This window comes from Castanea sativa, chromosome 12 (assembly GCF_040712315.1).
Source record: "Castanea sativa cultivar Marrone di Chiusa Pesio chromosome 12, ASM4071231v1".
NCBI classification, from domain to species: Eukaryota; Viridiplantae; Streptophyta; class Magnoliopsida; order Fagales; family Fagaceae; genus Castanea; species Castanea sativa.
In genome coordinates this window covers 29,663,507-29,807,685 of record NC_134024.1, presented here as the reverse complement: position 1 = coordinate 29,807,685, position 144,179 = coordinate 29,663,507, and the positions used below count along the sequence as shown (strand labels likewise).

The following is a 144,179-nucleotide window of genomic DNA, read 5'->3' as shown; positions in this document are numbered from 1 at the left end:
AAGTTCTATCCAAACGGACCCTTACTATCAACCTCAAATAATTGTGAAAGATAAATGTTAGATTAGTTGTAGTCTTCAAAATTTTCAATCCTAAAATACTCTGTTTGTTTTATTTCACTATGATAACTCATTTGATTTAAATCTTTGGATCAATGTACTGTATACAAATGATGTGAGGGCATTAAAATTTTTAATTAATTTCAAATAAAAATGATTATATTAATTCATAAAATATAAGATTTAAAAAAGAAAATTAATTGGATAATCTGATGTTTTGTACCTAAGAATGCGCCTAAATTTTATCTATAGTTAGTTTATGAAAGTGTTCACATCTCAATTCTCTAAATATTTTCTTTCTAAATTCTCTCATGGTTACCTACGTTGAGTGACCTACGACCGCAGAAGCAGCGACACACAAGCTCAACGTCCAATACAGCGATCCACAACCATTATAGGCTCTAGATCAACCATTGTAAACCATGACATCAACCCACAATGCAGGAGACAGAAGTGAGAGAGAAAAACAGTGAGACATATGGACAGAGAGTGCGAGAGATAGGTAAATAAATAAGAAGAAAAAATATTGCAAAAAGCTATAGTACTTTGTAAATCCAGCCAGGTGCATGTGAGAGCTTTTTTAGGAAGGTTTTTTTTTTTTTTTTATTTTATTTTACAAGATAGAATTTTATTGTAGCATAATTTAAGTGTATATGCGTGTGAAGTTTTCTTCTGCAGACTTAACCTCGGCCCTTGCCCCCTCACACTCCACAAACACTTATACTCGTGGAGTGACCATTGCACTAAAGGTGTGTGGTTATAAAATACATTTTCTACTTGTTGCTCACATTTTCTCAGCATCCAAACAAATATATATCATCATTTCTCAGTAGAGTTGCATAAAAGAAACAAAACCAAAAAAAAAACCATCAAATCTGGTCAAGTTGAGAGAAGAAGGAAGCGATAGAGGTGAGATCGCGCGATCTCAGGCGAAGGTGAGATCGCGCGATCGGGAGCGACTGAGTTCGACGAGACTGGTGCTGGGGTGCGACGAGGCCGGTGCTTCTGGTGCGATCTCCTTGCTCTCTCTCTCTCTCTCTCTCTCTCTCTTCTATTTTCCTGGGTGGAAATTATTTGAAGGTAAAATAAAATGTGAAATGATTTTACGGGTGAGACAGGGTATTTTTCGTTTAACCCAATTTTCTGTTGCTACCAAACACAAGAGCCGGTGTAAAATGATTTCCTGAAATCATTTGAAGGCAAAACAAGTGTAGCCTTAAGGAATAAGTGTTTGTAACTTTATATAAGAATTTTGAAAAAAAAATCACATGAAAGCTCCACGCATAACTATGAGATGAAGAAAATAGAAAATAGAAAATGTTAGTAAGATAAGAAAATATTAATTTAATGCTTTTTATCATTTATGTTTATATTAATTTAATGTTTTTTATCATTTATGTTTAGTTTAAGGGATGAAAAAGTGAAATAAATTTAAATTTTCTTTGTTTGGTTGAAAGCCAAATAAAATGAAATGAATTTACTATAAAAATAAAAATAAAAGGAATCGAAATATAGAGATGTGATGATCCTTCTCACAATGCCCAAGGTAATTTGCAACGCATTGAAAATATGGTGAGGCGACCACGACAACTTGCATCTCTGCACTGCAGGTGGAAATGATGGCTTATCATTTTCCTTTTTGGACAAAATAAATATTGTATCTGTAACTATTGGCATTGGATACTTTTATATACATATAAAATATAATCATAAGCATACAATTGGTAACTATTAATAACTCAATGTTATCGAGGCTAGAGGGAAAGGTATCATGATATGATTCTTTTAAGAATATTAAGGAATGTTTGTTACATGTGTTTAAAAATTGAAAATTGTTATTTAAAAATATTTGTAAAAATACTTGTGGGTGAAAAAAATGTATAAAAATACGTGTAATATTATTTAAAAACTGAAAATGTTTGTTTGAAAATATAAACCAAACACTCCCTAAATATTTTAATACACACACAAGGGAAGAGGGGAAAATATTTAAAAAAAATTAATAGTGTAATGGTGTATATCCAAAAATGTGACTCTTAGATACACAACACATACTTTAAACCTCTATAACCCACAATATGATTCTTAAGATTGTTGCCGTGAATGATTCATACCTCCCAGTGATGCTATCAATATTAGTTACTTCCCTCTTTTCTTATTAGAATTTATCTGATGCATATAGAGATGCTAATATGGCCCCCACTTCTTTCATTTCTTGGGGCTTTGATTATAATTGCTTGAGAACCCTTTATTTTTTTAATCGGTAGGGTACTTTAAATTTTGATTGTCATAGATACAGATGGGACAATCATAGGTAATTTGTTTGTTTTTGCCCAAGAAGATTTTAAAGTCCTTGATGTTTTTCACATGTTACTCTGTTCATATTTTTTTTTTTCACAACTGTTAAAGGTGACAAACTGTTAAATATAGACAATGAAATTGTATTTTTCATGGAAAAACCAAAAATAATTTTTCACTTTAACAAATGGTAAAAACGTGTCTTTTGCATTTCTTCTAAAAGGGGTTTTTTTTTTATATATAATTTTTCTAAAATGGTATTTTTATGTCTACTCTTCATATGATTCAAAAATTCCTAGGAAACGTACAGACAAAGAGTAGCCGAAAACTTGAACGTCAAGGAAAGAAAAAATGAAAATGTTTCAAAGCTTTGAACACCTCTCAATTTCCCAAACAACAATTCAAAATATCAAATTCCTTACGTCTCTAGATTCCTGCTTCTATTGTCAACACCGTAACGCGTCAAATGGAATTGTATTCCTTGAAAAAGGTGGAGCTTGGAAAAGGATTTGAGAACTTCCCAGATTTTATAAAAGACCGTGGCTTTTTACTTTTTTTGCTTTTGTCAAAAGGGAATCAGATGTGTTTTGAGTAATTGCCTGATTGCACGGCAATTTCAAGTTATTGTAATGTTTTTGGTAACTAAAAAACACATAGAACGTCATGTGAAATTGCACTCAGGCCATGGAGTCAGGACTTTAAATACAAAATTCTCCCCATGAGATTTACATGTGATATTTTGGCACCATAAAAATCTTTTAAAAATTACTTATTTATGTGTGAAAACATTAATAGATGTTAGATACAAACTAATGAACATTCCAAGTGTTCAGACTCAGAGAAGCAAATAGAAACGCTGCAAGCCTTAACTAGTGGATGTTTGTATCGATCGGCTCTATACTTTTTTTTTTGGGATAATTTTATACCTTCTGTTTAGTTATTCAATTCTATATCCTTAATTACCATCCAAAAAAAATTCCATCTTGTTGTGAATTTTATCTTTTGCACAAAAATAATATTGCTTAATACTCATTTAAAAAGATTTGGGTAATTTACCTTTATAAAAAAAAAATTTACAAACGAGGGTAGTCAAACCTCTTCGGTTATTTGAATATTTTATTGGAAGTATACAATCCCCTCATTTCACACCCACCAAATTATTAGAGGAGGGATTTCCAGGAAGGACCCTGGAGGTGATTCCAAATTAAATTTTACACTTTCAGAGTTTAAATAAAACCAAACTATAAAGTATAAACCCATTTTGTGTGATGCTGTTATGGAAAATACTTTGAACATTTTTTTTTCTGAGAAAAGGAAAATACTTTAACATAATTACATTATGTGGCATAGAATGAAATAATGTTCATATATAATAAATGCATCACATATATTTGGAAAAAATTAGACGGTGTCATTTTGTTTAAAATAATTTCTTTTACCAAAATTATCGAGAATGAGCTATGAGTATGGTCTGAATTAAAACATTTTTGCAAGCGTGGGGTTCAATTTATAACCATCCCTAATTATTGAGTTTGAAGTATAATTTATCCAAAGATTTTTTTAGTGTACACATCGGTCTAAAAGATGACTTATGTGTACTTTCTTCATTATATATTTAACACTTTAATTTGACATGACAGTCAAATTTGAGACCTCTCATGTAATTATTCTTTTTTTAAAAAAACAAAGAAATAAACTTTATTCATGGATTTGAGTCGTGATACAAGTTCTGAGCCTCTGCATTTTTAATGTTTTCAAAGGGATAATAAAAGCCAAAAGAGTTGAAAGTTGAGAACTCATTGGACATGCTAGACCCTCTCGGGATGCAGATAAAAAAAAACCTTTTAATTTTTAATTTTTTTTTATCAGACTACTAAGAAGAAAAGTTAACATTTTTAACTTTTACCCCTTCCTATCCATATTTGCATCTCATGCAATAACCTCAGTATTGCACGGTATCTAAATCTTAAGCTCCCTTTCTCATTTGTGAGTATCGGAAATGAGAATAAGATTCCTGTACTTTGCATCTATCCATTTTTCTTTTTATCTTTTAGACCTTTTTTGTTTTTGTTTTGATAATTTGATCATTGAGAGAGAAGACGTCTTCGTTAAAAATATTAAGAAGTGTCAATTAAGCTACATAGCTCTTTATTGATTACAGAAAATCTATGTATACAGCTTTTGTACTACAATTTTTGCCACAACTTTGATGTGATCAATTGCAACAAATAATGTGGTTGTAAAGGAATTGTTTAGATTATATCAATTATTTGTGTTCAACATTTTGTGTTACTTATACCAGTGCCTTCTAGAAAGTTATACCATAATACATTAGCAATGGCAGGTCCTGTGTCATGAATGAGAAACAATGTATTTTTTAGTTAAATAAATAAAAACCAACATCATTAGGTACAAACGGATACCCTAAATTGCTCTATGCTTAGATTATCATTCAGTTTTCATTTGGGATGGATGAATCATTTGAAAACTATTTAGTGTTCAATACTCTATGATAGTCAAGAGTTTTGTAGTTTAATTGACACATTTTGAAAACATCCAAGATATCTCTATCCAATTAACCATTGTAACTATAAAATCAAAACAAAAACAAAACAAAACCAAAACCAAAAAACAAAAACAAAAACAAAAAAATCTTTTATGATAAGAAGTTCTAATCAATTACGAAAATTGGGCTAACCAAATGCTTTGGGAATAATTTTTGAGCATGAGATTAGTTTTAGAAGTGTAATAATAAGACAGATCAGCAAATCTCTAATGATTTGTTTGAATTGAAGAGGAGGGAGGAGAAGTAAAATAGATTAGTAGAGTTGAGTAAGTTTGGCCCAAAATTAACTTATTTTCAGACAATTCTACTCTACTCTCATCCTCTCTCTCTCTTTCACCCCTCTATCCAATATTGCCTCCTCTCTCATCTTTTTTGCAACTCCAGTACTTGTTTACGTATTAATTAGTGTCCAACCACTCTATAATTAAAGTTTAAATTCAAATTAAACTTCGGGGTGATAATTACATTCATAACCATAATCATGGTTTTATGACTGACAAGCTTTTCTCATGATAGACATAAGAAAATGACCCTTTTGCCAGGTATTAGAGACGGGTATTTCGGTTTCTAGCATGTGGAACTGGAATGTAGACAATTATAAGATCATTGTAAATTTACAAGGATTTGGTTATTAATGTCCTAAATGCACGAGTTAGGATAACTTTAACCTTTTATTAGTATTTGCCAAAAGTCTTGTAGTCCAATTGATTGGGACATCCTGATATATTTGAGACATTCTTAGGGTTCAAATCCCCTCTCTTCATTTTCCATTATTATTATCAATTTTTTTTTTAAAACTACTATTATTTTTGTTTTTATTTTATTTTTGTTAAAATACAAAGTCAAAACTATACGAAACAAAATTACATAAAAAAAAAGTCTAGAGTTTATACCCAATTTTAGATTAGATTTCAAGTTTTTAATTTTGTCAATTAGAATCCCAAACATATGAACTTTAAAGGGAGGGGAAAAAAAAAAAGAAAAAAGAAGAAGAAGAAGAAGAAGAAGAGGAATTTAAAACATATGAAACCACTTTCATCTAAAGCCTCCCCTAATCATGAAAAAGGGAAACCATTGATTAAATTTTATGTTTTACCCAGTTTCGGTTTCCCCTAGATAACCAACTTCTATGTTTTACCATAGAAGATTTATTTTCACTTCCACAATCTAAGTGGGGTTATCTGCTTCTCCAAAAAAAAAGAAAAAAAAAGTGGGGTTATCTTATTCTAAACGAAATTTACTCTTTCTACCCTCTAAGTTCAATGCCTACCAAGCCACACATGAAATGGAGAGTTTTATACGCGATCTTTTTGTGCTTTTTTCTTCTCTGTTACCTTCTAAAACAATGAAGATGGACAAAAATTTCGAAATGAAACAATTTCGTAAGATTTGGAGTTTTTTTTGAGAAGGAAAAGTTCTGGATTTTAATTAACAAAATTATAAACCTTGGACCTAATATGAAACCAAGGTATAAACTTACCTCTCTTTTATTTATTTATTTATTATTTTATACATTTCCCCCTAAGAAAATTAAGAAGAACATATAGTTTATCCTCTCTCTCTCTCTCTCTCTCTCTCTCTCTCTCTCTATATATATATATATATATATGTGTGTGTGTTTTGAAAATGTGCATATGCATTACATATGATAAACAAAGGCAATTCTTTTATAGTATTAAAAACAAGACCCAAATAACAATTGAGACAATAAGACAAGAAGGGGCATATTTCATACTCTTAATATCCCATTTTTTAATGGTTTATGTTTATAAATCTTTTTTTTTTTTTAAACATGATTTAATGCATTTCTTTTCTAAACACTTCCTCCCATAGGAATTTCCTAAGGAATATTATTTAATACATTATTTTCAATAAAAAATTTATAAGTTTCTAATACGAGCTTTTTTACTTTAATATTAAGATTAAAAAAAAAAGGAATATTGACCTTTCAAATGAAGGAAAGAGTAGACTAAGACAATTATTAATATATTGGTCCACTGAGTTATAAGAAAGGACCACATTTTTCAATATCCCAAGTGAATACAATAGAGAACTAATACTCCAATTTAGAACGTATAAAGCTTTGAAAACTACTATAATCTTTAATTCAAATTCAAATTCAAATATAACTAAAATAAAGTATTGGCTTCTCAAATAAAGGAAATAACAAGCTAAAAACATTATTAAAACTATGTCAACTCATTTTCAAAGAAAACTGTAAATGCACAGTTGTATCCGGACCCAAAAACTAGAGTTGGGCTCAGGTCCAATGAGCCTTATACAATGAAATTTGTAGAGTATGGATTTGAAATTTAGGTTCGGGATGTTAGAAGTTTGATTAACAGGCTAGAGTCCCACAATCTGTGCAAATGATAACCAAATATGACAAAGAGACCTCCTCAAACGTAAGCCGATGACGCTTAGTATAAATATTCTCCTTCTATGCCAAAGTTTACAATTCGTAGTTCCTATTTTTCTCAGCAGAAAGTGCAGATCCCCTTCTCTTTCCTCTCTCGTCTCCTTATATACTTCTTCTTCTTCACTGGTTCATCCACGTGTCATACAAATCTTCCCCTTGGATACTTATCCCATCCACCACCTTCTTGAAGTTTTTAAATAATAGCAGGAATGTTGAATTCTACTGTTCAGACGTCATTTCCCTATTAATGCGGCCAGGGAGGTAAATGCAGGGCCTTTAATGTGGTGGTAGCAGCTTTTTCCTTAGATATGTCTCGCATGTCCCTGCTTCTAAAGGGTGCTTGGATCACCCTCTTATTCATTAGTTCTTCCAGAATTCTGCCTCTAACCCATTTAGCAAGTCCCAGGGTCATTGCTGGACCTGTCCGAGGGGAAACTCCTCCTCGGACTACTACAGTGCGGGTTGACTTGTGGGCCTAGAGACCCTGATCAAAACAGACTGGTACCAACCGATCAGGCCCAAAACCCAAACGTTTATTCAATAGCTTTTACCCCCCACAATAACCATATTTTGAAATATCCCAAAAATATATTACAACACTATTAAAGGACCGAATGGGGTGTTTTGATTCTTGAACTTGAGAAAGGTAAGAAAGAATAGAAAAAAGAAAAGAGAAATCTATCATTTTCCCAGGCCTTGACATTTTACAATTCTAAACTTCTAGTAGTACCAAATGTCTACTAATTTGTGGTCGAAATTTTGCCGCTGGCGCTGGGATTTTAGATATATTAGGTATTGAGTCCTACCTGAAGACAGCCTACAGTTTTGTCAAATTCGACAACCAAATCCAATCAACCATACTCACCTAGCGTATTGGGTAGATTGTAAAGGTCGCTTTTGCTGTCTCACTGTGCAACTGCATGGATTGGTTGCTATCAAAGAATTTAAAGGGTCATTTCAACTAGTTTAACCTTTACAGTAGAGCCACTAAACGATGCAACGAGGCAAAAAGTTCAAGACAATGAGTCCCCACTAGAAGGTGAAGTAGGATAAGAAACTCTCCAAAGTCTCTAGGGATCTCTTCAAGACAATGAGTCCCCACTAGAAGGTGAAGTATGATAAGAAACTCTCCAAAGTCTCTAGGGATCTCTCAGTAAAAAGAAAAGATATAGAAAAGGAAATAAAGAACTTTTAACAGGAAAAGGGTGAATAAGGACTCTGCATCAAACATAATGAATCCATGGAGAGTAATAATTAATATAACACCCTACATGCTCCCTAAAACGGGACAAAGCTATCATTTCTTTCAATTTTTAAACCTTTCGAGGGAAAGAAAAGTTTTTTTTTTAATAGAAATAACATTTTCTGATCCTATTTTCTCTAGTCAATACTCTGTGTACTTTGACCACATCACTTTTTACAACTGATATTTATTTATTTTGTATTTAGAAATTTCGGTCGGTTTCGAAAATCAGTTCTAAATTTCTAGCCTTTCCTTTACAGGTCCGGTTAATGTGTACTCTATTTTTAAAAATATTTTCACGAGAATTAAAAAAACTGTCAATACTTTTTTAATTTTCGAAAAAATATTTTCAAAAATAATTTATTATTGTGTGCTCTTAGAGCACACATTAGCAAAATCCTTCTTTCAAAACATTAAAGCATGCCTTTTCATTCAAAACATAAGCAAACACGATTACTTTACATGAACTCAAATTCTACGGAATAGGGTGCCTTTTTCATTCGAAATATTTGCCAGACTGCCAACAAGTTGCATAAGCAAGAAATAGGATTATTCTAGATATTTAAAAGTTTTTAATCTAGTTAACAGTAGTTGAGTATCAAAGTGCATTGATTAAGGTTGATTTTTTTTTTCTGTAATGATTAGTTTTTTCTAAGGATTTACACATAATTCAATAAATAAGTATTTGTTTATTAGTTGTCTTACTTCCCAGTGGATTCTTCCTTAAGGAGTGATTTAACTCACCTGTGGACAAAAGCTCAAATTTTTACACCAAATGCAGGTTCAAAAGAAGCGAAAAACGAGTTTTATAGCATGGGATGAATGCGTTGGAATAGGAAGTGCAGGTATTGAACATATTAACATGTGCATTTTTTGGGTTGAAAAGAAAAGAGAAAGATCATCTGTACATGGGGGAAGAAGAAAAGAAGAAGAGGAAAGATCTGACGCAGATATTTTGGGTAGGGGTGCATTGGATCGGGTCTAGGGTATTTTTCAAGCAGCCAGGAACTGAGAATATCCAACCCAAGGTGGCCTTAAATTTACAATTTAGGCCATGTATTATTACTATTATTATTATTATTATTATTTTGATAAGTAATTTAGGCCATGTATTATTAGTAAAGTCCATATGTACAAGTGGATTGTATTTTACTCTACCAATTCGTTCAGAAATCTTCAGAATAAAGCTACACGAAGTTACCTGTGAAATTTCTGAAAGCATTGGAAGAGATTGTTCGGGTACTGAACTCCAAAAGAGGGTTCTTTTCAAACATATGTACAAGACTAGTTGTGTGGCTCTATTTTGATGGGAAGTTTGGCCTTATTAGGCAAACATATATTCACAATGACTATTAGCTATAAAGCATCTACATATGTAAGGGGAAATTTTTTTTTCCATTTTACACCTTTAAAACTTTTTATTTTTATTTTTTTTACACACCTATTTTTACGAAACACCATATCAATTTGTTTATTATACACATTTATTCAAATAAAATATTCATTTTTTTACACGGTAAACAGTGTAAAATATTCAAATAAAATATTATACACATTTCTTTACATGGTGAGGTAGAGAGAGGAGAGAGGAGAGAGAAAAAAGAATAAAAAAAGTCATTTACACGATAAACAGTAAATGTGCATATATGCACGGTTACTGTTCATTTACATAGCTATAGTGTATATTTGCACATTTTTTACAAAGACTGATGTAGGTAATTTTTGGATTAAAATGTGTAAAATTAGTACTTTTTTCTATTTTAGAAGATTAGAGAAAGGCTGACGTGGTTGCTCAACGGTCAAAGAATACAGGGTCAGAGTCACTTAATATATAATGAAGAGAAGAAAGGGCTTGAAAGGTCAAAGGCGGGAATGGATAGCTCAACTCAGTGATAGATGACATCTGTGCACAGCTTGAAATTTCGTATTTTAAATGACTAATTCACGGCTAGACTTAGATTCCGTTCACACAGAAGGCCCATCCAGCCTTTCGGCTACGTAATGCGAAGTGCCATTCTTCTTTCTCTAGATTCCAATCACAAGTGAGGCGTGGAACCTAAACCCTAACTCATTCACAAATTCAATCACAAGTTAACCACAAGAGACTTTATCAATTAAATTTAATAGACAACACAAGTTCTCTAAAAAAATTGAAGTCTTGCAATGCTGTTCATAATTAACAACTTGAAAAAAAAAAAAAAAAAGGAAAAAACAATCATCCTCGGTTTATTGCTTCAAAACCTGTGCAACTTTCAAACTTTTTAACATCTGTTAATTGCTCTTTTAATAGTCAAGTAATAAAAGGAAGCCTTCCCTCCCTCCCCCAAAAATAAAAGGTGTAGAAGGAAACTAAAACAGTTAAAGCATGTTATTAAGTTTAGTGCCTTTTCTTGCTTGTGTTTAAATGAAATTTCAAAACCAAGCTAGGAGAGTCACCTAAGTCGAATGCCTCTATTGCTTTTGAGGGTGACGGTTTTTCTTTTAGGTGGACATCAGAGGTGGGGGAGGATTTATTCACATATTTCCATAACATCTGTGAGTTTATCATGAAGTAGATGTGGGTATGCTGATTGGTGGAGACTTGAGAGTGGAGAAACATTCACTTTTTGTGGGGCCAAAAACCCAGAAATATTCACTTTGACACTGTTTTTTCTTTTGGTGCTGAGACTCCCAGACCACAAACATCAATTGATTTCTGTCCAAAGCTTTAAGCTAGAGCCAAGTTGTTGGGGACAAATTCAAAACAGCTTTGTCATTCGTTCTTAGTCTCCAGAAAATGCAAAAAATAAGGGGAGAAAGAGGTGGTACAAAGAAAGTTTTTACGCCACTTTCTTTTTATTGTAATTTTTCCTTGGTGTCAAGTTATATAAAATAATTCCTAATTCCATATATCTCACGGTGATGACGTATTAATCTCAAACATTTCCATATGAATGAAGAAAGTGTAACACTAAACTTATACACATTAATCACTATCATCAGGTAGGATTTTAGAAGTCCCATGATGACAATAACTGTACCATCTAGTCAAAACACGGGTAGGGCATAAATGAGCTAAATCACTAGCAAGCTGATTGAGTTCAGCTTGACTTGTTGAACTCAGACACATTCAAGCTCTTTTGATAGACAAGCTTGCTTTTGAGCTTAGCTTGTAACTCATGAGCTCATTTAGTACATTCAACTAGTTTTACAAAAATATAAACATATTTGGGTAAATAACATCTTTTTAGTAAGCATATATACATGTAAATATATTCCTCCTTAAACCAGGCTTGTGTTCGAGCGCAGTTGTGCAAAGCTAAGCTCCAACATGGCATGTCAAAGAAAATAAGCCAAGTCAAGCTTAAACTTTGTTATTTCTCACAAACTCAGTTCAAGCTTGTCATGCAAATCCTAATTTGTTACCTTCATTAACATTTTATGACTTCTATAGATGCAATCCGATCCACTATTTACTCATTGGTGATAATTAAACCAAAGTGCAAACAAACAATGGAAGTTTCACGAAAAGGCTCAGAAAATCTAGTTCCCAAATAGTGATGACAAAATTGCTAAAACACCAATCACAATTATTATATTTAGGAAATAGTTAGTCGGTAGAGGCTTATCTGGGCTTCCACCAACTGCTTCATACTCTGCCCGAATCTTCTGCTTCATAGTCTCTGACAGTTCCTTCTGCAAGTACATAGGTAAGACTATTGAATTTTATTCCTTTCCTCTTCATTTAAGAGTTCCATGTTTTAGATGTGAGTTCACAGGATTTGAAAAAAGCTTCATCTTGTATTATTAAAAGACACACGGCACAAGAAAACAAGACACTTGTTTCTTAATCCTGCAGCAAACCATGAAAAGTAAAGATGATGAACAAATTGCAAACAAAATTAATTTTCTCTATTTCTTATGCAAAAAATTGTAAGGAATTTCTGACAACCATTGACTAAAAAAATATTAGGATGTAAGTTCATCAGGATTACAACCTTCCCAGATGAGTACTTGGCTGCCACAAACTTCTCTGGTGCAGGTTCTGATGGACCATCGTTTATCACAATACCCTGATATTCAAATTCAGGCAGTTATATAGAGTAGTTATCAACAAATTATAAAGAAATTTCTTATATTTAAGTAAATTAAAAAAGAAAGAAAAGATAACAGTTCAATATGTTTTTTGTGCATGTGTAAGTCAGTGGGTCTATAAAATATCTGTTCTTTGAGCCATGGATTTGGGATTGGGGATTGTAAGAAGTGGTTGGTTGATACAAAGCAAACTCAACAGAAATATTGCCCAGAGAACCACAAGGTTGAAGTTACTAAAAATTTGTGCGCATGTCTATGTAGTGAGTAATTTTTTTTTTTTTATTGGATCACACACCCCTCCACCTTGTTCTTACAACAGGGGAACACACTTGTTGGGCAGGATCCCGTTGGCTCTGTAGTGAGTAATCATTCAAGAACTAATTTAGTATTTGAAAATCTATAATATTTCACATTTATTATGTGTTATGAACATTAACCAGGGTTATGTTACATAGGCTTGATGGAACTTTGTCAATAATGCAGACCATTTCAAGATTTAGTATAAACATGTCATGCCAAGGCCAAAAATCAGCTCTTGCATCAGCATATGTCTGACCAACTAATGAAACTAGTTATGGTTAGCATCCTTGGCAAAGCAACAGACACAATCATCAAAGGATAACAAACCTCTGGAGGTTCAAATTTGGCTCCAAGGTTGCTGAGTTTGGCATGAGCTTCAGCATAATCCTTGAAAAATGCTTCTTGATCTTCAGCATATTTCTCAGCAAATACCTAAAAATCATGTAATGTATCTGTTAAATTACCGATTATCCCAAAAGTTTAAGCTATTAAGAAATGAAGAGTTTAATCACTTAATCATAATTCTAACACTCCCCCTCACTTGTAGACCTAAACTTCCCCCTAGTAAGTGAGGGTCCAACAAGTGGGAATTTAACATTTTAAATGGGAGGTAGAGTGAAGACAGGGATCGAACTCAGGATCTTTTGCTCTGATACCATGTTAAATTACCGATTGTCCCAAAAGCTTAAGCTATTAGGAAATGGTGAGTTTAATCACTTAACCATAATTCTGACAGTGTGAAAACAAAATTTCACGCTAGATAACTGTCTCACAGCCAAAACTCATTTTGTTTCACCTTGAATGATGGATCTTCAAAAATTACAGCATCAGTTGGCAAGACCAGTAAATCTTCATCTCTTCTTTCTTTGATATCCTGACAGGAACAATCACAATCAGTAAATGGGAATCCTCAATTCTCCACCCACTCCACTAGGAATTCATAATGTATGCATAGAGAGAGTTGCAATTTTCAAACCTTAAAGTATGAATTATCAAACTTCAACCATTTCACTGTCCAGGACTGTCCCCCAGGTGCTCCAGGCCCCTCTTTCTGTTATGGAAAAGATGCCAGTCATATCTAGCAGTTGGTTTTGCTGTTTTTCTTTTTCATCTTTTATTTTTATTTTTTTGATAAGTAAGAATGATATATATATATACACACACACACGAAAGGCTACTCTATGCATGAAAGCATAGAGCAAGTCCAAAAATTACAAAAAGAAGAAAAAAGACATCTTTTATTATTATCATAGCAGCAACTACTATTTAATCCTAGATTCTTGAGCTATCATTTGTGCAGAACAGAAGAAACACAGCAAAGCATTTATTTGTAAAATTAGAATCATTAGCTTATATAATACAAGGACATAGACATATAATACTGATAAAAGACTCATATGTTGCTGATAAAATGATGGTCTTCGACTCTTCGTCGTCTGGTAAAGATATCATGGTAGACAAGGATTTCAACATTAGCATGTTCTTTCTATACAATAATTTGAGTTTTAATGGGTAATTAGTCATGATATCCAATGCAAATATTTAATCTAAAAAAATTCCTCATACATGATGTCGAAGCATACAAGAATAAATGGCCTATCTATGAGAATGTATCTGGTCAGAATCAATTACTGGCTCTTGAACAACCTGGGTTAAAGGATGTTCCTGATCATTTGATAATGCACAAAATTAGCATATGCTTATTCTCATCATATAAGCATATGACTTGAAGCTATTTTCCACTGTCAATCATGGAATCAATCACTTTGCCGTAATTTATACTGGTTTATCATCTAACACAATCTGATGATAAGAGAAGAATACTTTAATAGCTCTGGTTAATGGCTATAGGTATTATTTTGAATTTTCTATGATTGCTATAGCAGATTTTATATGTGTGTTTATATTTAAACTCCACAAAGCCCTCATAAGTATGGCATGAAATGTGTAACGTAGTCACAATATGCTCTTCTGCACTCATGAACAGAAGATGATGATTCCATACCGTGTACTTTGTCTCTGGCTTGCCCCAACCACTGCGTTCCGGTCTGGACCTTCCCAGTGTGTGTGCACCAGATAATGCAACTATTTCCTGAGCATTAAACAGCTTCACAGTTAAACATCACAAGCATAGTGAGGTAATATTGAAAAAACAAGCATACAGCTTCATGAAAATTTTACCTTGTCATTTAATCCCATTCTGTAGAAAACATTACGTAGATGATCAGCAGGTGAAGGGGGGCCAGCATCTAGTCATCAGATGAATTTAAAATAAAATAAAATAAAGTAAATAAAACCATTAAGGCTTAAGCAAAGAAGATTTACAAGCTGTATCATTCTTTTTGCAAATTACAGATACCAGCATATTCTGAGCTCCTTACCAGGAAGCCTCCCTTCTTCTGGACACTGCTCAGGTCCTGTGACATCCACTCTTCCATACTTCATGGGGATTTTGGGGCCCCCAGCTTCCTGAAACTTCCAAGGAATTGGTCATAATAAATCTTTTTTAATTTGTAAATTCTATTCAGAAAAACTTCTAGAGTTGGAGTAAGGACAACCTCCACAGCAGTAGCACTTGCCAACTGAAACAAGTCTGCATAAGTCACACCAGAATACTTTTCTTTGATAGGCTGAAGAAGTTTCAATGCATTCACAAGACCTGAAAGGCCAGCTTGTAAGACAATATTATCATTAATCAAGCTAAATAAAAATCAATGTTCAATCATTACCAGCATTGGCTGCATGTTTCAGCTCAATTTCAAATCTTAAACTTCCATTAGCTCCACCACTTTGTGGCCACTCCTGAATGTTTTTGTTGTAAGTACCAGCATCATGCCATCCCAAGCGAACCTATTTTACATACACTAGGTTAGATGTAGGCAGGGGAAAAAAACCCTAATTGTTCCCAAGATCTGTCTATGTGGCACTCAAATAAATACCAATATCAATAAATAGAAATCTCCAAAGGTCATTACTAAAATAGTACTCCCTCCTTCCCATTGTGTTGGTCATGTTTAGAAAATCCAGCTTTTTAAGGGAATATCATTTAATAAGTTGTTTTTTAAATAAAAAGACACAAGTTTCCAAAACTACCCACATTAATTTAAACTTTCGTGAATCAAAGGTATTGAATTTTTAAATAAAGTAAATGGTAAGTTAGGAAAGTATCAATATAGTGTTTATTAGCATTTCAAAGATGACTATATTTTAGGACGCCAAAAATGGAATAGAGTATCAACAAAATGGGATAGAGGGAGTATTTCTTAATTGCATAGTTACCATCGAATATAAATGTGAATTGGCAAACGAAATCCATATTGAGTAAACATTTCATTTGACATGATGATCACCAAAATTGCATTTGTAAGTTGGTCATTTGAGTTTTTTGTCTTTAAAGTCTCACATCAATTTTTCCAAGGTTTCAAGCAAGGCTTATAAAAGGCTGATAAATTACATAAACTTTACCCAATTAATCTTTTTACATGCAACATACACACACAAACAAAAGAAGAAAATGTTTTTAAGAGTTTATCCTAATGTTGATTTTCCTTCTACTCTTGTGAGAAAAGGGTGAGGGTGAAGATGTGGGTTTAGAAACTACCATGTGAATTTAAGAAAAGGATAACAATAAAGTCATGGGTTCAAAACCCAGCAAGTGTGTGCACTTATCAAAAAAATAACCAGCAAGTGTGTGTAACTTACCAATTAAAAAGATAATAAAAATGTTCATGTTCCTTCTACAATCACTTATAACTTTCACCACATGTTTTGCATGTAGTACGAATAAACTTATAGTGTATATGTTAGCCCAGCAGTATGAGTATAACACAATACTTTTTGCAAATACAAAAGATCATACAATGTGAATGTTCATTTTCCAACTGCTAGAAACTTCAAGCCTCGAACTGAATTAAATTTTCTATCCTTTATATCAGTATAGAATATCTAATGAAAAATGCTAATGAGATCAATGACACTTCCTCCTCGTGCAAGAATGTGTGAAGGGTGAGGGTTCAAAACTCATTAGGTGCGTTCTTAACTTACCAACTAAGAGAGAGAGAGAGAGAGAGAGAGAGAGAGAAGAATGTCTGAATTTCCAAACATATTGAACTCCAACATCATTCCAACACTTGAATCCACCTATAGTGGTGTTGTTAAAAGCGCGCTTAAGCGCAGAGTGCACAGGCCTTGGATCTTTTTCCCTCTAAAGTGAGGCGCCCTCACAAAAGCGCACCTTAGGCGCACTTTTTTAGAGCTTTTTTTTTAAGCGCAAAGCACGTATTTTTGAGCTTTTTGTAAATTTTTTCTAAAAAATCCTGATTTATTTTTAGCCTTTAGATCTAAATATGTTTGATATAAGCCATTGAGTTAATATATAAAAACTAATAGTGTGGTGTACTACCATATACCTAATAAATGATAGCAATGAGTGGTTGACTGGAAGTGTAGAAGAAGATGAACTAGATGAATTTGTCGAAGATGATCTTGTGTTTGATGATGATATTTTGACATGGGGTAGTGTTGCTAGAGCTTCTGGAGTTGAAGAAGAAAGATTCAACTTGAGATCAAGCATGGGGCCACAGGGGCAAGCAATAGGTACAAGGTCTAGTTCACAACAGGCTCCTCATGATGGAGATGAAAATTATAAGGAAAATGATGAGGGCAACAAATCTTGTGATGACAATGATGATGGTCCCTTGCTTAATTAGGATAATGATTATGTAGATTAGGATTGCATTGCATAAATGTATTTATTTTGTTAGGCAAAGATATTTTGTTGTATTGACCATTAAATTTTTTTTTTTTGTAATGTACGCTTCACATCAATCAGGCGTGTGCTTGAGCTTTTAACAACACTTAGCTATAGTGAACTAATCACTAAGCTATATTTTTCCTAAAAAATTCATTTTCAAGATTAAAGCTAGTAACAAGAGAACACACCGTGGCCTAAATCCCTCACTAGTAACAATCACAACGTTATCCATATAGTTTGATGTCTATTTCAATTATGTCACAACAATGTAAACAATCCAATCAACATGTTAAGACTGTCAACGTCTCATTGCCTCTACAATATGTATGATTTTGTTCTTACTTTATCTAAAGTTCCATTTCACCCTTGTCATTTGAACCTAAGACAGCAAGCCAGCCACTAGGGCTTAGAATTTCATTTGGAGCAACTTTGGTTGCACTAATGATCCTACTACAAACACCAATTACTTTATTCCTAAACCATTGAATGTAGCATTTGATTACTGACAATTTCAAGTTCGCAACGGTTCTAACAAGCAATTTGCAGAAGTGAAAAGTTGATCCAAACGAGAAAATCCAAGTGAATAAAATCGCTTGCATAATAAGCTGAGTTCAAATTGATGGAAAATACCAGAATAGGATGGCAGAAACTGGAGTCGAGAAGCTTCTTGATATCTTCTCTAGCACTCTTCAACTGGTCAGGATCGGCCGCCGCCGCGCATTTCGGCGAAGCAGTTGAGCTCAGGCCTCTCTCCGACACGCGAACCATCGGCGATCGTTTCTAATAGTTTAATAAATAAATAAAAAACAAAACAAAGCTAATTTATCAGAGACAGCTAAACACAAAAACAAACAGAGCATAAGGGAGAGAAAGAGAGAGAGGACCTGGTTGAGAAAGAGGTTAGAGACGAGAGGAGAGGATCGGAGGCATTTGAGAGAGGAAGAGAAAGAGAGCCTAGCTCTAGAGGCGGCGGTAGCGGAGGGGAGAATACGAGAAGAGGCGGTGGTGCTGAAAGCAGCCATGGTTGTTGGAGCAGGAGTTGATTGTGATAGTGTGAGACTAAGTGACAGTCGCTCTGCCATTTGGAATGGAATGGAATGGGTTTGATTCCTCCTTTTATTCTCTCCTTTTGTTTCGGATTGGATTTGGATGGCCCAATATAAATATTTATTTATTTATTTATAAATGCCCATTTGTATGCCGTAAACACACGCTCGGACTGGGCTCGTTTGGAAATGGGATTGGGTTTTTCTACTTGTGTACTGCTATCCTCATTCACTCCACCCACCCATGACCCATCCATCTCAATAAACAAAGTAGCATTTTGGTTTTTTTATCATTCTTTCCATTATCACTGCTTTGTGACTTGTGAGTCTGGCATTTGGTTAGGATCAAAGGTGGTCTTTCGCCTATACTAAAAATCAATTAATATCTTGATTAAATGATAGAAAAAAAATCATCATTAAACAGACGTTATAGGTTAAAATTACATTGTGTGTATATAGATTTAATAAAATTGAATTGGAATAACTCGTTTGAATATAGAGAATAAAAATTGAGTATGACTATGAGAATTTTTGAACTAGTAAAAGAAAATGTCAAACTGAACCCTACATGTTAAAATAGCTAGCTGGATCATATTAACCCATGAGTCAAACCTTTTCTTACGGTAGAGAAATCCTCTATTTTCTTCTAAGTCGAACTTTTAAGACTCTTAATTTTTTTTTTTTTCCCTCTGATTATTACATTCTTTAAATTCTTCTCTTCACTTTCTTTTTTACCTTGCTTTTTCACTAAGTACAGTGAAGGTAAATCTCCCTCTCTAGTATTGTTTCTCATTTTCGCCTCTTTGATCTTGCACCAGCTTAGCAAATGTCAATCTTTGATCTACCCCCGCCACGACCACGACCTACCATTACCAATATGTCGTTGCATTCAACCGTCAATCTTGATGGTAATTTTTTTCACTCGAAACTATTACATTTTAGTTATGATCTTTATATTGGACTACTTGACATTTTTGTTCTTTTTATTTCTAACTTTGCAATCAAAGGGAAAAAGAATTATGCAAAAGAAACTGTAACAAGAATTTCAATTACTAGTTCATTTTTTTTTTCCAACATTTATGATGATGCACAAAAATCGTTAGTGAGTTGATCGTCTATACACGTGTCAATGGGTGCACCTGAAGAACAAAAGAAAAGAATCAATCAAAGGACAACGATGGGATACCGGCCAAAGACCCTCTGAAGGTTAAGTCAGAAGAGAACTCCAACAATGCAAAACAGTATGAGCTTTAGAGAAAATGTGCATACCTTTGTGAGAGAGGGTTTTGGAGGTTATATAGTGGTGTAGATTTAACCTTAATTTCTTGAGGAGAAAAGTCTTTCCTTATGGGAAGAACTCTCCATCAATTTTCCGGTTTTTTCGAGATGGTCTTCCTTGTAGATGACCCTTAATTATGGTTAGGCAAGACTTTTCCATATCAAGATTCTTGATGAGCACTTCTAGCCATGTGGGAGCCACATAAGTATTGTGCGTCCCCCTTTATTGGGTTCGTCTGCCTGGGGTCCATCCCCTTTGTTGGGTCTGTCCATATTGAGGTTCGTCTAACTGAGGTTTGCTTCCTTTGAATTCGTCTGCCCACAGAAATGTGTTCGTCAGTCTTGTCATGTCATCAGCCTAATAAGACCATCTACTATATTGCAGGGTGTGCTTGTCAGGCTAAACAATCAAACATTTGGTTTGTTCACTTATGTTTCGCGTTGTCAACTTTGTAGGTCTAAAAATACCCTCATCAATTTATATCCAGTTCTCTTTAGTCATCTATATGATGTAAACAAGGTAAACCCACTATTTCTAAACACACATACACATACATACATACATACATACATACATACATATATATATATATATAATAAAAATGACAACGTTGAAGTTTTGTTTTTTTATTTTACCTTTTTTATATTTTAGTAATTGTTACAATACTGGAGATAAGAGATTTGAATCATAATTCTATTTATAAAAGCAATCAAACAATGTTGTTGAACTATAGGGCGTTCTTACCAACCAATCAAACAAAGTTGTTGAACTATATATATATATATATATATATATATATATATATATATATATATATATATATATATATATATATTTCTAACCTTGTTTTTTATTTATAATATTCTTCTTTTTATAATTATTGTTGTTGTGCACCAATTTTTTAGTTTAGCTTTAGGCTATTTTGTTTATTATATAACTTTTTTAAAACTCCACATTTTCAAGTACAAATATACTTTCGCTCATTTTTAATTAAAAATAATAATCAACAAAAAAATCAAATAAGCTAATGTCAAACAGACATGATTCTTTTTCTATTATTTTCTTAATTTCTTTTGGTATTTGGAACTGAGATTCAAATACTAGTATGATGTAAAACCCACAATGTGCACCTAAACCCACAATATATATATATATATATATATAAGAATCAAATCATGATATGTATCAAGTTCTGCAAAACATATCATTAGTTGTGTGCTTAATTTTGTATGACTAACCTTACACTAGGCAGTAGGTACATAAATATAACCATAAGAGTAGATGGTCTCATGAAATTATGCCACTTAGGTTTGTTTGGGATTCGCTTATTTTGTTGAAAGTACTGTAGATAAATGTAAAAGTTAACTGAAATAGTACAATGTATGTTTGACAAAAATTAAAAAGCCAGCTTATTTTACTATTCAACTTATTTTTGCTACTATTCATGGGTCTCACTGCACTTTTTGGTACTATTCATAGGTCTCATTGTACTATTCATATGGATATTTAACCAATTTTCTCTTTTGACATCTGTCCCTTCCCACAATTTGTAGAAGATGGTGGAAAGAAACTGCTTAGCTGTGATATGCACTATTCAGGTCACCTCCACATCAATGCAGCTGATAAAGCTATTACCCTCCATTTAATGCGGCCAGGAGGCTAGGTGCAGGGCAATCAATGTGGAGCCCATAGACTGGCCAAAATCATAAACTTCCCCCCAAGTCATTCGACTCCCCCCTGATAGACTACAAAATGCCTTAGGGCTTGCCCCTGCCTTTCTCAAGCGACTATTTTCTTCGGGCCCATGGGCCGTGACCATATCCCCCTAGACTGTAACCCTTAAGCTTCATCTTCGGTCCTTGGCTCCCCCACACGTATTGCCTCTTAAATCCCATATTCAGTCCTTGGCTCCCCACAATAAACTTTAGAGATAAGAAGCAACTGTAATTTTTTTTTTAAATGTGAAGGGAAAAAAATCATAAATTTTAAGAATTCTCTTTTTTTATTCAAAATGAAATTTGTTATTTGACATTTATGATCATATTTCTAAATGAAATTAGCCTTCGTTAATGAGAGCATTTTTGAACCACATAAAAGTCTAATTAAAATAGGGGAGGTCTCTTATGTGAGCATGTGCTCAGAGGCTCTTTTATTTTTGGAGTAAATTTTAATAATTTGCTTCTATTATAATTTAATTTTTTTTTTCAAACAAATAAATATGATAAACTTGAGAGATAAAAAGTAACTGTAATTTCTTTTTTGAATATGAAGGGAAAAAAATCATAAATTTTAGGAATTCTCTTTTTAAATTCAAAATAAAAATTGTTATTTGACATTTATGACCAGATTTCTAAATGAAGTAACCTTTCATTAATAAGGGTATTTTTGAACCACATAAAAATCCAGTTGAAAGAGGGAAATCCTCTTATATATAGTATAAAATAGATTTAATGTGAAGAGTTATTTTTGTGGGATTTTCATATTTAACTTTTAGTCTCCTTATCAGTTAAGGAAATGATAAGAGATTTAAACCTATTTGGATTAGGAGTTTAAGTGTTATTAGAATTTTTCAGAGTTTTAACTTATCTAAACAACCTTAATATGAGTTTAAGTGGGAATTAAATTCTTGGAAGCTCATTCTCAAAAAAAAAAAAAAAAAAATTTCGGAAGCTTATTTAAGTTTTATAGGCTTATTAAATGCTAAAGAGATCATTTTTAATGAGTTCTAATTTCCAACCAAGGTAGGATAGGAAACAGTTTTAATTGTAAAACTGAAAAGAAGATTAGTGTTTTTTTTTTACGTGAAACATAGAGAGAGAGAGAGACTGCAAAATCAGAAGAAACAAAATTTGTTGCATCCGTGTGTTCAGGTATTACTCTCTCTCAAGATCTATGGGAATAACCTATAAAGCTAGTGTAGCCTATTAGATTTGCATGAATTTTTCCATAGGAACTTATGACTTAAGCTTTTAGATGATTTGTTATTGGGATTTACGCAGATTAATTGCTAGTGGTGCTGACTTTATGAACCTGGTAATCTATAATATGGTTTCAAGTTCCTAAATTTTTGTCAATACATGCTATCGATTGCTAAGTCCTACGGTTAGAGATGTTATGGATGCTATATATATATATATATATATATATATTTGTGTTAAAAGGGATTTTATTGCAAACTGAAAGTGCAGTACAGAGACTTCACAAAAATTACATAACTGTAAAATTATTATATACTATCGAAATATTATAAATGTACTCCATCTCTCACACTACAGACAACATTAAACCATACAATAACACCACAAGGACCATGACAAGGCAACAAGAGACATAACAACAAGATAGGACATAACACACACAGACTTCCGATAGTCAGATTTTAGCTTCGTATATACAACCCACTAATCGAGGCGAGGTGAATCCCAGTAAGTCCCAAAAAGAGCATTGCGTCAAAAACGCAGGACATGTATCATAGAAAATTTCACGCTCAATTTGATCTGCTTCTTTCTTTGCCAACAGGTCAGCACAATCATTGGCTTTCCCTCCAAATGTGATTAGTTTTGACCACCCAAGGTCGCTCTAGGAGAGGCCTGCAATCATGGATCAAGTTAGAATATTTCAATGGAAAAAATAAGTTCAAGTTTGTTATCCAAGTGTGTGCCAATTTGGAATCCACCTGTAGGTGTATATATTTGTACCCTTTATTCCAAGCATATTTTAAACCTTCTCTAATTGCCCACAGTTTTGCCATCATGCTATGAGTGATACCTATGTTAATTGAGAAGCCTCCTATCCATTTACCCCAATGATTTCGTAGAATTCCTCCCGCTCCAACATGGCCCGTATTTCCTTTTAGCTACCATCAGTATTAAGAGTAAGGAAGGGGAAAGGAGTTGGCTTCCACTCAATAAATGTAGTATGATGGTCTGGTGTTGAAGTTTAGGATGCATACTTAAATAAAAGAATTTAGTGGCATGATGTATCCCTGTTTTGCGAAGCTTGGACAGAGTGATATATTTATTGTTCAAAATAAGAGAGTTACGACTTAACCAAATAGACCACAGGATGAACAGAAAGAGGATGTACGATAGAATATTGCTTACTGTGATGTTTGTATTAGTATTTGTTTTGCACTATTGGTGGACAGGGATATCAAAGAAGTTTGGAGTAGGATGGTAAGAAGAGAAAGCGAGCCACATATCCCTTGGGAATGAGCAGTCACGAAGAAGATGTATTGTTGTTTCTTGAAGGCCACATCTGGGACACGCTTGAGCTGCTAGGTTGGTGTGTTTGAAAATGATTGCTCGTGATGGTACTCTGTTGTGAGCACATTTTCATAGGAAAAGTTTGATTTTGGGGGGAATAGGAATTTTCCAAATCCAACTCCACAACAAGTTAGGCTCTTGGGTTTGGTTTTGTGCCTGCTTAGATAGAAAAATGTATGTTGACTTGACTAAGCAAATACCCGCATGAGACGACCAAATGAGCTTGTCTTGAGTTGCATTGAAGTCCAAGAGGGGTGTTGCTTGTATTTGTGATAGATATAGGAAATTCAAAACTAAGAGGTTTGAGGTTCCATTGTGAATTGGGTGCAAGAACATTTGAAACCTTTGTGTTGCCCTCTCGTGGCATTAAAGGTCCATGAATTAATCGAAGAGTACCATTAGGTAGCCAAAGGTCTATCCAGAAATTTGTGGATTAGCCATTTCCAACTATCCAGCGAGTCCCTTTTGATAATAATAGAGCGACCTTTAAGAATGGCTTTCCAAGAGTGAGAACCATAATTGGAGATAGTTGGGTTTAAGAAGTGAGTATTGGGGAAGTGTCTTTGTTTGAGGAATTTAGCCCAAATGCCATTTGGATTTGTCCAGATTCTCCATGCTTGATTAGTGAGGAAGACCTCATTTTTGAGTTTGATATCTCTAATTCCTAGACCTCCCTGTTGCTTTGTTTTGGTGACTTTTTCCCAAGACAATAGGTGAACATGTCTTTGATTTTCTGTGTCCCTCCATAGAAAACCTTTTAGGGCTTGTTCGAGGCAATGGATAACAGCTACTAGGAGTAAGGTTGCTTGCATGTGATAATTTAGGATTGAGTGAGCACTGATTTGATGAGAGTTAGCCTACCTGCCATTGACAAGAGTTTTGGTTGCCACAAGCGAACTTTAGAATTTATCCGCTCGAGAAGTGAAAAAAATGAGCTATTTAGTTTCCTTGTGGTGAGAATTGGCAATCCAAGATATTTTCCTAAGTCCTCTACTATGGGAATATTGATTTGTGCAGCAATGTCATTTTGGATCTGTTCAGGAATGTTACGGGAGAAGAATAGTTTAGATTTGTAGGAGCTAAAAAGTTGCCCATATTTATTGCAGAAGTCTCCAAAGATATTAAATAAGATATAGGCTTCTTGGGGATTAGCATGAGCAAGAGAAAAATGTCATCTGCAAAGAATATATGGTTAAAACTTAGGTCTCTTCTATTAATCTTAATAGGTTGGAAAGATTTTGTATGAAGTGTTTAGTCAAGTAAAAGAGACAAATGGTTTAGATAGAGAATGAATAGATAAGGTGATAATGGATCACCTTGGCGAACCCCCCTTGAAGGATTGAACGGCTTGCTGGTTTGTCCATTCCACATGACTGAAATCGAAGATGTTTCTAGGCAAGCCATGATAAGATCAATTATTTGTTGAGGGAAGTTGAAAAACTGAAGGGTGAATCGTATGAAAGGCCACTCAAGACGATCATATTCTAGGTATATTTTGGCTGCCATGAGTCCTTTTTGTCCCCGTTTGTTATGTAATAGGTGAATCTTTTCTGGGGCTATTATATAGTTATTTGTAGCATGCCTCCCTGGAATGAATCCTAATTGGGTTGGGTGGATGAGGGCAGGGGGAAATTTTTTCAGCCTAAAAACAATTATTTTATAAAGAAGTTTGTATAAGGTGTTGCAAAAACTTATAGGGCGCAATTGATGAACTGTTTTAGGGTTAGGAACCTTAGGAATCAAGATCAACTTTATAGCTTTAAGGTCATTGGGAACACATCCAGTAATGAAAATAGCTTGGATAAATTTTGTAATATCTCTATTCAAAGTCTCCCAAGAATGTTGAAAGAATTGCACATGCAATCCATCAAGGCTAAGTGCTTTTTGAGGGTGAATACTGTATAGAGTGGTATGAATTTCCTCAGTTGAAGGGAAGGCAGTAAGGGTATTTTGGAAGATATTTGGGCTAAAGTCCATTGCTTGGAAAGTTTCAATTGGAGGAGGCAGAGTATTTTGAGAATTTGTTGTTTGAAATAAATCTTGGAAATGATTGGTAACATAAGTGTGTAGTTGTGTGCCCTGAAGCCCCTCACCGGTATCATCCTTGAGGGTAGCTATGTGTTATCTGGCACGCCGGATTTTTGTTTGAAGTTGAAAGAATTTTGTGTTCGCGTCTCCGTACGTCAGCCATAACATGCGAGATTTCATTAGCTATAAAAGATGTTCTTGATAGAGAATTATGTTGTATTGATGTATGAGGTCTCGCTCTAATGATTGTAGGAACTTGGAATTTTTAGTGCATAAAGTCTTTTGGATTCCTAAAATTCTAGCCCTGAGTCTTTTCTTATTTCGTCCTATTTCCCCAAAAGTTTCCGAGTTCCATCGAGTAACGCAGCTTTGCATGTGGTGAATTTTAGAGTAAAATAGTGATGTGAAGTTCTGGGATTCCATGACATGTGGGCTGTGGGAATTCCAACAGCTGTCTACTGTGGGCCTAAAGGAAGCATGAGTCAACCACATAGGTTGAAAGATAAAGGCATAATGTGGTTTTTGAGTATTCCAACCCTTTGTGCATACACTACTTGGGTGGTGGTCTGAATGCATCCTAAGGAGAGTAAGCCCATGTGCCTGAGGAAAAAGAAGTTGCCAATCATTGTTGCAAAAAGCTCTGTCAAGTTTTTCTTTAATGTGTTTGGACCAGTTTCAGGTTTTATTAGCCCAGGTGCAATTAGGCCCATTTGAAGCAAGCTCAAAAAAACCACATCTTTTTAGACAATTATCAAAGGCTTGCACCCGGCTAGGGATTAAGGCTCTCCCTCCTATTTTATCCGTGGACTCTAAGAGTTCATTAAAATCTCCCATCATGAGCCAAGGTAGTTGGTAGGTATTAACTAATTCAATTAAAAACTCCCAAAACTTTAAGCGTTTACTAAGAGTATAGGAAGCATAAACAGCTGTAAATAACCAAGATGTAGAGTGAGAGTTTACCTTGATCAGCATGGTGACACTTTGTTCCGTGGCATGAACAACATCTATGTTGCAGCGTTGGCCTTCCCATAGTACCCAAATACCTACAGAAAAACCTTGCGGATCTACCTGAAAGTTATGGGAGAGACCCACTTGGTTAGCCACATTTTTCAGCATGAGAACCACCGATTTTTGGATCCAGAATAACCATTATATCAGGGTGATGAGTGTTCACTAGGTCTTGCGCGTGCATTCGAAAATTTGGGTTGGCAACCCCTTTAACATTCCATGTGATTATCTTCACGATTGAGGTTCAGGGAGTGGAAGGTTGACTCGGAGGTGGATGGACAGATCGACCCCATTGGGAAAGGAGACGAAAATTGTTGTGTCGTGGTTAAGGGGTCTAAGCAAATTTTGTACTATGGACGTAAAAACATGGGCTTTGGACAGGAGATTACGGTAGCGACCACTACTCATAACCGAACGGAGAAATGTGTAATAACCAGCTTTGGTCGACTGAGAACATCATCTCTTTGGTGGCTAGGATCTTGTAGATTGGAGTTGGCAGATTATTGTCGTTGACAGGGTTTGACATGGCTTGACGGTTTGTATTTGGTGTGGTAAGGGATGATGCTCTTCGAGAAAGTCTCCTTAGGCGATGTGGAGGGGGATAGGATGCTAGAGTGGGGGTTGGGTTGTGAGGGAAAGTCATTGGATTTAGCATCTGTAGTCCAGCTGATTGGAGTTTCCGTGTGAAGAGCAAGTTGAATTATGGAAATTGGTCGTTCTGTACGTGTTTGGGAGATGAATCAGAGACAGGAATGGTGTGAAAGGGTGATGATTGTCCGAAGGTGTGAATGCTAAAGCAAAGGGGTTGAGTGAGGGTGTGTTGGTATTCCGGCGGTGGTGGGTAGGAGAAGAGGGTAGTGAGTCAGAGTTGAAGGAATCCAGAAGTAATTTTTCGGAGTCCATGGTTGCATTTGCTCGTAGTTGAGGGAGATGTTATAGGGGTAATTTGTGTAGTGGAAGGGCATGGTTGCTCTAAAATAGTGGCCTCGTTGCATGAAACAGTAACAGTGAAAGTGTTTAATGGTGACACGTTGGTCCTAGAATCATCATCTTCCGTTTCAACAGGTGTAATCTTTATCATATCCCCTACGTTATTACTTGCACTCTCTGTGAGATCCTCCGTTGAGTATTTGAGTATGGTGAACTTGTTAGATAGAGATTTATTAAATTACTGGGATGAAACAGAAGGCAGGTGATCTAATTGGGGAGTTGGGGAGGCAGTATTAGGTGATTGCATTGTTGGATACCTGTGGCGATTGGGGTTTGAAAGGGGATCCAAGGAAATGTGTGGAAATATGTTCTGAACGATTTACCCTAGGTGGTTTTGACTAACCCACTGTTCATGGTTTATTACTTGTACTGTTTACTATTAACCACGAGTCTAAGGACGGAGCTAAGTATTGACCAAGGGGGCTCTAGCCCCCCCCTTGACCTCATGAAATTTTCCTTAGTAGTAGTATAAATGAGTTGTAGGGACAGATGCCCTCATCTAATTAATTAACATCTTCAAGGACACGCTACATAGGTGGAGCCACAACAGTAAACACGTAGCATATCTCATTATTCGCCCTTTAGAAAGTTAGACTCACTTATACTAGTTAATGTTAGACTCTTAATAAACTAGATTAGTAACTCAAGAAAAATCTGACTTGTTATGACTAGTTAATAACATGCTGCGAAGGTGGAGCCACAACAGCATTACGACATTGTTTAGTATCTTGTTTGTGACATTGTGATTATGTGTTGATTTTTTTTTTATAATTATTATCTTGTTTTCTTTTATTTAGAAACCACAATTAGCTTTCCTAGTTAAAAATAGGATTCATAATAAAATTGAAGATGATTTTTAGACAAATTACTGTTACATTTTGTAATATTTTTGGCATTTAAAATAATGACTTCTCTTTTAATAAATAATTGTGTTGCAAAGTATTTGAAAATAGTTATTTTGTGTCCTTTTTGTTGTTGGCATTTTTGTTTTGTTTTTTTTTTTTTTTTAAGTTAAAAATAGGATTCATAATAAAATTGAAGATGATTTTTAGAAAAATTGTTATTACATTTTGTAATGATTTTTTACATTTAAAAGAATGACTTCTCTTTTAATAAATAATTGTGTTGCAAAGTATTTAAAAATAGTTATTTTGTGTCCTTTTTGTTGTTGGCATTTTGTTAGTGCTAAATGAAGGCGTAAATGCACTTTTAATCCCTATATTTTGCACTTTCTTCTATTTGGCCCCTACATTTATATTTTTACCACTTTTAGTCCCTAAATCAATTAACGCCTAACATTTTGGTAATTTTCATCACCCAACTAACAGCAAAAGCTGACGTAGCTGATGGTGAAATAAAAAAATAATATAATCACACAAAATATAATGCCATGTCAGCATAAAAATTTTAAAAATTAATTTATTAATTTTAACTAAATAAAAAAACAGAATTAAAACCCAAAACCACTAAAATTAAGATCTAAAAAGTATTTTGAACAAAGTTAAAAAAAACAAAATATTTGAAAAATTCGGAAAAACATGTTTTTCCCCCAATCCTTGGTTGGAAACATGTTCAGACTATCTCTTTCTTCTAATTCCATTTCCAATTACAATTCCTAACTAAAACCAAACAAATCCTTATAAACCAATTTCTCTTCTCCACTTATCAAAAAAAAAAAAAAAAAATCTCTTGTCCTCTCTCTGAGCTATTCCATAGTCCCCATCAAATCTCTCTAAACCTTTATCTCGCTCTCTCGGCAAGGGTGATGACAACGGCGAAGGCGACGACAGAGGCTTAGAGACTGAAGGTGACAGCGGCAGCGGGTTGAAGATTGGTTGTTCTGGGTTTTGCTCACATGGGTTTTGGATATAGATTGATGCTTTTGTGCTTGTTCTGAGTTTTTCTAGGTTTCGAACTGATGCTCTGCTGCTGCTCCGCCGCCGCTCAGCCTAGCACTCTAACCCCTCTACCCATATTTCCCTTCGCGATTTCTCTCTCATGAACCGATATTTGCTCTCTCTTTTTCAACCGAACCCAGTAGAGACAAAGAAAAATAAAAAACCAACAAAAATCCATTACAATATCCACGAACCCAAATTTGCTCTCTCCCTCTCTCTCTCTCTCTCTCTCTCGAACCCAGATTTGCTAACAATATTTATCAGCTCCTAGAAAAAAAATTTTCTTGTATATTATTATTATTTTTTACTGCCTTTGGGTTTAGATCTAAGCTGCTGACATGTTTTTGTTTTTATTTGTGTGTGTGATTTCCGTTGTAAGATGTCTGGGAAGTGTGTTGATGTAGTTTGAATCAAATGTGTTTTTTTCATGTGGGTATTCGTAAAAATTTAGGATTCTGTGGTGTCTCGGTGGTGGTGGTGGTGGTGGTGGCTAGCTTTTGGTGGTTAGGTTGAGTTTAGGTTGTTGTTGGCTTTGGTGGATTGTTGTTGTTGGTGGTGGTGGTGATTACTAATTGTTGGAGCATTTTAATATTAAATATTTAAAATTAATAAATGTTTTAACATAAATGTAAAGATGTGAGAGTGAATATAGAAGATGAGGAATTAGTGAAAATGTTTAATCCCACATTGAAAAGGAGAGAGACTATTTTGTTCTTTTTAATTGTGGTGATTAATGGGCTAACATGAATTGTCTCAAATATTGGGCTAGATACGTGTGCAAGGGGGAGGTGAAGGGTGGAGGTATCAAAATTGGAAATGAATCAGCCTCTTGGATCCTCCTACTTGACAGCCCATTCAGAGTAATTACCATATCCGTTAGGTAGTAATTTCGTGAGACCCATTGAGCCTATAAATAGACTTATTCAGACCTAATCCAAGTTATTGCAATACACACCAAATTAAAAAAAATAGAGGTTCTTGGCAAGGAAGGGTATTCTTTCTGGTGGAGTTTTGGGCTTGAACACTTTGTGCAGAGGTTATCTAAGCCATACAACACTTGTTGGGCTGTTGTATCTTAGGGGAGATAAGTCAAAAACGATCTGCATCGGTTATAAAATTTAGTCAACCAAGGGCCTGAATCTCCTTAAAGAAAGTGAGTGTTGCGCCTCCGTCCAAATAGTGTTATGTACTTTCTCTATTTAAATTAATAAAATTCAGAAGTATTATTCAGTTTCTCTTTGTGTTATTTTCATTATCATTGTGTTTGCACCATCACTGGTCGTGGGCATGATGGATAGAGGGAGAGGAAGAGAGAGATGTGTATTCTTGAGTTCTTTGATCTGGGTTCGAGTTCTTATATTCTTCATGTTCATCCAAAAAACTAATGAGTTTTTTTGTTAATTTTTCATTTATTTTAATATTTATTTTTAATTTAATTAATTAATGTGTGATTATATTTTTTTATTCCACTGTTAACCATGTCTGCTTTTGCTGTTAGTTGGGTGACGGAAATGACCTAAATGTCAGGCGTTAATTGGTTTAGGGACTAAAAATGCATTTATACCCTAAATAAATGCTAATTTACATTTTTTTATGAAAATAAATTGTTTTTACTTTGCCCCCCCTAGATTGAACTTCTAGCTCTGTCCTTGCACGTCGAAGTCAAATGGATTGCATACCTTTGGATTGGGTTTCAAGACTTGGGCTTGGTTTTCTGCAGGAGTACTTGATATTGAGTGATTACATTTATCCTACATATGTCCCAAAATGCCACATTTATAACATAGCATAGGAATGTTTTCATATTGAATCTTTTGAATAAATTTTCTTATGGTAATTTGAGGCATTAGGGGTTTATCCAGATCTGTTTGAACACGAATCCTCACAAAGAGTCCCCTAGCAACTGAAGTGGTTATGGTATCAAAACAAAGAAGGTACCTGTAGTATTTCCAATTGCTCTAAGGATATCAAGATGGAAGAATTTGATTGGTAATTTGGCTAATCTAATCCAAACAGCCATTGATGAACTTTGGCTTTGGCAGCTTCGAACTCTGGTTCCCATTTTCTTACTGACAATTAATTTTCACCCATAAACCATGAACCCTATTTTAGAGCTTTCTGGTAATCTTCTAATGTAGAGAATTTAATAAGAAAGAAATCATAGCCAAGATCAATCATAGAAAAATTACCTTTGGGTTTCCAAATGCCTCCCAAACGAGTAAGGAGGTTTTTATAACCAAAAGACTTACCGATTACTTTAACAATGACGCTAGATCGTTCTGGGGCATAGATTTTATCTTGCACTTGGGGAGAAAAGGTGATGATTTTTGTTCAGTTTTCCGCTCCTTGACTAGATTGATCCTCTGAGGCAATTCAATTTTCGTCAGTTAGCATCATTTTTAAAGCGTTGCCTTCGAACGGTGACTCTAGATCTATGATCATATCTTTAATCAGAGCCTCCTTAAAGGAGACGCTTGAAGGCTTTATTTTGAGATGATGGGGATTTAGGGGGAGACATTGGGTGTGTGATGGGGCTTTTATTGGGCGTAGAGTTGGTCTTTTGTGTAGGTGAAATCATAAGCTTCTTCTTGGTAAAGTTTTGTAGGAATTGGGTTTTAGGTGAGTTTGTACGTCGTAGCTTTTGTTCAGAGGTTATGGAGAGAACTTATGATTCTTGAATACTTGCAATATGGATGCTATGTATATGTTTTGGGTTAATATGATCTACAAGCATATGATTATATGGAAGCCAACTTGTACTGGGAGAATCAAATAACACAGATATCTACATTTTCGGGTCATTAGAATTGTTTACTAGGTATTGATTTTTGGAGTACTTGACAAAGCAATTGAGTACTAATTAGCTGTAGTTTCAGAATAAGTTGTGAGATACGAATTTTAAGAGTAAGTTTTATATTTTCATTGCTACCTTAGTGTATCCATTCCTATTGAGTCGTCTGGTCCTTATTTAGGTTCTAGTTGACATTGATTTAGAAAGTTGAGGTGAATCTTGGTTTAGCAATTAGAGGTAAGTGGACTTCAGAATATGACGTCTCTCAAGACGTGTATATTTATATATATTCTTTGGTAAAAATATATTTATATATACATAATTGAAAAAGTGAAATTTCAAAAACTTATACCATTGTCAATGCTTTATACACATATCCAAATTGTATTATTCTTGAGTGTTATTTTGAAACTGTATATGCTAAGAATGACTCAAAACTATATTTTTTAGAAAATATTCATTATATGATATATAATTGATATTGACATTATTGAAATAAAGGAAAAATGTTTTCAAGTGGTCAACTAGACAGTCTACAACCTTTGACAACACATGGTTAAGTGTTAGTCTTTGACTGAAATAGTGTTTTTATGGTGTGGTACAGTGCTATCGTTTGCTTTTCGAAGCCAGTATTATTGTTTGCTCTTAAGAGCCAGTGTTGTCTCTTTAAGGTTAGTGTTATTATTCCCTTTGGGAATCACTCATCGAGTGTTTAGTAGTTTATGTCTTTATTTGGGTAATGTTTAATGTTTTCCATATCAAACTATTGTTTTATTGATATTGGCCTTTATAAGTGGGAAAATTGTTTATTATTATAAGGGAAAATTGCACTTTACCCACCTATGGTTGACCCGTTTTAATAGTGCCTCCCCGTGGTTTAAAAATTATCACTTAACCCACCTGAGGTGGCCTCCGTTAGACCCCCGTTACCCACCTTTGCCTTTTTCGTTAGAAAATCTCATTTACTATATAAGCCAAAATTAGAACCCTAAAAAGAAGAACGAGCTCTCTCCCTCTCTCTACCTTAGAATCCCTAAAAATCCCCAAACTCATAATCCTTCTCTCTTCACTTAGATTGCCAAAGTGAAATATGAACACTTGCAAGCAACCTCATATATAAAGCAACCTTATCCTTTTGTGTGTTATATTCTATTGAACTCAAGCACCAATTGATTTTCGTGTAATTGCAATTCAAACCCATAAAGTTGGTTTCCTTAGACTTTCAAAAATAAAAATTTTACAATATTTAACACCAATTGCGGAATTAAAAGAATAAAGAAGAAATTATATTAATGGTTTTTTTTTTGTTGCTAAATTATATTAATGGATATAGTCAATACCATGATAAAACATCACATGTTGTGAATGAATGAATAATGAATAATGAATAAATACAATAAAACATCTAAACCCAAAACAAACATAGAACGAACATTTGTAATTTCTAAAACACCAAAACAACAGCGAATACTACTACAACCATAGATCCAGCAGCGAACCCAACTCTGTTCAAAATGGCGCCACTTTGAGCTGGTCCAAGAGCTTCAACAGGTGGCATACTAATCGAAGATGGAGGAATCATCGGAGCCTCAGAAGAAGCTAGAGGAGGAGATGGTGGAGAGTTCACCACTGCCGGAGACGAAGCAAGCACTAGAGTCCTTCTAACTGTAGGTGACGACGTTGAAACTTTAGGAGCAAGTGCTTGTGTTGGCAACTTTAATGGAGAGTGTGAATGAGACTGGGCTAAATTTGATATAGAGGAAAGGGATTATGGGTTTGGGGATTTTTAGGGATTCTAAGGTAGAGAGCTCATTCTTCATTTTTAGGGTTCTATTTGGGTTTTAATTTTGGCTTATATAGTAAAGGGAATTTTCTAACGGAAAGGGCAGAGGTGAGTAACGGGGTCTAACAGAGGCCACATCAGGTGGGTTAAGTGATAACTTTTAAACCACGAGTAGGCACTGTCAAAACACAGGTGGGTAAAGTGCAATTTTCCCTTACTGTATAATATATGGTTTCTACCTATTTAGTGTATTTTGGCTAATTAAAGTGGTTACTATTTTATTTACTGATTATAGTGTTATAGTTAAATATTTTCTTTTTGATAGTTTAAAAAAATATATTATATTACTGTTAAAACTATTTGTAAATGTTTTGTAAAGATTATATTTTGTAAATGGTATTATTGTTTTGTTTTGAAAGACATCATTATATTATGTAGTCTCTTATTGAGCTTTTAGCTCACCTCCCCTTTCTCTACCCTTTCAGATTAGAGGAGTGAAATATTTTTTGGTGGTAGATCATTGGAACCATAGATTGAAGACTTCTTTTGGAACTAAATTAGTTGCGGACCTTTTTATTATATTTTCTTAGGATAGTGAGTTTGGCATTTATGAAATTCTTTGAGATTGTATTTGGAGACTTTATTGTTAAAGTTTTTGTTTTTATGGATTTTATAGGAAAGAGTTTGATAGTTTGAAGTTTATTTGTGGATATTTAATTACGCTATGTTCTATTATATTACTGTTGATTATTTATAAGACATGACATGCATCTAAATCTTTGGTATGAGTTTGAGGTGTCACAATTTATTTGATTGTTAAGTGTGTATTTGACAACTAATTAAAAATTAGTATTTTACTGAAATTATTTACTGTTTATGAGTCTTATACTATTCTTTTCTGTTTTAACTTTATTTTAAATAATCTAAGTTTTAGTTTTTAAAAAATAAGTTGAATTTAAATTTTTTATCTTATATTATGCAAATAAACTAAAAAAAAAATAAGCAATTTTTAAACGGAAACATATTGATAAATACCCAAAACCGGTCTAACTCAAACTTGATGATTTGGAATGCACTTGGGCCTGTGGATGATGCCACCAAATTTAGAATGAACCACAAAATGAAACCCAGCCCAGTTTGCAAGCCTAAAATCAATTCATCAACCAATAATATTAGTACCAAACATTTTGCTACCACTGTTATATATAACGGATTGCCAATGGTAAACCAAAAAAAGAGAAAAAGAAAAGGGCAAGTTCATGTTATAATAACACAGTCAATCATGATCGGTCACGTAACACAGTTATAACAAAGAGGGTGTGAAAGTTTGCTAATGCGCAGTTCGTACACGGTTATTGCTGTTTTTCATTAAAAAAAAAACTCTTCATCAAATCGTTTCCTGGAGGCCCAAGGCCCATCCCAACCTCAGTCTCAATAATTGGTACTTGGTGATCAGAAGACAAGACAAATAACAATGACATCATGATACATATATATATATATATATATATATATATATATATGAAATGAGATCTCATTAAATATCAAAAAGAGTTGACATCCAAGTAAAAAAAAGAAAAAGAAAAAGAAGAGTTGACATCATCAAAAAAAAGAAAAAAAGAGTTTACCGTACTTGATCGTGACGAGAATAGCATGTTCTTTGTTTATTCATTTTTATTGAAAATTTTCTTTCTTTCATATATTTTTTTTATGGGATAACTTATTCTTATTAAGATATGCAATTATATAAAACAATATAAAACATTGAATCATGCTGCCAAGGGTATAAAAAACTAAAATGAAGCTTTCAAACGTGATTTTTTAATGGTAAAATTTACATCATACCATTTTTTTCTCTCTTAAATTGTTTTGGTAGATAGTGTAGACAAAGCAAGCTGAATTATAGATGCAAGTGATGCAATTACTTAAGGTCTCTAAATAAAAAAATATTCTCACTTGTATTTAAAATATAATTATATATATATATAATATTTATCTATATATTTTTTAATATAGAAAAAAAATTAGGTCCTTTTATTTGTCAATAAAATGCGCTAAAATGTCTAATTGTATTCTAAAATATAAATAATTAAAAAAGAAAAAAAAACAAATATAGTAAAAATTTGGCTAACAAAATTAAATCATAGTCCTTAACTCATTCTTGGAATCTGCTAAAATCAAAATTAATACTAGACAAAATCATTAATAATACAACATAAATGTCTTGAAATATGCTAGAGATTATAAATTTCTATAAAAAACACACACACACACACACAAAAAAAAAGAGTCAAAAAATCTCTTATCTATATTTCTCCCTGTCTCTCCATCTATATTCTCACATTTCTTTTCTTCATCTTGAATCCTTGATCTTTTTTTATAAGCTTTCTTTAATTCAATCATTCTTTGTAATGGCTTGACTACCTTCACAATGGTGGACGGTGTGTACTGCTGCTGTGTATCGGTATAGAAATATGAGGTAACCTCTCTCTCACTTTCCTAAAATTTCATGAAGATTGAATAGCATGGTTTGTGATAACCGATAAGTGTTGGCATTTTATTCAATTTTTTAAAATAAAAATTTGCACACTGACCATTGCATAGTTGATAGAACAGCAAACTGCACATTGCATATTAGAAATGTAGCAACTAGCAAGCCCAGCCAGTCGATCCACAGGCCCCAAACATTATCACTAAAGACACGATCTCGCCCACTATTACACTGTACATGCATAGGCACACACTATCCCACCCATTGTTCATTGTACTGTATCTTTTACTTTTACTTTATCAGTTTTTTTTTTTTTGTTTCCCACGGTATTTCTTCAAAACTTTCAACCAGAGATTAATCACTATTTACGATAGGTGAGTCCATAACGAGTTAAATTGCTAGTCCATAGACTTTTTTTAAAGTGTCAATACCTGAACTTGAACTGGGGAGCTTCCAATCAAACCTGAGACAACCACTTTGAGACCGAGTGCTCAACCACTCGGCCAACCCCACTGGATTTTACTTTATCAATTATTACTATAAGCTATTACACCTATTGATAATTTGATGTATATCATATCAACAGATTTGTATTATACTGGTACTAACTTATTGAACCATGTAATAAATTTATTTTAAGAATAACTTAAATACAAAAATTTAATTAGTAATTTTACATCTCAAAAAGCAAGAATAGTAAATTTCAAATTTAAAAAAAATTCAATAAATATAATTTAATTAATATTTAATTATAAAAAATGTCCAATTAAAATTTTTGCCTTAGGTCCCCAAAGTTATTGAGCCACCCTGATTGTACCTTCAAAATACCTTCATGACTCCCATATATATATATAAAGATACCTTCATAATAGTTTCACAAAAAAAGGAAGATACCTTCATAATATCTTTTTTTTTTTTTTTACTTCATAATCTCTTCTTTAAAATAAGAAGAAGAAAAAGATATCTTCATTATAAAAAAAAAGGGAGATGAAAAAGTCTTCATACAACTGACCTTGAGGTAGAATAACTAGGTTCATAGAGTATACTTAGCAAAAATGAAAGAAGACAAGTTCTTAAGCTCTGTTCAATTGGGATTAGAGAAAAGTGAGAGGACATAAAATATAATGAAGTTAAAAAATATAAATATTTTAGTTTTTCCTCGTGTTTGTTAGAGATAATGAAAATGTGGAAGGATAAAAAATGTGATTTGGATAATTTTATTATTATACCCTTATAACATAAGGAAATGATTGAAAATATTGTGCAATATAGTAAATTCCAAATAAAAAAGCATTTTCTCTCCACAACAACCTAAAATAGTTTATTTCAAATTTTTGAGGGAAGAGAAGAGTAGAGGATGTGAGGGGGAATGAGAGGAGAAGAGAGAGGAATGATTATTCTTTTTCCTTGTTTAGATGTTTGATTTAAAATTAAGAAGGAGTAGGAAGATATATATCACTTCCCTTTGTTTAGATGTTCTAAAAATTAAAATGGGAAGTAGAGTAAATGAGGCATGTATAATTGTCAATCATACACTCTTTTGTTTAATTCAAAGAACGACCAAGTAATTTACATCATTAGAGCTAAATTGATAATTTTAAAATTTAAATTTAAGTAGAACCCTTCCCCTTCCAAATTCCTCCAATTTGGGGGAATTCACAATGTATCCGTTTGGATACACGTCCACGTCCACGTTTTCAACTCTAGTGCGTTTTCAGCTTCTTCTTTTTTCTTTTCTTTTTTTTCCAGCCGCAGTTGTTGACCAATTCTCCCGTGAACAATGCATTTGTGCACTGTTCATAAGACCCACAAATTTCACTTTTCAGTTTTCAAATTTCAATTTTTAGCAATAAGTTCTATCCAAACGGACTCAATATGTTTGGATGCAAGAGCAATGTAATTTAACTGACATTTTCTAGTATTTTCAACGAAAATGTCTAAGGTTCAAGTTCTCCCTCCCTCATTGTAACTAAAAAAAGATATGTTTGGATGACTAGAAAGGAGAGAGGAGGGGAGGGAAAGGGGACAAAAAATTTAATTTACCCTATTTGGATGTTTTATAAAGGGTGGGGGATATGATTTGAAGGGATTTAGAGGGTTAAAACACCCTCCAAAACCTTCAATTTTAATTCTCTCTCTCTCTCTCTCTCTCTCTCTCTCTCTCTCTCTCTCTCTCTCTCTCTCTCTCTCTCTCTCCTTTTAGGCTGCCTATTCCCTCATATTCCAATTTCATCTTTTGGGCAATGATTTAAGTTCATTTTCAACTTAAATGTGGGTTGTTGAACGTTAATTATTTCATGATGGGGTGCTGCGATGATTTCATTATGATTGGTCAATCATTTAATTTGGATTTTAGCCATGAGTTTTGGGAAAATTATGAACATTAAGTTAATAAAGGGGTTTGGGGAGATGTGGTTTAACCGATAGGTGGTGGTCAAAGCTAACAATGGTGGTTGCAAAAGGGTGTGGAATTGTGGTTGCAAAAGGCCACCACACCGGCATTGCTACAAAAGGCCACCATATTTCAAACCTTGCCACCACATATCATTCTTATGATTGTAGAAGACCCAATTGCCCATAAAGCCCACTCCATCAACCATCCAAGAAATCCCACCTATGTCGTTGCTCAAACGAATGCTACCCATTAATCACAAAATCCCAAGTTGAGACATTGATATTTTGGATTTTGGCTTTTCGAGTTACAACAAAATCACACATACACCATTGCCCATAACAATGCCACCCATGTATTACAAAACCCTAAGTTGAGACATCGAAATTTTGCTTTAGGCTCTTGGCTTTTCAAGTTGCAAAGCTTCTTTGTCTATGGTACAGTGAATTGAGGATTTTTTTTTTTAATTTTTGAATTTTTGTAATTAAGTGGTAAAATTGATCATATTAGTTGTTGAGTTTTGATAAGGTTAAGAAAGTCCATGAGTTGAGAAAGGATATTTTTGTAAGGGTTGAGAAAGTGTCAAATGCAATATTTGAAAATGAGTTTAATTTGAAACTACCCTTAAATTATTAGTATAATGTATTTTTTTCCTTTTCAACTCTAAGAAATTTGACTGGTTATGATAGGGTATTAAAGGAGAGGGGGGCTGAGTTTGTTCAACCGGCTTGACTTGTCACAAGTCACAACAATATCACCTAAGTTGGTAATCATAGGTCTCACTGGTTGCCTATAATCTAGACGCTCATAATACGTGTTGCACGATAAGGCGAGCAAGAACAAGTAAGGTGAGTGAATGGTACTTTTGTAAATAAACGGCCAAGCTAGGGCACTTTCAAATGCTACTTTCTTACTTTTAACGTGGTGTGTACAATTACTTGACTTTTGAGATCACGTTTTAGAAAAAGGTGTTTTCGTTTGTTGCAACAGTTCCCAATCATAGCGAGCAAACTGTGTGGGGGTAATAAAACAGTCCTGATTGAGCGTGGCTTGGCCTTTGGGTTTATTTTATTGGGAAAGGCTAACGGATGCTTCATTTTATTTTATTATTATTATTTAAGGGTAAAATTTGGACTTTTAATTAAAGATTATGTACTTTATCTAATTAATAATAAGGAGTAATTTTTAGGTACTCTCAGAGTACAGTAAATAGTATTCTCTCATCTAACATTTATAGTGAGGTTCACTCATTAAATTCATAGTAAGGTCCACCATGAATATGAGAAGAGGGAGCACAATTTTTCCGTGTTCCGGAAGTACGTAAGATTTTTCCAATAATAAGGGATACTTTATGCTGGTTTGGATAACACGTCCACGTCTACATTTGTAAGGTTTTCGCGTTTTCATTTTTTTTTTTTTTAAGACCAGCGTCTGGTGTACTGTTCATGGGACATGAACAGTAAAAAAGAGTGAACAGTAATTTTTTACACATTTAAAAATTATTTTGTTACAGTATTTTCAGTTTTCAGTTATAGCAATAAGTTCTATCCAAACAGACCCTTTGAGTCGGGAGGACTACTTCTGTGTCCTTCCAATTCTATGATATTAGCCCTTTAAGACCAGTCTATTTTTAACGTAAAAATGTAGTAGAACTTAGAGAATGTTACAATGAAGTGTTTGGTGTTGCCACACTACCCTTTTAAGAAAGAATGTGGACACATGTATTTATGGGTCAGACTTAGATCCAGTGTTTAGTAATACTGGATCCGTTAAAATGACGATATGTGTCTACTATTAAATATGTGTTACTATCTGACCGGGTTTAGTGCACTGAACCAAGCCAAGTCTGTGTTTTATAATTTAGTGATATTTCTTTTTCTTTGACTTTTTATTTATTTATTTGTGAGTTGTGTTAACGGGCACATTAAGGTGCCTATTAACAACTTTTTTGACTTTTTTATGACCATTTTTTTGTCTTTTTTGCAATTTTATGTCATTTTTCTAACTTTATAAATATTTATGTGTTTTTTTAGCTCATATTTTTTAATTACATAGGACCCACATTAAGGAAATCTTAACAAGCACACATGGTGCTCGTTAACATTTCCTTTATTTATTTAAAGGTTATTTAATAAAAACTAATATTGATCAACTAAATTATCATGTCCCATGCTCTCATCAACTTATATTTGGTATCGATGGAAGGTTTAGTTTATAAAAAATTTAAAATTTAAAATCGAATATCATTAGTGTCATTTGAAAATTCTACTTTATATAATTTAAAATTATGGTTAATATAATTTAATCAGTTGGTACTCAAATGTTTTTCTATGTACTAACAAAAATCAAGTGCCATTTTAAAATTTCTTTATCTTATTTAATATTGTGTCGAATGTAATTTAGTCATGTAATCCTCACATATGATTTTTCTATCTAATATTAAATATGTAAGGAGAACCATTAGATTTGGCTCATGAACAATACAATAAAAGTTAGTCATTCATTTTTCCTTCAATTATTTTCCCATGGTATAGATGGTATTTGATCCATATTCAACTAAAATAACTATTTTCCTCTTGGCGAATTCATTACCTTCATTAATTTATTCATCTCTTTGTGCTTTCTCTGATCAAACTATAAATTATTAGGGAATCATGCATAGCACTGAATATAGAGCCACCTAACAAACCTATTTTATCTTATTCAATACTAAAAATCATACCAATTGAACCAACTAAGCATTGACTATTTGATTTTATCGTTTTATGTAAATTAAGAAAAAAAAATTGAGTAAAAAGAATTATTTAATTAAGTTCACGATCTAGTTATATCCTTTGTTTTTCAAGGATTTCTTAGCTTAATGCTTAAGTGGTATGATCATCTCTATATCTGTACAAATGTTAATATATTTAAAAGATAAAGCTAGAGTTACTTTTCAAGAAATTTTCCTTCTAAAGTGGATTGAAAATTTCACCCATATATATATAAAATCCAATATTGGATTATAATATACTCAAAAAATCTATATATAATCAAATTATTGAATTCATATTTTGAAAATCCAACTTGTAGACACTTGATTTTGCACCCATAATTTAATCTCGGAAGATGACTAGAATAACCATCATATACCCAAAATTTAGTATTGCATTAAATGCATTAGTTTATTCATTGCATATCATAAAAATGATCTTGAGATTCTAACGGTTGTGACGTATGTCCAATTCCCAAATCAGACCGTTAGATTGAAAGATATCAGATGATCAAGTTTTCACGATCTGCCTGCATTTTGTTTGGGTGGAACTGATCACGCATGATTAATTTTAATTAATTCTTATTGGTTAAACAATTAAAATTAATTAAATAATTATGTAATTGGTTGTTGGTTAGTGTAAAAAATAAGCATGCTTGCATGGGAATAAAGTGAATATTCAGATAATAAAGAAATTGTGGATAATTAAGTCTTTTTGGAATATTTATCCATCAGATAATTATTACTTTAAAGACTTGAATATTAAGAAAAAATTGATTAATTTTTAGAATATGAATTAAAAATGTGTCTAGTTGCAATTCCCGGCTCAAAAATCATAAAAAAAGAGTCCAAATTGAACCAAAATTGAAAAGGGGGTTTGACACCCAAGAGGGCCAGTCAGCACTCTTGGAGTGCCGATAGGCACTTCCCAAGTGCCAATTGGCCCAAATGCGTGGCTCGGCCCAGGAACCTCCTGATTAAAATAAAACCTGTCTTTTTCGAATTTTTAGAGATAAAGACACATTCCAATTCATATTTGATCTTATTTAGCTTATTTTTCAAGCATCTCAACCTCTAAAGACACGTTCCCCTTCTATTTTGGACTTCTTTGCTCCCCTTACGTTAAAGACATCCTGAAAGCCTTGGCTTTAAGAACTATTTTGTAAGTCAAATATTTTAGATCTCAAAGAGGTGAAATTTCTTTGATTTCTAAAGTGTTCTTCCATTGAAGGGTACGCTCATGCAAGTAAGTATTTAATTTTGTTCTTGTGTTTATTTTTCTTTTCTCTTAATTGATATGTTGTGTTGTTCATTTCATGGTTTTTGATAATATATGTTTGATTTAATTATGATCTTGTTCACAATTCATATATGCCATGTTTATATGCTTAGTTGGAATTGTCTTTAACATATGTGTGATTTAATTCTTCTTTACTTTCAAAAATCTACAATTAATTAGCAATTTTTTTTTATAAAAAAAAAAAAGATCTGTATTTTCACTAAATACATATCTGAAAAAAAATGAATTTTTTTTTTGGGTCAAAAACAGATCTGTATTTTCATTAAATACAGACCTGAAAATTTTCTAGTAAAAAAAACAGATTTGTATTTTCATTAAATATAGATCTAAAAAAATTTCTGATACAAAACATATTTGTATTTTCATTAAATATAAATCTAAATTTTTTTTTTCTGAAATAGTTATTTTTCTTAAATAAAGAAACTGCAAATTTTGAATTTTCAAAGAATGAATTAATAGTTAGGTTAAAGCTTTTTTTATATCATTCTATAAATATGTGATGCATGCATAATAGATTTGAATTATGAATATGAATCATCTTTTAGAAATCCCATTTTTTTATCCCTTACAAAACAAATCTAACTTTTATTAACAAAAACCCATTTTTTTTATTCCTTACAAAACAAGTCTGATTTTTATTAACCAAATCCCTTTTTTATCCTTTACAAAATAGAACTAATTTTTGTTCATCAAATTTCATTTTTCTCAACTTTAAAAAACAGATTTGATTTTTCTTTGAGAATAGGGCAAATTCATAATACGAATTTGTTTAAATTAATTTTGTCAAGTAAGTGTTTGTTATATGTGTTACAACATATCATTCAATGACATACAAAAGGGTATATAATGGTCATTAGAGTCTAGAAGACAAGACTTTGTTTGGGCGGAATGGGTGCCTAACACATTCTCATTCTATAACCTAGCCCTCGAACTTAGTTTTTTGGATAGTAGACTAGTGTTTTATCTTTTGTTTTGGTAGATTGTAACTAGGATAAAAACTTTGTAATTTCTACATAGATTGTATTAGGACCAAAGCCTTGTAAAGTTATTCTACCAATATGTAATTGTATAATCAATTAATGAATTTGAGGTATTTTTGGACATGTGAATTGTATATTATGTTTTCTTATTTGTTTATATAAAAAAATAAGTGGCGACTCCACATAATTACCCAAAAGAGAGGTGCCTTAAGCACCCAAATCACTTTTTGAGAGCACCCTTTCAAGAAGCGCGGTCTCTCACACAATCATTGAATTAAATGTTTTATATGTTATTAACATATATGCCAATTTTCATGCCAATTGGATGTAATTTTCATTATACATATAGTTTTATTTTTTTGATATGACATGGGTAGTTTTATTTATTTATTTGTTTTTAGAATGTGGGATTTTTTTTTTTCTATTTTTGATAGGAATAGGGTAGTGGGAAGTTTTTTTTTTTGTTAAATTTTTTTATGTGATAAACATTGGGTAAGAACTTGGCATTTATCTATTACCTAGTGGGGAGTTTTTACCTTGTGAATTTTTTTTTGTTTTTAAATTTGGTCGATTTATGATTTTAACCTCATTTATTATGCTTTAGGAATAAGAATAAGTTAATTAAACTAGAGGTATTTTTGGAAGTAAAAAGGTAGTAACTAACTTTTCAAATCCTCTTAATATATAGAGATTAGCAACTTGCAGTGCATGAAAAAAAAATTAACATAATATAATTTTGCCCTTTTTTTTTTGTCTAAATTACACCACAGAAGTTTTAAGAGATGAGATTAAATTCTATAATGATGTGGTGTAAAACCCAAATTTTATCCCTCTAATTCCAACATGTCACATTATCGTATTACATATTAAAGAATAGGCACAACTACTCCTAATCGATTCTAATACCCATTTGAAAATCCAACTCAACTGTGAGTTTATTGAGATGTTATCAACATGTCACATTATCATATTACATATTAAAGAATAGCCACAACTACTCCTAATCGATTCTAATACCCATTTGAAAATCCAACTAAACTGTGAGTTTATTGAGACGTTATTATGTGTGATAAAATGTATTGAGTTTTAGGTAAAAAGCAAGTAATGTGATAATCTCTTATTGGCCCCATTCTTACCAAATTCAGCCTCGAGATGAGATCCAACAGTTAAAAAAAAACAACATTAAATACTTATTGCTTTCCACTTCCTTACCAAATAGCATTTTGTTCTCCCCCTCCTTATTTATTGTTTTCCACCTTTAACCCCATCATCTTCAACAAAACAACATCAGGTAAGAGTGTAACAGCAATCGCATCAGCTTATGCAAAATCTTGTAAAATACAAAAAGTAGTCAATTTTACACATTTTGAATAAAAAAAAACACCTACATCAGTGGATGTAAAATTATGCATAAATGCACAAGTGCTATAGTAACCGTGCATATATGCACGGTTACTATAGCTCGTGCATTTAATATTTTAGTATTTTTTGGTAGTGTTGGGTCTGTGAGAGAGAGGAGTAATGAGTAAGGAAATAATAAAAAATTTTAAGAGAATAAATATTTTATTACAGCTTCTTAGTCTGAATCATGGTTAGAGCGAGTTCAGGAATAACACATTCAGTAACGGGTTGAACGTTTGAGTTGAGATCAAAAAACTACTACTAGACTAGTAGTTGAGTGCTCCTTGTTGTTCGGATCTTGACTGGTGAGGAAAATGCATCCTTCTGTAATATCATTTCCGCTTTCCTCCAAACTCCAATCTTAGACAAAAAGGGGCATTCTTACTCAAATCGCACGAAAGGCATCGCTCAAGGCAGCCCCCTCTTTTGGATGAATGGGGTGGTTTAGAAGGCGCTTTCCGATCTACGGTCCCTCGGAGCAAGGGGTTAGGCAGGTAGTATGGGCCCTCTGACTTCCAGCTCCCTTGTTTCACTCTAGCCCGATCACACCGAGGAATTCCTAATTCTTACACGGATGAGACTGATCACACCTTTCTCCCGCTCCTGGAATTCCTTAAAGTTTATTAATGGAGGCGAAGATTGGCAAAGTTCATCATTCGACTATTTTGGCTTCTCGGATTCTCTTGTTCCAGCAATGTCCAATTCTACTTTCAAACCTGAAAGTCCTTATTGCAGTGCCATTCTATTCCGAAAGTCAGGCATGTCAAGATCCAAATTCGAATTGGTTCCTGGTCCTGGTCAGAGACCACTGTGTTCACGCCGGCGGTCCAACAAAGAGGCGAAGTAGTGGTATCTTTCTTTCCATTACGAACGACACGCTTCGCTTGGTTAACATTATCTTTGTTTTTCTCGATGCTTTGAATAGGGCTTTTCTAAAAAAGGGGTTGACAGGAGGGGTCCAGTGGTCCATAACCATTCTCCTACCCATTTATGTAATGGTCGGCATTCCTACGTGCTCCTCCTTGCCCCCCTACTTAAGAATCCAAGGGTGCCCATAGATATGTAGAATAGATAGACTGATGTAGGTGTTTTGTAAAAATGAGTGTGTAAAATATAAAAAGTAGTTTTTTTGTGCAAAATAGACGAAAAGTTTGCATGAGTTGATGCGGTTGCTAGTCTTGAATCTTAATTACTTTGCAAAAAAGGGTATAGAAAAATAAAAAAGAACAGGTGGTGTGTGGGAGGGAGTGAGAGGAAGGGATTGCAAATGCAATCAAATGGAAAATGGAAAATTGCGACGGGGGAGTGGAAACAATTAGAGCAAGACTTAGGTACAGTACTTAGATGTTGTTCCTTAGATTCCCCTTTCAAGATTTTGCTATGTGGATTTTTCCTCATGGGATGGAAGTGTATTTTTTAATTAAGCAACCACGTGACTGAATCTTAAAAGGGGAATCTAAGGAATAACACCTAAGGTACTGTACCTAATCTTTGTCCAAACAACTAAACCCCACAACTTTCATGTTAAATATTGGAGTGAGATTTTTTATTTTTGATTTCCCAAAGATACATAGACACACACAAAAAAGAAAGCTCAAATCCAAAAGATGCAGTAGTATGTAATCAAATGAAACCCACAACTACTCTATTAATATATGTGATGCGAACCTCAATTGACACGCTTTGAGACCCAACAAAAATATTGGAATATTTAACCCAGGAAAGCTAAAAATCAGATTTATGATAGAAACCCTAACCCAACGTTTATAATTGAAACGTGAACCAAAGGTATAAGTTGACCTTGACTCAATGATTATAAAGAATCACGAACCAAATGTATAAAGTTTGAACGCTACAAGGAAGAATCCTTGATAAGTTCACAGTTCTTGAAGAACCAAAAGAGAGCAAAGCCTCACATTTTCTGATTTTTATTCAATAATATTCTAAAAAACGTTTACAGACTTCAGGGCCTATTTAAGGACTCCACAAAACTTGACGGACAAGAAAATATATTCTAAAATAACTCCTAATTGATACCTTACCATATCAGGAATCAAGTTTGACCTAAAAAGCATTAAATGCACCTAAAAACAAGGAAAATACCTAAAAAACGTACTAAATAATAAAACCCTAAATAAAAGTTGATTTGGTCTGAAATTAGCAGATCCAAAATAGGAAAAAATCTGCCTTAACTGATACAGATCTGGAAAGTCAATCAGCCATTAATTCATACCATAAATCACTCCCAATTAAGTTAGATCAGCCCTAAATAGCTTGAATTAAATTTACTACACTTTCATCTTCCTTTGGGCCAAGCTTGGAACATCCTGCGTTAGAATCAGCCCAAATCTCTTGAATCAGCCCATTAAGTGCTTCTTGGATCTTCTTGGATCTTGCTCTTGTAATAGGCCCAACTGGAACATGCAATGGATCCTTGAATGCTTGTTGATTCTCATTAATATGCGTCATAACTTTGGATATGTGAGATGGATTGCACTTCACATCAAAAATTTTTGTTGCTAAGTCTTTTACACCATGTTATATTAGATGGGAAAAGTTAACAGACGCTTTAAGGATATTAGTTTATAAAAAAAAATTTTAAAATTTTTTTATGGGAAAAAAAATATTTTTGATAATTTTACATTTTTCATGAAAGTGATATCAAAATTTTTCTAAAATGATTTATTAATATATAGCACCTTAACGTTATCCAAACTTGATAATAAATTATAGTTTCTTGAAAATGGTGGGTGAAAAATTTAATAAGATGCAAAGCAATAAAAAGAGAGAGAGAGATATGCTATTAACTTTTTTTTAAGAGATAAATGCTAATAATTTGGTAATGAATTGGAAAACAATAAGCATTTAGTGTTGTTTACTATTTAAAAAATAGTTTGAATTTGGTAAGGATTAGGTGTAAAACCAATATTTTATACGATCTAATAAGAGAATGCCACATCAGCATTTTATTTAAAAATCAATACATTCTACCACACCCAATAATATCTCAATAAACTCCCAATTTAGTTGGATTATATATGTGTATTAGAATTAATTGGGTATGATTATAATTATTCTTAAATATGTGATAAGATGATGTGGCATGTTGGGATTGGAGTGGTAAAATATGAGTTTTACACCATGTCCTCATGAAATTTAATCTATTTGAGAAAAGTTATGTTCATAACATTTTCACAATACTTTCGCACAAATTATATGTGGTAAGTTGTTATTGGCTGTTATGGGTGGGCAAAAAAGTAATTTAAGTTGTTGATTCAAATTAGAACAAAAAATAACTTGCCACCTATAATTTGTTGTGAAAGTATTGTGAAATGTTGTGGACGTAATACTTCTCTTACTGTTTAGATTTCTTAGAGATGTAAGACATAAATATTTGAACCCATCTTGTGTGTGTGTGTGTGTGTGGGGGGGGGGGGGGGAACATGATCAAATACATGCATAACTTTTTGTTAATGCTACACCACTCAGTATTCGTTTGGGATCTGCTTATTTTGTTGAAATTAAAAACTTTTTGTTGAACATATTGTAGATAAATGTAAAAGTTAGCTGAAATAGTACAGTGAGATCTATGAATAGTATCAAAAAGTGTAGTGAGACTCATAAATAATAGCAAAAATAAGTTGAATAGTAAAAATAAGTTAGCAAAAATAATCCATGCCAAATGAACACTCAATATTTTGTATAAATTTATATATTTAAACTTGAACCATTAGATTATACATTTTCATTATCCTTAATAGGCATGCTGAATTTTGTGTTAATCGAATGTTATTTACTGAATGATCAAATATATTACAAATAAAATAGTTATTAATAATTGTTCATTTTAATATTTTGCAACTATGAAAAATATAAAGAGGCAATATAATATCTAACCAAAAATTTATATTTTATAACTCACTTTAGTGACATATAATATATAATCAAAATTAACTTCCTAAATACAATTTATTGATATAATTGAAATTAATTTTTCAAATATTATAAAACGACATACTTACATCTTTCCATTGAAATATTGTCAAATTATATTTTCTTTAAATTGTAGAATAAATAATTTCATATAAGAACATGGGTATAATAAATATTTAAATACTTATTAAAAATTGTCCTAATTATCAAATTTCATATTTACTAATTTCTTTAAAGGACGATAGTCAATCTCATTTTATTTCGAGATAGGTTCAAGTTATACATAGCGTGCGTAACTTTGCAAAAATACACATTGTTTATACTATAGGTCACTAAGAGATATATAATAGTTAAAAAGAAAACAACATTAAATACTTATAGATGCACACTTTTTTTTTTTTTTTGATGGGCATTGATGCCCATCATTGCCAAATTAGTGGCATTTTCTTTCTCCCTCTCTCCTTATTTATTGTTTTCCACCTTTAGCTCCACCATCTTAAAAAAAGAAAAAAGAAAAAAAGAAAAAAGAAAATAGAGGTGGCTTGCTTGGGAGGGAGGGAAAGGAAATAGGAACCTCAGATCCAAAAGATGTAGTGGTAGCATGTAATCAAATCAAACCCACAACTTATCCGATAAGTATGCATTGTTATAACTTGTATATATGAGATGGATTGCACTTCACTTCAAAAAAAATTGTTGCAAAATTTATTTCACCGTGTTAATATGTTATAAGTACTTGATAATAGGTTTTCAAAAAAAGTAGTACTTGATAATAGATTATAGTTCCTTGAAAATGGCGGATGCTCTTTAACAAGAGAGAGAACCATAGAAGTTTATTGGACACAAATAATTAGTGCATAAAAATAAATGCACTTACTTTTTATTTTTTATACAAGATTTGCATTCTACTGTAACTTAATTTAAGTATGTATATGTGTGAAGCTCTCTCTTAGAGATATGAACTTTGACCCTTACCCTTCCACATCTTATAAGCACTCATACTTGTAGAGTGATCATCGCACCAAGGGTGCGTGATGGTAAATGCACTTACTTATTTTCACATAATAATGGATTAATACTTTGATATATCTGTAAATGTTTGATAATGTGGTACAATAAATAAAGAGAATTCCTTTTAGCAAAAAAAAAAAAAAATAATAATAATAAAGAGAATTCCTAATGATTCAATGATATTTTAATTATGCAAGTAAAAAAGTGATGAAAGATTAAGAGTTTGTTTGGTTTAAGTGTTTTCATCACCCAATACTCAGTTTTCATCACTCAATGTCCAAATTTTGTGGGTCCCACAGCAAGTTGCTTTGTTTGGATGAGTTTTGAGTCACGATTTTCATCACTCAATTCTCTAATTTTTGAGTGATGAGTTATGAAAACTGAAAACACATTTTAGGTGTTTTCAGTTTCCAAAAATCAGTTTCCAATGACATTTTCGTAAATAAACCTACAACTTTTAGCCGCAATGTTGGATTGTTTTGGTTTTTTTTTTTGAAACAATGCTGTTGGCCGCAAAGTTTGATTTTTTTTTTGTGGAAACAAAGTCATTGAGTGATGAGTGCCAATGTTGTGTGTTTGAAGAAATTGAGGTATTTTAAGTGATGAGTGACGAAAACTGAGTGATGAAAATTCTCTAACCAAACAAGGCCTAAGCTTTTATAGATATATTGATAAAGGTTATAAGCTAGTTAAATAGGAAAACAAATGATATATTAGTCTTTGTTTGTTGATACATTGATAGTTGAAGGGTGGGAGATTTGAGTGCTAGATGCTAGTTTTGAAAATACTAAAATGTGCCAATTGTGCTATAATGCTCTTGGTCGTGTGAAGTGAATGTCCTCTTATAGGCAATTACAACACATTTTGAATAGTTTTTTTTTTTTTTTATCTTCTTGTTTTGGCATCCTCAAGCAATCAAGGCTCAACATGACCATCTAATGTATATTTTTGAGCTAACATGACCATGTTAATGTAGTAAGGTCCAAGACTCAAAGAGCTAAGAAGGAAATAGTACAGATAATGCCAAAAACATATTTTATAAGAAAGAGTTAAAAAATATCAAAAAAAGAAAAGTTATCCAAATAATTATGAAAACCAATAATACTCAAATCCATTGCCATCTTGAAAATGACATCCAAACACAGTTCAAAGTTTGCCATGACCAAATACCCAATCAACCAGGAAGGCTACAAGCACAAGTAAAGAACCACCCTGCACATACCCAACGCGCTTGTGCACATTACGTCAAAAACACGCACTCCACAAAAGGTAAAAAACTACTCTGTATAAATAGTTCAGCCTCTCTCTCTCTCTCTCTTTCTGCCACTCAAATTATTCGAATTCTAAAAGCTTTTGTTTTCGTTTGCTTATTTTTTAAATTTTATCTCACATTCACATTCACATTCACATCCAGCTTTCTCTTTCTCCATCCATTATCGCCACAACACATAACGTATACTTTGATATACACAGCCACAAAAAAAAAAGAAGATAAAAAATCTGAGAGAGAGAGAGAGAGAGAGAGAGAGGAATTGGAAATGGGGTCTGTGGAGAAAGAAACGAAGGTGTTTGACTCGGAAGCAGCGTCGTCGATGGTGAAGGAGCTGAGAGGTGAGTTTCTGAGTGGTAAGACTCGGAGCTATGAGTGGAGAGTGACGCAGTTGAAAAACATTTTGAAGATGTCTGAGGATCGTGAACAAGATATCGTCAAAGCTCTTCACTCTGACCTCACCAAGCCCGAGCTCGAGTCCTCAATCTACGAGGTTGTTGCATGATTCCATGAATGCCCTGTTCGTTTTATGTTTCCTCTGTTTATTGTTTGTGGTTGAGTTTGGATTCTGCTTTTACTATGTTGTTTTGTTGTGTCTTTTGATATTGATTTTTGTCAACTGGGATTTTTTATTTATTTATTGATTTTCGTTGCAGACTTACTTTAAAATTTGGATTTTTTATATATATATTTTTTAAGGTTATGTTCATCTGTAAGAAAATTTAATGATGTTAGGTCTGCAATAAGTCTATAAAAATGATTGTAGAATTTTTAGTACTGATTGGAACTGGCAGCTGTCAAAATTTCAAGTGGAGGACATGTTTCTTTCTATCATTCTGATATTGATTTAACATTCTGGGTTTTTTTTTTTTTTAGTTTTTTTTATTTATAACTTTTTAGCATGACCCACATGTTCAGTTTAAGGGGTTCTAATTCTTACTTACATTGATTTGTTATCAGCTACGAATTCCCTTCTGTTTTTTTGTTTGGACTTGTATGATTCTTCAGTCTTCACTTTTGATATAAATTTGATAGGTGTGTTCTTTAAATCTATAACTTTAAGGGCCTAGACAAAATGGGATTAGGGGGTCATTCTTGTGAAATTGATAGGACTTGGCTTCACACGTGAAATGGTTACAGGTATGGGTGGGGTGGTAGGACTTAGGAGCATTAATGGCACACATGAAAAGCTTCCCACGACTTTTTAGTTGGCAATCCTTTCAATCCAGCTTGAAAGAGATACTGATATGTGGCTTGGGGCAAGTGGAAAGGTCTTGGGTTTCCATATTCATTGTCACAAGAATATTCTATAAAACTCTTTAGTCATGTCATACCTATGAATATCTCCTCCCCTCCATTCTTTATTAGATATGCTTGAGCGCTGTAATTTGAGAGATTGATTGTACTCCTCCCTATGTACACTGCCGGTGTACAAGGATGTTTTTCTGGTACTAATAAATTTTGTAACTTATCAAAAAAAAAAAAAAACTATGAAAATGATCTCAAAATATTATAACTTGGAGACAAGATTGAAGTTTGATACAAGACGAATACTTAGACCCATTGCTTTAGAAGTTGTGAGTGCTAGTTTGGGAATAGATGAGTGAATTAGGGAATGGGGAAGCTATGCCTGTTGCAAAAAGAAGTCAAATGGTTTTTCATGCTAAGAGTCATTTGTAATTAATTAGGGAATCACATAGAAAGTTGGGGGCCCATTTCAAAATTTGGAGTTGGCAAATTCACTAGAACAGAGTTGGTTAAAATATGGAAGTTTCAGGAACAGTTGAAGAATATATTGCTTTACCATTTGAAATTGCAGCCACTTTGAGTCAATGTTTTGAAAAGATGTGTTCAATTTTTGGTTTTAGGGTTATGCATGTTCAATTTAAACAAGAATTCCAAGTAGCTCTATAACCTTTTGAGTTTAGGAACCCCTATAGAATTCATCATTTCTTTTACACTAGAGTTGATAAGTTTGCAATCGGTATTGAGGTTAAAGATGACATTTTCCATTTGCATTGTCAAGGTTATAGAAAAAACTTACTGAAGATATAACCCAGAGAACTAAATAATTCATTGTCATGACATTTTTTTTATATGCTGGGAATCACTACTGTCATTGTAAACATTTTTACTTAGTGATGTGTTTGGATGCCTGCCTATCTCTGTGTGTATCATTTTTTTGGGGCAAATAGTCTGTGAGTCTATCATTGTTATGTAACAGAGTAGCAGATCTTTTTTTGGTTTTCTGTTGCCAATTTAATAAATATCTTTGAGGGACCAATTAGTATTTTAAATAGGAAAATAAGAATTATTTAGCCTTCTTATGGTTCTTGTGCATTATATATATATTGTATTGTATTGAAATTCTGTAGGAAATAAATCGCCTTTCCTCTAAATACGATTTCTTTGGCTTCTTATGCAGATATCTATGTTAAAGAATGCATGCACATTGGCAATTAAGAAACTAAAACAATGGATGAAGCCAGAAAAGGTAATTTTTTTTCAGATCCTGACCACTGAATGAAATTTTATATGTACAATATTTTCATGACACTGATTATTCGGGGTTATTTATTTATTTATTTTTTGCCTCTACTTCAGGTTAAAACTTCATTAACCTCATTTCCTTCATCAGCTGAAATAGTGTCAGAACCTCTGGGTGTTGTTTTGGTCATTTCACCATGGAATTATCCTTTCTGTATGTTCAATCCTTGTTAGCATTTTTTATAAATTTCAGAGCTGAACATACAAATTATTTGTCAGTCTAAATTTCTCCATTTGATGGTAATAATTATTGTTTTATCTTTTCCAGTGTTGTCAATAGATCCAGTTGTTGGAGCTCTTGCAGCTGGTAATGCAGTTGTTTTAAAACCATCAGAAGTTGCTCCAGCCACATCGTCATTGCTTGCAAAATTAGTTGGAGAATATTTGGATAACACTTTGATAAGGGTTGTTGAGGGGGCTGTTGCTGAAACATCTGCACTACTTGAGCAAAAGTGGGACAAAATATGTTATACAGGTTCTTAGTCATTTGTCATTCATTTGCCTTTTTCTTCTAGAATAATCTTAAAATCTTGAATACTTTGATCAATTGATATTTCTTTATATAAAAATTATTTTGCAGTATTCTCCTTGTGTGTGCATTATATGGATCTTAAAAGAGTACATAATGATGGAAAAAATATATTTTTTTTTAATGCAAGAGTGAAAATGAACTTTTTTAGCCCAAGGTTGCAATTTTTTTGAAGTTTGAAGCCAACCCTTTGGTTATGAATACCTCATGTTACAGGATGTTTTGGAGTCCACCTCAAATTTGATTCTTTATGCTTCTGGTTTAGATAAACGTTTGGATTAAGGGAGCATGGATTGGTAATGGTTTGGATGTTTAATGTGCAACTACCAAACCACTATTGGGAATATTTGAGTTAGTGCTGGTTGAAGCTGTTGTGGGCATGGGGTGGAAAAAAGGTGAAAAAGATTAAAACGCTGACTTGCTGGCATGGTTGAATAAACTCATATTACCCACCCTAATATGGACAACTCTCTATGTGTGTGCATGAATGCAAGTACATGATGAACCCTGAAAATTTTAGGAACAAAAAATACTTAAAGATGGTGATGGAATATCTATTGCCTATAACCGAAAAGCAGCTAATGTAGTAAAGGTGTTAGCTTTGAGATTGACACAGGTGAGAGATAAGGAGGTACGTTAATTATTATTACCAAATGGCACATGCTTTTGTTGAGGGATCAACTCTAAAGCCTTTAATGTGTTCTACAGGGTTTTAAGGCTGTTTCAGCAAGTATGGGTAGTTTAGGGAAGAGTGAGATTGTGCTGATAGATGAATTGATGAGGCTAGCCCTCTAGAATTTATACTGGGATGCTTACTCTGTAGATTTCTCCATCTTATATGGCTTGCAAACCAAGGCAGTGTTTATTTTAGAAATTTTCATTCCAAGAAAAATTGGCAGGGTTTAATTGGTCCATTTGTTTGAGGGTGGTAAAATAGCTTGATTAGCTTCTATTATGAATACCTTCTCTGGCTACATGTCTAATGTCAATCTTCACTGTTCCTTCCCCAGTGAAGAGTTGATTAAATATGTAGAGACTTTTTATATGGAGGTTGGAAATTGGTGGGAGTTTTAGTTTCACTTGGTGGGTTAAAGGGCATATTTTCTCTTAAGAGAAGGTAGTTTGAATAATTTCTTTGCAGGGATGCTATTTGATAAGGAGATGATGTGTTGTCTAAATAGAATATTTGGTGCAGTGATTCTGCTCTTTTAATTTACTTTTCAGACATAATATATTGTAATCATTAATGGCTAAGGTCAACAACTTGTATTTGGGGTAGAGGAACTCCTTATGAATGTTTAATTAATTGGGGCAGTCTATTTATCAAAAAAAAATTAATTGGGGCAGGCTGATCTTGAACTATTGTAGTATGGATGTGGTGTAAACCAACCATCCTGTATGTTTTCTTTTTCATTTTTGGTGGTGTTGCTATGCTTATAAGTGCTATTGATTTACCAATCTCTAACTGTTAGGCTTATTGTATGACAATCACTTAACAAAGCAACAAAAAACATGCCTCAGTCCCAACATTTTGGGATCGGTTATGAGTTCTTAGCATACTAATCATGGTAGGAAGCATAAACACTTCATTTAGGGTGTTGTATTTGTGTTGTAACAGTGTCCTATCTGCCGTATTATGTTATAATTTTTCAAATATTGCTCGTTTCATTGTATTGTACTTGAATCCGTATCTGTGTCAGTGCATCTGACTTGACCATATATATATATATATTTTGGCCATTCTATTCAATATGAAGTTATATTCTCAGTTATTTCTTTAATTGACATATCATTTTCTACTACCTCTACTAATACTATTTTAGGTCTTCCTCTACATATTTTCATTCATTCATTCAACTTGACCCAAATCACTTTTCCTCACTGGTGTAGTAATCTCTCTCTCCTTTGCACATGACCAAACTATTTGAAACAACTTTCTTTCCATTTTTCATCAATAGGATCATCCTTATCTTTAAGTGAATTTTCTCATCTTGAATTCTATATTTCGTTCTATTCCTACTTATCTATCTTAACATTTTCATGTCAGTTACACTTATTTTATGAATATGTTGCTTCTTAACAACCAAATATTCAGTACCATATTGCATAGCTAGGCTATAGTGATCTCATAAAGTTTTCCCTTTTAACTTAATAAGTATTCTTTGATCACACAATATTCCATACGTGTTTCTTAACTTTATCTTTTTCACCCACCTTGCTCTTGTCCTATGACTTACGTCATTTTCAATCTCTCAATCCTTATGAATTATTGATCCAAGATACCAAAAGCTTTCTCTCTTTGGTATCTCTTAACCATCAAATTTTACAACACTTTCATCTTTGTTTCTACTTTTACTAGACTTGCATCTCATGTACTTTGTTTTATCCTACTTAATGGAAAGCCTATAAACACTAAATCATCTCTCCAAAAAATTTTAACTTGACATTAATTACATGTCTAGTTTCATCCACTAAAATTATATTTCTACAAAAAGCATACACCAAGGAGCTTCATATTGAGTCTATCTTTTGAGCTCATCTGTTATTAGTGCAAAGATATTTGGACTTAATGTTAATCCTTGATGCAAACTATAGTGATAGGAAACTCACTTGTGATGCCTCAACTTATTTTTACACTAGTTACATCTCTGTGATTCATATTTTTAATTAGCTTAATATACTTTAGGGCAACTCAATTTAAAAAAAAAAAAAAAAAAAACCCACCACTTAGGTGCCCTACTTTCTCTAGGTCAATAAAAACCATAGGGAAAGCTTTACGGGGGTCCTCTATATATTTCCATTAGATGTTTAAGTAAGAGAATAACTTAAAATAACTTCCAATGTAGATCTACCTGACATGAAACATTGAAACCAAATTGATTCTCCAATATTGTTGTTTGGTGTCTTTACCTATATTCAATCACTCTCTCCTGAAGTTTCATAGTAGACTCAAAACTTTATTCCACAGTAATTTGTACATTTTTGAACATCTCCCTTGTTCTTGTAAAAAAGTATTAGAGTGTTCCTCCTCACTCATTAGGCATTATGTTAACACTTAAATTCTTATAATAATAATAAAAAAAATCTTTTTAACCATCATACTCCCACATCACCCAAACACTTCCAAACTTAAATGGGAATTTCATAATGTCTCAAGACTTTCCTTGTTTTCATCCTCAATGTGTCATCTACCTCGGCAATGTTGTTAAAAGCGAGCTTTATGCACGCTTAAACTCAAAGCTTGAAGCCCCAAGCTCTCAACACTTCGATAAGCCAAAAATAAAAGCTCATTTAATGAAGCTCGCTTTAGGCATGCTTTTTTGGAGCTTTTTGAAGAAGCACAAAGCATGCCTAGGCACACTTTTTTATTTTATTGCTAAAAAAGATATGGATCATCAAAATTAATTGCTTGATTTTAAAAAAATGACACGGACCAATGATTTACTAAACAACCACTATCCTTGGGGTGTTGTATTACACAATTTTTATTTTTTATTATATGTCTTGAGATATGAACAAGGTTAATTTACAATCCTTTTGCTTTTTCGTCTTTGACTTTTACAATCATTTGATCATAACTATCATGATTATTTACTTTTTATAAAGCACAAGAAATTATATAAAATGTTATGTTTAAACATTCTATGACTAGATTATTATGATATTGACCATTGATAATTGTTTTCAATTTACTATAAAAATTTTAAGAATTGAAATAACTTAGGTAAAATTTGAACTTGCACACATTATAGAATTGCACTTACCTAAGCGGTAAATTTTGAGTTATTATTATTTTTAATATCTTACAAATATTTCTATTAGAAGTTATGATGTATTATATTTAAAAACTGTGCGCTTGATGCTTTTACCAATGTTGTACCTCTGTCATCCTAATTCTTGGAATAAGCTTATTATGGTTTCTATCCTCCATTGGGTTTCTCAATTCACTTCAATCTCCTGTATTGCTTCAATTAAAAAGTTTATCTAATAAAGATAACTTTTCAATCTCTCTGTAATCTCCTCTTCCGTTACTAAAACTATTTGATCTTCATCTTTAATGCATTTGATTCAGTTCAAGTCTCTCTCTCTCTTTTAGTTATTTGTCTCAGCATGTTTCTAAATATTATTTTCTCCATTCTATGTCCCCAACTTGCCATATAATTCATCATAAGTCTAAAATTTAGCCTCTTGGACAACTTTTTTGGCTTCCCTCTGTCACTTGATTCATAAGTGGCGTTGTGTCTACAACTACAACTAGCCACTTTCTCTCTTTAAGTTAACTGTTGCTTGAACCTCCTTATTGCACCACCAAGTCTTCTTAGTTAGTTGCCCACATCCTTCAGATTCTCCAACTACTTCTTTAGCTACACTTTTATTACAACTAGCCATTTCATTCCACATCTTATTAATGTATTCGTATAGATCCTATTTTCCTTCTTTGAACATTTTATTTTTAAACACATCATTTATCTCCATTCAAACCACATCAACTATTTATTGGGTTTCTTTGTTTAATATCTCTTATTTTCCATCTTTACAAATATATGATACCACCAATTTATGTAGAGTGGTTAGCTCTCATTTGGCATCACTTAAAATCTTTACAACATCTACTATCAGTTTTTTGAGCAAGGATGAAATCTATCTGACTAAATTTTGCCCACTTTTGATGGTACAATTACTTAACAAAAAAGAAAAAAGAGAAGAGAATGACACCTCAAGTGTGTCTCAAATAAACTTTTGTAGCACGTTTAGGATAATCATTGTGTTGTCATGGGAAATGAAGTTCACTATTTTCCAGTGGAAGAAACCTTTTGCAGCTAAAAGTTTTTATTTTTTGGATGGTTTAGGTTCTGAATGTTGAATGGTGTGAATCCTTTTGTACTTCTACTCAAGTAATCCTTGATTTTGCAGGCAATGGTAGAGTTGGACGGATTGTGATGGCAGCTGCTGCAAAGCACCTTACACCAGTTCTTTTAGAACTTGGAGGAAAATGCCCAGCTGTTGTTGACTCGATCATCAATTTAAAAGTAAAGCGTTATTAATTCTTGAATAGCCTGATTTTTTTCATATCCATTATCCTCACTGTTAATAATGGCAACTTGACTGCCATTTTGTTTTTCACATACTAACTTATTTGTATTTGTCTTTCCTAGGTTGCAGCTAGAAGGATAGTTGCGGGTAAGTGGGGATGTAATAGTGGACAAACCTGTGTTGCTGTCGATTACATTTTAACAACAAAAGATGTAGCTCTGAAGTTGGTAATTTTGCCAACATATGCCATTAGATACACTACTTTATTGGTTTGTACATATTTAGTTTTCCTCTAATGCCTCTAATTTTCCAGGTAGATGCATTGAAACATGAGCTGGAGGGTTTTTATGGGAAGAATCAATTGGAGTCAAAAGACCTGTCCCGCATTGTGAACTTAAACCACTTTGATCGCTTGACCAAGCTCTTGGATGAGGATAAGGTTTCTGGCAAGATTGTCCATGGAGGTGAAAGGGATAAAGCAAACTTGTGAGTGGCAGTGTGTATATTCCTGTTGTTTCATTAGTATAGTTTTGCTAAGTGCAATGGGCCTTTCATACTGTTGATGCTTCTTTCCTCCAATCACAGGAAGATTGCTCCCACCATCTTGCTGGATGTCCCACAGGACTCTTTGATAATGAATGAAGAGATTTTTGGACCCTTGCTACCCATTTTCACGGTAGGAACCAAGATAATTGATTACATTGAGATATGGCTCAAAGATCTGTTGTTTCTTTAGGATGCATTTTAAAGAAATATTGAAGCATAGAATTTAACCAATAAAAAGAAAAAGAAAAAGAAATCCTGAAGAATTGAACTTAATTTCAAGTAACTCTTGCAATAATAGTGCATGTGCTTCTCTTCAAGCTGGACAGGAGTAACATAATTGACTTTATGTATGACCAACATTATTTGATTTCGAATTCAGAGCATTGCCCCCTCTTCTAAACTAGTAGTTTCTTCTAAGATAATAGAAAATGTGACAGTGTCATAACTGTCGTCCCAGAAGGGTTAGTTAATGAAAATAGTTTAAGCTGCATACGCCGTGTTCTTAAAGTTAGCTGATTTATGTGGAAGCAATCTGTTTTTGCATTTCTAATGTAATAATAGCATTAATAAAAGGCAGAGATCAGTCATTGTAGTAATTTACTAATGAGTAGGTATTTGAACTCAGTAAGCTTTCTCTGAACTTCTCTTTATGAAATATGGTGAGTTCAAGAATGATATATATATATTTTGCTTGGAACAGGTTGAAAAAGTTGAAAGCAGCTTTGATGTTATAAATTCTGGAACAAAGCCCCTTGCTGCATATTTATTTACCGACAACAAGAAGCTCAAGGAGCAGTTTGTGATGGCTGTCTCTGCAGGGGGATTGGTCATCAATGACACTGTTATACATGTAATTCTTATTTCTTTTAACTTTTATAATCTAGCTGCAAACACTTGCATGCACAATTTTCCATGCACATATACATAAAGAAGAAGTGATATTGTCAGTGATTAGTTAATGTGAAACCTCAGGCCTGCTGCTGGACATAGATTTCTTGTGAAATTGTTACTTCATTAGGTCTCAGTGGTTGCATACCTACGTTGAACATTTTTAAAGATAATCTCCATTGTGCCTAATGTAGGTTTTGCTAAAAAAAGTTGTGTTGAAAATGGTTTTTAATTCAAGAAATTCTTTGGGTGAGTGTCTTGTGTCTTTTTGGAAGGCCAAGAAGTATTGGCAGATCTTCACTAATCATTACACCTCAATTGATTTTTCACTTTTCAGTAAAAAAAAAAAAACACATGGATGAGGAAGAGAAAAGTTGCATAGTAGAAAGATATAGAAACTTTAGTCATTGGCAGAGCCTTTGTTTTTGGGGGGGGGGTGGGGGTGGGGGGTTTAAAATATTAGATTAATTTTTTTTTACATACTATATATTATGTTATATATAATAGAATGAAAAATTTATAAACATAGCTCAAGATTTAAATAAAGTATTTATAAATCAGCAGATTTAAGTTATAACAAAAAGTGTATATCAAATTTCATAAATATGTGAGAAACTTAGGTAAAAGGTATTATATACTTTTTACTTATCTTTGATAAATGATCATGGAGGAATTATGTTGGTATAAAAGGAAATGAAAATATGAAAACTAAAATCTCTAGTTAAAAAACTGTGGCTATGTAATACTATTCTAGAGAACTAAAATAATAAAGTATCAAATTTGTACTAAACTTTGTAGCAATTTTCTTTTCAATATTAGCGACCAAATTATATACAAAAAAAATTGTACTTAGAGATTCTTATGACATTTTTGGGGAGTTGGAAGTCTCTGCAGTAGAATCCTAAGATGTTTTGCTTTCTAAATTGTCAACATCTTTGTAGCAATTTTCTTTTCAATATAAGCAACCAAATTATAACAAGGATTAATAGTAAATCATCCTAGTTCTTGGTAATATTAGTTAGATTTAATATGATTAAATTTAACAAATCATGAATTTAGCTTGATATATTGAAGTAATAACGTTATTTTGAATGAAATCAAATATGAATGAGAATTAAGAATTATATATGTGTGTGTGTGTGTGTGTATATATTCCCCCCTTAAACAAAAGGAAATCAATAAAAATTTTAGCAATAAGGAGATTAACAAAATTTGAGGAAAATAAATATAGAGCAATTAAGGAAGACTTGTATGTTTTTTTTATACTATTGCCTGATATAAAAGAGTAGTATCGTGACCTGAAAGATATGTGGTGGGGCTTGGCCATTGCCCATTGGTCACATCTTGCAAAAGTGAAGAGTAAAAAAGGAAAAAAAAGAAGAAGATAGAATTGTCTTGTCTTAGTCTCCTAAACAGTGTCAAAGAAAAATGTGGATTTCTTTGAGTTTTAGGTTTGAATTGCAATAGAAACAAGTCACTTTAATTTGTCATTTAGGGCCACATGTGGATACTGATGTGCCTCTCAAGATTGAGATGCAAGGTTTGAGCTTATATATGTCATGGGTCATTTCCCCATAATATTTCTGGTTGTCTTAGTCAAAATCAACATTGGCATACATGTCAATTATCAAGTAGAAACATGTGGTGTTCTTATATGTACAGATAAACTTCATTGCATTTTCCAAATATCTTTAGGACCTGAACACATAAATACTTATTTGATGGTGCAGCTTGCGGTTGACACTCTTCCATTTGGAGGAGTTCAGGAGAGTGGAATGGGTGCCTACCATGGGAAATTCTCTTTTGATGCTTTTAGCCATAAGAAGGGAGTTTTGTATCGAAGTTTTGCAGGCGATGCACCTGTGAGGTACCCACCATACACAAAAGGGAAGCTAGCATTTATGAAGGCTCTAATGAGTGGTAGCATACTTGGTGTGATCTGTGCACTGATCGGATTGTCAAAGAATTAAAAGATAATTGATGCGGCTTTGCTTAACGTACGTTTCGTTCTGTCTTTCTTTGTATTTTGAAGGTACTCAATTCAGTTCAAATAATTTTTTTTTTCCCTTTTTTAATTTGTCCAAGATTGATTGATTATGACATGAAAATATTCAGTACTTTTTGATTTCTTTATAGGAACGTGATTTTCTTGTTAGTGGGGTTGGGTTGATGTAGAAAATATCATGAAAAAGTTGTATCAAATAATCATCCAAAACAAAGAGTATTAATCATATGTTTTTACTTTTTTCTTGATTTAATTTTGTAAATTTGATGTAAATATTTGATCGGATGGAATATCATGAAAATGGACTTCCAAGATCGTAGTTGAAGCGAGTAGTTTGAAAAATATTCGGTGATAGTTCGAAGTGTCGCTCTCTTTTTAGATTATCTGTTCCAGTTCTCAGCTATTATTATAGGTTCGGAGTTATGACCACCAAAACGTGCTTACCAATGCTCATAAAATAAAAATCTTGCCAGTAGAGTCGTATTAATTTGAGAGGTCTTCAATGTTAAAATGCAGAACACACTCTCTCTCTCTCTCACTTGCAATGCGGAGCCAGGATTTTAAGTTACGAGAGGTCTGAACTGCGGCTGATCTATGGAGGGAGTGTCAAGTTTCATATTGAATTAGGCCTTAATCTATCTAAAAATAAATATAATTTCCGCAACTCAGAGGGCTAGGCCCTAGTGTGGATCCTTTCTCCAGTTTCCACACATAATTTGTTTCTTCTTCCAAAAATGTTCTCGGGAATTTCTTTGACCTGGTCAACTTGAATTTAATATTGTGATTTATATCATATGGAAAAAGTCCAACCCATTGTGGCCTCTTTTTTTTTTTTTTTTTTTGGTGGACAATTTCCAAGTGGTATGAATGCTTCATGCTGAACCTTTTTGCTTTGAGATGAGGGAAAGCAAGGCTCTACAACTTTTAAGTTTTAACTGCAATTTTTTGGTACAACTAATTTCTCAAGATACAAAATCCTGTTGTTGGGCCAAAAATAAAAGGAACATTTTTGTTGTCAGAATTCTAATTCAGTTCAAATTGAAGTGCTCAAATTCTTTAACCAAACACCAGGTTGGCTCAGGGAGATGCAAAACTGAACATCTAGTGTTTATTGGATGATTACATTGTCAAGCTTCTAGGTATATTTTACAATGAGGTATACTTGATGACCAACCTATATCCCATGAAAATAACTGTTTAAACAAAACATATGAAGGCAAACATGATCCTTGATTCCTATAGGTAAAAAACTATAAATGATTGATCAACAAGAATCCTGTAGAATGCTAAGAATATCAGATCGTTGTTCATCTGTTAGTTCTTTTGGAAAGTCAACTAGGAATGTAATTTTGATGTCTCCTCTCTTTCCATGGTCTTTGGGGTTTGGCATGCCCTTGCCAGCAATGATCTTTTCATAGCCAGGGTATATGATATCATCAATTGTCATTGACATCTTCTCCCCACCCAATAGAGGGATAGAGAGTGTGCAGCCTGTAAGTGCCTTTATTAAGGGGATCCTTACGACTAACTCCAAATCATCGCCTTCTCTTCTAAACATGGAGTGTCGTTTTTCTGCAATCACAAAAGTTATGTCCGCTGGAAGAGCCCCGGGTCTCTCGTTTCCCATCCCTTCGAATGTGATTTTTGTTCCTTTTTTCCATCCTGGCTTCACTTTTATCGATAGCAATTCCTCTTCATGAGTTATTTGCCTGCCAAGAAATTTTATTATTATTTAGTTTTGACCTATTTCAAGCAATGACTTGCACATATATACTTAATAATTATCTAAACATATTGATAGAACTTGAAGAATCCGTCCTCCTACCATGTAACTCAACCAACACTTTTTGATTTTCTAATGGAGATGTTTAGGTCTCAAATCTTAATAAAAAATACCCTCTTCTCTTGGGCCCAAACTCACTCATAAACATAAAAAATTAATAAAGAAAGCTAGAAGAATATAAAATTTTGTTTATATTTCTACCACAATGGACAAGTAAGATTGTATTTATTAAGATAAATTATGTTTTCGGTCCCTAAAATATAATATACTTTTGATTTTGATCCCTCAAACATTATATTTTTATCCCTTAATATAAGATAAATTTGTTTTTGTTCCCTTGAATATTTAAAAGTTGGTAAATTACTTCCTCTATCAATTCTTCTCTAACCTCTAGTCACATTCTTCTTTATTTAATACAACCTTAAATAAAAGATCATCAATCAGACTTTTGCTTTCAAGAAAGATATCTTGACACAAGAGAGACCACATGGTCCACATCAATTGATATGTGTAAGGGGCTATTGGGTGCTAAGTTCCAGCTGAGCATATATGGTCCATAGGTCATTTAAGAGCAGATTCAGGGGTACCTAACAAGGGAATATATTTGGGAACATCCCATTCATCCCCTGCCATTGAGTCCCACCTGAAGCAAATGAATATGGTTTGGGGTGCTTATAAGAGATGTGGCCTGCAGCTAGAGAAGAAAGGAAGGAAGAGAGAAAGGAGAAAGACCTTGAAATGAAATGAGAGAAAGAAAAAGAAGAAAAGAAAGAAAATTGGGGCATACATGTAAGCGAAAATTGAATATTTGAGGGATCAAAATCAAACTTACCTCATATCACAAATATCAAATGTATAAATTAGCCATTTCAGCAGTCTATTAAGCATCCTATTACGCCAACAAAAAAAAATTGAATGGAAAATTAACGAAAAAAAACTAAATTATCATCTTCTAAATATTTGAGGAATCAATTGAACTTTTGAATTTGGGGGGGATTAAAATCGAACTTAAAATAAGCAAAAGTATAAGTTATATGGAAGAACTAAGAAGGCTGATGGGCAGAAACTAGACGGTTAGGAAGCTTCTAAATTTGCAGGTTCAGAAATCTCATAACATTTGGTGTGACTTCAACAAATTAAGGTTTGGTTAATTTTGACTACTTTTTGAAGACCATTCCTATCCTAGGTTTCTCTCTTCAATTAGCACCTCCTAGTATTTCTAAAAGAAACGTAAGGAATTAAAATCTCCCTTCGCTCGTTGTAATTATTGAATTCATCCAAAAGAAATATATAGATAAACAAGCATATATGGTTACAAACCCGGTGTCTGTAACGACTTCTCTTGTGATCTTGACCTTCCTGGTGCTTCCATAGCACAACTCCTCAAGGGTGCACTCGAGCTTCTTCTCGATTGGCGGGGGTTTCAACATCCCAGATGAGTTTGAATACATGATGCGTGAGGAGTTAGAGCCGCGACTTGTATTTCTTGATAGGACAGGAGGAGAGGGTGTTGAGTCTTTGCCTTTGCGTCCCATATGTGCAGGAGAGGGCATTGATTGTGTGCTTTTCTTGCTCAAGCTTCTAAACAGATGACTTTTTATTGGGGTGTTAGAGTTACTCTTCCGGCTTGAACTTCTTGAGAGAGAAGGTGTGGAAGAAAAGCCATTGTCAGTGCTTCTATGCTTGTGGGAACCCCTATGACTAGTGGGAGTGCCATTTCCTCCCAAGCCCTCTCCTTTGTGTCTACGATTGTGGTCTCCATTCATAGATTCTTCCTCTCGTCTATTATCACCTGCATGGTCCTGAAAATGAAAGTTCACATGATACAATGGAAAATGATACATGAATGCATGAGAGACATTTAGAAAAAAAAAAAAAAAAAAATTTGCCATGCATGAATATATTTTTCATGTGATAATTATAACATACAACATTTTTGTTTTTTTGGGACAAAAAGAAAAACCAACATCTCTCTAAATATTGATTTACTTCACAATTAAATTTTTTTTTTTGGTAATGTCTTGGTCAATACAATTGAGAGTTAATATTTATCCAAGGAAATGTAACTTTTAGGATTTTGTATTGTGCTATGACCTGTTCTTATTAGACATTCTTGCAAAAATTGAGAATTATGAAAGTAAAAGTTTTAATTCTTTTGCTAAATGCATACCTTTTGAGCTTCTAAATCGGGCTCAACTTGGGACTCATTTGCAGATGAATGTTTGCTTCGAGACCATTTTTTGATAAGAGATTTGTAAAATTTACAGAGGTTTCGAAAGGAGGTTAAGCCGAAAACTTGAGGAAGATCCACCATTAGAGAGGGAGGGAAGAGTATGACCATATCCACACAAGAATGCATGGTAAACCAAACAAGAAGCGTTTTATAAGGCCTTTTTTTAGCAGAGTCTGTTTAAAAAAAAGATGTAGAGGTTGTCTTATTTTTATGTTTTAATCATCATTCTTTTATTTAGGGGCAGGGATCTGATGTGCAAAAATTCACAAAGTTTTTCTATCAGCCATCGATAACTATTAACATTTATGTCGTGTAAAGCCATGATTCACAGTGTAATGTATTTATCTAAATGGCTCTCTTGTGGAGAAATTTAATATCAAAATGGTTCTGTGATCATTTGTATTTTTAGCATGCGATGCAGAAATTTATTTTCTGGTGACTATCATATTCTAGCCCGGTCCGTGGACAATCATTCCCTAGCTACCTCTAATCATTCTTCAAATATATCTCACATTGACTACCGTAAGTATTGGTCAAACAAAAACTGAAACCTGAAATTTTTTCACTACCATTTGTGCCATGTAATGGATTCCGTGGATGCCCATAAAGCCTATAATTTTTATATTAGCAAATAAAGGCAAAAAATCATCATGATGTTATTAAAATAATAATAATAAGGGTACGGTTAAGCCATCTATTTTTAGAAACATTTTATGGAAAATTAAAAAAGTTATAAATTTTTTTAATTCCCGATAAAACTTTAAAAAAAAATAGTATACTATTGTGTGCTCACATATTAGTAAAATCAACACAAGCCTACTCTAGGGACATTGATGTTTGTGTGGGTGTGTTCCAACCACTTTGACTTTTGTTGTGAATATCACATTGGTTAGGAGTGAGCTCATTTTTGTGTTTATAACTATTATAAACCTCCTTTGATATCTTAAAATATAGAGCCTAGTGTTAACTTGAGTCTTATTTATATCACGTTTCACAAGTCTTGTCGTGTCTTGCGTTTAATAACCGTTAGTGATCATTGATTTTAGCCCATTGGTAATTAGCTTCCTAAACTTTTCTTTATTTTCAATTCTTGCTGATCATTTGGGTTACACTTGTTCGATCAATGTTTGTTTGTTGGGTATATCCGAACAAAAACTTTTACCCATAGATATCCAGATCCCCAAAAATTATTAAATACTTACACTTGATCTTTACTCACGGATACATGAACCTGGTTTTTTTTTTTTGTTGTTGCCCTTTTTTATTTATATTTTTGGTTCTTTTTTATTATTATTTTTAATGATTGTACTCTTTATTATTAGACCAAGACACCAATCGGTTTTTTGTCAATCAGTTTTTAGTTTAGAAGGGGATTGAATTTTATATCTCTTATTCAAATATCAAAGATTTTACAAGTTTTTTTTTTTTTTAAAAAGAATTTATAAGTTTTTTTTTTTGGAATCCAAAAAAGAATTTATAAGTTGAGCTAACTGGAACATAGTTGATTTTACATTGACATTAGTTTCTTATTTTTCAATTTAAAATCAAATACTTGATAGCCAATTACTACTATTCTATTACTAAAAGTTGACCCACAAATAAGACTCCGTTTTAAATGGAAATTCACTTTCTCTTTTTGGGCCTTTTAATTGTTCCTATCTAAACAAACTGTAGTTGTCAACAGTTATGGTAAATTTAAAAATTAAAATCACGTTAATTAGTTTTTAGCAACTTTGAATGTTTACGTATTGCTTTCTTTAAAAAAAAAAAAAAAAAAATTATGTGCAATAATATATGGAAAATCACGAAGGACACTTGGCAACAACTTTGAATATAAACTAGTCACTAATCCGTGCTATGCACAGGAACTTATTAATTTGTGAGCTGGACTAAAATAATTTTATAAAATCTTAAATTGATTAAAAAACTACACCATTACATGATTTGCTCTTGTATGATTTCAATTTGCATTACAATTTAATGAAGAAGCCATGACTTACAAAAAATTTGTCAGACAATTTCAGATATTGCAAAAAATAACTCAAAAATTCAGATATTAAAACTTCTAAAAGACCAAAAAATATTAAAGAATCAAATGATTCATTATTTAGAAATTATTGAAACAAAACAAAATATATATAACTAAAAAAATAGAAAAATATAAGAAAAAAATTGGGTTACATTCAAAAAAATAATCCACGGCCATAAGTTTGCACCTTATCATAAAATATCATGTTAGTGAAGTAGAGAGAAAATAATAATAATAATAATAATAATATCAACGTTTGAGTTTGAGTTTGAGTTTAAGTTGAACTTATTAGAGAGATAGAGTTTTACTCCTTCATAAGTTTGGATTAAACAAAATATTTTTGTTTAAAAAAAATGATGAGTTTGAGTTTAAGTTGGACTTGTTAAAGAAATAGAGTTTCACTCCTTATTACGTTTGGATTAAATAAAAATAATTTTATTTAAATAAAATAATAATTTTATTTAAATATTGTGCTGACGTGAAAAATTGTAAGAGCTTCATAGACTTCGATTATATATATATATTTGATAGTTGACTTGTTAATCTTGGAAATACATGATAGTATAAATAACAGTGTTCGAATTTGGTAAGGATGTGATGTAAAATTCATGTTTTACACTATCAAAAAAGAGATTACCACATCAGCTTTTTATTTAAACATCAGTACATCCTATCACACATAATAATATTTTAATAAATTCACATTTAAGTTAGATTTTCAAATAGATATTATAATGGATTGAGTGTGATTATGCCTATTATTTAATATTTAATACAATGATGTGGCATGTTGGGATTAGAGAAGTAAAACTTGAGATTTACACCACATTTTTATTGAATTTAATCTCTAAATAACAATTTCCAAATTAAGGATTCGTTTAAAAACAAACCCTATAATAAGGAAATATCAATATACAGTATATAGCATTTGAACATCATTTTAATGGGATCATAATGCTATGAAAATCAATTGATAGTAAATAGCCTATATTGGTAACATGGCTCACATTTATTTTTATTTATTTTCCATTAACTAACTTTAGTCAACTGATAGTTGCAGGGTATATTTTTGTGCTTCAAGTTTTAGTCATGATTCTCTCTCTCTCTCTCTCTCATATAAAGGACGAACTATTTGTCTATTTGTTAAAAGGTTAAAATCAAAATTATAGGTTCAAATGCCACTCCAAGGCAATCAGATTATATATAACTTGAACCAATTAGGTATTTTTTTTTCAAGCTTCAATTTTATTTTTTAAATTTATTATAATAAGGGTCAAATTCGGATAATACCCAAACTCAACTAGATAATTTTGGGTTTTGGGGAAAATCCAGCCCAATTCCCTTTACCACATGACATATCGAGTAATACCTGGCAGTTTTAGGTCAGGTCGAGTCAGGCTAGGTAACCATTACCTAATGGATTTGGCCATCCCTAGACCGACAACCCCAATAAATCGTGTATAATTGAAGTAGAAAGATTCTCTATATGTAAAAAAAAATAAAAAAAATCAATAGGTAGATACCTCCTTCAAAAATATTGGGTTGTAACAAGATGAACATTGTTGAGTATTGAATGTTTAAAATCGAAAAATTAAATTGTTCACACTTGACTGAAGCTTGAACCAAGCCTACAAACAATGTTCAAACTTGAGCTCGTCAAAAAGTCCTAAAACTTGAGTTCTGTTTAGCTCAGCTTGAGTCAAGCTCAAACTTAAGATCAAGCTCAAACTCAAGCTTAATATCAAGCTCTTGAGATTGACATCCAACAAAAATACATCATTAAGCTCATTAAAATATTATCAAGCTCATTCGGTTTGGATGAATGATCCCAACTCCCAATTAATTAAAGATTTAGTAAGATATGAGTTTATTTTTCAAGATGATATCAAGCTTTTTACTAAGCCCATAAACGAGCATAGGCTCGACTTATTTTTTATCAACTCCTATTGTTCACAAGGGCAAGCCTATTCGAACATTTTTTTTCTTTGGCTCGATTTGTTTATTAAACAAACCTAAAACTAAGGTTTATGCTTGGATTTTTAAGTTGTTTATAAACAAACTTTTTTATCAAGTTAAGTCTGAACTGTTTATAAACGACTCGATTCATTCATAACTCTATTCAACATATTGTTAAAGATGAAACTGTTTAGGGACCAATGGAGCCATTATTTTTATTTTTATTTTCTATTTTTATAATATATAGTTAAATTTGAAGTTTAAATTTTTAGGAGTTACACTTATCTCTTTTTCAAGAATTAAGTTAGCTCAAAGAGACTATAAAAAATAGAAATGGCTAATTGGCCCACACTTATAAACCCTCCCTAAAATAATACTTTAAATTTAATAAAATCTAAACCTAAGTAGTGTTACTATATTGAAAGGGTTAGAAGTTAGAACATGCACATCCAACTCTTCAAAATGGCCATATTGTAATACCTAACAGTTGTATGGAGGGCTCTCTCTACAATAGATTTCTCATTATCTTCTATTGGCCATATTGTAAAAGACTCAGTGTCTATTGCGAGTTTAATAAGAACTTATTCCTTCTCTCATATTAGGAGGCATGGCAACTCAGTAGCCCATGTCTTAACCAGAAGAGCTAGGTTGTCTTTTCCTTTGTTAGTCTAGATGAAGTCCATTCCTCCATACATTTCTCGTTTTGTTGTCTTTGATCTTCTTATTATTTGACTAAAACTGCACTTGATTTTTTCTTTTTAAAAAAATCTTCAAAATGGAGTTTGAAAATGACTAATAAAACAAAATAACTACCGCACCTGTTTATTTTTACAAAAAGCTACTGTTGAGGTCCAAAATGTGACGAGGAGCTGGACCCATGGACATGAAGAAAGCCCAGCCCGTGGGAAAGAGAAGAGAAGGATTGGGCCCTAAAAGGGAGGGAAGCTTGGCCCAATAAGACAAAGGGGACATGATGAACCAAGAAGGCCCAACAAGAAAAGGAAGAATAAAAGAGCAAATAAGCCTGAGAAAGGAGAGGATCCAGGCCCAGACCATACATGGGTCCTCCAATCTTAAAGAGTAGATCCTCAAGAGGGGATGGAGGATGCTGAATGGGATGTGGATAGCTCAAGAGATGGTCTGGGAATAAGACATGCATATTTCAGAAGGGCACAAGAAATGAAGGAGGTCCTATCTAGGTCAAGTCCTTAGGATCCAAGAGGCAACAATGAGGACAGTTGATAGCTTCAGGATCAATACCTAATAAGAAGGACCAAGGGACCTTGGGTAAGGCAGAGGATGTGGAATAAGAGGAAGGTGATCAGAAACCTTTTCAAGCACACCATTTTCAAGAAGGAATCCGTCCATTTCCAAAAAAAGGGTCAAATTGTGAGAAGTCAACATCAAGGTCTCAAGGCCTTTGAAGTGTCCCTTTGAAGGCCTTGGAAGAAGAATAAGAAGCATTGACCTCAAAGGGAGTCTGGGTTTACCCAAAGAAGCTCCTACAAGTGGAAAGTTAGTAGATGAACTTTTAGCTGTCAATTCCCAAAAAGGTGAAATAAGAGGAAATAAGGAAAGGACCAGCCACCAATATTTCAGACAAATTAATGGCTTAGGTACCCAGAAGAGTCAAGGGATAAAATATTGATTTAAAGAGCCTTCAACAGACACTATAAAAGTAGTGAGCCTGAGATGGAGAAGGGGGATTCGGAGAAATAATCAAGAGAGAAAAATACCAAAAAGAGTCTTAAGTTTTCCTTAAGGTATTAGCTAAGTTTATTGAAAGAAAAGAGGCATTGTAGAAGGTCCAATAACAAATATTTGGGGAGCTACTTGGACTCAAAGAGACTTAAACTTCGCAAGTCTTGAGAGCCTAAGTGGAATTGCTTAAATTTGTGATTTTTGAGTTTTATTGAGCCTTGTGGAATATCCTTATAAAGTAAGACCTAATGTACTCTAGGACTTGACTTAATGAAATACAATATCCATATTCATCATCCTTTATTGTTTTACTTTAAATTGTGTATTTGTTGTTCCTTATTATTTGCTCAACCAATATATATATATATATGTGTGTGTGTGTGTGTGTGTGTTGTGGAGTTTAGTTGTCTTGTACACAAATTGGTTCATATAACGACTAAAGACGGTCATAGTGAGCCAAGCCTAGTCCAACCAACATCCATTAACCCCTTTTGGTGGCCCAAGCTTCCTTATCAGCATTGGGCCTGGGAATCGTCAAAAAAGGACCCACAGCTACAGTACTCTCAAAAGATACATGAGTATTGTAGCTTATGTAAATCATTTTTTCTCTCTCTCTCTCTCTATTTTTTTAAAAAAAAATTCAACTCTCTCTCTCTCTCTCTCTCTCTCATGAGCCCGTTGGTGAGCATCGTATCAAGTAGGCTAGAAGTCAACAATGCTAAGCTTGAGTGTTCATTGAGCGCTAAGGTCGCCAATTTGGGCGTGGGTGGTTGATTGAAGCTTGGACATGGTGTTGCTATGGCTGTAGTGGGTGCTGCTTTGTAAAGTGGTTGGGGTAAATGCTACATTGTTAAGTGGCTGGGGTGGGTGCTGAGTTTTGAGTTGTAGCTCATTGATTCTGTGTAAAAGAAAATTACATAAAAAAGAGATTTTAGATTATTTTAATAGGATGTATTATAAAATGAAGAGTAAGGTGTATGGTGTATTATTAAAGTGGATAGCTAAATAATAAAATAAAAAAGAGGAAGAAGAAGTGAGATTTAGAAAAAGAAAATTTAGAAAGAAGAAATGCAAAATTGATTATGAACCCTCTCAACCACCTCAAAATGGGTTGTCAACCCGTGCATAGACTGCCAGTATTTATAGTTTCTCAATATTACCCATGGTATGGGTTGGGAAAAAGCCACTTGTCCCATCCGTTCACACATGCACACTCTCTCTCTAGAATTTTTTTTTTTTTTGAGGAACTCTCTCTCTAGAATTAGTTACGAAAAATGGAATATTTTTTAATTGATCTTACTAAGAAATCAATTTTCTTCACAATAAAATGGTTAAATTTTAATTAGAAAATATGTTCTTTCTTTACCTTTTCTTTACTTTGATTTTCTGAGTTATTTTTAGTTATAAGAATAAAATTGTAAAAAGAATAAAATAATATGATAAAATAATCTTGTTTAGAGTAGAGAATTTAGGGTAGAACTTGACTTTAGAGTCATCATAAACTAATGTGAAATTTAGTATAAAATCAATTATTGATGATTTTTAGAATCTAAAAGAATGTTGACTTACATCTTGATGCATAATTAAGTTGAAATATATTTTAAAATATTATTGTATCTTTTATTTTACTTATATCCTTGTTAACACTATTTTTGATGTATTAATTTAGTACCGAATCCTTTGTTTTCATTCTTAAAATGGTGATTCTTTTTTCATGCTTTTACCTCCTAAAAATGAAATTCTAAATCCATTCCTGTTTATTGTCCATATTGTTTATCCAGACAAAAAAATCATGTATTAACCTTGAAAATAATCATCTCAATTGTTTGAATCATAAATAACGGAGGCATAACATTATTAAATAAGCATACAAGTACCAAAGGTATCTCATAAACTAGTACTAATATGAAAGACACTTTTCCTATAATATGCAGACCATGTGTACTTAAAATTTGTTTGCCTCAGTGTTTGTGTGCCACAAACGATGCTTTTTTGGGAAGCCTCATTCATCAGTCTATTTTTGGAAGCCCCTCAGGCCCAGCCCATCTCCTCGATCCCAGGCTAGGTTTTTTCCCACTGGATGGAGATGGATTGGGTTGCCTGAGAAGTCTTTAGTAATCCCTCTTTTTGTTAAAAATATATATATTTTCCAGCCGAAAAAACAAAAAGAAAGCACAATATACGTTGGAAAAGATCCAAAATAAGATGGCCACTATTAGTAAATTAAAAAACTAGAATCATTAACAATATTAGGGGCATGCATTCAACCCATCACTATTTGCCATGAACACAATCCAACTTGACCGATTATGTATTGTGTGTGTATATTTTTGTATATTTTTTTAAATTTTTTTCCCACTGGATGGAGATGGATTGGGTTGCCTAAGAAGCCTTTTGTAATCCCTCTTTTTGTTAATAAAACATATTTTTCAGCCAAAAAAATAGAAGCACAATATATGTTGAAAAAGATCCACAATAAGATGACCGGTATTAGAAAATTAAAATAAAAAAAAACTAGAAGTATTAACAATATTATGGGTATGCATTCAACCTATCACTAATCTATTTCCATGAATTTGATCCAACTCGACAATTTATTTATTTATTATTTATGGGTTGATGGATTGATCTTCAACTCGAGTACCTCCACCCGTGAGTCCATGACTCAGCCCATACTATGTATTTTAACTATATTATTTTGAATTTTCAGACTCATTTTAAATTATTTTTTTTGGTATTTTGAAACTTAGTTTTGATGAAGTTGAAATATTAGACTAAACCGTATAAATTATAATAATTTATTGATTAATGCCTAAATATTAAATAACCCCTATTTTTTATCAGGTTTGACAAAATGGCTCCAACTCGATGATTCAACCCAACTTGATTCCTACAGGTTGGATTGGACTGGTGTCTTGATTTCTCATGGGTTAAGTTGGATTAAAAAATTTTCAATCCGTAAAAGTTACGTCGAATTAAAAATACCCAATCCAACTTGATCCATGAACAATAAAAATGTAGAGAATGATTTGGATGCCAAAGTTAGCTGGCATCATGACTAACATATTTGCATTAAAACAGCTGGCAACCTGGTAAGAATCGAAAAAATTAAGGACGTTATTATTGTTTGGATTTATGCACACTGGTGTTCTTTGAACAATTTATTTATTTTCTTTTCTTGTGGGTATTGCATTCTTTTATTATGGTGAGAGAATTAGAGAAATCCTAGACTAAGGAATTAACATTTAACACAATACAAAACGCCTTAATGCCAGCTTCTTCTTAGGGCAATTTTTTTTTCCTTGTGGGAATAACCTTTTTTTGGGTAGGATATACTCTAGACTAATTAATGAACACAATTAACAATACCAAACATCTTAATGCCAACTTCATCTTCTTCTTCTCCCACTTCTGAATGAAAATTGAAAAGCAGTTTCAGATTTCCATAATATAACTATTTACATGAATGCTCTTCGCCATGTACATGTAGTTTAAAATTTTCAAGCGAGTACTTATGAGATACTTATTTCTTTTACTGGATTAATCCAAAATAGTATGTACACTAATATAAATCAAAACCAATTAATGCACCAATTTCCACTGAGAACTGAACCAGAAATGCTAAGACAACCCAAGATTAATCAAAGATATCAAAGCATCTCCCACCCTCAAGAGAAGCCTCAAAGCCCAATTAAATGGACCTGATTGATAGCAGGTTTTAAAAATAGTTTTTAATTTAAAAAATAAAAATAAGAAACAGAAAACAATTGCTAAAGGATCGTTTTGATTGTCCCCTGTCGAATGAAATATTGGCTTGAAATGAATGGTGCTCTTCTTATGGAAATACCATTCTTGGTCATTTTCGTTGTTACAAATTACAGGACAATTTCTATACATATTACATCCTACAAATGTTTTCATTGTCTTGAACTTATTTCATTAGTTTAGTAGCCCAACCAAATTTTAAAAACAGTCCCGGATTCTAAAACCTATCTATTAATAAAATTTCTTTGTCGCAATCTGTATACTTTATTCTATACTTCACTAATTATAGTCTATCAAGTTAAGAATTTTACAACTCAATTGACACACCTTAATATTTTTAATAAAGATATCAAAATTTAAAACCTCTCTTCCCCAATGTTATTAAAAAAATATAATTTATCACACGTGAAGGGAAAAAAAAAAAAACGAATGACTGAAAGACAGAAAAGAATCATATTTATTTGCCTTTCACACTGGTGGGCCGGTGGCTATAAAGTTTAGAAGCTTCGGAAAGACTAAATATGTACCGTTCCATCAACCACCCAAAAGATGATGATGTATTCTTCTTTCTTCCCTTTATGATTGGTCCTAGATTTTTTTATTACAGCTCGGACTCTAATCTTAGGCTGTGTTTGGTTAGAGGAAAGAGAAGGAAAGGGATGGCAAGAGAAGAGAAAAGTATAAGGGAAAACAAAAGAAAAATAAAGAGAAAAGAAATAGTATATGTTTGGATAAAGGAAAAGACAAATGAAAGATACATAATCTATTTTACACTTTTATCATTGTAATTTATAAAGAAATAAGGATATAAATGTAGTTTCACACAAAAAGTCAAAACATTTTAAAGGTATAAAAGTAGGGCAGTCATTCCTATTTGCATGTCAAATTTGTGTCGTGTTGACTCATGAGTATTCGACTACATGAGTCAACCCTAACCTGACATGTTTATTAAACAGGTTAAGATTTCTCAATCCTAATAAAACATGTTTATTAAATGGGTTAGTGGTGTCGACTAATTTATCAGATTTTATTAAAGCAAAATTTTTTTTACAAAATTTAGTATTAACCCAATTAATTTGAACTATAAAAAACCAAACAAATATATTTTTTAATATAAAATTTAGAACTAGTGAGTAACTACATTACAATTAATCATTCAAAATTAAAGCATATCTCAATATTACAAATAATAAATCACAATATGTCAAAAAAAAAAAAACCACAATAGCTAATAAGTTTATATACCTATGTTTTGAAGGGAATATTAGTAAAATGACATTTAGTTAAATTAGTCAGATGAGTCAAACGAGTTTCATGAGTTAGACTCAAAACACAATAATTTTATTAAATGGGCCAGTCAACCCAAATATGACACTAATCCATTAAGTATCAACCTATAACCTGCTAACTTCGTGTCGTGTCATGTCGTGAGTCATGTCGAGTTTTGTTACCCATTAGTGTAAGAGTAATTTTATGGACATGGAGGGAAAGTTAAAAGAAAAAAATTGGTGGTACCTATAGAAATAATTTCTCCCCACATTTTATTTCTCCCCTCTATTCGCTTCTAATCAAACAAGAGCAATGCTACAGCCACCACAAACTATTTTATAACATTTTTACAAATTGTTGATGTTTACAAACTGTTGGTTTTTACCTAAATCCACTATTAATATCAATTTTTTATTTACCAATAACCAGTCACCACATTAGTAGTTTGTAATTTTTTTTATAAAATGTTTGTATCTCTAGCATTATTCAATCAAACAAATGACAATAAATACTTTCTATTTCCTTCTCTCCCTTTCCCCACAAACCAAACATAGCCTAAAAGTCTCTACCTAATATACGCATTCACATGCGCTTGCCGCTAATGGCAATCTCTAAACAAAATTGATGCAATACCACTCCATCGCATAAATGCCTTCCTATTCCTAATAACAAAAGTGAAAGGTAACAGAATTTCTAGTTTAAGATAATACAGAGGAAAATCATGCTGGTGTAGGATTATATGTGAACTTCCATATTTAATGAAGTAGATATCCCAATTAATTAGGGGTTCCTAAAATTCAAAGATGCTCATCTATAATTTAATATATCTTCGACGTGATTATTGAGAATGGAGATAGAATTAGTAAATAGAAATTTGATTAGGTAATAATTGTCAATGTATGCATTAAGGAGAATTTCCTTTTTGAATGTCACCCAGGGAAGGTGGTATACCAAAAACCTCTTTTTTTTTTTTTGTTGAGGAAACGGTATACCAAACACTTGAAGATAAGCATTGGCAAACCAAACCCAAAAAATTCGAACATGTACAAAAGAAACAAAGAACATATGATACACTACAGGAATGCCCCAAATCCTTAATCCACAAGTAATAGACCAAAGACTCGTTCAAAGCATATAAATATAGTAGGAACCTCATTTAATATACAAGTTTACCCTTGAGAAACCACTCTTTCCATTAACAAATAAAAATGGCAATTTCGACCTTTGACCATTATCCGCGTTCTATACACGGGCTTAATGCTGGCACGGTGAAATTTCCCAAGTCAAAAAGTCCAACCTCTCTCTTGTATAATAAGAGCAAAGTTGTGGATACAAACTAGTAAATTTGACAACTTTTACCAAGTTGAGAAAAAAAATAAAAATAAATGGGATGATTGATTCTAGGAATATACCCTTTGTTACAAAGGCTATTTTCATATCAATACATTATCCTAAGCTGTAAATGGGTTGGAAAGTGTTAACATTTGAACGGATCCAACAATACTATGCACGAAATCAAGTCGATTCTTTACCAAACTATGATTAATTATATGTTATTTTCATATTTACCATCACTTTTTTTACCATTTATAACGCGTCATATCAAAGTTGTGACACTGTGCAATGAATTCAGGACAATTTCTTAGCCAATTATAATTGATTATTTGTCATTTTGATATTGATCTATTATTTTTTTTTCACTACTTATAATATGCCACGTCAAAGTTGTGATAATACGCACGATACCCAAGTTGGCTCCTTAACCAATTATAATTGATAATTTGTTATTTTTATATTGATCAATCACTTTTCTTTTTATCATTTTTATTATGCCGTGTCAGAATTGTGACAAAGTTGCGGCACAAAAATTCATAGAGGTTTTTCTTTTCATTGCTCTGTGAGCGCAGTAGATTCACTTTGCAGTTTGCACTGTTAAACAGTAATTTTCAGACAAAAAACACGTGTGAATCTGCTACCTTTATATGCCAAGGAGTAGAGTTTGAAATTAAGACACGCAGAGTGGACTTCTTGTAGTCTCTCCCCAGCTTCTTTCTCTCTGTTCTTTTTCTTCTCCAAAGACCCTTTTGGCTACTGATCCAGAAACAAACAAAGACTCAGAGATTACAAAGACAACGAAGAGAATGAAAGCATTGATGGGCTTTATCTTTCTGGTTTTGTTTGCAACTTTCCCAGCCTGTTTCTCACAAGACAGTCAGTTTTCCCATGTTTTGACAAAGTCAGCCAGTAATCGCTTTGGCTCCTCCGCTATCTTTCTGCTCCAGGGCAATGTTTATCCTCTTGGGTATGAATTTTTTTATTATTATATTGCATTTAATTGGTTTTTTTTTGGGGGGGGGGGTCTTAAGTGGATTCTCTAAATGTTGAGTTTAACATAAAGGATCAAAACTTTAAGAAAGTTTGTGTTTTTAGCTTCCAATCGATCTTTTAGAAATCCATTGGAACTGTTTTATATGATAATGCTGTTGATGTTATTTGCTTTTTTTTTTTTTCTTTTCTTTCAATTTTGGGAATCATTATTTCTTGCATTATCTAATTTTTTGTTCTATTTTTGATTTGTCTTGTTTCTTGAATGGTATCTGTTTGTTTGAATTTTTGGGTGTGTGTAATTTTTGGTGACTCAATTGAGTTTTTAGTATGTTCCTTATATGGGGTTTTTTGGGTACTTACAAGTTACAACTTCTTGAAGAATTGCTGGTCCCATTGTTTCATAAGTTATTACTCTGCAATCTTCTTTCATCTGGGTCTCCTTTTGATCATTTTGCTAAAATTTTGGGTCCCTTGTTCTATTTTAGATTCCTGGGTGTTTTTGGGTTTTGTTTAATCTGTTGAATATATACATAATCATTAAGATTTTTCGTACACTTTCGTTTTGAATGATTTCATTTTAATGATTTAATCTCCCGGGAAACCTCAAGAGTCAAAACCCATGTTTCTTATAAATTTTTCTTAAAAAAAAAAAAAAAAAATCCTTACATTTTGTTTCCCTGATTATATGATCACTATTCTATTGTCTAAATTTTTTGACCAATTACAATCTAGATTTGATTTTATGTTTGTGTTTTTGTATACCTGTTGAGTGTTAACCAATGATTACTAAAAAGTAAAAAGGTGATGAAATTTCTTGTTCTTTCGATCTGACAGGTACTACTCTGTGCACATTAAAATAGGCAATCCACCCAAGGTTTATGACCTTGATATCGATACTGGGAGTGACTTCACTTGGGTCCAATGTGATGCACCTTGTACTGGTTGCACTAAGGTTAATCTTTGCTTTGATTGCATGAAAAATTCGATAATTAGTTCTAATAATGTCCAACCTTAGTAACTAAGGTGTTTGTGTGTCTCCATGTTCTTGTGCAGCCCCAACATCTTCTTTATAAACCCAAGCCAAACAACCTTGTCAATTGTGTGGACCCTGTATGTGCTGCCATGCACTTGCCGGGAAAACCGCAGTGCAAGGATCCGAAAGAGCAATGTGATTACCAGGTCAACTATGCAGATCAGGGGTCTTCTTTAGGTGTGATTGTCAAGGACAACTTTCCCCTTCGACTTGTTAATGGCTCCAATATTGACCCCCGTTTGGCCTTTGGGTGAGTATCAGTTTCTCTTCATCAAAGTGGGCAACCATTGAAATTCCAATTAGGTGATAGTTTTGAACATGATGTAAATCCAAAATGTTTTGTTTTCCATTTATATTGAAATGAAAGTTGACCAGATTTTTGCATGGCTTGAACTTGAAGTGAAAATTTTGACATGTTTTCCTAGTTCCAAGTTTTAGGTTGAATTATGTTAAGTTGTTCATCTATTGAGCTTGATAGTGTCTGCTATTTTCAAATATCTTCATAGGATGCAAATTGATTGATCCATTAAAAGAGATCAGCAAACAACCATATAATCGAGAATCTTTTACCTTTTACAGGATTAATAGGGTCAAATGATTGATACATTTGAACAAAGAAAAATATTGATTGTTCGAGTAAAAATATGCCTTTTGCTTGTGGAAAAAGTATTAAACTTCAAAATTTGGTATTGTTATCTTTTATGCAAGTCCGTAATGTACTAAATAGTTATGAAACCCGATTTCTACATGTAAAATGAGTGACATCCTATCAATCTCGATGAGGTGATTATCTATGATAACTTACGCTCGAGATCAATGTTTGTTACTACATGTAACTACATCTATGGTTCCTCTTTGTTGCAGGTGTGGATATAACCAAAAATATTCTGGGTCACACTCTCCACCATCAACAGCCGGAGTCCTAGGCCTTGGAAATGGCAAAGTAAACATAGTGTCACAATTGCGTAACATAGGCATAACAAAGAATGTGTTAGGCCACTGTTTAAGCGAGCGAGGGGGAGGATTTTTATTTTTTGGAGATGATCTTGTCCCTTCTTCTGGAATCGTATGGACACCAATTTCAAGCAATCCAACAGAGTATGCTTCTTCAAAGTTCTATATCCTTTCATCTCACAATAACAGTTCACAAAATAGCAGTATTTTAATTAAACAAAATAAACCTTACAATTTATTGAAATAAATGTCATAACAAACTTTTGTCTATTGTGGTAGAGGAAGTAGCATATTTTGTGCAGTGCATATAATATCTCGTCACTTTCAAACAACTTATGCTAGACGTTCTGTTTTTAGCAAACACTATTCATCAGGACCTGCTGAACTTGTTTTTGGTGGAACGTCTACTGGTGTAAAGGGCCTCACCATGATCTTTGATAGTGGAAGTTCTTACACTTACTTCAATTCCCAAGCTTACCAAGCCACAGTCAATCTGGTGAGAATCTAAAAACGCTGATCATTTTTCTGCAAGTTCAAACTTATATGCAAAACCTCAAAACCTGACCATTAACCCATGTCTCAGATAAAAAAGGATTTAAATGGAAAGCCATTAAAAGATGCTGCTGAGGACAAATCACTATCAATATGCTGGAAAGGCAAAAAGCCTTTCAAATCTGTTGGTGATGTCAAGAACTACTTCAAGCCTTTAGTACTGAGCTTTACAAATGCCAAGAATGTTCAGCTGCAACTATCACCTGAAGCTTATCTAATTGTTACTGTAAGCACGTCTGCAAATCCTACAATTTTTTTTTTTGCCTGTGATACGAACAGCAAACAAAGAAATATCTTATGAAACATGCATAACAATCACTTCCCTTTCAGAGACATGGAAATGTGTGCTTGGGAATTTTAAACGGCTCTGAAGTTGGACTCGGAAATCTTAACATAATTGGAGGTAATCCCGGGAAATTAAAAACCTTCTCTTGCACACACCCAGTGCAATTTCCACTAATTTACTTTCTTCTTGTTCAGACATTTCTATGCAAGATAAAATGGTGGTTTATGATAATGAGAAGCGGCAGATTGGATGGGCTCCTGCAAATTGCGACAGACTTCCTAAGTCCTGAACCATTCTCTTGTAATTGTCTTCCATTACAATAATTCTACTGCGCTTTCTCAGAGTTTTGTTTTTTTTTTTTTTGGTTTTTTTTTTTTCATATTCATTGACAGCATTGATCGTGATTATAATGAAGGTTTTTCTCGACCTCATGCGGCCAACTTGGATAGCTTAGTAGAGAATTATCTTGCATTTTTTGCTTCCTGAGAAGATCAATAAGCCTAGCCCAAAAGGTTCCAAAACAGAAGTAAGGCAAAAGTAGCATCTGGACATGGTATAAGTGTTAGACAAAGGGTTTACAATAGTTCTTTTTCTTTTATATCACCTACAGGGTAGGAAAAGTAGATGGGTATGTCCCATACATAAAACTATTAATATGAAGTTTATGTTACAAAAGAAACGCATGTTATAACAATCTGTGATCCATCTCTGCTGCTTGTTACCCATGAGAACTTCAATTACGAGAAAAATGCATCTTCATTGGTGCTTGTATAAATGAGTTGCGAAAGTTGACTCATTGAGTACACTGTCGATTTCATCTGTACAAAATACATTATGCCTGCTTAATACCTGCAAGATTTGCATCGTCAAAATTCATCAGATTAAGTATAAAAATCTAAAACAATAGTTAATCTTTTACAAAAGGTCTTCCTCAAAAGGGACAGAATGCATAAGAACTTGAAAAGATTTTCAAGTAAGGCTCCGTTTGGTTTGTGTTTTGGAGCCTAGCGTCTGCGTCTGGCTTCTTCTTCTTCTTTTTTACCAGCGCCTGGTGCACTGTTCATGGAACATGAACAGTGCATCAAGCAAATGAACAGTGCACTGTTCATGTGAACAGTAACCGAAATATTTTTTATTTTTTTTTATTGTTTTTAGTTTTCTGTTTTCAGTTTTTAGCAAAATAAGCGGTATCCAAACGCACACTAAGTACACTAAAGTACATTCTTCAATTTCCTCATGACATTGTGACATGAGGTCACGCAAGAAAACTCTTCAAAATTAAACTAAATCTTACTAATGAGACTGAACTTGAATAAATAGCCTACTGATTACGTAGAGACCAATGCAATTTCCAGAAGTACTTAGTTGCAATTCTAAATGCATATAGACCAAGCACACCGCCCATTAACAAGAAGTTGAGTTCCTCAATACAAAACAGGTGTGAAACAACGTATAGGATTTATTTGTAAAGGTAAAAGTTGAGCATCTCTGATTGCCTATCTAACTTAAGTGGAGATGTCAAGCAAGTACAGTGGATGGGTCCCAAATCACATAGAAATAGCATATTGAAATTTCTTGACAGTCATATCTGACTCATTCTTGCTTAGTATGATAAAATAAGATACCCCGAATTCTTTAATTTCCTTAATTACAGTCAATTCAAGAACATGCAATTATTGAGGTCTGATTTAGTCAAGAGCCTTGTAGTTTGGTGACATTGTCAAGTTATTTCTATGTAGAGAACTGAGTTCAAAAACCCCTCCCCACTTGTTTTAAGCACCCAAAAAAAAAAAAACTGCCCTTAGAGGTTGAAATCCAAAACCATGGCCTTCACCAGCTCAGTGAGAAGTGAAGGCATCATGTGGATGCACTTTGGGAGAAAATATATAAGAAAAAAAAGGTATAATGTGCTACAGAGGGAGGTGCAGTTTGAAATACACTGAACTTCAAAACTGCATAAGAAACAGGTTTGCCTACATCTGTGATCAACAATTAACTTCGGGCTGTAAATATGTGCTGCTTTTGTATTTGGTCTTTAACAGTTCATTGGGCTTGTGAACTACACAATGAAAGAAAAAATTTCCTTCCCTTATACCACATTAGAGACTGTGCTAGCTGAATTAGTTGACCAACTACAACAAGTGCTTTTTTCATTCTATAAATGGTCACTTATTCCCTGTAGTTCGTTAAATGCAAAACACAACAATTTCTTGTGATGAAATTTAGTTGTTTTAAACTATACCATAAGATATTTCCATCTTTAAGGTTCGGCAAGTAAACTTTTGGTCAACACTTGGACATTACCAGAAAAGGATTGCTTAGACTATCCTGCCTCAGCAGTATAGTCAATGTCCATTTCTGCATCCATAATGACCATATAAGGATCAACTATGAAGTAACTGATTTAACCGCAATGTCATCACCTGTAACTTGTATTCGGGTAATACATGACAAGGAATCTGTATCCAACAAATATGATGCAAATAAAAGTACATCTTTTCCAGTAATAACCTACTTTAGTATAAGAAATTTACTTTTCAAAACACCCCACATTATATTATCTATTTTATATTACATTTTATTAAAATATTAATTTTTCTTGATTTTTTTTATTATTTATCTTTCTTCACACACAACAACCACCATCTACTCTCTTCCTACATCATCAGAATACGTAAAGAAAGAATAAAAAACTAAATGCAAAAAATAAATAGTGCAGTGTAAATTTACACAGTTATTATAGCAATCTTGTATTTTTACACAACTTTGTATGGTCTGATGTGGGTGAATATTGGACTTGGTTGGCTAAAATGTGTGCATTGATGCGAGTGCTCTAACATTACATCAGAAAGAGGCATCAAACTGCAAATTCAAGGATGTGGTTTCTTTCACTGACAAGTCTAGATCATATATTATTCATTGTGGGAGAAATGAAGTAAACTCGCTCATAGGCAGATTGGCAAATGCCATAATACAGCATATAAACAGACAATCTTCCATTAGTTTAGATTTATGAGCCAACAAAAACATACTTAGCTAGATACAATGAAATGGAGTTTAAATATTTCTACTTCCTCTAAAAAAATATAATAGTTTACATCTCAGCATGGTGTTTTGAGTGGTAGACATATGAGGAAATGTTGACAGCAATATCATTTCTTCCCCATAATTTCACAATAAATTATTCACCATAAATGCATTATACTCAATGCTAGTTCCGGAAGAATTTTGGATCAAGACTAACCTTAAAGACGAGAAACTCCATGTGTGGGAGAGCCCATTATGGGTTGATCTCAAGACACTATAAGCCATGATTTGTACACTGCATAGAGTAAAATAACTAAAATCAGTCCATTTTTTAATAAAGATTTATGTAATGAAAAGAGGAGAAAAACTCAAATATACAGTAAGCCTTCAAGCTACTCCTAAAAATTACAATCTCTATTTCTAAAAAGGACAAGGAAGGGTAGACAATACAAAGAGAACTGCTTAATGACATGTAAGGGACGTTCAACATCTTCAAGCGTCCAACTATTCCTCCCTCTCCAGATTGTCCAAATAAAAGAAAAAAAATTCTGACTTTTTTTTTAATATGAGATTCTGACCTTTTTTCTTCATTAAAAAAAAAAATCTAACATAATATAAGACTAGCACGAATTGAAATCTCCAAACAACAGAGGAAGGAAAAAATAACTCAGTAATTTATACTAGTCAATTGCTAGTCAACTAAATATTAAATAACTATACTTCTACATTCCAAGATATATATATATATATATATATATATATATATATATATATATATATATATATATATTTGATAGGTAGATAGTGGTGGAGGGGGACGTGAGGTTCAAACAACAAGCATAAGGGCACTACAAAGGATGCTATTACCACAGGGTTATCATTTGAACCCCTACGTTTCATGAAAATTACAGTTCCCAAATTTCAGTTAACAAAGAGGCCCTAAATATAGAAAAAAAATGCTATGCCTAGATTGTAGCATTCACTAAACTTTCTTGGTGCCTCTAATTTTCTATGTTGGAGGCAGTCTGCATTTTTCATAGATTTTGAAGAAACTATTCAAAGCACAAAGGTGACTAACTACATGATAGGTCCTCTAAAGAAGGAAATATAAGAAAAAAGAAAAACCCTGAATATAGATGCCTAACGTATCCAACCCCAAAAGGATGGAAACAACGAACTAGGTGAACAGCTATCCATCCAAAGAACTTCCAAATAAACACATGGTTATAATTAGGGCAATAAATGAAGTGAGATGCTTATGAACAACTCGGGCTCACTTTGGGAAAAACCTTATTTATGCTCATGTATTTAGCAAATGAACCAAGCACAAGCTTAGGTTTAAATTCAGCTATTAAACGAACCAAGCTCAAACATAATAATGTGTTCATGAACAAGCTTACGAATGTAAGACTCAATTTAAGTATATATAATACTATTCGTTTTACATATATTAAAATACACTTACATAGGCTTGAGATTAAAACATATAAGTTTGTAAACAAGTCCATAAGCAGTGCCAACTTAACACTAAATGCAATTGATGCAATCGTCTAAGGCTCCAAGTATAAAAATGGCCCTAAATTTTAATTTAATTAAGCCAAAATATTAGCCAATAAATAAAATAATATTTTTTATCAATTGAAAAACAAGAAAAAAAAAAAGAGATAAAAATGCTACTTTCACAAAATTTTTCACAATACTTTTACAAAAAATCTTAAATAGTAGGTTGTTAATGCATTACTTCTCAAAAAAAAAAAAAAAGCAATACACAATCAAAACAAAAAATTCACAACATTTTTCACAATAGTTGAGTTGGCAAATTTTTACTAGTTCTCACCTAGGTCCACTACTAACAACACGCTTTTACTTACCACTATCATTCTATCACATCAACAGTTGTGAAAAATTTTGTCAAATTCTTTGTGTCTAAAGACTTTTTATAAAAAAATTTCTACATGGTTCATGTTAATTAGTAATAATTTTGCATCTAAAACAAGATTATAAAGTTTCAATAATATTTAATTTTTTTAAGTCATATTTAAATATATAAAATGCCTCAATTTCATTTTTTGGCTTAAGCTCCCAAATGTATCAAGCCAGCCATGTTCATAAGATATCAAATTATTATTGAAAGCAATGATTGGGTTTATGGATCTTCACTACTCCACCAAGATTAAGAGGGATGTTGAAGACCAGTTGTACTGGTCCCTACTAAGCAGGCTTTATTTGAGGTTAAAGGTCTGTTTGCATTTTCCAAACAAAATAACAAAACTCAAGTTAAAAATAAAAAAATAAAAAAAAAATCAACAACAAAACTTGCTAATAAGCTGACTTTTATCTTTTTGTCTCGCATTTAGCAAATAAGCTACCAAAACTTACAGGCTACCAAACAAACACTAAATCCTTCTATAGAATTATTTTTTATGGAGGTGCCATATCATTTCCCTAGAAGAGCATATGAAGGGTCAAAGTTCCACTTAAGGTCGCCTTTTTATATGGATTGCTGCCCGGGGTAAGATTCTCACAATTGCTAACCTTCACCGCCGTAAGGTCTATGTGATCAAGTGATGTTACATGTGTAAGAAGGCTAGGGAGATGGTTGACCATCTTTTCCTCAATTGTGATTATGCCAGTGAGCTATGGTCATTGGCTTTTTACAGTGGGTTATGCCTCATCAAATCCTTGAAGTGAGGGTATGTAAGAAGAGGAGAATTGTTAGATGGGGTGTTGGTGTTGGTGTTGTTTGGTGTGCAATACCATTGTGTGGTGTTGTTTGGTGTGCAATACCCTTGTGTCTTCTGTGGATGGTATGGAGGGAGCGCAATCGTAGAGCATTTGAAGATTTAGAGCGGCATTCAACAGGATTGAAACTATTCCTTGTGTCCTTTGCATGAGTGGATGGTTGTATCTAACCATTCATCTTCTACTTTGCTTGCTTTCATTGATAGTTATTCATTTTCTGGACTCTGTTGCTCACTTAGTATATTTCTTGTGCACCAAGGGGCTCATTTTTATTTGACAAAATTTTATTAATAATATAAAAAATTATTATTTGTAATTTACTAATAATAGTCTATTTCGTATTAAAAGTTATATGTTATTTTTAACAATACAAGGTTGGTTAATCTAATTTTTTATAAGTTCATAAACCAAAACCATTCTATCTAATTAACTCAAATAATATAATTCAACTATAATCTAATTATTAATTATTAGTATAGATTTTTGAAGAGATGAAGAATTTTAGTAAATAACTTCCATAACAAGATCATCACTATATAGCTTTTACCAATTTAATGATTAGAATATGTCATTAATTTTCAAAATCTCCACACAAATTCTGGAAATTTTGAGGAAAGAAACTTTGGGTACTGTACATTGTCAGACCTCATATGTACACCATCCAAGCTAAGTGAAAAGCGACTCCAAATACTTGTCCATTAACAACATAAAATGTTAATCAATGAAATCCAGCTGAGAGAGAGAGAGAGAGAGTAATTAAAGCAAGCCACGAAGAGGTAAATTAGTATTTTCAAACAAGCTAATGAGAAAGAAAGAAAATAAAGCAATCACCTTTGCATGGCAAATCTTTGTTATAGCTTCAACATGAAGGTTCTGCAGTTCTTCAAGAGCAGTAACATCCAAACCAGCAACATCTTCACCCTGATATGATACATTGGAATTAAATTTCACAGGTGCTATTACTCAATTGCACTGACCAAGTTGAAGATTTTAGATGAAATGCAACAAAGCTAGATCCTTTATCAACTTTGCAATTTACAAATTCTATGATGCCTTTAATTTCTAAGTGCAACCATAGAGAAGACTATTGAACAGACCATGAAATAATTGGATGGATATATAGCCTAAATCATGTAGCAAACATGCATGTTTGTCATCAAATGTTTGTATTGTTGCGCAGATTTATGCCATTGAAGTTATGAACAATAGCCCTCTAGTGATGCAGCAGGGAAAAGATAATCTTCATCAATAACATTTAACCACTGAATTTGAAATGCAAACTATGTGATTCATAACCAGAGACATTTAGGTAACAGACTATAACACCCCAAACCCATACCAAGGATTTAGATGCATGACCTGTCTTATAAATATTCAACATTTGTTATAATGGAACAGAGCGTAATTAAATATCCAAAAATAAGAATCAAACCATCAGATCTTTCTTATAAAATCCATCAAACTAAAACTTAACAATAAAGTCTCCAAATACAATCCCAAATATTTTCAAGAATGCTAAGCTCACTATCCCAATAAAACATAATAACAGTCCATCAACTAATATAGCTCCAAAAGATGTCTTCAATCTATGGCTCCAATGATCTACCACCAAAAAAGATTCATCTGCTCTAATTTGAAAGGGTGGAGAAAAGGGGGTGAGCTAGAAGCTCAATAAGAGACTACGTAACATGAAGACGTCTTTGAAAACAAAACAATAGTATCATTGACAAAATATAATCTTTACAAAACATTTACAAATAGCTTTAACAGTAATATAATATATTCTATAAAACTGTCAAAACGAAATCATTTAACTATAACACTGTAATCAGTAAATAAAATAGTAACCACTTTAGTTAGCCAAAATACACTAAATAGGTAGAAACAATATAATATAGTAATAAACAATTTTTCCACTTATAAAGGTCAATAACAATAAAACAATAGTTTGATATAGAAAACATTAAACATTAGCTAGACAAAGACATAAACGGCTAAATACTCGGTGGGTGATTCCTGTGGGATACAATAACACTAACCTCAAAGAGGCAACACTGGCTCCAAAGAGCAAACAATAACACTAGCTCTGAAGAGCAAACGATAACACTGCACCACACCACAATAACACTACTTCGGCCAAAGACCAACACTAACCCTGTGTTGGCAAAGGTTGCAGACTGTCTAGCTGACCGTTTGAAAACATTCTTTACTTTATTACAATATTGTCAATATCAATCATATATCATATAATGAATACTTTCTCAAAAAAAATATAGTTGAGTCATTCTTAACATATGCAGTTTCAAAATAACCCAGAAGAAATAATAAAATTAAGGTCTTTTGTAAATAAAGCATTTACAATGGTATAAGTTTTTGGAAACTTCACTTTTGTAAACATGTATAAATATAAATATACACGTCTTGAGAGACGTCATGATCTGAAGTCTACTTACCTCTAGTTGCTAAACCAAGCTTCGCTTCAATTGTCCAGAACAATGTCAACTAGAACCTAATTAAGGATCAAATAACTCAAGAAAGGCATGTTTCAAATAACCAAAAAGTCCTCTTATAAAACTTTTCCTTAGCCACTGTGAAGATTTCACAATCTAACATAGCTTTCTAATATGCATCATCTAACATAGCTTTCTAATATGCATCATGTCTATACCATATCGTATATAATTGTAATGTAATCCCTAATAGTACAATCTGCTATACCTATATATACCATTGAACACCACCTATGGATGTCTATATAGGCTTAACTTATAAAGAATGGTGATACTACTCCATATATATATATATATATATATATATATATTAGGATCTCTTTCAAAATCAATAAACTAATGTACGTTTATATAGATACTTCCATGATAGCCTATTTTCCCTTGACTATATCAATATAATTTCTAAGATTTCCATGCAACTATGAGATGATGAATCCTAAGTCAAAGATGCATTTAATGATTCCAATAAAGCATGTATGGTTAGATATTTACCTCAGTACAATATGAACTTGCTGGCTGCTCTAGAAGTACCACGTTATTCTATTCTTTTCAATGTAGAGAAACCCTAATTCTCTGCTCTTAAACCTTTACATGCTAAGCATTGACTTTTTTTTTTCTTTTTTTTTGGAATCTTGCAGTCTCTCTCTACCTGGCTGACTTAAAAAGACCCAGTATATATATATATATATATACCTCTAAAATAACAATACAATTCAGTCTAGAAAGACCAATCCCGCTCCAATTAGTACTCTCAGCTTTACACGTTAAGTGTGTTTCCTACTTGGGCTAGAGTTTAAGACCCACTAAAACTCAAATAAGCTTCCAAGATTTTAATTTCCAATTAAACTCAAATTAAGGTTGTTTAGATAGGCTAGAACTCTAAAGGATTCCAATAACACTTAAACTCCTAATCCAAATAGGTTTTAATCTCTTATCATTTTCCTTAACTGATAAGGAGACTACTCCTAATCCATATAGGTTTTAATCTCTTATTCTTTTCCTTAACTGATAAGAAGACTAAAAGTATAATATGAATAATCCACAAAATAACTCTCCACGTTACATCTTCTTTTATATATTTTCTTTGTAGTGATCATAATATAAAATAATATCACCTTCAAAATAAATTAAATAATTCATCAATTTCACTCTAGAAGCAATTAAATTAAATTTAAGTGAGTCGAGTGTAACACAGACACCACACTAAAAATAGGTTTCCATTTGTTAAATATAGAAGATGCAATGGATATCCTCTCAAAACTGGACAAAATCATTATTGGTGCAATATGTTTCAAATCCAGGCACATTTTCTTTTTCTTTTTTTTAAAAGGCATTAAACACAGTTCATAAGAGAAGGGGAGTAGGGGAAGCAATTTGAATTAAATATATAAAACATAAAAATAAAAAAAGACAGGAATTCAATCTCTAAATCCAGTATAGAACAAAGTTAATATTCTATGATTTAAACATTGTACATAGCAGGAGACAGCAAGGGTCCAATTCCCTTCTGGAATGATTAAGGAATAATGTCAAACCTTGGGTATATGCTTGGAGACAAAAGAAGAAATAGAGTTATGCAGTTCTATTTATTCTAGTCTAGCCAGAAGAGTCAACCAACCAGCAAACAATCACATATAATTGAGAAATTACTAATTAATACAAAATTTATAATTTCAACCTACATTAAGGCTGCACATAGCGTGTAACATGTTCAAAATTTTGGTCTGTAACATGCATACCTTCAACCTGGAAACAAGGCTCTCCAGTTCTTTGCATCTTCTGCTTTCTTTCAGATAGCTAGCTCTTGATTCTTCGAATGTACTCATCTTATCCATGTTTTCATATACTTCATCTTCTTCAAACATTTTATTTGAGAGACCATTAGGTCGAAGATATCCATTCCTGGTTTGTGATATATTTAATGCATGCCACCCTTCAGATGAAATGTCATCAGCATTAGTGCCAGACATCCTTAACTTTGCAACAAGCACCCACATATTGGCAAGTTCATTTTCCAAATCTTCTTCACGCTGTTTAGCTTCATCAAGTCTTGTTCGGAGCTCAACTTCTATTTGATCTCTATCAGATAGTGTGGTTTCCAGCACAGCTTCTCTCTGATATCTTGCATTAAGTTCCTTCTGCAACTCCTCAACCAAAACTCCATCGTCTGGCTTTCTAGGGCGCCCATCAGGTCGAGCGTGCTTTAAATCAAAAGAAACAGACCTCTGACAACAGAGAGATCTGCAATGAGCCTCTCTTGTGGCAGCCAGGTCACCAGTCAGCCTTGCATTATCGTAAGACAGCTTAGTTACTTCTTCAGCCAAGTTTCGGAGTTCAATTGCAGCAGCCCCAGCCAACTCTTTTGCATATGAAGCTTCTTCTGCCAGCTTTTGAGTCTGAATTTCAAGCCCATCCTTTTCTTCAATCAATCTCACTTTCTCTTGCTTCAAATTCTCTATCTCAGCAGCCTAAGTAAGATAAAATAATTAAAGTACACCAATAGAACAATTTAACAAGAAATCTTTTATTATTTAAATCTTAATATTCAAAAAGACAAGATGTTAGAACAAAGATGGCATTGAATTCCTATTTTAGAATATGCCAAACATGAAAAAGAAAAGGGTAACCTGCATATGGACTTGGTTTTTCAAATCATTGTTGCTCTCTTTCGAGTCCTCCAGATTAAAAATCCTATTCAAGCTCATGACACTTGTCGGAGTATTTTCATCAGCATAATTTTCTTCATATGAACTGATCCCTTTCCCCTCTTCAACATTCTTTTCTAAGAACCCTTCAGGACAAGTTCTGACTGGCGTAGCCCCAGCCTCAGAAATTTGTTGTGAATTACCGGAGCTTCTATCTGATAACGAGTTGAGCTGTCGCCTTAGAAGAAGAATTGTTTCTTGCATCTCATCATTCTCCGATACCTAGCAATAAGAAAATATATATATATATACACACACACACACATTAAAATTGTAAGTACAGAAAATGAAATCTCACAGCTTTCAAATTTTACCTTCATCTGTAGCTGTTCCTGAAGTATCCTATTGTCTGCTGATTTAATCTTGGATACTCATCCCAAAACAAGGTGATCAACTTAGTAAAATATCTTTAGAAATTGAGATTGAAATACCATCCTTACAGCTACAAAGCAAATAGGATAACAAACCTCAAGTTCAAAAGTATTTTCATTTAGCTGAGAAGCAAGCTTGGAAAGAGCCTACATGGGAGTGTGATAGAATAATTAGAAAATATTAATAAAGTAAAAAGAATTAGCGATCATAGCAAATAAATTAAATTTTAACAATGATGATGACTCCCTCCATCACGCAAACTTTGCTTTCCTCCTGAATTAGAGATCACATTATTATTTTTAAAAAAAATAATAATAAGTTTACTATTCAAATAGTAAATAACATCCGATTAACATAAAATTTGACAGTCATGTCAAGGACAATGAAAATGTATATAATCCAATGCTGCAATTTTGAATATATTAGATAAATTAAAAATTACACCACCTGATCATATTTTATATAGATATAAAGAGAGAGAGAGAGAAAGAGAACCATATAAATTCCTTAGACATAAATAATTAGTGTATCACTTATGAGTGATGCTAAGGATACTACAAATTTTACTATATAAGGGTTACAACTAATGTCTCACCAATCACAGAAAAGTAATTTAAAGCTTTGATGAGGTTGAAGGCCAAATGAAGAGAATTCTATTTCCTGCCATATGTGTAAGAGGGCTGGGGAGACTATTAATCACTTAATTTTACACTGCCCAGTAGCAAGAGAGTTGTGGTGCATGGTGTTCACACTTTTTGGGGTACATTGGGTTATGCCCAGTGCCGTAATGGAGTTTTTATCTAGCTGGCCGAGTAAGTGCAGTAAACATAGAAATGGGGTTATTTGAAACACAATCCCTCATTGCCTAATGTAGGGTATTTGGCGGGAGAGGAATGCTCGGATTTTTGAAGGAACCAAAATTTCAACTTAAGATCTAAAACTAGCTTTTTTCCATACTTTGTTTGGGTGGACAACAACTTTGAGAGTTTTCACTTCTACTTTCATATCTACTTTGCTTGATAGTTGTACTTTTTGAGTGTTTTCATTTTTTGTACTTTTTGATATGCTTTGTGCTACTTTGCATTTAGTAGTTTTTTTAATATACATCTTTCTTACTTATCAAAAAAAAAAAAGTTGTACTTTCATGCATCTTAGTTTCATTTGTTTTCATGTTTACCTCAGCACACTTCCTATGTGCTTTGGCTCTTTGTAGTTGATTATTTTCATTCAATGAAGTTTTATTATTTATCAAAAAGAATGTACCACACTGCAGCACCTTAGTGAATTCACAATTAAGTTTAAATTAAAAATATGAACATATTATTTTAGAGAATTCATAAATATTTAATTATTTTGACTAATTTAAATGCATAATTATTTTTTTATATTCCTAATTGCATGTGTCATTAAATTTGCTTTTACCTCTTAATGGTTTTTGTTATAGTTGCTTCCAAAGCAACTGAACTAAGGAAGAATGTCATAAACTAAATCTAATATTATTATTTGGATAATAAGTACTCCAAATAAAAATAGTTTCTCATATAAAATCTATAAAAACAACCAAATAAATTATTTTAATATAAATAATTAGTGCACACCTATATATTCCCATGTACTTCATTGATCTTTTTTTAAATAAGTTTAATTACATATAAAAATTTGGATAAAATATCATTTTCATTCCTAAACCTTCACAGAAATCTTTTTTCGTCCCTAAACTTTCAAAAGTTTGTTTATCCATCTATAACCGTTAGTTTATGTCCTACGTGGATTGACATGGTATCTGACTTGGACTAGATTATTTTATTTTAAAATTTTGTACACGTGACACAAAGTTATTGGGACACATGGAAACAATCAATATGAAGAAAACCACAAAAACCCATGCCCAAACCCCACAGCAACAGCCTTAACCAGTGAGCCAAATCGGCAATCCCAACCGTGGAATCCATTCCAAATCAGTGACCCCAAACCATCAGGTGGTTTAACTCTCCATGGTGCCAAGCATGTTAAATGGAATTGGAAGATGGTATTCATGTTGCTTGGGGCTGTCAATCTATCAAAGAAGACTGGGAAAAACTGAAATCAGTTCAAATCTAAGTAATTGCAGCCTTGCAGGTTCTCCAATTCTTTTGCCTTACTACAGAAGTTTGCAAATAGGACAAAGAAGACTTTATGATGCTTTGATGGTGCCTTTGGACTAGCAGAAACAAGATTCAACAAAATCAACCCCATACCAACCTACAATGATGGCATCTCAGTTACTGACCAACTCAGTTTTCCAAAAAAAATCACGCCAGTCCAAATACAAATTTCCTAAAGCTTCACGCAAACCTTTAACAATGACATAAAGATTCAGACCAGCTACCCAAAAATTAATGTCGCCAGTCTGGGGTTGAGATTTCACATTCAGGGTCACTGCCTTGGAATAGCTGACTGGGTCACTGCCTTAGAGTCTCCAATTGGGGTCGCCGGTTGAGGCTGCCACTATGGGGGTTTGAATGTTGGGTTTCGTGGTTCTGGAATAAGGTTAGGTTCTACTAAGTGGAGATAATTGCATCAGATTTCATTTTCCATGTGTGCCAATAACTTTGTGCCACATGTCCAAAACTTTTGAAATAAAATAATTTTGTCCAAGTCAAATGCCACATCAACATTCTGTTAAGCCATATAGAACATAAACTAACGGATATAGACGGAAGGACGTAAAGTAGAATGTTTTACAAAGTTTAGGGACGAAAAAAAAACTTTTGTGAAAGTTTAGGGACGAAAATGATATATTACCCAAAAATTAAAAAAAAAATTAGTGTACACCTATTGATAATTAACATATGCATTTACGTCATTGGCATACTCAATGAAATAATAATTTGGCATAAAATCAAATTTTGCTTTGGTGGAAGCATGGAGTGTATAAGAAGAAAATGTAATCCAATGTTGAGTCAAAATTTGCACCAAGTAAAAAAATATTGAGTTGTGTAACATTACTTAAAAGTTTCACTAAGTGTAACTTGAACTATCGATATATATATATATATATATATATATATATATATATATATATATATATATATATCTCGATAGATATCACTGTCATCATTGTTCTCATATACAGTTTACAGCATTGTACACAACATTAAACCAAACAATGACTATATACTGAAAGTAATTCCCTCAATCTTGAAAGAAATAATATACCCCAAACCAATGTCCCCTACACATTCTGGAACTATTGATTTCACTTACTAGTAGGTTTAGCACCCTTTACAGCAAACAAACTAAAGGAAAAAATAAAACACATTTCAGTCCCTATAATTATAAATAACATTTCAAAGCCTGGATAGACTTTCTAATTTACCAGCTTTTGAGATTTTTTTTTTTCTTTTGTTTAAACCGTTTTGATAGTTTAATTTGATAATAATAGCTCCAAGTACATTGAAAAGTATTTGGAGTGTAAAAATTTCTGTTAAAGTAGTTTTTTTTGCTTGTGCGGCTACTTTGGGGAAAATCCTTACAATAGATGCTTACAAGGAAGAAACATTTTTATTGTGGATTGGTGTTGTATGTGCAAGAAGAAGGGGGAGTCAGTTGACCATGTACTATTACATTGTTATATTGGTAGTGATCTATGGTCTTTAGTATTATGCCTGTTTTGGGTGCTTTGGGTTATCCTGAAAAGGTAGTTGATCTGTTGGCCTGTTGGAAAGGGCAGTTTGCTAGACACTGTAGTGGTGATATTTGTAATGCAATCCCTCTGTGCATCATGTGGATTATTTGGAAAGAACCGAATAATCAGACATTCAAAGGTCTTGAATGATCTACAATGAATGTGAAGATGGTTTTTAATGCACTCTATATGATTGGATGGCTGCCTTAAGTGGTCACTCTTTCTCAAATTTTCTGGATTTTATTGATTGCTGAATATTTAACTGAATTGTGACCTACCTCTAGACACAACCTGTGTACTTGGAGGCGCCTCTTTTTCTTATTTTAGTCATTAAATTTGCTTATAAAAAGAAAAACATTAGTGCTTTTCTTCTTTTTTAGGTTAAAATTAGTGCTTTTCACTTCTGTAGTACCATAGAAAACTTTATTATGAGATTAATTTATCTACCTCATATTGAAACTCCTCTTTGATGTAGGAGGCAATGAGAAGACCGATTCATTATATTTTATTTGATTTTATGTATCAAGGGCAGTTTTGTAATTTCAAAATATTCTGGAATGGGCTGTGCTAACAGTCCATTAGATCTTCTTTTGGGCTTTATTTTAAGTTTGGTTATATAGTTGGGCTTAGCAATAAAAGCCTGAGTCCAAGTTCAAGTCTTATTAGGGTTTTAAGAAATTCTAGTTCAACTAGGATCAGGTATAAGTCTTTTATTTAAAGAGTTGTAGTACTTTCTATTAAGTTGATTATTAATGAAATTTAAGAGCTATGAAGCTTTCTTTTATGGTTTGTGTGATGCAACCTTCTCCGAGGCATGATGCCAAAGAACTTTAGGTGTGATGCTTAGGAAATCTATGCTTGATTCCTAGAATTTATCTATTTTCTTTAATTTACTATTCACAGTTTCTATTCATAGCACTGTTCATAGCAACCCAAATCTTGATTTTCACCTTTGTTTTCATTACAAAAACCTATTAATCCTTGTCCCCTTTGAAAACCCTATAATCCCTATTCCCCACCAAAACCTAACCCTAATTCTTCAAAACCCAAGCTAGACCAAATCTGCCCCTGGTGTTCTAAATCAGATTTTGTTGTTCCCCCTTGTCCTACTTCAGTTTGGTATCAGAGCAGGGATTTTGCATCATGTCTACATGATCAGGGAGATTGTTTAGGAGGAAATCGAGTGCTTGTGAGCAAGATGAAGGTCATATGGAGGATGCATTTGATTATGGATATTTTGCTATGGATGACTTGGAGAAGGATGAAGTGGATACTTCTCTTTTATTTGTAGTGAGACGTATTTTAGCAGCCCCTAAAGTAGAGAAAGAGGGTTGGAGGCAAACTTCAATATTTCAGATGTTGGTTCGTTGTGGAACCCAAGCAAAGAAGCTTATTATTGATGGGGGAAGTTGCATGAATGTTGTGTCATCTTCCACAGTTGAACGCCTTAAGCTTCCGGTTGAACCTCATCCACAACCATACAAAGTGGCTTGGATAGACAACACTTCTATTTCGGTAACTCATAGGTGCCTTATTTCTTTTTCTTGTGGTATTTATAGTGATTCTATCACGTGTGATATAATTCCTAGGAAAGTTACACCTATCCTTCTTGGTCGACCTTGGCTCTTTGATCAACATGTCCAACATAATGGGAAAGAAAACACCTATGCTCTAATGGTTGGTGAGAAGGAGGTTGTTTTGAAACCTATGACCTTAGCTGAGATGGATAAATTTAGAGTATCAAAACCAGAAGTTATTGAAGGAAAATATCTAGAAGCCAAGAATTCTGGTGTAGCAACAGAAGCTCCCAAAACAGCAGCTGATCAGCCTATAGAAGTGCCTCAAATTCTAGCAGATTTTTCCAAAGACTGCACTGATTTTTCTTTGAAAGATTTATCAAAGCCCTTATGTCCTATGCCTGAGTACTCTAGTGACTTTGTCAAAGGTACAAGTTGTCTAGTGAGCAACATCGGGGATGCTAAGTTGAAGATAGATGCAAGTGATCAAGGGAAGCTTGAAGTAATGCAACAAGATTCGAAAGAGATGGAAACTGTTGATGTAGTTGAAAAGCAAAAGTGAAGACTATAACACTCGGAGTATCTTATTCCCAAGTTCATGTTGCTTGCCAAAGTAGGGTTCTATTGCCTACACCAACATCAAGATATTGATTTCGTCATTCCTGAAAATTGTAATGGGTCAATTAAATTGGTGGGGGTATCATTATCATCATTCCTGAAAAGGTAGTTGATCTGTTGGCCTGTTGGAAAGGGCAGTTTGCTAGACACTGTAGTGGTGATATTTGTAATGCAATCCCTCTGTGCATCATGTGGATTATTTGGAAAGAACCGAATAATCAGACATTCAAAGGTCTTGAATGATCTACAATGAATGTGAAGATGGTTTTTAATGCACTCTATATGATTGGATGGCTGCCTTAAGTGGTCACTCTTTCTCAAATTTTCTGGATTTTATTGATTGCTGAATATTTAACTGAATTGTGACCTACCTCTAGACACAACCTGTGTACTTGGAGGCGCCTCTTTTTCTTATTTTAGTCATTAAATTTGCTTATAAAAAGAAAAACATTAGTGCTTTTCTTCTTTTTTAGGTTAAAATTAGTGCTTTTCACTTCTGTAGTACCATAGAAAACTTTATTATGAGATTAATTTATCTACCTCATATTGAAACTCCTCTTTGATGTAGGAGGCAATGAGAAGACCGATTCATTATATTTTATTTGATTTTATGTATCAAGGGCAGTTTTGTAATTTCAAAATATTCTGGAATGGGCTGTGCTAACAGTCCATTAGATCTTCTTTTGGGCTTTATTTTAAGTTTGGTTATATAGTTGGGCTTAGCAATAAAAGCCTGAGTCCAAGTTCAAGTCTTATTAGGGTTTTAAGAAATCCTAGTTCAACTAGGATCAGGTATAAGTCTTTTATTTAAAGAGTTGTAGTACTTTCTATTAAGTTGATTATTAATGAAATTTAAGAGCTATGAAGCTTTCTTTTATGGTTTGTGTGATGCAACCTTCTCCGAGGCATGATGCCAAAGAACTTTAGGTGTGATGCTTAGGAAATCTATGCTTGATTCCTAGAATTTATCTATTTTCTTTAATTTACTATTCACAGTTTCTATTCATAGCACTGTTCATAGCAACCCAAATCTTGATTTTCACCTTTGTTTTCATTACAAAAACCTATTAATCCTTGTCCCCTTTGAAAACCCTATAATCCCTATTCCCCACCAAAACCTAACCCTAATTCTTCAAAACCCAAGCTAGACCAAATCTGCCCCTGGTGTTCTAAATCAGATTTTGTTGTTCCCCCTTGTCCTACTTCAGTTTGGTATCAGAGCAGGGATTTTGCATCATGTCTACATGATCAGGGAGATTGTTTAGGAGGAAATCGAGTGCTTGTGAGCAAGATGAAGGTCATATGGAGGATGCATTTGATTATGGATATTTTGCTATGGATGACTTGGAGAAGGATGAAGTGGATACTTCTCTTTTATCTGTAGTGAGACGTATTTTAGCAGCCCCTAAAGTAGAGAAAGAGGATTGGAGGCGAACTTCAATATTTCAGATGTTGGTTCGTTGTGGAAACTAAGTAGAGAAGCTTATTATTGATGGGAGAAGTTGCATGAATGTTGTGTCATCTTCCACGGTTGAACGCCTAAAGCTTCCGGTTGAACCTCGTCCTCAACCATACAAAGTGGTTTGGATAGACAACACTTCTATTTAGGTAACGCATAGATGCCTTATTTCATTTTCTTGTGGTATTTATAGTGACTCTATCATGTGTGATATAATTCCTATGAAAGCTACGCATATCCTTCTTGGTCGACCTTGGCTCTGTGATCAAAATGTCCATCATAATGGGAAAGAAAACACCTATGCTCTAATGGTTGGTGAGAAGGAGGTTGTTTTGAAACCTATGACCTTAGCTGAGATGGATAAATTTAGAGTATCAAAACCAGAAGTTATTGAAGGAAAATATCTAGAAGCCAAGAATTCTGGTGTAGCAACAGAAGCTCCCAAAACAGCAGCTGATCAGCCTATAGAAGTGCCTCAAATTCTAGCAGATTTTTCCAAAGACTGCACTGATTTTTCTTTGAAAGATTTATCAAAGCCCTTATGTCCTATGCCTGAGTACTCTAGTGACTTTGTCAAAGGTACAAGTTGTCTAGTGAGCAACATCGGGGATGCTAAGTTGAAGATAGATGCAAGTGATCAAGGGAAGCTTGAAGTAATGCAACAAGATTCGAAAGAGATGGAAACTGTTGATGTAGTTGAAAAGCAAAAGTGAAGACTATAACACTCGGAGTATCTTATTCCCAAGTTCATGTTGCTTGCCAAAGTAGGGTTCTATTGCCTACACCAACATCAAGATATTGATTTCGTCATTCCTGAAAATTGTAATGGGTCAATTAAATTGGTGGGGGTATCATTATCATCATTCCTACCACAAACAAAGAAACAAAAGGAAATTCAAATTCAAAGTGTTTATTCAATGTCAAGGATACACTTCAAGAAACCAAAATTCTTTTTACTTCAACACTTCAAAACTCAAGGTCGAGTTTTCTCCAACCAAGGGAGAATGATGCAGGAGGCAATGGGAAGACTGATTCATTATATTTTATTTGATTTTATGTATCAAGGGCAGTTTTGTAATTTCATAATATTCTGAAATGGGCTGTGCTAACAGTCCATTAGATCTTCTTTTGGGGCTTTATTTTAAGTTTGGTTATATAGTTGGGCGTAGTAGTAAAAGCCTCAATCCAAGTCCAAGAGTCCAAGTCTTATTAGGGTTATAAGAAATCCTAGTTCAACTAGGATTAGGTATAAGTCTTCTATTTAAAGAGTTGTAGTATTTTCTATTGAGTTGATTATTAATGAATGTTTTCAGAATTAAAGAGCTATGAAGCTCTCTTTTATAATTTGTGTGATGCAACCTTCTCCACGGTGTGATGCCAAGGAACCCTAGGTGTGATGCTTAGGATGTCTAGGTGTGATTCCTAGAATTTATTCATTTTCTTTAATTTTACTATTCACGGTTACCATTCACAGCACTGTTCATAGCAACCCAAATCTTGATTTTCACCTTTGTTTTCATTCCAAAACCCTATTAATTCTTGTCCCCTTTGAAAACCCTATAATCCCTATTATTTTCTAGCCTATTCCCCACCAAAACCTAACCCTAATTCTTCAAAACCCAAGCTAGACCAGATCTGCCCCTGGTGTTCTAAATCAGATTTTGTTGTTCCCCCTTGTCCTACATCACTCCTGTTTTCTCTCTCTCTCTCTCTCTCACGCACACACATATACGGCTAAAACAGTTCCTTCCATTACTGTAAATTTCTACCTGTGCCACTAGGTGCGTACTTACCTGAGACACTTCAATCCTGTTTGATGTATGTGTAGTTGTCTCAACAGATCCAATCATACGTTGCTCCAAAACACGTATTTGACGCTTTTTTTCTCTAATTTCATCCTTTAACTTCTGCATTTGTTCCTAAATTATCCAATATAACCATTAAAAGTCACCCAAGATAACCAATTGAATTTGTTCTTAATGAGAGGAAAAAAAAACATCAAGAGGTAGCTCACCATCAGTTGTGAATCTCCAGGGTTGCTAGTTGCTTGCTCCGAGAGTCTTTTCAGAGAACTGGTACACAATGCCACCTCTCCAGCCAACATTTTAACTTGCTCACAAAGAAGATCCATTTGATCTGTAATAGTGGTCCCAGTCTGAAAAAGTCATCCAAAAATTCCCAATTAAAATTATAAACATCACCAATTTGCAATGAATCCCCAATTAAAATTAAAAACATTGCCAACTTGCTATGAATCCCTATGCACTAATTTTTTTTAAGAATACACATCATCAAGCTCATAGTCAAAGTTTTTCATATCAACAATTCACTGGATATATCTGATGGTTAACAGGGAACCATATTTTATTCATGAAGTTCAAAGGACCAATGGACACTTGCTGTGTTCCATGATATAACAATATAAGCTTGCATTAAATTACTGAGCAAGTCAATGTTCTATGACAGCACTACATCAGTTTACTTATTCTCTGAAAAATTCTGAACGACTTTGGACCACATGTTCAATTTTTTAAGAGATCATGGGATTAAAAGCATCAGATATGATAAGAGTTCATCTTAGAGTTGGTTAACAGCACTACATAAGTTCAAGGGCTATTCCCATATGACAGCTATAAAGCTAGTCTTTAGCAAATTAAATTATGTTTTCTTAATTATTTTCAGTGTTAAAACTTCTAAACTTGACACTAGCGTGTTGCACACATGCATGGAGTGATGTTTTTAGAAATAAAGTAACACAAGATTCATTTTTGAACCCTATCTCCTTATGTTTGGAAAACCCATCTGCTTTTTATTTTTTTTTATTTTTCCTTTTGTTTGAAGGGGGGGGGGGGGGGGGAAATACATGTGATCGACCCTAACAAGTCTACTAAGGATCTATAGCTGACACCAAAATTTTTGGGACTAAAGCTTGGTTGTTGTATACCCTGTATGCATACCATGAATTGGTATTCAGAACAACCCAAGGATTATTTTCCTCTCATAAATTCATTACAACAGAGCTGACCCCAATTCGCTACAGTTAAGTTTATTTGAAATGTTGAATAGAATTCACTTTAGTAGAAACGCATCTACAATATTTGCCATAAATGTTTAAGGTACTTAAAGCCGAACATTACTGTGCAATGGTATCAATTAAAGAGTTCCACAGACCTATGAGTTCATATCACAAGGAATTTCTAGTTGGGAACAAGAAATTAACTGGATAATTTCCGCTTAGCCAGAGGGGGAAAAAAAGAGGGGGATAGTTTTAGTCCATATGACCTCACAAAAATAGATCATGTCTTCAGAGCTCCCCAAATGCTATTCCAGGAAAAAATAAATTTCCTATGAACTGACAATAAAAACAGGATATGACTATGCAATGTTCTAATTGAAACATTTTTAAAGATGTACATGAAGGGAAATCAAAGCATAAACATAAGTTTATGTGAATAAAATAATTTTCATTTAACTAACGCATTCAAACGATTATAATACTATTACAAAATTAGACAAATAATGCTAGGGACACACCCCTTCCCACACTCAAATCCACACCCTACTTAATTGTCAACTTGTGGTTGGTGCATAAGTTGACATAACATGCTCAAGTACCTATGGTGGACCTATATGGAAGTGCTAAAATCCAATCACAATTTGATACATAAGCAGGGTGCATCCGTAGGCAGACTGAAATTAGATCAGTGCACAAAAGAGAACATGCAAGCAATATTGAATTGCTCTTTTAATATATATGGGCAAGGCTATGTTATACTTTAATAAGTAGGAATAAAACTTGTACCAAGAAAATGTGATGCAACAGCCCACAAATTATTATAAGATTCCTTTGGAAACACACACACACACACACACACAAACACACACAAGCGTAGGAAGCAAAATTAAGCATAAAAAAGTAGTGGTCAGGATTCCTCTTACCGGCGGCAGGCGGCGTCCTCCAACAGTCACACTAAACAAGTCACCTGCTTGGGTTCTCTCTGGAAATGAGTCAACAACAGCAGATTCATCTCCCCTTCTACTGACTGATTTTCTCCGTCCATCCTTCATTTCATTAAACATGACTCTACTTTGAGATGACTTTGAACAAGATGCAGGTGACCCACTAGCAGAGCTTTCACTATCAGCACTTGGTGACAATCCTACCAGATTCTCAGGCTTCTGCATAGGAAAATTTTAAGGCTTGGTTTAGCAAGTTCCATCATTAAAGTATAACTCCACTGCCTTTAAGAATAATCTATTACTTGCTAAGCATAGACACAAACATGGACACGACACAATACGAGATATAGTAATTTAAATAAAATAAAAAATCAACATTGTGGGACCATGGCGATTGATAAATACTTTTAGGAAAAATTCATGCTTAGTTGGGGGGTGGGGAGAAAATAAAAGGTAAGTACAAAATGAGTGACTTGTAACTCAAGCATTTAAAGAAAATGCATTAAGAGTTATTAAACTCGGACTCTTTGTCCATTACCAGCTCATTGCAAAGCTTTTTTGCCTTATCCAAACCTCTCTTGTGTTCATCTTAATTCAAATCAAAAGTTGTTAACATTTTTTATAAGTTAAAAGTAAATTTAAAAAATAAATAAATAACAAGCCACCCATGTACACAGGAAGTGTACAATAGATACACCAAAATTAAGCACTCAAAGTACAATGATCAAGCAAATCATGCAAAGCAGTAAAAGGAAACAATCTTGAAACATTTATCAATTAAAGCAAAGTCTTGAGAAAGAAAAGCTTTAGGTCATTGACGGGTCTCTCACTACCCCTAAAATTCCGAGAATTCCTCTCACCAAGGACCCCACATGAGGCACTAAGGGTTCATGCTCTAAATCTCAGCATTACTCACCTGCTAAACTTACATTTCCAACTTGCTAAGAGCTCCACAACACCTTTTGGCATGACCCAATACACCCCAAACAATGAAAAGACCATGGTCCAAAGCTCTATAGCCACCGTGCAATGGAGAAATAGATGATCAATAGTTTCCCTATCCCTCTTGCACATGCAGCGCCAATCTATTACAACTAATGTCAGCTGGCACAGGTTGTTTGTAGTGAGGAATTTCCCCAAAGCTGTTGCCCAAAGGAAAAAGGCTAACCTTTGTGGGAAATTTTGGCTTCTGCAAACTCTTCCAGGAAAAAGATTGATGAGATGTTGAGTGTAACACTCTATAATAGGACCCAACTTCAGAGACATTGCAAGAGGATGGAGTTCAACAAAGTGTATCCATCCCACCTCATCTCATTTGCCAAGAATAAATAAGATCCATAAAATAAGCAACCAACTCCAATTTCCAATCCTGGAGTAGGCAAATCAAATGACATCATGGTAACACCCCTTCAAAGGACAGAATGTCTGCCATAGAAGCATCCTTATGACTTGCAATATGAAAAAGCTCTGGAAAATGCACCCTCAATGGAAGCCTCCTACACCATGTATCATGCCAAAATTTATCAAAGAGTCATTTCCCAACTTCAAAACGCTCCAAACAAAAGACAAATTAAAAAAAAAAAAAATAAAAAATAAAAAAAAAAACTAGAACCCAACAAACAAATTTATTTATAATGATACCAAGTACTAGCAGCATAGTCTATTCATTGCTGGCTCAGATTTCAAATCAAATGACAAAACAAAGAACAGCTCCCAATCCCAGTGTCCTCATCATTGGGGCTTATGTATGGTGGGTCCCAAACTTGAAGAAGCCTAGCTTCAATTCGACAATTTGAAGTCAAAGTTTCTCTAAGTTTTTCAGTCAATCTCACATTTTCTCTTGCTCTCCAAGTTCTCCAACTTTCTGGTATCGCGGAAGAGCTTCTAGCGGTGCCAGTCTGAATAGCCAACATTTGATTTGAGTGACCAAAGGGCAAATCAAGTGAGACTGAGGGAGAAGACCTAGTGGCACCTTTTTTTCCCTTTTTTTTCAATTTTTTTTTTCTCTTGTGCCAAGACCAAGACCTGACCATGTCTAAAAAATATTACCTTTTCCCTCCTGATATGCCACGAACACTCCCCTATCTGTTCATGCTCCTTAGATTACTTGTGCTTGCATAACAGAAGTTACAGAAGCCTAAAAAAACTTTGTTGTTTAGGTAAAGCATATGTTTCACGTCAAAGTTTGTTTTGGTTTGAAATTTTGGCCCCATTCTTAATTTATTTTGGTCCAGTTGTTTGGGTAATTTATATGTCGCTTCAAATTAGGTTTATTGTTTCATGTACAGTACAGCTGCCCTTGTATTTTCTCCTTGACATAGTAAAAATGCAGAAACTCCGTGGACGTACGCAAATTGCCAAACCAGGTATATCTTGTGTCATGTGATTGCTTTTCTTGGATAATTTATTTCTGATTATACATATGCACATTATACATCTGTAAACAACCACCAACAAATGCTTGGATAACCTTATTTCTGATTCCCAGAATGCTTCTGTTGGAGGGAAGAAAAGTTTGGATTTTGCTATTATCGCCAACAAATGTTTGGACAATAGATTGAAGTGTGGTCTCCCTGGTGTAATTTGTAAGCTAGATACCTGCTAAGAGAAGGGGCTTCGAGGTGAGCAGCCACCATCAGGCTTTAATGGGTGTATGTAATCAGTCCTTCCCTTGGAGAAGCATTTGGAAGCCAAAGTTTCCTTCTGGAGTTGCATTCTTTGTTTGGACTGTAGCTTTGGGGAATATTTTGATGATTGATAATTTACGCAAGAGAAAGTGTGGATTCTGAATTGGTGTTATGTGTAAAAGCAAAGGAGAATCAGGAGACCATCTTTTTTTTTTTTTTTTGGGTAAACATAGACCATCTTTTATAATATTGTCCTATTGCTTTCGAGCTATGGTCTATGGTGCTCACCTTGTTTGGTATCTATTGGGTAACGTTGAAGACTGTGGTTGAGCTCCTAGCATGCTAGCAAGGAAAGTTTGGTTGTCATCGTAATGGTGTTATTTGGATGTTTGTCCCTCATTATTTGATGTGGTGCATTTGGCAAGAGAGAAATAACCAGTGTTTCGAAGAATTTGACAGAATAGTAGCATACTTAAAACTTTTCTTCTTTAAAATGCTATCAGGTTGGATGTCGATCATAGAAAGTCATTTTATTTCTTCAGTTTATGATTTAATGGATGCTTGTAATTTGTGTATTTAATTGTTTTGGTCCCCAGCTGTATACTTCATGTATATTTGGGTGACTCCTTTTTATGAATACAAATAGGAGAGGAAGCTGCAGGTTTGGAGAGGCCTTTTGAGGAAGAGGAGGTGTTGGAAGCTGTTTGCCATATGAATGGGGAGAAAGCTCCCAGCCAGATGGTTTTACTATGGCTTTTTACCAAGCTTATCGGAGAATAGTTAAGCCAGATGTGCTGGACTAATAGGAGAGGCCAATCCCAAAAGTTTTAGGGACTAATATTTTGTTATTGTTGTACATCATGCATGGCAACCATAGGAGTAGGACAAGAGAGATAAAGACCACCACTCTATTCTTTGAGCAGATGGACAACTTCAAACATCGAAAATGAAAAACTGTGTGATAAAAAAAGAGACCAATTATTAACCCTTTCTACTGATTAAAATGGCTACTATAAACATGGAAAATGCCAATTAACGATAAGGTATGGAGATGAAGTGTAAATGGTGATCATGTCAATCTAAAGTATGCCCCATGAACACTTCCAATGGATAATTTGATTTTTTTTTTTTTTTTTAATGGGGAGATGGGAGATTTGAACCTTGGATTTCTCCCTTGGAAACACTAGGAGGTGCTAGTTGAGCTCCAAAGCTCTTGGCAAATGGATAATTTGATTTTAAAACATCAGGCGTCCAAAAGGAATGTATGCTTAAGTCTTAGAAGCCTTCACCATGATTAACTAACCCAAAAAAATAGGGATAAAATTCACTTAAATAGTCAAACTACAATCCGTTAGCATCTTCATTTGCAGTAGACACTTAACTCGGAATACCACTACAATAATAAATGCTTAATACACAAAATCCCAAGGTCTAATTGCATAAATATATTGAACAAATCAAGAAGTTGGAGCCCAAACAAAAAACATGATCAATGGCACATACATTTTACCAAGATTTAAGAGAGAACAGAAAATGGATGTTATATGGTTGCTACATTTTACAAACACTATTGAGAAGTTGAAGAAGAAGGTGGCCAAAGAAAATGTAAGTAGAGGAAGAGCATTTATTTAACAAAGGAAGCATGGATGTTGAGACATCAGTTAAAATCCTTTATTCATCTTTTTTTACCTGCCATAAACAAATCAACTTCACACCAGAAGGAATCGGGGAACTTACTCTCAGTTTAAACCAGCCAAGCATTCCACGCTTTCTGTTGCTCTTGTAATCTTTAACCAACTCATCTATATTAGTGACATCGCCCCTTTCTTCCAGTGAAAGCTCAGAAGCATAGCTCCCGGTATCATCATCAATCATGTATTCCCGTTTTCTATCTGGCAAATATGCTAGCTGCAAAAACAATGGATCAAGGATAGTGGTAACATATTAGTTCACTTCTTCAATAATTTAATAAGTTATTGATAAAATCATAAAACTACAGTTTGACATCTGCAAGCGATCTATACTTCTGGTCCTGGACCATCAAGAAACTGTTTGTCACACAAAACAAATTCGCAAAATTACATACCTCATCTTCCCCAAAAGAATGTCTCCGTCTATTGCCAGGCCTTTCCGGAATGCTTGATGGCAAAGCGTTCTTTGTGGAAACCAAGATTAGTTTAGTCAATCTCTGAATTCTTCCCATCAAAGCAGCCTTGGCTTCTTCCTCCTCTTCCAATCTTGACTGTAATTTTACCTGACCAGCTTCCAGCTTTGGCATCAACAAACAATAGATATCAGAAGGAGAGCAACTAACAGCACAAATAATGGAACCCAAAATGAAATTTAGCCAACTCTGTTTAAGGAACGAAGCATGATCAATTTTAATTGGAAAAAAATTCCATAAGATAGAGACTGGTAATATTCTAGCATAATGTAATACATGATCTCAAACTAGAGTAACAAAATTGTACATGCACTTGTTAAGAGTCATGGTAGAGCTGATGTTTGCACAGAGCCCAGTAACAATTTAACAAGAATGCATGCTAACAATTATTACTATCTGTCCTCATGTAACATCACAAACCTGAAGCTTCAGAGTAACCAAATCTTCCTGAGTCAATGCAGCCATATCAGGATTCTGCATCATGCCATACTTTAACTGCTGAAGCTCCTGCTTTAAACTGGAGATCTCCTTCTGATACTTTTTGATGAGAGATTTCTCATCTATGATCTAAGAAAGACAGGGAGGGGGAAGAAGAAAAATTGAAGTAAGAGCCGGTGCTCAATTTTAATCAACAATACTTGACATAAAAAGTGAATATCAAATTAACCTTATTTTGAGAAGCCTTAATTTCAACACGCTTGCTCCGATGTGCAAACTTCAATGTGTTGTGTGTTTCCTCACTATTACTAGAGGCAGGAGTCACCGTGCAAATGAGCTAAAATAACATACAAGCATCTCACAAAATTAGTATATGCATACCTGAATTAACATAAATGTGATTTAATAGTTATAACGAAAAAGTTCTAATTATGCGAATACTAGACATTAAGTACGAACTTACAGAGATCCGTCCATGGCCACTAAGGGATGACTGCAACAAACGGGTGAGTTTTGAATCTCGATAGGGAATATGAGTTGCCTTTTCATCTGTTAGTTTAGAAATCACCTGCAACGAGAAAAATATCGAGCTTTAATTTAGAAAATTTTACATAAAAAATATTAAAGACCAAAAGGAACAATCATGCTAACAGGAAACACAATGACTGTAAACCATACAACACTGAAAATGAACAAGAGGCAAAACAGCAATATCTTACAGTTCCAAGAGTTAGTAGGCTTTTATTAATGTATGAGCCCTCTTTCCTTCGCAACCCAGTAGTTTCAGTTTTAGAACTTTCAGATCCTGCAAGATCAATTAAGTGCTGCATGGGAAACTTGAGTTAATGTAGAGCTCAGTGCCAGATTGTAACAGAAAGTTAAAAATGTATTTAAATACGTCATTGCACATGGGAGTCAGATCAAGTATATATCTGTTGGCAAGTCATTTTTAAATAGTTAAGATGAGCAAGATATTACCAATTGGGACAAGGTCACATCTTCTTCACCATGATTTTCACCACGTGGGCTGCTTTCAATAGTCTGATAAAACAATAAGTTATTAGATATCAAACTACGAGATTATAAATGAAATATTTATTTATATATACATATGAGTTAAGTACGAAGCAACTGCAAGAAAGCCTAATTGGTTAAAGATCTAGACTATCAGAGTGTAACAAACAAATTCCAAATTTCTCAACATGCAACACCATATAAGCTTGTCCAACTTAATAAGCTTAACAAATTTTGTTAACCAAGAGTGTTAAATATGATTCACAAAAGCCATCAACATTATGTATCATTGGTGTGAACTACAGAAGGAATGAGGGAGTCTGAAGAAAAATATACTTGGAAATATGTTATTTCATTTAATTAAAGGCCTAGTCAAGTTTCCTCCACAGTAGAGCCCATTCAATGTTGAGCTTACTTCTGAGTTGCTTTAAGTGGTTAATGCTCTGTTTGTTTCGATGTAAAATATTTCCAGGAAAATATTTTCTCATTTTACGATGTTTATTTTACGCTCTGTTTGTTTCGATGTAAAATATTTTCTAATGTAAAATATTTTACATGTAAAAAATTTTACTTGTAAACATTTTCAGGAAAAAAATTTCAAGTGTTTGGATTGAGCTCAATACTAGAAAATGCAAATACAAACCAACAACCACCAACCACCACAAACCCAATCATCACAGTCATCACCAGCCACCTAAATCACAACCGGAGAGAAAAAATCAACAAAAGCCAGTCAGCCACCGCAGCCCACTCAGCCACCACTACCCACAAACCCACCCAGCCCCTACTGCAACCCCCAAGCCATCCCAAAAACCCAGATCGTGAAGGAATGAAAACCCATCACTCTCAGCGATTCCAGATTAGAGATCTTAGCAGCTGCGTTTCTAGATTTGAAACTAGATCCAAGCAACGAGCAACAGAGCGGCAATGATAGCGACCTCGGGCCTCTCGCGGCGACTTCTCCGACGACAAAACAAGTCGAGATCTGATGGTGGTGCCACCAAAATGGAGGCAAAGAGCAGTAAAGGGTGCTGGCTGAGTGGAGCGAAGAGTGGTGTGCCGGTGGGTGCTGTTGCTGGTTTAGGCAAGTCTGAGAGTGGATGAGTAAAGTTAGTATGAGAAAGAGGGAGAAAGAGTCGGGTGTGAGGCTATGAAATTTTTGTAAAATGTTTTACACTTGTTTTTTTGGTAAAATATTTTACAAGTTTTTACGCACAAAGTTTTAGTCAAAGGAAAATATTTTACAACTTTGACTATATTTTATACGCAAACAAACACTTGAAAATAGGAAAATATTTTACGAAAAATATTTTACATCGAAATAAACAGAGCGTTACAGTAAAATATTTATTCAAAAGTAAAATATTTTCAGTCAACCAAATCAACCTAGACAAATTTGTGTCAAATATTTTACACTTAAAATTTTGGTAAAACATTTTACATTTTTTCTCCTCCCTCCTTACCCGATACTTTCACTTCCTCACACCTCAGTCCCTCTCAATTTTTGCTCTTCCTCTCTCATGACTACTCTACCTTCTCACTCTCAAGTTCTCCCTCCTCTCTCTTCTTCTATCTCTCGCAGTTGGGACTCCTATTGGTGAGCGGTGAGGCAGTCGGCGGTGCAGATCATCAATCTGGGTCGGCAATGAGGCGGTGCAGATCGTCAATTTGGGTCGGCGGTGAGGCGGTACAAATCGTCAATCTAGGTTGGCGATGCAGATCATCCTCCCTTTTACACTCTTCCTCATATTCCTAATTTCTTTCAGGCCACATCTCTTAGATCTGGATAAGTGGGTTGTCGGTAGTGGGTTTGGTTTTGAGTTTGGTAGGTGGGTTTAGTTTTGGGTTTTGGTGGCTAGGTATGGTGTTGCTGGGTTTTGTTTTGAGATTGGCAGCTAGGTATGGTGTTGGGTGACCAATGGTCATCGGTTCAATGTTGCACCTGTGTATAAAGCACCCACTTCTGGGTAGGGATTTATGTAATTTGTTGTTTATGTATATCATCATACTCATAAGTGTATATATGATGTTCCTAGTGTATGATTTGTTTGGACTAATATGATTTGTTTGTACATCAATGGGCTAGCTTTTGTTTTAATGTTGGATAATCTCCTGTGATCGGTGAAGGTTTTTTTCTTGTGTTTCACCGACAAACCATAGCTTGAAGGTAGCAACAAGACTTGCTGAGTATGTCAATGCGGATTGCTCTCTTAGCTTAACAATTAGTCATTTTTTAAGCCACAAAAACAATTTTAACACAGTTCAATGCATCGAACAAATTTATAGACCATGTTCAGTCCATCGGTAAAGAAAGTAGACCAATGTCCTTAAGGCAAGCACATATGTCAATGCAGAGAAGCTGAACCACTTAAATGATTATAAGAACTGAAAAATGCTACTAGGAGGATAATGTGTTCTGTTACATGAAACACCTTTTGACACGGTCTATTGTCGTTCACATATGATGCAGAGCTTTAAATCAGAAAGAACCTTTCACATTTCCGGTTCAAAACAACTGTGGCAAAATAAGGTTATTACCGAAGTGCTTGCATTTTCAAGTGTCTAGACAATCCAAACACTTGAAAATATTTTACTGAAAATATTTTACTGTAAAATTTTTTACTTGTAAAATATTTTACTTTGAAACAAATGGAGCGTAAGTTACTGGTTGAGTGACTCACTCCAGCTTTGTCTCTCTAGATTATCAATTCCTTAGAAGATTTTAAGTAAAATGAAGACCCAACCTGCATGAATTTATTCTGGTACTAAAGATATTTTATTGACCAGGCAGTTCTTTGTTCATGGGTGGTAGAAATTGTTCAGCTGATAAGAGTTCCTTCCACAGCCCCAACTTCCCCCCCCCCCCCAAAAAAAAAAACCAAAGAAAAAACAAAAGGAAATCCCATCTTCTTCCAAACCAGTAGTAAAATTCCATAATTGGACATTTGGACTTTGACAATCTAATCATCCCTTTCTCCTCTATAAGCTACAATACTATTCTGCCCACAATCTCAACTACTATGATACACCCAGCACTGAAAGTAACGACTTGATATATCTCTCAAATATAATGAAAAAAAAAAAAAAAAATCCAAACCACTTCTCCCATTATATAATTCAATGCTCCTAAATGAATTCTGAATAAATTACCAGATGGAGCTACAACAACTTTTTAATCATGATTGTAGGGAACAAGTATAGGTAAAATTAACTATTCTTTGTTTGCACTTACTAGTTTGGTTCAAGCAGAGCTTCACTTCTAAAGATAGGCAAATATATGGAGAAGTACACATTCAAACTTAAATCATATTTGAAGTTAAAGTCAAATTTACCAAGGTAAATATGGTGTGGCTTCGACTGCTAAGTAGATTGACATTATTAGAACCTACATGCCTGTGCTCTGCAATATCAAAATAAAAAAGGGATATGTCAAAAGGTGCTCAAATGCACAAATAACAAGCACTTTATGAAGATAAAATACATGTATCTTGAAAAGTGAGTTAGGCCCCAAGAGGAGGTGAAGGGATGATTTGAAGTAGTGACCACCGCTTCATAAGGTATGGCCCCTGGCCAATTTTGCTACCCCTTGGGGCTAACTGGTGAAGATAAAATAGGTGGTGGGAAGAGGGAAAAGAAGCCACCCAATCCAATAAAAAGAAACACATCAACACATGTATAAACATGACATATACAGGGATAGCATAGAGATTACTTCTAGACAAAAAATATGTGCACGTATATAAACAAAGATGTGTCAATGAGGAAATCACACAGTGCATGGTGAGAAAACTGAATCTACTAATGGCAACTGCAGGTACAGAACATATGGAAAAGAAGAAAGCAGAGGTACAATTTTTAGACCTTCCCCAGATGCTATCAAGGAAAGCGCATGAGCAGGGGATAGAACAACTTCTTCTTTGATTCCCTCAACATAAGTTCCCTGCCCAAAAACACACGTTTAACTGACAAGATTCAACATTTAGTAGATAGATGGTGCAAGTTCAAATCTGAGTCAGGGTTACTATTTTTTACTTCATACTCACATTAATATTTTAAGAATCCATCAATTCATAGATTTCTAGCATTTCTCACTTAAACAAGCCCTATATATATATATATATACACACACACATATATATATAGAATAGTTTACTCTATTTCTCACTTAAACTATTCTATATATATATAGAATAGTTTACTCTGTGCTCACTGCATGGCTGTGTAAAATAAATAAATAAAATACATCCTATTTCCAATGCCATGTTCTAAGTCACACCTTGGCTAAAGTTACTGTGGTTAGAACTCCAAAAGCTCAGGAGAATCCTTTTTTAAAAATAAGTAAAACTTTATTGCAAAAAGAAAATCAAATGCACCCCATGTACACAAGCGTACTAGAATGGCTACAGAATCACTGAAAATTACAAACGTCTAAAAACTCCTCCAAATTGGAAAACAAATGGCCACAAAATGAAGCCATCCAATCAAACATAGTACATAAGAAAAGCAATTTCAAATCTGACGAGCATCCAACCCCTTCGAATACATGTTGGTTGCGTTCTCGCCAAATGGTCCACGTAAGGCACAAAGGAACTGCCCCCCATAGATCAGCATTTCGGCGTCTACCAAAGCTTCCTTTCCAACCAGCCAATAACCCCATCACCCTCTTGGGCACAGCCCAGTGAAGTCCAAACAAACAAAACAACAGTGACCACAGATGAGATGCAAACTCGCAATGAAGGAGAAAATGACATGCAGACTCCCCGCATCTCTTGCACATGCATGCAACACCACTCTACAATACAGATATTTCCAACGAAGATTATATCCATTGTAAGAATCTTTTACCTCTGGCAGTTGTCCACATGAAAAAAACCACTTTGGTGGAAACCTTCACACGCCAAATACTTTTCCAAAGAAATAAATGTGAAGGACCATTATGCATCAACTTCTAATTTGTAATATTTTCTTGCTTTTCATTAAGTGTTAAAGACAAGAGAATCCTCTAGCCAATTTCTGTAATGAGTTGACTACATACGAAAATAGAACCCTAAGCTCTGGGATATGGTTCAATTGGCACGCAAAAATATAATGGAATATCACATCCAAAATTATAATATATAAGTAGCATTCAAAGATTTCATATAAGGACTCTTGTGGAAAAAAAACCATTCAGGTAACAAGCATAAGGGGGGGGGTGGGGGGGGGGAATTGATTCTGTTTGACAACAAAGTTGTGAAATGTGGAGAGAATCACATAGAAGCTCACAATCATTAACCTTCCTACTCTATTATAAGCACCTGAGCATCCTCCCGTATTCGTAGGTTCTGCCCTGTAGGATCAAGCAAGTCATTGATAACCTGTAAAGAAAGGTAACAGTAAAAAAAACAATAAATAAAAATCATGAAGACACAAAACCATTTTATCCATTAATGTTGAGACTTGAGACTTGAAATTTCTTAATGATGAGCTTTGACTATAATTGATCTTTTCAATAAAAATTCTACAGCCAATAGATATTTTACAAACTAAACATTCTAGCATAGTAAAAATGATGAAATTGATAAATTGATGATTCTGCCAAAAGCTTAAGTTATTAGGACAATCAATAATTTAAAATGGTATTAGAGCTAGAATGTCCTGAGTTTGATCCTTGTCTCCACTCTATCTCCCACTAAAAATGTTTTAAAAATTCTCACATGTTGGGCCCCACTTATTAAGGGGGGAGTTTGGGCCCGCACGTTAGGATGAGTGTTAAAATTATGATTAAGTGATTAAATTCGTCATATCCTAATATCTTAAGATTTTGGACAATCAGTAATTTAACAGATATCATTATTAATTATGTAAAAAAAATTATTGGCAAGTTATACACGCACTCAGTAGATCTTGAACCTACGCTCCAATTTGCACTTATAAAAGGAGGAGATGTCATATCAACAACAAAGCTCCATATAAAAAACAATTTCTTTACTTGAAGGGGCTATAAGAGTTTATGGTCAAGAGATACCTGAGTGCAAGAATTTTCAATATCTTGGATCAACAATCCATAAAATGAGTGTAATTAAAATGAGAATTTTACATAAGTAAGGGAAAATATATGGAAAGGAAGGATTTGAAATGAGAAAAATCCTTTAAAAATAAGGGCAGCCCCCATTGATGAAAAGATGAGGGAGAGTAACTTGAGATGGTTTGTTCATGTTTAAAGGACAACGATTAATGCACCAATGAGAAAGAGTGAGTAGCTTCAAGTTGAGGAAACAAAAAAAGGTAAAGGAAGACTAAAAATAACATTAATAGAAGACCAAAAATAACACCCGCTCTTATTACCAAGCAATTCAGGGTTCCTCGAATTTTTTGTTTCCTTGGAAGGGTGTCTGGAAACCAAAGGTTCCTAAGCGAGTAGCTTTCTTCTTGTGAACAGCTGCTCACGGTCGGATTCTCACGTTGGATAATCTCATGATTAGGGGTCGTCGCCCTTTGGTAAATCGGTGTTGTATGTGTTGTTGTGATGGGGAGTCGGTAGACCACCTTCTTCTTCATTGTATTGTTTCACATACCTTATGGACTCTTATGCTTCAGGCTTTTGGTATTCACTGGGTTATGCCAAGATCAGTGACAAGGTTGTTATCTTTTTGGCATCAGTGGCTTGGGAAGTATAACTCGAATATTTGGAATTTGATTCCAGGGTGTTTAATGTGGATTATTTGGTTGGAACAGAATCGTCGCTCCTTTGAGAACATGGAGAAGACGTTGGATGAGTTAAAGGTTTTATGTCAGCGTAGCCTTTTTGAGTGGTCTCGTTGTTGGGGTTTTACTGATTCTTCGTCTCTTTCAGAGTTTATGTTTTCCCTTAGATTATCCTTCCCTTAGATTATCTTTCTTCGTCTCTTACTGTTCATCATCATGAACATCATGTACTATTCATTTTTTCTCATTAGTATTAGTTCTTTGATTACCTATCAAAAAAAAAAAAGGATATGTCAATTAAGAAAGTAATAAAAGAATGACCTTGGATAGAATAAAATGGCAGAAAAGAATACATATAGCCACCCTAAGTAGTCTATTGAGGATCCATAACCGATCCCAAAATTTTGGGTCTAAGTCTAGGTGGTTGCTGTAATCAGTGATGACAAATGTTTATACTATATGCAGAAGACTGGTGCAGTTGTGTATAAGAAGTTTTAATGCAGAGTAACAAAACCACTCTTGCTACTTGCAACCATCGTACATGCTTGGTCAAATTTGACCAATTAAGTTGTTTATAAGAAGTTTTTAATGCATAGCCACAAAACAACCCTTGCAAATTACAAGTGTCATCCATTCTTGGTCAAATTTGACTAATTAAATGACTCCAATTTCAATTGATCATCCAGAGTGCGTCAAAGCCTAAGAAGCAAACACTTCAAAACCCCTGGTGTGAAACGTGTCCATGTCATGCAAGACCTTTGTTGGGATCTCCATAGGAAATTTATAGGTAATCCGGTCAATCTTCAGAGTAGGAAAATGCTTCACAATCTCTTAAGCCAAACTCCACTACTTGGGCAACTCCAATTCCTAGGGAATAGTACCATCACATTATGTCTTTGTAGCCTCATTCCGCTACATTTTCTACTGCTACTCTAGTTCAGACAGCTACTCCCATTGTTTGTTTTGACACCTAGGAACCTTGGGTAATTGACTCAAGAGCAACTAATCATATGACTGATACCCTAGGTCAGCTTTCAAATCTTGAGAATCCAACTAGTCTTTACTTGATTGGCAATTAGGCATGATGGGGTTGATAGTTCACCAATCTAACAAAGAGAAAGCGGATATGTTAAATGATTAAATTTACCATCTCCTAATAGCTTAAGTTTTGGGGAGAATTGGTAATTTAACATGATATCAAGTTTTTGAAACAATTGGTAATTTAACATGTGAGGGGGAGTGTTAGAAGTATGTGGTTAAATGATTAAATTTATCATATCCCAATAGCTTAAACTTTTGGAACAATCGATAATTTAACATGTATCAGAACAGGAGGTCTTAAATTCGATCATTGTCAACCATGTCGCAATCCTGCCTAAGACATGTCCATGTCATGTCCCAATTATTAAATAAAAGTATTTTTTTTCAAACACTCCACAAAAATGCAATCAACCGTGTTTAAGGCATGTCCATGTCCAACACAAAGACAACCCATTTTGCCATTCTTAGGCTGCCAAGAGTCCCACTCAACACAGTCGAGTTCTTCCCACTAGGGTTATTCAATAAACGATTCGCCCCGACCCTCCGAGCCGCCACCAAACTGCTTGCACCGCTACCCAGGCCAGCCGACAAAGCCATTGCTAGCGATCGGAGAAGTCTGGTCACTTCGACGCCAATTCGGTGAGCTCGTCAATAGTGGTTCGTGGATTCCCACATTTACCAAACCGACCAACCTATACATATATATTATCAAATTTCTATCACTCTACCCTCTCATTTTCATTTTTGGATTCAAAACTCTCAACTCTCTTAGTGGCATTTTTGGATTCAAAATTCTCAACTCAGTGGCGATTGCCGTGATTGGCGAGTCCAGAAATCTAGGTGTTAAGAAGCCACAAAAAAACCCTAACCTTTATCACTGCACTAGGTGCCAAATCTCTCTGTCATAGCTCAACTAGTGGTTCATCTCTCTGCCATCATCTAACCAAGTGCCAATTCTTTCTCCCTTTCGTTGTAATCAAAGCAAATCTAACGTGGGTTTTGGTGTATAGATCTAGGGTTTTGTTTTTAAAAACTTAGATTTTGGAGTTTAGATCTTGGATTTTATAAGTAGCGAAAAGTTTATTAAAATAAGAAAACAGCCAACCCAAGTACATTGGGAATGTACTATGGGGGCACAAATCAAGAACCAAAATTACAACAATCAAGTAAAACAGTAAGGAAAGAACAAGAAAGATACAAAAGACCACACTCCAATCAAGGAGAGTGTATAAAAAAAAAGACTTAATCTCTAGCGTAGAACGTTCACATCCCTCAAAGCTTCTAGCATTTCTTTCACTCCAAATACACCATATCAAGTAATGAGGCACAAGTCTCCACAAATCTATGTTTCGATGTCGTCCAAACATACCCTGCCAAGACTCAAATAACTCAATAACCTTGTGAGGCATAACCCAGTGGATTCCAAACAAACGGAAACTCCAACGACCTCAACTCACAAGCTATGGGGCAGTGAAGAAGAAGATGATCCACTAACTCCCCACAACTCTTACACATATAGCACAAATCAAGAACTAGCACACGTCTTTTGCGAAGGTTATCTGTTGTTAAAATCTTACCTAAGGAAGCAGATCGTGAAAAGAAAGCTACCCACGGAGGAACCTTCGATTGTCATATCATTCTCTAAGGGAAGGATAAGAGAGTAAGAGGGTAGAAAGAAAGATAGAATCCTCTAACCTCAAAACCTCTACTCCTTGCTGGCTTCCAACAAACCCTATCAGGACCCAACCCCCGTACAGTCGAAGAGTAGACCATATCCATAAACAGATCAAAAGATTTTTGTTCCCAATCTTGTGGTGGATGACGAAATTTAGCATCCCAATGAATCCTCCCACCAGACAAACACATAACATCCGCTACTAAAGAATCCTTTGTCCTACTAATACAATAAAGTTCCGAAAAAGCCTCTTGGAGAGTACGATTTCCACACCACACATGCTTCCAAAACTTCACTCTAATACCATCCCCCACATCATACAGAAGGAGTTTAGAAAAATTCAGCCAACCACTTCTAATAAATCTCCACAAGCTAACATCATAAGCACTGGTCACCTTTTTCGTGCACCAACTACCCCAAGCATTCCCATATTTCACCTCAATAACCCTCCTCCATAAAGCATCGGTCTCCATGCCATACCTCCACAACCATTTTCCTAACAAGGCAAAATTAAAACTCCTCACTCGTCTAATAACTAACCCTCCGACCTGCAGCGGCTTACAAACCTTAGCTCAATTAACCAAATGTAGTTTAGATTCACCACTAATACCACTCCACAAAAAGTCTCGCTATAATTTCTCCATACGATTTGCCAACTTCTCAGGTAAAGGCAACAGGGAAAGAAAGTATGTAGGTAAAGAGGAAAGAGTACCTTTAATAAGAGTTACCTTACCCCCCTTAGATAAATACAGCCTCTTCGAACCTGCTAATTTCCTCTCCATCTTCTCCAAAATAGGATTCCAAATTGACAACTCCTTAAATTTAGAGCCTAACGGTAGGCCCAAATATTTCAAGGGAAGAGCGGATTGCCTACAACCCAACATCCCCACCAGAACATCCATATTGTGCACCACACCAATAGGAACCAACTCAGATTTCCCCAAGTTAATCCTTAAGCCTAAGACCTCCTCAAATCTAGCCAGAATTGCCCTCAAACTAGTTATTTGGGTAGGATCAACATCACAAAAAATAGGAGTGTCATCAGCAAATAAAAGATGAGACGCCATCACCGAGTTACCAGCTGTATTACCTACAAAGAAGCTAGAGAACTGTCTAGTAGTAGCAGCCACATCCAACATACGACTCAAAGCCTCCATAACAATATCAAAAAGCAACGGAGATAGGGGTCCCCTTGCCAAATCCCTGTAGAGCTGCCAAAGAAATCAGGACTACCATTGAGAAAAATGGAGAATTTAACAATTGAGATGCAACACATTATCCATTTTCTCCATTTCTTTGAAAACCCACAGCGCTGAAGCATATACATTAAAAAACTCCAACTCACATGGTCATACGCCTTCTCCACATCCAACTTACACAACACACCAAAAATACCTGTCTTCAATCTACTATCAATACATTCTGAAGCAATTAAAAAGGAGTCCAATATTTGTCTACCTTTCACAAATGCATTCTGAGAATCTGAAATGAGCCCATGAGCCACCCTTCAAAGCCAATTGGCCAACACCTTAGAAATAATCTTGTAGATCCCACCAAGCTAATAAGCCGAAAATCCTTAACCTCTACAGCATCCACCTTTTTGGGAATAAGGGCAAGGAAAGAAGCCTTAAGGCTCTTCTCAAACACAGCGTGAGTATGAAAGATTTGAAACACTGCCATAATTTCTGTCTTCAAAATACACCAGCAAGACTGAAAGAATGCCATAGGAAAACCACCCGGGCCAGGAGCCTTATTACCCTTAAAATCACTAATCACCCCAAACACCTCTTCCTCATCAAATGGCCTATCTAGCCAAAGGGCATCTTCCTCCAAGATAAAAGATAACTCCACATCATCTAATATAGGTCTATGAGCCACATTTTCAACATATACCTGCCTATAAAAACAAGAAATACAATCTGCTATAGCCTCCAAATCTGAAGACAATTCTCCATCCACCATAAGCCTATCAATGGAGTTAAATCTCCTGCAAGAGTTAGCTATACGATGAAAGAATTTAGTATTCCTATCGCCTTCTCTAATACAAAGGACTCTAGACTTTTGCCTCCAATAGATTTCATCCATCAGAGTAACTTTTTCTAACTCACCTCGAACTCTTTCCAATTCCAGCTTTTCCTCCTCCAATAGAACTTGACTTTCCTCAGTCATCTCTAGATCACTAAGATCTTTCCACAATTTTCTCACCCGGTCTTCAACATTTCCAAAAACCTCCACATTCCATCTTTTCAGTCATTTTTCAAGAGTTTTAGTTTATTGGCCAAAACAAAACTCAGAGCTCCTAGGACATTATAAGATTCCCACCAAGATCGCAGCCTCTCCACGAAACCCTTATCCTTAAGCCACATATTCTCAAATCTAAACAGCCTCCTACCTCTCTGAAAGGAACCACCCTCAAGGACAATCGGGAAGTGATCAGATAACAACCTAGATATGCGTCGTTGAGAAATAGTTGGAAACTTATCCTCCCAATCTGCAGAAAACAAAAATCTATCCAGCCTAGCCTTCAAAGCAACTTCACAAGAATTTGACCAAGTGAAAGATCCCCCTTGTAGCGGAATATCAATGAGGCCTTGCTCAAAAATAAAATTGGATAACTCCCGCATAGCAGCAGTAAAAGAAATAGAACCAGAGCGTTTGGAAGGAAGCCTTATTACATTAAGATCACCACCCACACACCATGGAACATTCCACCAACTGCTCAATCCAAATAATTCCTCCCATAAGAACCTTCTGTCTCTCAATGAATTAGGACCATAAACACCAATAAACACCCAAACAAACTGATCTGACACACTTGTAAATTTACAAGAAACCGAAAATCGCCCCACTACCTCCTCCACTTTATTCACAACCCATGTATCCCACATCATTAGCACCCCTCCAGAAGCTCCACAAGAGCCTAAATAAGACCAATCAACATGTTGACCACCCCACAAACTGCGAATCACAGCTCTAGTTATCAACTCCATTTTAGTTTCTTGAAGACAAACAACATCTGTCCCCCATTTCCTAACAAATTTCGAACCTAAAGTCTTTTATCCCGCTCATTCAACCCTCTAACATTCCAAGAAATAATCTTCAAATTCATTGATGAACCACAATAGCCCGCTCCTTACTTGCATTCCTTAATTAAGTTGAACCATACTCAACATTCATAGAGGTCAATAAATTTTTCAACCCCTGCTGACCTTTCTGCCCCAACTTGGCCGGCTTCATTTGATCACCTACTACATGATGTTGTTTATTCTTTTTCCTGGCCTCTATAGCTAACAACAATCCTGTAATTTGCTCCCCAAAACCTTCCAAAGAAGTTCCCACTGATTTTCTAAAAGCCTTAATCCGATTGGTTACCCATTATGATAATTGATTGTTATCAACATTCTCCTTACACCTAAACCCCCTCCCAGAACTATACTCCAACTCCAAGGGAACTTCGGTGGCCAAAGGTACCACAACTAGAGGCTTGCCACTTCTCTCCCAAGTCATCGACCTCTCATCAAATTCCCACATCTCTTCCTCTGGCCCAGTAACAATAGACAAAGAATCTACTAATCCATCACAATCATCTGCCCAGCTAACCATCTAACCTTCATTGATAACAGAATCATTACCTGTTACGGCTTCTACCTCCATGACTGAGCAATCCGACACACTCTCTGGAGATCGATATAGAGACAAAGGAAGCACTATTTGCCGACCATCATGCAATTGTAGCATCCACTTGTTGGAGTTACCCCATGATTTATCCAAATCTCCAACCAATCCCTAATAGTGGGACAAGAGTGATGTACCCCCTTAAAATTAGAAGACTAATGAACCGTAGCCATTACCTCCGAACCCACAGATTCCTCATCCTCATCCTTCGTCGCCACCGGAGATGATGAATTCTGATGCAAGGGATGTGATGGGCTATTTGTCTATGGTTTAGAAATAATGAAAGGGCTGAGTTACTTAGAACAAATTGATAGGTGGATAAGTACCTCTGTAATAACACTTAGTTCCAAATAGCACACAAAGGCTAACAATTCATTCAATTACCAAAACTGATTTACAAAGAGCTTACATTCTCCTACTTATACTAGTTGTTTGGCATTGGCAGCCTCTAAATGGTTGACAAGTGTCTAAATACTATAGGCTAATGCTTAAGAAATCTTCTAACTAACTAAGTAACTAATTAGTTACAAGGGGATTAGGATATATGCATATAGTTGCTTGAAATGCCCTGCATTAGGACTCTCCCTCTTAAGAAGCACTTGACCTCAAGTGCTCTTGGTTGCCACAAGATTTGTATTTATAGGATGACACAATTGCCTTGTATGATGAGTTTGCTTTTGTTGCTGCACACCAATGGCTGCTGCTTCCGCACAGCCAAGTCCCACACAAATGAAACACCAATGTAGATGCGTCTGCATTAAGAGGACTCCCTTTCTTGAAAGCAAACTTGTTCTCAAGTTTGGTTGACTTTTCAATTGTAAAACATTTACACCAAATTGAACATTCAGTGTTTTTGCCTTGCTAATGATCAATCATGCATATTTTGACACTACTAGGCTTTATTCTTCACTGGTGACTTAACCTTCTTCATCTTAACCATTGGCTTGGGGCTTGCCTTCCCTTTCTTTGGTTGCAAGGAGTGTGGATGCACTAACTTGTACATGCTGTGTGTGTTGCACCTTCTGCCCACGATAGCTTCATATGATTTTTCACATCTATGTAAAAGATGGAACCCATTCATGGCTACCTCCTCACAAAGAGCATAAACTTTATGCTGTCTATCATCCTCCAATTCTTGTTTTAGAACTTGCATAACCCTTGTTGCTAATGGAGAGTCATTTGCTTCCTTAACAACAGCATTTGCTCATTCTTCCACATACTGACCATGCACAGATTCTACCATACTTATTATGCATTTAGTCAATTCTTGTCCTCCCTCACCATTCTGTTCTTCAATGGAGCTTTTAGAAACAAGATGTCCAATGTCTTCTAACTCTTTAACCAGAAAGTCTTAATCTTCTATGTATTCAACAACCAAGGCTTCACCCTTTGACAAAACAGGTTGGTTCTTGGCTGGTACCTTGGAAGCCTTACTTGATTTAGCAGCATTTGATCCATTTTCAACCTTCTTGGTGAAGTTGGATGCTGCATCACCAGTATCACCACTTCGAGCACTGATTTTAGAACTGAAAGGAACTGACTGTGCCCCATTGACTTGATGATTCTCAATCGGCACTGCCCTATTGAAAGCTTCTGAAACAGTCAAGCCGTTTTGGAGGAAATGGACATCTTAGATTTGCACTTTGCTATGAAGGGTGTGGCTGTTGTTGTAAGCCAAGAATCGCTCTCTAAGCTTTTGTTTCATCTTCTCCCAAGAATGAATCTTGGTTTTTCCTTTCCTTAATCTTTGAATCTTCAACTACTCCCACCAAGATTTTGCTTGCCTCTCAAATTAGTTGCTGCCAATTTAACTTTCTTGGAAACTAGAATATCATAACAAGCAAAGATCTCTTCAACTTGGCTAAGTCAATCCACAAACTCCTCATAATCCAAGCCGCCATCAAATTCAGGGAATCCAATCTCAAATTTTGATTCCCAATTTTGGTTTGGCATCTTTGGTTGAACCATCACAAGATTGCGGTTATGCCACTCTAGTTTTTGCTTAGGAATATGAACAAAGAACTGCTCATAATCCCCCCCATTTGAAGTTGCACTTCCAACAATATCATGCTGATTGTGTTGTTGTTGCTTCCTATCTCTTCTCAATTGTTCAATCAAGGCTTGTAATTGACTCCTCAACAAATCCACTTCAGCTTCTAAGCCATTTTGAACCCTTCTACACCTTGGTCCATTGGCTACAATATCATCTTCCTCTACTACAAGAACAGCTTGCTTCTTGCCCTGATACCAATTTGATGCAGAGGATGTGATGGGTTGTTTGCCTATGGTTTAGAAACAATGAAATGGCTGAGTTAGAACAAATTGATAGGTGAATAAGTACCTCTGCAAGGACACTTTGTTCTAAATAGCACACAAAGGCTAATAATTCATGCAATTACCAAAACTGATTTACAAAGAGCTTACATTCTCCTACTTATACTAGTTTGGCATTGGCAGCCTCTAGATGGTTGACAAGTGCCTAAATCCTATAGGCTAATGCTTAAGAAATCTTCTAACTAACTAACTAATTAGTTACAAGTGGATTAGGATATAGGCATATAGTTGCTTGAAATACCCTGCATCAAATTCACCACCAAATTCTCCATCGAGTCCCTAGGAGACTGCACCATCGCCTCCGCCGGCTCGAAAAAAGTAGATATTGGCTCTAAGGATATCAATCTCAGCTCGAAGGAAGCCTGGGCCACTTCCGCTGTCAAGATCAACATGGTGGGTGACTGGGTAGGCCAACTCAGACTCAATTGATCACCATAACCACTCTCGCCTGGGACTTCTAGCACTGGTAAGGAAGAATTCGTGCCCAAGGAGACCATTGGAACCATCGCCATCCTCCTTGGTGGCAGAGGTGCAATCATAGTGCTCACAAGGTAAAGCTCATATCACTCATCTTTGAGCTCGGGCCAGAGGAACATGACAACTTATCCCCTTCAGCAACAGTTGGGCCTGTAAGAACTGGGCTAAGTTTGTTTTGGGTATGCCTGGAACAGTCGTCTGCCTCAAAGTTACTTGGGCTTGTCAAAAATGGGCCTGAGTAACTCTTATAATTACCCAACCGAGGTGCATGGGCTTCTGAAGGCCAATGGTCCGTTCCCTTAATAACATTCTGAGCAGATTTGGCCCCACATGCTACCCAATTAACAACTTGCTTATCACACTTATAACGATGCCAAGCTACCCGCCTCTTTCCAAACTCATTTACTTCCACAATCAAACCTTTCCCTAACCAGCGTGACCTCCTAATTTTTCACTCCCTTCTAGAATCAACGTCTTTCAAATTCAAATTATTCAAAGGAAATCTGAATTTATTTTATTCCGGAATTTTTTCCTTAATCTTAGTTGCCCCACTAATACCACGGTCTCTCCCCTCCACACCACCCACGACTATCGAGATGCGTTTTTGGCCGGAACTTTAAAAGCCACCACCTGTGTACAAGATTTGTCTCTCGAAGGCTCCACTGTGTTCTCCACTACTTGATTCTTCTCCTTCTCTCTGATGGAGGGCTGCTGTGAATGCTTCCTTACCTACGCAGGAGCTTTTCCGTTTCAACAAAGGACCAAGAAGGGTGAATCTCTGAAAACTGCTTAGGCTTGTACGGTAAAAATTTTGGACCACCAAACACATAGTGAGAAGGTTCCAATATTCTCCATAATTCAATCCCAAAGGCCCTCCAACCTTGTTGTACCTTGCCTGAAAGAATAATGATAGATCTCATCTTGCCTAATTTGAGCTCTGTCACTGATAAATATTGGCCAAACGAGTTAGAACCTTGTTGCAACATGTAAGCAGTGTCTCCTTCCCTAAGCGTGAAAAAGTGTTTGGGGTTAACCCCAATCACAGTGTGTTCCAAGCTATGCATTAACCAACGTGCTCCATTCTTACCCATAAAAACTGATTGCATGAAATACTTACCCCATTCAAAAATCTTAAGGGAGAAAAAATTCCCTCCTTCCTCAACCACCAACTGAAACAGCTTCGATTCAATAAAAAAACTACAAAATCCACCCATACCGATCCAAGAAAAAAGTAAAACATAAACGAAAACAATATTTCTCACTAATTTGAGGTAGCCGGGCCACTCCTAAAACTCATCTAAACCAACAAAAATTGCAGTACATTAGAATATTATAAGCAATCTAATACCAAACCAAAATAATGGCGACAAAAAGAATGACAACAAACATGAGATCCAGAAGGGAAATTAGATCTTGGATTTTGGGTTAAGATCTTCAATATGTGGATTTAGATCTTAGATTTCTGGGTTTAGAACTTTTAGATTTTCAAATCTCTCTCTCTCTCTCTCTCTCTCTCTCTCTCTCTCTCTCTCTCTCTCTCTCGTGGCAGAAGCCAGTGCAACTGACTTCCGATCCAATGAAAACTGCCACCAATGTTGCCGAAGAACCGACCTCAAGCAGTCTTCAACAGTGCCGGTGAGGGGGGAAACCAACCACTATGGTTCAGGGGAAAAAAAAAAGGCCAATAACCCACCTCGCACTGGCTAATGAACACCCTACTTCCAACCACAAGGGAGTTGGTACGATCTAACAAAGAGAAAGCAGATCTATGGCTAAGAGTGGTTGATGGGTCAGGTAATGGTGCCAATGCAAAACAAAGGGGAGAGAGAGAGAGAGAGCACTAAAGTGCACGAGAAATATGGACTAAATGAGAGAGATAAACATGCTTGAAGCTTTTAGTCAATCAATTTTTTTTCTTTTTTTGTCAACTGCATCATGATCATGTCTAAGACATGTCCATGTCATGTCCCAATTATTAAATCAAAGTTATGTTTTTTTTAACACTCCACAAACATGTAAGCAGCCATCTCTAAGGCATGTTCATGTCCAACAAGAAAACACAACCCATTTTGCCATGTACGTTCTTCTTAGGCTACCAAGAGTCACACTTGACATGGTCAAGTTCTTCCTACCATAGGGGAGTTTGTGCAGACACAAGATATAGGATCCCAATTATGGAATCCTATAAGTATAGACATAAAAAGATGACAGCCCAACTTGTAGCCTTATGGATGGAGCTTACTATTAATTTGTCCTAAAGACCTAAGCCAAACACTTAATGTTTGGGATTTATTTGTGTAATTGGTTGTTTTCTTCTCCCACTTGATTTAGGAGTTCAAATCTTTTCCTACTAGGGTAGTAAAGTTATTTTCTATTCCTACTAGGATAATAAGCTTGGTAATCTGTTCAAGGAACAGAGGGTTAAATTTTGTTCCACAGTTAGATTGATTAATAACAATTCTCAAGGAATTTTTCCAATAGTTTTGTGGTGACTCCAGCCAACCTAAAGTGCCGATTCCCAGGTTATATATCTTTTATGTACCTTCAATTTTGTTGTTACATGCATTTTGGTTTTGTCTTGAGTCAATGTGTTAGGTTCAATTGACTAACCTTAAAAATACACTTTTAGAGATTATCAATGGCATATGATTACCAACTATTGATTGATTAAGGCTCAATTACCCATGATATAAATAAAGGAACATAATTCCTTGTGCCATATTCCCTAAGAAGAATGAACAGCATCTTCAACATGACAGATAAAATGTCATAAAAATGTTTGACTTCTTCTTTCATTTATCAATTCAAATCCTCAACTTTGAAGGCTCTACAGCACTTGAATCTCTTTCAATGAAGAATCTTTACAAACATAGCTATAAGAACATTTAAAAAGTCACAAAATTCTTATTAAATGGGAGTTAAGGCTGACCTCATTGTAAATTTCGAGATACGATACTCGGAGAAGAAACTCACGTCCAGGTGTCTGAAATATAATGATCAGGGTTTTTTAAAGAAGCAAATAGATAATATCATTTCATATTAACCTTACTACAAACTAATGCATTACCTCTTGTATAATTCCGAAGACATCCTTCACTGCCAATGGAATAATTCCAGGTGACTTTTGCTCCCCCTAAATACAAAAAGAAATGTACAAGTTTGTACTTTATACTTGCAAGCACTAAGAAATAGTAAAACTTTAAATTACATTTGAATGATCTTGGTGACAATACTCTTAAAGATCTCTATCCTGAGCTCTATGTGTGTTCAGCGGTTAAGGATGCTTGTATCTCCGAAGTTTTGTGGAATCCAGAAGGGGGTACTATTAGAGTATGGAATTTAAGGTTTTATAGAGCTTTTGAAGATTGGGAGTTGGCTGCTTCTTTTTCTCTACTTCAGCTTATCCAAACTCGTATTCCTCGAGGTAATAGGAGAGATACTCTTTTCTAGCGGCCTAAAGGGGATGGTAAGTTTGACACTCGGTCTTACTACCATGCGATTCGGGATGCTTCGACTTCTTTGTTTCCTTGGAAGGGTGTTTAGAAACCAAAGATTCCTAAGCGCGTGGCTTTCTTTCTGTGGACCGCTGCTCATGGTCGGACCCTCACCTTGGATAATCTTATGCTTAAGGGTCGCCCCTTGGCTAATAGGTGTTGTATGTGTTGCTGTGATGGAGAGTCGGTTAACCACCTTCTTCTTCATTGTCCTGTTACCCATTCCCTATGGACTTTTATGCTTGAGGCCTTTGGTATTCTTTGGGTTATGCCAGGATTGGTGGCGGGCTTGTTATCTTGTTGGCATTAGTGGCTTGGGAAGCATAACTCGGACATTTGGAACTTGGTTCCGAGGTGCTTAATGTGGGTTGTGTGGTTGGAACGAAATTGTCGATCCTTTGAGGACAAAGAGAAGATGTTGGATGAGTTAAAGCTTTTATGTCATCGTAGCCTTTTGAACTGGTCTCAGTGTTAGGGTTTTACTAATTGCTCATCTCTCTCTGTGTTTTTGTCCTCCCTTAGTTTAGTTTCCTGACTTCCCTCTGTTTGTTGTGTTGTTTGTTCCTTTTTTGTTTTTTCTAGTTGTTCATCATCATGAACTCATTGTATTCCTCTTTTTTCTATCATTTATAAAAGTTTTCTGATTACCTATCAAAAAAAATCATCTAGGCACATATGCCTAAACAAAATTGGAAGAAGGATATGTACAAAGAACAAAATTCCTATCACAAAGATCAAAGGAACTCATTTCTACTTTTATTAATAGTTTTCAAGATCATGATCTTTGCTTAATATTGAGGGAATATTTAGTAGCACTAAAGTAAGGGTGCATCTTGAAAACTCTTGAGGAAGAATAACCTGTAGTGCTACCTAAATGATTGTAGTCAGACAATACTAATTAATTTATCAAAGAAACTTTTTAATTTTACCTTTGTCAAGTGTACTTTATCAAATTTCTTGCAATCACCAATGGATCATGCTTGATACTTAGGGCAATATAGAATTTGATGGAAATTCTCTTCTTTTTTTTAATAAATAAGGATTTGATGGAAAGTAAAGGGTTAGTTTGGAGGAAAACGGTTGTCCAACTAAGCAAGCTACGCAAAACATGGAAACACTGACTTCATACGTGAGTGGATATCAATATGTCAATCTAAGGGCAACCATAGTTTGCAGGACATACAATCAAGAAACATCTGGCTCTCATGAAGCTCACGAAAACAGGCCAATGAACATGTTGGGACCAGACACAACAGATGAGAGACACTCAATAACTTACATGCATAGTGTGAGTCTTGCCACTACTAGTAACACCATAGGCAAACACTGTACCTGTGTAAAAAGAGCACAATTATCAGCCAACCACCAAGTACATCATGAAATATACAAAATTTTCAAAGTAAACTCATTTACTTCTTAAAATATGAAACAAAATGTTACTGTGATTCAATATAACCCAACCTACAATACAGCATTGGCTAAAAATCATAACTCTTTCTAAGGAAGTTAGGCAACAATGGGACCAAAATTTAGTTCCCCAACAATGATAATTGATCCTATTTCTGCAGAAACGTCCGATATTAAATATATGGGTCCTGCCAACCACTAGCTCAAAGTAGAAACAACTCTGATATCTAGCAGCAAAAAAAAAAAAAAAAACACGCAGAAAATCTAATGCTGTGCAAATTTAACATATAGAAGCTGTAGTTCTATATGTATCCCATTCCAGGTAATGATAACTTTCCAAAGACATGCATAACAGACTTCACAGTACATTCTTTTAAATTCGATGACATCAAGTACTTACCATTAATCCCTTGCATTACACCACCAACAACTTGCTGAGCAGCAACATCGTAAACATGGCGTGTTGTTGTTGCTGGACCAAACACCCTATCTGCAGCACGCAGAAAATAAATTTCCAAAAAATGAATACAGAAACCACTAACTAACTCTAAGCACTTTTAAAGTAAGCAAGCAATATATAGCAAACCTTACAAAACAAGTTTTCTTAGAAATATGGCATTTACCAAATAATACACTCTTCTTCTTCTCTTTTTTTATTTTTGATAGGTAATAAAAATTATATTCAATAAAACTGCTAGATGCAAATTAGCATCAGCAAATCAGAAGAACAAAAAGGAAGGGAAAGCAAAAACATAAAAGACATAAATTACAAAGAAAGAGAGCTGAGGAAAAGAGGAAGAGAGTCACTAGATGTGAGCCTCCAAGCCCTAGCCCAATCAAAAAGGGAACCATAAAAGAGAGCAAGCAATTGGTCCTCGAATCTATCCAAATCCTCAAACGTCCGCCGATTGCGTTCCTTCCAAATGCACCACATCAAACACAATGGAACTAAGTTCCAGATGTAAGAAGAATGCTTCCCCAACCAATTCCACCAACTAAAAAGAAAATCTGACACCGTACATGAGGGAACTCAAGAAATCCCAAAAATCCTAAAGACAAAACACCCCAGCCGATGAGCCTTTCCATAATGTAACAACAAATGATCTACTGTCTCACCACATCAACGACACATAATGCACCAGTCGACAAAGTCAAAACCTCTAAACCGCAAGTTATCTCCTGTGAGGATCCTATCCCAAGCAGCTGTCCAGACAAAGAAAGAGACACGACGGGATGCCTCAACCTTCCAAATGTCTTTCCAAGGAAAAACAGTAGAAGAAGAACCATGTAACCTATGATAATATGAACGGATTGTAAAATCCCCATTTTTTGTAACCAAAGCAGCATATAACTTGGAAACAGACACGTAGTTCCAACATTCAAAAGGCAGGAACAAGTGCAATGCAACATACATACATACATATATGTGTCTGCGCGATTGGTCACTGAACTTTGGGTCAGGTTCTATTTTAGTCCTAAAAAATTTGTAAAGGCACAAAGTTAGTAACTAACACTGTAACCTTATATGGAGTATTTTGAAAAGTATGCAAAGTAGACGTGGGTGTTTTGCAGGAGTGGATGCAAATGCACATACCCTAATAACAAAGGGTCGTGTGATTTTGTTGAATTTTGCCACATAAGCAAGAATTATAACAGTAAAGCTACCAAAAGACTAATTTGGTGCCTTAATAATATTTTGAGGACTAAATTGAACTTTTCAAATTTCAAGACTAAACCTATAACCCCAAATTTAATTACCAAAATGTGTTTGTGCCTATTAACACTTTTCAAACTTAGACATTAATTAGAGAGACAAAGTGACAGAGAGAGAAATAATAAATGGTTATTTATGGTACTGACCATAACCATAAGTAATGGATGAATTGTACTCGTTCCGCACTGTATAATCCCCGTCTGCGTACCAAGCTATCTCGTCCCCTTTGTTAATCTCCCTAGCACTGTTCAGAACCAAAAATTTACAAAACTAAGCTCCCTGGCTGTCACCTAGCAACTCGGTAACAGACCAATCAAGAGAAAAGTAAAAAAAAAAAAAGGTTGCAGTAATGTAATGTAAACTACCTGAGGGGTCGAAACCTGACTGTAACGGTGACATTCTCCTTGGACTTGTTTACATCGATGGGGCGTTCGAGTGTGGGAGTGGGCGGGCTCGGACTCGGGTTTGGATTACTAGCCAAGGTCGCCGGAGAAACCGAGAGCTTGGAAGGCGGCCGAGACGAGGTGGAGGGAGCGACGGGTCGTGCTGCGGTGGGCTTAGTATAAGGAGGCGGTGGCGCCGGGGATTTCCGGGAGCGGAAGGGGGAGATGGAGGAGGTGGATCTCTGGGACCTGGTGGTGGAGCTAGAGGCGGCGGACATTGGAACTGTAGAGAGCGAGAGTGTGAGGGAGTATAAGAAAGTAGTGAAGATCAGAAGAGTCACATGCCGGCCAAGGAAATGCTGCTTGGGACAGTGAAGGCAGGCAGGCAGGCAGCAGCAGCCGTAGCTAAGTAGTGACTAGTGGCTCCCTCCAAAACCAATGCGAGCGGCCTCTAATTTACTATTGGTGCTTTGAATTTTGTCTCCTCTCTCTCTCTCTCTCTCTCTCTCTCTCTCATTTGCGTCCTTTTTTGTTTTTTTCAATTGGGGTGGAATCTCGGATGTGACCATGCCTTTCTTTTTTTTTTTCCTGGTTGGAATTTGAAATTTTGGGTCCCACATTTTGTGTACGGACTTCTTTTTTTTCTTTTTTAAACTAGCAATAATAAGTTTACAAATATAGCTGCAATTAAAAAATAAAATTTAAAAGTTTAAATATAAACCAAATAAAATTGAGGAATCTATTTCGGACTAAGTTTAGGTATAAAATTTGTTATAATTTAATAATATAATCTTAGGTAATAAATAAATATTATTATATGTTTTGAAAATTTAACTATTGAATTATATGTTATTTATACTCTTAATACACATGTCAAATGTCAATCAGATTCCATTTATTATACGATATATAAGTTTATATTTTATACATAATTTTAAGTTACACAAACTTGTAAGTTAAAAAATTTATTAATTAATGACAAAGTTATTAATCTTTAATTTTCTAGAATTTTCGCAAGTATTGAGGATATTAGAAGACTATGCAATCCAATGATGAATTTGTCAACATTTACATCTAATAAAAAGATATTGAATAAGGTTATACCCTAAGGCTCATGGTTGTCAAAATCGTAATCTGAATCGTAGAATCGCACGATTTTACGATCCCATCTCACCAAAACGTTTAGGATCGCACTAGGATCATAAAAATGGTAAGATCGTACTTAAGATCGTGTAGGATCGTATGGGATCCTACTGATCCTACCAAGAACATAAATTTTTGGTTTTTTTATGAAATAAATTTTTTTTTTAATGAAGTTTTAAGTGTTTTTATTTTTTCATGTTGTGATGGTATAACTTTTTATTTTATTTTTATGAAATTATGTTAACCTAAGCAAATGTTTTCTAGTTTCTAGTTCACTTGTAATCAAAATGAAGGAATGCTTCATCATTTCTAAATGAATAATTTGATGTTGGCTTTGTGACCTTTTAAGCTATAATATTGTTAAATTTGTTTGATCAATATACTAATTTGTGTTCTAATATTACTAAAATATTTTTTTACATATAATTTTATCAGTTATGCTTGTATTTGTATATTGATTTTTTTTTTTTTTGAGCATGCTCTTTAATTGTTGTTGGATGATATAACTTGATTAGTTGAGTGTGAAATTTGTATCTTGATGTTTTTTACAGCTCTAGTATACAAATATATAATATCTACATAGATGATAAAATGGATGATGATGATTAGTAATTTAGGACAATTGTTATAAGAACCTTAAAATGAGAATAATTAAATGTTCACTTCACCTTAATATTCATCTTGCTTTTGGATTTCATATTGTAGTTAGCTAGTTTCCATTTGCTAACTTATTTTGGATTTCAAACTTGGAACTTTGACTTGGAAAATATTTTGGTATTTGGTTGCTAATCAAACGTTTATTGAACTTTTTAGATACATTGGGTCAGAACTTAAATATATTTGTTTCGTTAGTATAGATTTAGCGATGTATAACATGCAAATTACGTCATATGATGCAAATCTTAGTTTTTTTATGGATGAATTTATAATTTATGTGATCATTTAACATACAAAATCATTATCAATATGTTTTTTGCTTTAAATATGAAAATATGTAAGATCTTACGATTCACGATCCGATCCTACGATCTACGATCTCACCTACTTTCAATGATCCCACATAGGATCCCGATTTTGACAACCTTGCTAAGGCTACAACCAATTTCGTAACTAAAGTTTGTACTTCTAATCCAACCGATAGTTCTTCGTATTTCCAAGATACATGTGCAAAACTCAAATACCCTCTCTCCGTTCATCAAAAAAAAAAAAAATACCCTCTCTCCAACTCACTCACCTATCAAATTATTTAATAAATTAAGAAAAAAGCTCAACGAGAATTGAGCACTTAACAAGTCTTTTGTAACTCTTCTTCCTCCGTAAAATGTAACTCTTTTAGCTTAACAAGGGGTTGGAATTTGTTCGATTAGACGTTATTAAATTTCAGGCCAATACATAATGAAATGATCTATCAAGACTCTCCTTACAAAGTTCGTGTTTTAAAGAATTTCAATAAAATAAATAATAAATAATAATTGGTGTTTTGAACCATTTTATTATGCTAACTTTTGTAACACCTTGAAATTTAATATACTTAATATTTATTAGGAAATGTCTCGAATGAGACCAATTTGTATAGGTTACCAAAGTAGGTACAGAGAAATTGTTTGAACCTGAGTTGTAACCCTATATTTGCCCTCTATTGCCTTATTCAAACCATAATGTAAATAAGCTCAAACTTCCTACGATAGATCATCTTATTAGACCAACAAAGCTCAAAGTGGCCATTAATGTGATTAGAGGTTTACTAAATATGTTTTTATCATAATCTAATTTTGGTTAAATTTTTCAAGTACCAATCCATTCAGTTTGGTGTGGGTTTTTATTTCATAGGTAAAATCTCAACTTTTGTGGAGTATTTAACTAATCTAATTCAATCCAATACCTACAGTGTGTTTGGAAATTTGGAAATATATGAGAGTATAGACTAGAAGCATCTCTAACAATTTCTTAATTTTCTCACCCAAAATGAAGAGAAAAAATATATCAATTTTCTATTTTACCAACCTTTATTTTTTTAAATATACTTTCCAAAAAAAAATCTGAATTCTTTTCTCTTTTTCATTAAAATTATAATGTTTATTTATTTAATTTCTCTCTCTCTCTCTCTCTCTCTCTCTCTCTCTCTCTCAATATGTTACCCACCTACCTTTTTTCTCAAAATTATCCTTTTGATCTATTAACCTACATATTTTCCCCCAAAATCACTCAATCACACACAAAACTCAAATCTTAGAAATGCTAATAAAAATCTAGCAATTTAGACCCCTAAATCAAATTTTACGGCTTAATCAATTTTCAATCATAAAATAGCAATATGAAAAAAGTGGAATAAAGAATGAAAATCACATGATAACACCAAGACATGTTTTTGAAGAGGAGACTAGAGCCCCCGTTGAAAAACCTCTTCGCCAACACCTCGCCATTTAAAAACTTCAACTAGTATGAATAGTTGTAGTAGGTGGATGACTATAAACCCTCAAAGTCCATATCCCCTTAAGTATTTGAGACATCCTAGTTCTAGATAGCGATCAACTTCGTTGAGTCGTTTCTTCATTTAGTTTCTAGAATCACCTAGTTGAGTCATCAATGGTAAGCCGCCAATTTTCTTGGATTTGTAGATTATGCTCCAAATGTTTTGATGCCATTCAAAAAGCTCACAGCACTCTCTCTTCTTTTCTTTTCTTTTTTGTAGAAAAGCTCACAACATTCTATTTTTAGTGATGGAGGTAAATGTTACAAATTTACTTCAAGGATATATCAATGATGAGAGAAATGGAGAAGATAGAAGGTAAGAGTTCTCTTTAAGACCATGGTTCTCTCTCAACACAAGATGGGATGTGAAAAAACTCTCTCTATGCTCTAAAAGACGGGCTATTTGTATTTTTGTAATGTACTTGACATGCAGAATGTGTGAGTATTTGTTTATATAATAAGATGGCTCAATGTGCAAAAAAAATTGTTTAAAATTATGTCTTTATGCAAGTTGTGAGCTAGGTACAAGCTTGCTAGGTCATGAGTAGGTCGAGATATGCACAAATAAAGGTTCCTTCTTTTATATGCCATGTGTTCTTTTTCGCGAGCAGTGTATGTTGCAAGTTCCTCTTCCAATAGCTTTGACCAACATTAACCAGACTTAAGTACATTTTACCCTAAATACAATTTTGCCCGTAAAAATACATAAAAACGAGAGAATAAAATACAATTTGTAGACACTCGATTTTGCACACATAATTTAATATTGGAAGATGGCTAGAGTGACCATTCCTATACCTGAAATTTAGAGTTGTATTACATGCATTAATTCATTCATTGCATGTCATAAAAATGATCTTGAGATTCTAACAGTCGCGACGATATATTCGATTTCCAAATCGGACCGTAGGATTGAAAGATATCACATGATCAAGTTTTCACGGTCTGCATGCATTTTGTTTGGGTGAAACAAACCACACATGATTCATTTAAATTAATTATAATTGGTTAAACAATTAAAAATAATTAAATAATTTGGTGATTGTTTGTTGGTTAGTGTCAAAAATAAACCTGCTTGCATGGGAATAAAGCGGATAATCAGATAAAAAAAAGTTATGAATAATTAAGTTTTTTTTTTAAATATTTATCTATAAGATAATTATCACTTTAGAAACCTGAATATCAAGAAAAAGAAATTAATTTTTAGAATATGAATCAAAAACGCGTCTAGGTGCAATTTCCAGCTCAAAAATTCTCAAAAAATAAGTCCAAATCGAACCAAAACTCAAAAGTGAGCTTGGCACCCAAGAGGGCCTATCAGCACTCTTGGAGTGCCGATTGGCCCAAATGTGTGGCTCGGCCCAGGAACCTCCTGATTGAGATCAAACCTATCTTTTTCTACTTTTTAGAGATAATGACGCGTTTCAATTCGTATCTGTTCTCATTCAGCTTATTTTTTAAGCATCCAAACCTCTATAAATAGAGGAAAAAGATCAGAATTCAGGGCTCTTCTTTTCTTACTTCTCTGCTCCCCTTACATTAAAGACGTTTTAGAGTCTTTTGCTTTAAGAATTTCTTTTTTGTAAGTAAGGTATTTTAGACCTCAAATAAGTGAAAATTTCTTTGATTTTTAAAATATTCTTCTATTGAAGAACACGCTCATGCAAGAGGTATTTAGTTTCATTATTCTATCTATTTTTCTTTTCCATTAATTAATATGTTGTGATTGTTCATTGCATGAATTTGGTTAATATGTTTGATTTTATTATGCCTTGTTTTTAATTCATATTTGCCATGCTTATATACTTAGATGGAATTTTCTTTGACGTGTTCTTTAGTTGATTGTTTGTTTTATTTTTTTTCTTTGGTTTCAAAATCTACTAATAATCATCAAAACCTTTTTTTTTAAAATAAAAATAGACCTGTATTTTCATTAAATACATATTTGAAAAAAAATTTCAAGTCAAAACTGATCTGTATTTTCATTAAATACAAATCTAAATTTTATTTTGAGTCAAAACTGATATGATTTTCATAAAATACAAATCTGAAATTTTTTTTGAGTCAAAACAAATCTGTATTTTCATTAAATACAAATTTGAAATTTTTTTCGAGTCAAAACAGATCTGTGTTTTCACTAAATACAAATCTAAATTTTTTCTGGTCACAAAAACTGATATGTATTTTCATTAAATACATATCTAAAATTTTTTCTGAAAAAGTTTTCTTTTTTTATAAAATTGCAGATTTTGAAATTTCAAAGAATGAATTAAGAGTTAGGTTAAAGTCCCTTTTAAAAAAAATATGTGATGCATGCATAATAGATTTGGATTATGAATATGAATCTTCTTTTAAAAATCTAATTTTTTTTTTTTAAAACTTTTTTAAAACAAATCTGATTTTTCTTAACAAAATCTCTCTTTTTACCCTTTACAAAAACATATATGATTTATACAAACCAAATCTCTTTCTTTTTTTTCTTTTTTTAACTTTTCAAAACAGATATGATTTTTTTTTAACAAAATCTTTCTTTTTACCCATTTAAAAAACATATTTGATTTTTCTTAACAAAATCTTTCTTTTTACCCTTTATAAAAAACAGATTTGATTTTTACAAATTGAATCTCATTTTTTAACTTTACCAAAACATATCTGATTTTTGTTTGAGAATAGGGCATATTCAAAAGACAAATTTTGTTTAAGATAATTTTGTCAAGTGTTTGTTATGTGTGTTACAACATATCATTTAACATCATACAAAAGGGTATATAATGGTCATTAGAGTCTAGAAGACCAGACTCAGCGGAATGGGTGCCTAATACCTTCCCATTCCGTAACCTACTCCCTGAACTTAGGGTTTTGATTAGTAAATTAGTGTTTTGTCTTTAGTTTTGGTATATTGTAACTAGGATCAAATCTTTGTATTTCTTTTTTGCATAGATTGTAACTAGGGCCAAAGCCTTGTAAGGTTATTCTACCAAATTGTACTTCTTTTATTCAATTAATAACATTTGAGGTATTTTGGACATGTAATTGTATTTATTTATTCTTATTTTTTGTATAAAAAAAAATAAGTGACGACTCCACACAACTACCCAAATGAGAGGTGTCTTAAACACCAAATCTCTTTTTGAGAGCACCCACGCCCAAGTTGGTCTGGTCTTTCACACAATCAAATTTGTTATGGACTTAAGCTAACAAAACATGAACTTAACAAAATCAATTCCACACATCAACACCAAAAAATCACATCCCTTTACATCGAACACCATAAATCAACAAATTAAAACACTTACAAATAATATCCCTTTACATCCAACACCACAAATCAACATATCAAAATATAACAACATAAAAAAACCACAAAATCAGATCATGTATCTCCTTTGTCATGTCATTGTACTCATTTGTCCACCACCTCGTCGTAGTCCTTATCCCTCCACCGCCACATCATGTTGCTATCCTCATTCCTCCATTGTTACATTGTGTCATCATCCTCATCCCTTCTGCTGTCCACCTCTACCAAGTAAAGAGAGAGTTTGGGTGAGAAAGGATTAAATATTTAATTGTTTTTTCAAATTGTTTAGTATAAAAAATTGTTTACAAAGCTACTATAGCTCTTTATATGTATAGTCATTGTAACTCTTCAAGGAAAATAAATCAGTTAGATGGATGTTGGAGCTAAGTTTTTACAAAGCTACAATGGCTCTATACAAGGGAAGTAATGGAGAAGGGACAAGAATAGTTACCTCTTCCCCCAATTTAGATTCCAGTTAGCTCAACTGGTAAAGTTTTTGATGGTTGAATAAGAGATTTAGGGTTCAATCCCCACCTACACCAAAAATCGATTAGTATCTTGGTTTAATAATAAAGAACTATAATTAGAAGCGGACACCATAAGTTGAAATTCTATAAATAATGGCATGTTTGGTATATGTGTTTAAAAACTGAAAATTGTTGTTTGAAAACATTTGTGAAAATACGTGTGAGTGAAAAAGTGTGTAGAAATACGTGTAATGTTATTTAAAAACTGAAAATGGTTGTTTGAAAACAAAAACCAAACACCCCCTAAATGTTTTAAAAATTAAGCATGGTAAGGGGAAAAGATATACATCCCATTATGTTTGATGTGTAGAATGAACATAATAGACACACTTTCCCAGTTTTCCCTGTATCATCTACATTTTTTGTTAATTTGAACCCTATTTGATTGGTTTAGTCTTGTGCATTGGATTTTACATAATTATATCTATATATAATATAAAATCGAAACGTTTAACTTTTTGTTGACTGCACCTTATTGCGCCACATAACTATATAAATTAATGCCATGTATACATTGAAAAACACCGAATAGTTGTACTTTTAATTTTTCAATAGACACATTTTCGGTCAATAGGCATGTTTTTATTTAATAGGTACATTTTTATTTAATAAGCACATTTTCGATTAATAGACACATTTTCCTTCAATATGCATATTTTTATTTAATAGGCACATTTTCATTCAATAGACACATTTTCGACCAATAGGCATATTTTCGGTCAATAGACACATTTTTGTATATTCAATATGAATGGTTATGACATTTCAATAGACACATTTTGGTAGACACATTTCATTCAATATGCACATTTTCAACTAATAGACACATTTTCATTCAATAGGCACATTTTCGGCCAATAAGCACTTTTTGGCATATATATTACAACCTATTTTATATATACCTATATATACAACACAAACTAAACTGGAGACACAACATTCTGTATCTTATTCCTTCCTACAAAAAACTGATAAATAAAACAATATTACTTTCTTCTATCTAACTAATAAAACTTTGTACTATTTCTTTCAATATCATTTTTTTTTTGGTGTGGAAAATTACACTTTGCCCACCTGTGATTTGCCTGGAAACACTTTGCCTATTTGTGGTTTAAAAATTGGCACTTTACTTACTTGAGGTAAGCTCTGTTTGTCTCCCGTTACCCACCTTTGTTAAAAATAGAGGTAAATTTGTATTTTTGCTACTCTTTTATATCTCTCTCCTCCCAAAACATAAAAAAATAAGAGAAAAGGAAATCTAAAAGT

The 144,179-nt window shown here is 34.0% G+C and overlaps 5 protein-coding genes across 8 annotated transcripts; 2 read left to right on the top strand and 3 right to left on the bottom strand.

Annotated features, from left to right (window-relative positions):
- Positions 1-12,008: 12,008 nt before the first annotated feature.
- On the bottom strand, positions 12,009-18,820 carry LOC142619569 (putative L-ascorbate peroxidase 6, chloroplastic/mitochondrial). 2 transcript variants are annotated; one of them, XM_075792713.1, is made up of 12 exons: positions 18,595-18,820; positions 18,341-18,490; positions 15,687-15,807; positions 15,516-15,616; positions 15,339-15,426; positions 15,139-15,206; positions 14,963-15,049; positions 13,934-14,008; positions 13,754-13,831; positions 13,285-13,389; positions 12,561-12,635; positions 12,009-12,258 (listed from the first exon to the last, which is right to left on the bottom strand). In XM_075792713.1, the coding sequence occupies exons 1-12, from the start codon at positions 18,790-18,792 to the stop codon at positions 12,106-12,108; spliced, it is 1,299 nt and encodes a 432-aa protein (XP_075648828.1). In that variant the 5' UTR covers positions 18,793-18,820; the 3' UTR covers positions 12,009-12,105. The 2 variants fall into 2 exon arrangements, with proteins under 2 accessions (XP_075648828.1, XP_075648827.1); XM_075792712.1 differs by having other exon boundaries at positions 12,009-12,415; positions 18,595-18,819.
- A 33,554-nt stretch (positions 18,821-52,374) lies between these two features.
- On the top strand, positions 52,375-64,130 carry LOC142619800 (aldehyde dehydrogenase family 3 member H1). The gene is made up of 10 exons (XM_075793086.1): positions 52,375-52,821; positions 54,754-54,822; positions 54,933-55,029; positions 55,144-55,350; positions 60,319-60,434; positions 60,561-60,665; positions 60,752-60,924; positions 61,024-61,114; positions 61,685-61,834; positions 63,603-64,130. Exons 1-10 carry the CDS (start codon positions 52,597-52,599, stop codon positions 63,840-63,842), a joined length of 1,473 nt encoding a protein of 490 aa, XP_075649201.1. The 5' UTR covers positions 52,375-52,596; the 3' UTR covers positions 63,843-64,130.
- Positions 64,131-65,073: 943 nt separating this feature from the next.
- Positions 65,074-68,133, bottom strand: LOC142618386 (uncharacterized). The gene is made up of 3 exons (XM_075791304.1): positions 67,831-68,133; positions 66,981-67,462; positions 65,074-65,586 (listed from the first exon to the last, which is right to left on the bottom strand). The coding sequence occupies exons 1-3, from the start codon at positions 68,017-68,019 to the stop codon at positions 65,142-65,144; spliced, it is 1,116 nt and encodes a 371-aa protein (XP_075647419.1). The 5' UTR covers positions 68,020-68,133; the 3' UTR covers positions 65,074-65,141.
- Positions 68,134-80,610: 12,477 nt separating this feature from the next.
- On the top strand, positions 80,611-84,606 carry LOC142618631 (aspartic proteinase Asp1-like). Of its 2 annotated transcripts, none has more exons than XM_075791579.1 (9): positions 80,611-80,915; positions 81,776-81,893; positions 81,995-82,224; positions 82,839-83,072; positions 83,286-83,424; positions 83,512-83,706; positions 83,811-83,883; positions 83,961-84,048; positions 84,159-84,606. In XM_075791579.1, the coding sequence occupies exons 1-9, from the start codon at positions 80,755-80,757 to the stop codon at positions 84,250-84,252; spliced, it is 1,332 nt and encodes a 443-aa protein (XP_075647694.1). In that variant the 5' UTR covers positions 80,611-80,754; the 3' UTR covers positions 84,253-84,606. The 2 variants fall into 2 exon arrangements, with proteins under 2 accessions (XP_075647694.1, XP_075647695.1); XM_075791580.1 differs by having other exon boundaries at positions 83,961-84,066; positions 84,182-84,606.
- Positions 84,111-136,017, bottom strand: LOC142618630 (kinesin-like protein KIN-7C, mitochondrial). 2 transcript variants are annotated; one of them, XM_075791577.1, is made up of 26 exons: positions 135,456-136,017; positions 135,237-135,334; positions 133,777-133,866; positions 133,249-133,301; positions 131,543-131,608; positions 131,405-131,458; positions 117,884-117,943; positions 116,448-116,526; positions 115,919-115,986; positions 112,551-112,613; positions 112,292-112,396; positions 112,036-112,140; positions 111,802-111,909; positions 111,555-111,701; positions 111,057-111,239; positions 110,708-110,878; positions 106,323-106,562; positions 104,398-104,538; positions 104,177-104,302; positions 95,218-95,268; positions 95,065-95,112; positions 94,673-94,972; positions 93,785-94,513; positions 90,367-90,456; positions 87,011-87,088; positions 84,111-84,615 (listed from the first exon to the last, which is right to left on the bottom strand). In XM_075791577.1, the coding sequence occupies exons 1-25, from the start codon at positions 135,749-135,751 to the stop codon at positions 87,068-87,070; spliced, it is 3,492 nt and encodes a 1,163-aa protein (XP_075647692.1). In that variant the 5' UTR covers positions 135,752-136,017; the 3' UTR covers positions 84,111-84,615; positions 87,011-87,067. The 2 variants fall into 2 exon arrangements, with proteins under 2 accessions (XP_075647692.1, XP_075647693.1); XM_075791578.1 differs by having other exon boundaries at positions 104,177-104,290.
- Positions 136,018-144,179: the final 8,162 nt, after the last annotated feature.

What these genes read in the sequence shown, in the direction of transcription:
- LOC142619569 (XM_075792713.1), bottom strand. Translation starts at nt 18,792, where the DNA reads ATGGCAGAGCGACTGTCACTTAGTCTCACACTATCACAATCAACTCCT. An exon ending in CAAGTGCTACTGCTGTGGAG is followed by an intron (nt 15,427 to 15,515) that starts GTTGTCCTTACT and finishes TGGAAGTTTCAG; the next exon opens with GAAGCTGGGGGCCCCAAAAT. An exon ending in TTGAAGATCCATCATTCAAG is followed by an intron (nt 13,390 to 13,753) that starts GTGAAACAAAAT and finishes CATGATTTTTAG; the next exon opens with GTATTTGCTGAGAAATATGC.
- LOC142619800 (XM_075793086.1), top strand. Translation starts at nt 52,597, where the DNA reads ATGGGGTCTGTGGAGAAAGAAACGAAGGTGTTTGACTCGGAAGCAGCG. An exon ending in AATGGATGAAGCCAGAAAAG is followed by an intron (nt 54,823 to 54,932) that starts GTAATTTTTTTT and finishes CCTCTACTTCAG; the next exon opens with GTTAAAACTTCATTAACCTC. An exon ending in CCTTGCTACCCATTTTCACG is followed by an intron (nt 61,115 to 61,684) that starts GTAGGAACCAAG and finishes TGCTTGGAACAG; the next exon opens with GTTGAAAAAGTTGAAAGCAG.
- LOC142618386 (XM_075791304.1), bottom strand. Translation starts at nt 68,019, where the DNA reads ATGCATTCTTGTGTGGATATGGTCATACTCTTCCCTCCCTCTCTAATG. An exon ending in CCGATTTAGAAGCTCAAAAG is followed by an intron (nt 67,463 to 67,830) that starts GTATGCATTTAG and finishes TTTCATTTTCAG; the next exon opens with GACCATGCAGGTGATAATAG. An exon ending in GAAGTCGTTACAGACACCGG is followed by an intron (nt 65,587 to 66,980) that starts GTTTGTAACCAT and finishes ATTTCTTGGCAG; the next exon opens with GCAAATAACTCATGAAGAGG.
- LOC142618631 (XM_075791579.1), top strand. Translation starts at nt 80,755, where the DNA reads ATGAAAGCATTGATGGGCTTTATCTTTCTGGTTTTGTTTGCAACTTTC. An exon ending in GACCCCCGTTTGGCCTTTGG is followed by an intron (nt 82,225 to 82,838) that starts GTGAGTATCAGT and finishes TCTTTGTTGCAG; the next exon opens with GTGTGGATATAACCAAAAAT. An exon ending in AATTGCGACAGACTTCCTAA is followed by an intron (nt 84,049 to 84,158) that starts GTCCTGAACCAT and finishes ATTCATTGACAG; the next exon opens with CATTGATCGTGATTATAATG.
- LOC142618630 (XM_075791577.1), bottom strand. Translation starts at nt 135,751, where the DNA reads ATGTCCGCCGCCTCTAGCTCCACCACCAGGTCCCAGAGATCCACCTCC. An exon ending in GAATACGGGAGGATGCTCAG is followed by an intron (nt 116,527 to 117,883) that starts GTGCTTATAATA and finishes GTTTTTGGGCAG; the next exon opens with GGAACTTATGTTGAGGGAAT. An exon ending in ATTCTTTTGGGGAAGATGAG is followed by an intron (nt 110,879 to 111,056) that starts GTATGTAATTTT and finishes TTGTTTTTGCAG; the next exon opens with CTAGCATATTTGCCAGATAG.